At 42.5% G+C, this 126,857-nt stretch overlaps 2 protein-coding genes across 6 annotated transcripts in view; both read left to right on the top strand.

Annotated features, from left to right (window-relative positions):
• LOC308122240 (EEIG family member 2-like) overlaps window positions 1–9,440 on the top strand; it is a 13,294-nt gene extending 3,854 nt beyond the window's left edge. The window contains exons 2-12 of one of the 2 annotated variants that reach the window (XR_013936132.1): window positions 412–532; window positions 1,011–1,040; window positions 2,428–2,544; window positions 2,877–2,923; window positions 5,336–5,439; window positions 5,602–5,697; window positions 5,997–6,174; window positions 6,302–6,438; window positions 7,469–7,532; window positions 7,677–8,253; window positions 9,058–9,440. Coding sequence is in view for 1 of the 2 variants with exons in the window: in XM_080483953.1 (XP_080340079.1) it covers window positions 412–532; window positions 1,011–1,040; window positions 2,428–2,544; window positions 2,877–2,923; window positions 5,336–5,439; window positions 5,602–5,697; window positions 5,997–6,174; window positions 6,302–6,438; window positions 7,469–7,532; window positions 7,677–7,719 (937 nt within the window). In the remaining variant the exon portion in view is untranslated. Of the gene's footprint in view, window positions 1–411; window positions 533–1,010; window positions 1,041–2,427; window positions 2,545–2,876; window positions 2,924–5,335; window positions 5,440–5,601; window positions 5,698–5,996; window positions 6,175–6,301; window positions 6,439–7,468; window positions 7,533–7,676 lie in introns of both variants that reach the window. The other variant, XM_080483953.1, reaches the window with a different exon arrangement.
• A 41,044-nt stretch (window positions 9,441–50,484) lies between these two features.
• Window positions 50,485–124,609, top strand: LOC308122218 (pre-B-cell leukemia transcription factor 1). 4 transcript variants are annotated; one of them, XM_080483914.1, is made up of 10 exons: window positions 50,485–51,335; window positions 52,018–52,091; window positions 108,312–108,556; window positions 109,749–109,778; window positions 111,895–112,085; window positions 112,889–113,024; window positions 113,263–113,422; window positions 115,782–115,894; window positions 119,662–119,751; window positions 124,380–124,609. In XM_080483914.1, exons 1-10 carry the CDS (start codon window positions 51,151–51,153, stop codon window positions 124,470–124,472), a joined length of 1,317 nt encoding a protein of 438 aa, XP_080340040.1. In that variant the 5' UTR covers window positions 50,485–51,150; the 3' UTR covers window positions 124,473–124,609. The 4 variants fall into 4 exon arrangements, with proteins under 4 accessions (XP_080340040.1, XP_080340041.1, XP_080340042.1 ...); XM_080483915.1 differs by lacking the exon at window positions 109,749–109,778; XM_080483916.1 differs by lacking the exon at window positions 115,782–115,894.
• Window positions 124,610–126,857: the final 2,248 nt, after the last annotated feature.

The following is a 126,857-nucleotide window of genomic DNA, read 5'->3' as shown; positions in this document are numbered from 1 at the left end:
CATATTAAATTGTCGCTGAGGTCTCCAGAGTCCTGATTCACAGTAAAGACAAGATACCATGAGAGCAAATAACTATGTTAAAGTGGAGAAAATCAACCAGCAACTCATGTGACTGTACAAACTGTGAAGTTTCACATGGAAGCCTGAAACAGATAAACTAATAGAAGATGGATAAACAATGCGTACTATAGGTAATGATCCAATAAAACAATGCAAGTCAATGAAAGAGTGTATTTGTATTGGGTAAAACTGACTATTTGAAGTGTATATATCGATCCTCTCAGTGGTGCAGTGGTTTGCACTTTCAAATCCAAGCTAGATGGTCTCCGGTTTGAGTCTGTGTTGGGATTGGATAGATGATTGGCTGTGTGAGTGAATGAAGTAACATTTCTGAATGTATTTGTGTCACAGCGAGCCCGTCCAGGCCAACTGTGTGCGCTGGAAGAAGCGATTTTCCTTTGTGAGTAAGATGAGCGCCGGCGCCGGGACCGGTGTACTGGACCCCTGTGTGTGTCGGGTGTCTGTACGTAAGGTAAGGGACTTTTTTACATTTTCTATTTCTCTCTTCACACCGGTTCAGGATCCGTTGAGTTCCTTCTTATATACATGTGAAGTGTGTGAAGCAACAGTATTGCACATCATTCCTGCATTCATCAGAAACACTTCTGCTCACTTGCAACACTGCATTTATTCACTTTAACTGGGTTACTTAGCTGTGTTTGCTCTTTTATTATAGCTGGTCCTTTTAATGTCACACTTTATTTACCTTGATGTTTGAGAAATTATTTTGTTTACTTAAAAAATAATAATTTCTGTCTTAAAAATCTATTTTTTTTCTTGTGAGACATGAATGTTCTTTGATTCCTGTTAATGTGTAACATCAACATCCTAGTCAAGGCTTTCATGTGGACTTTAGCCCCGGTGTTATGATTGTTATAACAAGAATGCCCCATAAGACAGGAATGAAACGGTCCCATCTATTAACACTACTTTTCTTTTCATTCTTTCAGGAACTAAAGGGTGGAAAAAGTTTTGCAAAGGTAACCAACTTTGACTCTTAAAGGGGCTGTAGAATGGAGGCCATATTTCGGATGCACACTGGGTGGCAGTGTTGAGTCGCGCCTGTTCTTACTTTGCCTTTAGAGTTTTGACTCTTCTTGTTAGCCGAGACCTTCGGCCATCATGACATTACATGTTCCTCCTGCTGCTTCTTTCATTGGCTCAACACACCACCTTGTGGTGCCAAGTGGTACTGCAACCCACTGAGCAATAGTGGTCCAAATCATGTCTTTAACATGTCATTTCCATACCTCCAAAAGACATCAGCAGGGAAGCCCGCATAAAAAAAATAATTTTTTTCTAAGAAAAGTATTGTATGAATCGATGTTATCTAGGGCACACTGTTAGTAATACTTTTTTTAAAACTTGTCTTATATTAGTGACATGCTTTCAAAATTACTGTCAGGATTATTATGATCAGGAGTGTGTTGTTGGTCTAGTGGACAGGAGTCTTGCCGGTCATAAAAGAGGTTTGGTTTTAAGTCCAGGTGTGGTCACAGTCCAATTTCTTTTTTTTTTTCCATTGCGTTACGTCATCCAGAGGTCATCCATATGACGTCCAGACAGGACGTCCATGTAATGGGTGTAAAGATTTTGCAGTGGACATAGTTTCAGAAACGCGTCACAGCTTTGAGACATTTATTCACGTGGACTTCAGTTTGTGCTCACAGCAGTCCCTCCTGTTTCACGTGGTCCTTCTGGAAAATTAATCGACCTCCTCTGTGCTGGAGATTAGTGGAAACATGCGGCGTCCGTATGTCCTTCAAAGACCTCTTTAGCCACCGACAAGTTTTCACATTCTTTGTTTGTGGCTGCCGTTACTGATTGAAAAATGAGTGAAACATTGACTGTGCAGCGTTAACCAATAACTGTCACTGTGCGGCGATCTCAACTTCCTAGTTCACATACCTGCTCAGTTTCTTGTAAACTGAATTGAAATTCCACACGGGGATTTTTGCCTGAGAGCTCAGTTTTACTTAAGTTTCACAAAAGTGACAAATATATTTGAAAATACAGACAGACACCTATACACAAGATGTGTTTTTTTCTGTTTTCAGTCATTGGAAGTATCTTTCTTTTCCCAGCATGCTTTATTTTCTGTTGTTTTAGAAGAAAATGTACAAGAAACATGTCGTGTTTCTACAAAATCACACTTTTAGAACGTGATCTTATTGAAACACAAAGTAACTTTGAAGAACTGCCAGATATTAAAATTTGAAGTTACCCCTTCATTCCACTTATATTTGGTATTTCCACAGCCATGATATACAAAAGCTAATCCATGAATCCTACCAACAGGATTAAATCTGTATAAAGCAGCATCAGTGTGACCTGCTTGAACTGAATTTGGTTGGATGTGCTTTGCAGCTGGGCTTTGCCGACTTGAACCTGTCGGAGTTTGCCGGGTCCGGCAGCACCGTGCGACGGTGTCTCCTGGAGGGATACGACACCAAGAACACCAGACAGGACAACTCTATCCTGAAGGTGGGACAGTGAACGGCACGCAGATCTTCTCTCGGTGTTGTGTTGTAAAAAAAAAACCCAGAGGACCGTCTGACAACGTTGTTCTTGTGCGTACAACTTCACACAGCAATAAGAAAGAAAAAACATGATCCATTCTGCATCACGTCACCCGGTACCTGAGTCAGCAGGCTTCAGCTGGGGTGTCGGACATGTTTCTGCCTGAAATGTCTTACCTGCCTGAGCTATGGGAATGCTTTTGAAAATATGCATACTTTTCCCAAGGCAGCACTTCAACCAGTCATGAGGATCTACACATGAAACGACATGAAACTTTGCTTTTATGTCTTTTACAGGTTGTCATCAGCACACAGCTTATGTCTGGAGATCCCTGTTTTAAAACGTAAGCGCCCGTCTATTCAAGCCATGTTCTCACATGTTTTCATTTCTGTGTGGAAATTGCTTCTTCTCTCCCTTTGTGGTGCTCCAGTTTCCGCCCACAATCCACTGCTGAGCGCATTTAAGGTTAAATTACCCTGGGTGGCAGTAAACTTTTGTTGTTTTTGGGTTATGAGTTAACACCTTTGATTGCACTTGACTTTTCTAGTTACACTACAGGAGCAGGCTCATGGATGAGGGCGGGTTTCCTTGGAAACTTTCAGTTTAACAAAGAAGTATGAAGAAAGGCACGTCAACAAGTCTTTTACTAGAACTAAAAAAAACAACAACTAACATATAATCATTATTTTATTATGCAAATTTGATATATTCACCTACCAAAAACACTTTCAGTTGAACAATATCACTTCTTTTATCCAAAACTTAAATGTGATTCAAATGTGATGTTTTGATTACATAGCTCATATTTAATTATATTAGATTATTTTTAATCAGATCCTCCCACTTGTTTTGTCTTTTGTTCACACGTCCATGAAAAAGGCACTAATGAAAAAAGAAAAAAAGGAAACAAAACCCTGAGTAGGTCAACAATAACAGATGCTGAGTACTGTTTATGCATCTCATTGTAGAGTAGAAGCACGAGAGGAATTATTTGGGAGTAAAGAAAGGAAATAAACCACAATGAATCAGGTCTCTGTTCAGTCTAAAGCAGCTTTCTGAAGAAAGTGATCAACAGTGCTGGCTCCACATGATAACTGAAAGCTCCCATTCCACTTTTAGGAACCTCCCGTGCCAAATACCCTGCTGGGGTAAAAGGGCACTGACATCTTTTTAAGATATGATGGAGCCTCATTAATAAGATTTTTACAAGTCTGAACTCTCCGGCTACTTCCGGTCAGTACTTTGCCTGCAGCAGCTTTAATCAAGTAGGGACTTTTCAAAGAGTCATTGCAGCACCTTGCCAATAAGACTTTACAATTATTATGATGTATTATTACTTTATAACCGAGGTGGGTTCGTCTTATCTGCAGCCTCGCCCGGGTGTTAATCCGCCCGGCCTCAGAGGAGAACAGCAGCTGATGGTCTGTTCAGGAAAGTTGAGAGCCGTTTGTCACAGGGCTCGTGATGTAACATCACACTCCTGGAAAAGCCTTCCCCACGCGCATTCCCTGGTCCAGCGCCTGTGCACACTAACAATACGCCGCTGCCTTGGAGACGTCTGAGGCTTAGTCATTCGTCCCACACGTTGTTACTCACTGTGCGTGGGGAAATTACAAGCTGCACAGTGGAACGACGTGACTTCTGGTTTTATTTGCGTGTGTGTGGTTTGTTTCATTGTGCTTTGTTGTTCTTCCTTCCCTCCTCCTTTTGTCAAACCGTGGCAACGTTTGGTTTCCTCTGCCAGTCAGTGTTTCCATTTATATATATATCCATCTATCTATCTATCTATCTATCTATCTATCTATCTATCTATCTATATCTAGATAGATAGATAGATAGATAGATAGATCTATCTAGATAGATAGATAGATATAGATATGTATATATATATATATATATATATATATATATGGGAAGCGTCTATGTCGGTTGTCCCTGTTTACTCCCCTCACGTTCACATACGTATGTGTGCGTTTTGGTTTTTTTTTTTCACTTCGAACATCTTTTCTGTGAAGGTTTGCGTCGTGAACCCCCCCCCCCCCCACCCTACACCCCCCACCCGCCCCCACCACCCTCCACCCCCCACGTCCCCACCCCCCGTCTGTGATTTTAAACCAACGATGAGTTACTGTTTTAAAGGAACTATGTGTCTTTGTGTATACAAATACATTACTATTCATCCTAGGTCACTGAAATTTGACAAATAGTAAACTTATTATGATAAGGCGTCTCAATGGGATGAAACCAGCAGCCGCTGTCACGAACACGACCACACTAAAAACTGAAACAAACACAAGCAGACGGGTGCAACTTTAAAGAGAGAGAAAGCCGAGAGCAGCTGGTAGAGTGGATTGTTCTCACATCCAAGGGTTTGCAAGTTTGATTCCCACGTCCATGTGTCGCAGCGTCTTTGAAACCCAAGTTGCTCCCAGTGGAGATCAAAAACTTTTCAAGACACTACGTTACATTTTTGGGGCCAGAAAATGTCAAAAAAAAACAACAACCCCAAGCTGCATATAGAGGACATAGTTTTTGGTGTTATTACTGTCGTTTGCATTAGAAGGCATTGTGAAAAATATATATACATAATGCTGAAATTGCACAAATCCAGGTTTTGAAAAAAAGAAAAGAAATATAGTTGTACCTGTTTGCACCAAAAAAAGAGAACATTTGTAATTAGTTGCGTGTGTGAGTGTGTCGGGCAGTTCCTTCAGGTGCCAAACCGGTTCTGATGAACTCCTCTGGTCCTTTGCAGGCCTCCGTCAACGGCCATGACTCTGGGCGTCCCACAGCCTGAGGCACAGTGTCTCCTTCAAGACAGGAAAGGAGGAGACATCCACATGTCCCGCTCGCTCGCTGGTATGTAAACACACACGCTTAATCTGATCCCTCAGTCCAACATGAAAGACGTTTTGCTGTAGATGTACGTGCCATTTAGTAAATTCTCTTGAGATTAAATGTGTGATATGCAAAACTCCTCAACTCATGGTATTTTTTATTAATTAATTATTTTATTTTCAGAAACTCCAGGAAAGTCGGTGTCGGTTCCTGAAGAGCTCATAGCGTATGGACACTCCAGAACGCCCAGTTATGCAAGTCAGCAGTCCAAAATCTCAGGTGCACATCGAGTTTACCCAGCATGCTCTATTCTGGAATAGAACAGAAATGCTTCATTCATCCCAGGGGGAAATTCTTGAACCGATGAACGTGGTTGCCACATGTGAGGCGCTCAGTCCACCCGCTGGGAGCAGTTTGCCTTTTTCAGTGTTCTGCTCAAGGACACTTTGACATGTGGGCGGTGGAGATTGGGATTCAAACTATTCACTATGAGCGGGAGAGCAGAGAGGAAGGCTGTATGCAGTATCCATACCTTCATTACTGATTCTCATCTAGTGTTTCTCTCTGGTGTTGTGCAGGTTACAGCTCCAACCACTCCAGTTTAACAGATCTGTGCCACCGGCGCAGCGCGTCCGGAGGCTCCGCCTCCACGGGCATCGGCAGCATCCTGGAGCCCAGCGAGCAGCAGGGGGAGAGCAGGACCACTCCTCCAGTCTCCACGCCTGAAAACCCCTCCACGCCCACCAAATTCATCAGGTAGAGAGCGGCTACGGCGCAAATGTCTTCTGATCACCCTGCGTGAGATCTTAATATGTATACTGTATATATACAGTATATCTAAAAAACAGAAATGCTGGAATGGTTTCCTCTGGTTCCCCGTCAGACACCCTGTGAAGCAGAACTCGATGGAGAACCAGCTGAAGAGGGTCGACGCCACCCGGGTGGACGCTGACGACATAATCGAGAAAATCCTGCAGAGCCAGGACTTCAGCCACGGCTTCCTGGACTCCAGTGCAGAGGGTGTGTGTGTGTGTGTGTGGGTGTGGGTGTGGTGGTGGGGGGGGATCATATTACTTTGAGGTGTTGCAATGCAACATTTCACTGCTCGGTTTGAAATTCTCCTGAGTTTCTCATAGTAAGTTGTTTATTCAGTAAGATAATAGACACACTTTGGCCAATTTTCTAGATTCTTTTTTGTTTTTTGTTTGATAGGATTACATAACTTATTTAGTTAATCGGCTCTATGAATACTACAAGGACAGCTTCACCTCACTGCTACTCTTATTACAATGTCCTGTTCTTAACCAAGACTTAGTTTATATAGAGGACAGACACCTTTCACCCAATGATACAACTCATTCCCTCATCATTTGTGTTGAAGTAGATCTTCTCGTTTTGTAACTAGAAATGACCTCAATCCGTGTTTTTTTTTTTTCTCTGTTTTAATTTCACGTTTTCTCATTATTGTGTTTCACTGCTACAAATTCTCCTCATCGGTGTCAAACACACAAAGATATTGATGGGAACAAACACAAAACAGGGTCACATGCTGGAGCAACCCCAACATTTACTCCACCAGACTGACTGATACAACGAAATACTGTAAAGATGTGAGTGGAGACCTGAAATCACACATCTAATCTAATAATCCACAACAGTTTAAGTATCTACAGTAGAAACATTCAGGATGATAATTGAAACAAAGCAACAATAAAAATAAAGACAATTAAAACATCGACAACAATTACAGCGACATCACTGGACAATAAAAACTGAAAACAGAAAGAATAAAACAATACAACAACAACAACAATAGTAGATTTTCTTTTTCTTCCATATAGATCAACTCTCTGTGAGGCTGCTTGGCAGCTGTTCCTCCGCTCCACATTTATTTTTAGAAATCCTGCAAAGTGTCTGATTGGTACTCTGAAGTCCTGACTTATTTGTGTGTGTGTGTGTGTGTGTGTGTGTGTGTGTGTGTGTGTGTGTGTGTGTGTGTGTGTGTGTGTGTGTGTGTGTGTGTGTGTGTGTGTGTGTGTGTGTGTTGCAGAGGAGGGGCTCAGCCTGTTTGTGGGTCCTGGAGGGAGCACGGCTCTGGGGAGTCAGTACACAAGGTGAGGTTCAGTCACATAACAGCAGGACCTCATAACAAACGCAGGACCAAGTTTTGCCTGAGTGTAAATAAATGTGATTTAATTCTACAGCATGTAAACGCATTCTGTGAAAGCCTCCTGATTTCCGGTGGTCTCGTGTTTCAGGGTCACTGCTGGAGCCTTTGAGCAGGTGGTGATGAAGCGCTGAGGGGCTCCATCACCGAGTTCTGAGGGCCACCATCTTCATCCAGCAGTCTCCCTCCAGGAGAGCTCATTCTCTTACGCAATCTAATTGACCTTTAACCTACTGCACGAGTTAGCCTGGAGCGCTCCCTAGTGTTCAAGGAGTGGAGCTGCAAGACATGCTGGATTACCCCCCAATCATTGCTGGAGATCATATCGATACTGTAAGTTTTCTGATCGCTCTGATTGTTTTTTTTTGATTTTTTTAATTTTAAAATCAATTTATCTCTGAACTTGTTTGACTGTAGGTGACAAACAAAGAAGGTTTGTACTGTGAGGAGCTCACAAACCTGTGTTGCGATGATTGATTATAACTGACAATGGTTTAAAATGTCTTTAACGTGGAGACAAATACATAAACTGTAGAAGTAAGTGATTTTCCAGGAGGTGGGCTTCCCCCGGGGGATTTCAAAGAGCTTCAGGGGGGAAAAAACTGTTGACTCAGCAAGGGTTTTCTTTTTAGAAGAAATCACAAGGCAACGTTTTATTGTGTGAAAAGGTGGAAACATGGTTTAATGTGTAAGAAGAAAAATTCTATACACATATATTGATACACACACACATACATACATACATACATACATGTATATGTACACATACACCCACACAGATGAACTTAAGTGGAGGATTAACAATGACATGTTGTATTAATACACACATTTTCAGAGCGTTATGTTTCTTTTAATGCCAAAGTGGTGTGGTGGTGAGCACTCCTGGGTTTCTCCCTGTGCACGTGTGGGTTCTCTCCGGATACTCCCGACTTCCTCCCACCGTCCAAAAACATGCATTTGAGATCATTTGGGGACTCTAAATGTCCCACAGGCTTGAATGTGTGTGTTTGCTCTGTGATGGACGGATAGTTAAGATGTAAAATTGATATCTTTGCTGAAATTTGGTCAAAATGGCTCATCTGTGTTTTTAACTGTCAGGCCTGATTCTGTGTAGTAACAACATGCCACCATAGGGGGGCGCAACCTCAAACTCTATTATGAAGGAAAGAATCAATATGGTCACATGAGCATAGTGAGCTATGAGTGAGATGTTGCTTTAGAGATAGATCTCCGCCTGCTGTTTGTTCGATTGTTGTTTGTGTTTCTGTTACATTTTCTGAAAAAAAGAAAACAACAATAAAAAGTAAAAAAAAACAAAAAAAACACGCAGTGGAAAGCTTGGAGCGTGTGATGGAGCACTTTAATGAAGAGGCAGATTTACTCCTGAAGAAACACTTGAAGAAATAAAAAAAAACAAAAAAAAAACAACTAATTTTATCCACCATATATATGCTGCAGCTGCATCATCTCAGGGTTGTGGAGGGCCGAGTGTGTGTGAAGTACCTGGGATTCACCCACACATGCACAGGGAGAACATGCAGACGTGTGTGTGTGTGTGTGTGTGTGTGTCAATGATATAAAACTGACTGACTGTGTGTGTGTGTGTGTCTGTGTCTGGGTATTTGTATATCAATGATATAAAACTGACTGTGTGTTTGTGTGAGATGGTCAATGAAAGTATTTATACCACTGTTTTGTTTTGGTGCCAAAGCTGAATGTGTGACAGTAGTAAAGTGTATATTTGCTGCCACTTAAGAAGTTGTCTTTATAGTTTTTTGTATAAACTATATTTCCAGAAAAATGTTTATATTCATGGCCAAAGTTTGAAATAAACGTTGACTCTATATTTCTGCCACTTTTCGCTTTAATCTGTCTTCATTACCTGGATTATCAAGTGGGGAAACTGTTCAATGTTAGTAAAAACAATATCCCTGCAGTATTTTAAATATTTTTATTCCAAATACAACATAAAGAATTAACTTTTGTTTTTCTAATCAGTCATCATCACATTCAAAATCCTCCACATTGTAATATATAAGCTGTGGTTGATTCAAAGCCATCAGTCCTCATGGCTGAAGAACATGCAAACTCCACTCATGAGGCATGAATTAAGCACGTGTCCTCTCACTGCCCGTCACTGCTTGACCCACATACATTCAAAATGCACGTTGCAAACAGAAGCGGCTTTTCTCAGACTATAATTTCAGACATGTGTGAATGTTTTTGTTGCATAACAGCCACAAGATGTCGGTAGAGTTCCACTGACTGGTTTACAGGCTGCTACAGCGTCAGTGCACTGGCGACTACCTGTTAAATACACTGGATTAGAGCCCCGCCACCTCGGTGACGTATCAGCCCGACGTCACGTGAGCGCGTGCAGCTGAGCGACAGTCATCAACTAACAAGGAAACGGACAAGGTACGACACTTCCGAACTTTATTGTGAATGTGGTTAAACGGCGTTCATCAGGGCGGCGAGCAACGTCTCCTGTTACGAGCACAAGCACGAGACGCCAGAGGACGTCTGTCACCAGGTAACAGGGGAACCAGTTAATCCGAAACACCGGTCTGCAAAGAAATCGCTGTAATGATTGTGTCCTTATGTGTGTGAGGACACCGGAGTCCATTTGGTAAAAAAAAAAAAAAAGTATGTACAAAATAGAAAACGTAAATGAAAACAAGCATTGTAATGTAAACTGGAGAAGTACACATTTAAAAAAAAAAAATGTATTTGCCCTTTTTAACTCTTGACATATTTAATATAATTATTGTTAATTATATTTTCAAACACATTTTGATATAAACAGTCCATAAGTATAGTTATACACACACACACACACACACACACACACACACACACACACACACACACACACACACACACACATTTCCCTCTCAGATTATAGTCACTTCCTGTCTTCATCAACATTTCCTGTATAATTTGTGGTGACAGATTATTTCTGAAGCTTCTATTTAACCACATTCATAAATCTCAAGGTGTTTGACTGTAGAAACACTGTTGCTGTGGCTTATATTGTTAATCGACCTTATTTCTGCATATTTTGTGGTCGATAATCACTCCGACAAATGTGTTCTCTTCAACTATTTGCACATTTGATTGAGTATGATGTACATGTACATGAAAAATGTTTTCTGTCAAACAGTATTTCTAATTTGTTTATTTCTGTAGTGATCACATGCAACTTCCAAACGTTTACCCCATTTGACCACATCTCCTCCTGCCTGAATGACATGCTGAATAGGAACTAGAGTGAAACGCTTCTGAATCTGAACAGTAATCTCAGTATGAAGCCTCCTCTTTACTGTTCCTGGGGAGATTTTTTTAGCTCTTAAGCTCTCAGGATTGGGACTGATTTGGCCACTTTGAAGGTCTGTAGACATAGAGGATCCAACAGCAGCATTTACACAACGATCACTTAAAAAGCATTATTGCTCAGTGTTGAATGAAAGTGAGCAGAAACCCTGCTGCTGCAGTGTGCTCTGTCAGTATTAACCTCATCACATTATAGAGAGATTGTATTAAATAGCTGGATTTTCTGTAATGAAAGATTACAGATGACATTTATTTCAATGCGCTTGCTGCGCGATTGTCCAGCAGAGGGCAGCAGCAGCCAGGGGAGCGTCTCTGCCTCCTGCTTTGTTGAAGCAACGAGTTTAAAAAAAACCTATATTTTCACCTCTAATCTGGGGGTTTATTCCAGCCCGTTTCCCTGGAAATGATTATAACTCCAGGAAGTCATCCAAAACTCGTGTAGATTGAGCTTAAAAGCCGCATTCACATCCATGTTTGAGCTTTAAAAATGAAACTGGGCGATTCAATTTTTTTTATTTATTATATTCTGTAGTATAAATGTTTATCTCTGACTGGCTGCATCTCATAAATTATATATGTGACAAAAAAGGAGCAAATAGTTCTAAGTTGTTTTTTGTCAAATAAATAACTTTACTTATTAATGAATTATTTGAATGGGGCCCAGTTGATGTTCATGTCACTAACTGATTTATTGCTATATTGACAGTTTGGTTGCTTTCATGAAAACATTTTCACACTTAAAAGACTAATATTATAAATCGGTAGAATTTCTTGTTTCATTAATTATATTTATTCTATTTAATCTACGTTAAATCGCTACACTGACGGGTGATACTTTTTTTGTGATATTTGAGTTTTAAGTGAACAATAATGATTCTTTTTCCCTTCAAGCTGCACAAAATGTTCCTTGAGCAATATAAAGTCAGATCTTAAGATTAGAATTTGATGGGAATTATGCATGCAATGCTATTTATATACTCCTAATTTCCTGTTTTAACATTGTTTTAAAAACTACTCGTTCATTTCACATCACCAGACTCTCGCAGAAATTGCACATTCTTAAAAAAGGTAAATTCGCTTTATCTAAAAGAAAAAATACATTTAACAACTTAATGTTTTTTTATTTTGTTTGGTTTGGTAATATTTCAGCATGATTACGTGTTAGAACTGATATTTCGTTGCGTGAGTATCCTGGTTCCAATTACGAATGATTTATTTTTTAATTATTAGTGAGATGAGCAGTGACATTCTTGTTGATGCTTCGGTCTACAATATTGTAAAAAAATTATCTGCAGGACGCAGTAATAAACCCAATCAATCAAGCTTTATTTGTTCAGCACCTTTCAGGCAGTTAATTTAATTCAAAGTGCTTCACGGTAAAGTGACAAAGACACTGAGAGCAAAGCCAGTAAATGCAGACTTACACACACACACACACACACACACACACACACACACACACACACACACACACACACACACACACACACACGCGCTTACTGCTTATGTATATGTGTATGAGTTTGCACACAAACAGAAAAACTCAAGTCAGTAGGAGGTCAGTAAAGGACACAAGAGTTAAAAGACGATTCAAATTAAAGGAACTGAGGTCGCCTGTTCAACTCAGGACAAACACAGTAACACACACGCTCGCTGTAAAATAATTAAAATGCACAACCTTTGCTACACACCTACAAATCTGTGTTTCCATTTATGGAAATAAGCGTTTACAAATTCTGTTACAGACACTGAAACTTCAACACAAATATCACGACAGGCACACAAATCTTAGTACAAACCAATATCAATTAGAACACAAATATCTTTACGTACACACAAATCTCATGACAAGCACACAAATATTACACACACGGGATTACAGAGACAAACATGTTTTTACAAAATTTTAGACACAATAATATCACACACACATTATATATATATATATATATATATATATATATATATATATATATAGTTGCAGACACACAAGTGTCATTAGAAACACACAACTCTCACTACAGACACAAAATAACTTTTTACAGACACACAAACATCATCAGACACGTACAACTTAATTACTACCACACAAATCTTTGAGCACGCACACACACATCTTTACACACATTCCAATCTTGTGATCAGAATAGAGACACACACAAGTCGTTGTGTTGCTGTAGTGATCAACCGTCCTCTCGGTCCGTTATTAAACACTTGTGATCCCGTGACTTGTGAATTGATGTGGCTTCCAACTCTCCCCGGAGTGGTTTGAGTGAAGCTGGCGTTGGCCTTTTCTGAGCGGACCTTCTGCTTTGTGACGCCGTCACTCAGCACGGCGGCTGATGAATCACCCCCCCCGCACATCTTCCGCCTTCACCCCACTCAACCCTTTAACAATTAGAGGCCGACCCCTGCGCTCCCCGGCTCGTCGTACATCATCATGTCCTCTGCAAACCACAGGACAACACTCCACCTTAAAAATTAATAAGGCTGACAACGTCCTCGTGGCTATTTGGATGCCCGGCTTGTCCTCTGTGACTCATCAGTTCAGCTGTAAATCAGGCCGGAGGAGCCTCCGGGGGCCCGGTTCCTCTAAAGCTCCTTCAGAGCGCTTCAGACGGAGCATCAATAACCAAACACTTTGCAATAACACTTATTGGCACGGCGGTGTGAAAAGCTATCGATTGTTCTGGTGGAAATCGGCTCCGAGCCGCCGCCGCCGCCGCCACCGGCGTCGTGGCTTCGCCGGGCCTCCGTGGGCCGGCTCGGTCTCACTGGGAAGCATCGTGGCTCACATTTAATCCAGCCGGGCTGTTCTTTGGAATAATAACTTCTTTTTTTTTGCTCCATTCCTGGACTTGTCTGTCATCTTGACATGGCAATATCTCCCAACTCCACTGTTTCATAGTCAGTTTCATTTATTTCCAAATACCATTTCACACCCTGCTGGCTTTAACTAGGTCTTCTACAGCGAGAGAGGAGTGCGGCGCAGATTGAATCGTGACAGAGACAACAACGTTTGTGCTGGAAAAATAAGTGCCACACAATATAAAGTCATTCTTTATTTTGTTTTGGATCTATTTCCATGACATTTTGCCAACTTGGCCTCTCAGATTCATGTGACGCATCACAAAGCTTCATTTTGTTTCAGCTTTTATTAGAGTGTTATTGAAGGATTTATTTCTATTAGATTCAGTGCTCAGGATTTTGAAGTGATCTTTTACGAGAAACTGATGATTATTATTATTATTAAATGAGTAACTCAGCTTCCAGTTGTAAAGTTTTTGTACTTTAATTGTTTATAGAGCTGCTGTCTCTCTCTCTCGGTCGTCTCACTGTGCTGCCTGTTAGATTTACACAATGTTTGAAACCAGCAAACTTCCATCGTGTTTTAGTTTTCTATTTACACGACGCTGAAAATGCTCCTTTTTGAAAATGGATGGCAAGGTGGGATTGTTTTTTAAAACGCTTCGACTCGAGTAAAACCGCCTTCTTTACATGCGTGAGCAGATGGACAATAACAACAATGGTGGCCTCAGTCGTGACACTAGTATACTTGAATTAATGTTACCTCCTTTTTATAATACCCAAAGTTTGACTTCATATTGGTGGGAATAATAATAATAATCCCATTACCTTATGACCACCTCCTCTACGTGCAGCAGTAATGTGTAGTAACTGATTACTGTTATGAAACCTGTGACTGGGTTCCACTTACTGAAGTTTCAGTGAACTGGTCATTCACTGGTCTGGTCTGGACGGACCGATGGAAAAGCTCGTTGTTACTGGTGTGCTGTGGATTGAGTCATAACGAGACGTTGAATTGTGAAAAGTAAGTGAGGATAGTGAGCGAGACAGCAGCTCCGCAGCTCCTTTCACTACAATACGAGAGAATTCACAGAAAATAAGAACTACTCGTCTCTACCAAAAGTAGTGAGATTACAGTGATGTTGTATTTAGATAATTGTGGTAACAATTGCAAAATAAAATAAAAAATCATCAATCTAAATTCTGATACTGGTTGTAATTACTCTGTCCACTAGAGGGCGTATTTCGTATTTCGTTGTTTCAGTGAACTAGCAGCCTTTAAGCTTCAGTGTTGAACATATTTGTGGTGTGTAGAGACGTACAGTACTGCCTTTTTTTTTTTTTCTACAAGACTGGACTCACAGATGTTATTGCATAATTCACCTTCTGCACAGCAGTGAAATCAACAGACAGGAATGTGTTGTTGTCGTTTATTTATTCGTCTTTGGTAATCGCCCACAGGGGCCTCCATCTGGAGAGATCCCCCCCCCCCCCCCCCCCCCCCCCCACCCTCGTCCTCCTCCGCCCCCTCCGGATGTGTGCGCTGCGATGCCAGTAGGTGGTCCTGCCCGTGGCGTGGTGGGTGAGCGCGGTCCATAGTCCCCGCTGCCACCGCCGCTGACATATCAGAGCTGTTTATTAAGAGGATGACAACTCTATCAAGCCCCATAAGCGGGCCCTCGTGCACAGGAGTTCTTTTGTTACTTTCGGGGAGGGTGTCATCAATCTTGCTGCCATGCTACTCTCTTGAGCTGTTGATGGCAAACACGATTCCTCCCTTTCTGCCTGGCCTCTCCCGCCTCGCAGTCTGGATCCAGGCGTGGAGAGAGGGGGCGATGGTGGTGGGGGGGGTGTCGCTCCAGGAGATAGGGGGACTTTCCCCGAGAGTGCCTTTTCTTGACAGGCGACAGAGCGGACCCGTTTTGGACACCAGGGGTGGATATATGGGACTGTGTAATGAAAAGACGTTGACAGGACCTGCTTGCTGTGTAATGAAGGTCCTCTGGAGCTGTGAATGGATGCACACATCTTTCGCGCTTTTGTCTACCCGGGTCTTTTCCCACAGAATCCATCTCATCCATTTCAAGCAAAATAAAAAAAAAAGAGAGAAAGGAAGAGAAGAAGAAGAAGAAGGTGTAAGAGAAGCATCCCAGACAACAGCTCGCAGTGTTTAACATTTACATGCAAAGACGTGGTGTGAATTTTTAATGAAACAAGTTGATTTACACCCAGGATTTGAAGCCAGAGCCCTTCTGCATGACTCCATGAAGGTGCAGCTGAGTTTCCACTCTCTTCCCTCCTTCTGTCAGAGCCACTCAGGACTCCGTGCTACTCACAGAGATGGACTATGATGTATGTACTCCACTTTAGCATTGGCTGAGGTCACAGACTCCATAAATGTCTGAGACAAGTCTGATATTTTAATCTCTTTTTAGTGAGGGGATGTTGGGCCTTTTGCCCAATCAATACACAGGGCAGCAGCCTTGCCAAGATATCTCATGGTAACTTTTCATTGTTCTGTCTGGAAGCAGAAATGTCAGGCAGCAGAAACCGAGTCTGAAATACGTCTGTCTGTTAGTCAGAAACACCTTCATTTTTTTTCGTTGTTGTTTTTTTTTCTCTCTCAGCCGAATATCTTTAGACAATAACAAGCGTGGAAAAACAGCGAAGATGAAGGCAGACTGACACCTGAAATGTTCTTTTTTCAATCAAATCAACCAGTTTAATTCATCAGTCAACAATAGCCTGTGTGTGTGTGGGTGTGTGTGTGTGGGTGTGTGGGTGTGTGTGTGTGGGGGTGGGGGGGTGGGGGGGGGGGCTGTCTCTGATGCCTTTGTAAGCACACGCAGGCAAAAATATCAAGATGCACTCTCACATTAACATTGCTAATTTGTGTGCCGATGGTTTCCAAGGCGCTGAATAATTGGCTGTGAGATATTGTTTGTTCAGGTGATTCCACATAATTGAATCCGGTGTTGGAAATGTTGGAGGAATACTGAAAGGAATCATGTACTTTGTGATTCTCAGATTAATTCTCGAGTGGCGGGCGGTGATGGTCGCAGACCGTTAATTATCAGGCTGATGTGAGAGCGCGTACATGCTTCGCTCTTTAGAAAGCTTTTGAAAACCAGAACCTGGTTTCATTTTTAAGACCCGAGTCTGTCAATACTTCTGAAAACCATCATTTATGGACACTCTGCAAAACCAGTGTCTGATATCAAGGCTTGTCAAGGCCATTGTCTGCGGTCACTTCGAAAAACCATTACCTGAGAACACTAATGAAACCATTTTGTGGGCTCACTTTTGAAAACCATTGTTTGTGAACACTTCTGGAAATTATAGTCTATGAATACGACTGAACACCATTGTCTGTAATCATGTGAATAGCTTTGTAAACCATTGTCAGTGAACACTACAAATAACCATTAGTACATTTCCAAGCCGTCAGTTAAAAGCATTGTAAAGCCATCCATGAACAAATCTGAAAACCATTGTCTGTGGAAGCTGTTAAAAACTATCGTTTGAAATCATTAAAAACATCATATGTAGACACAGGATAATGACACTTAGCATCTGTAAACATGTAGGAAAACCACTGTCTGAAATCACTTCTGAAAATCATTGTCTGTGTGTACTACTAGAATCGTATGCAACCCCTTCAGGAAACCATTGCCTGGGGACACTTTCAGAAACTAGTGTCTGTATTAACCTCTGTCTATGGATATTGATGATTGAAAAATATCACTTAAGATTACTTAAAAAAACACATTGCATGGGAACACAGGATAATGAAAACCATTATCTGTAATCACAGAGGAAAACCACTGTCTGCAATCACTTTTGAAAATCATCTGTAAATATTGCACTACTGAAAATCATCAAATGAGATAACTTCTAAAAACCATTACCTGAGAACACTTCTGACAATCATTGTCTGTCAAAACATCTTCAATTGTGGAACCCACCATCTGAGCTCAGATCTGAAAACCATTGCATAAGATAACTTCTGAAAACTGTTGTCGGAGAGCAGTTCTGAGAACCATTGTCTGTGTGCACATCTGAGAACTATCATCTGTGGACACTCCTTATTTCCACTGAATGTGAATACTTGTAAAAAACAAATTAAAATTCTTGAGAACACTAATAAAAAAAAACAAAAAAACACATCTTCGATAAACATTTGGTAAACCACTGTCTGCAATCACTTCTGAAAAATCATTGTCTGTGAATACTACTAATACTATTGTATGAAATGCCTTCTGAAGACCATTGACTGTGTATACCATCAGCTATGGACAGTTCTGTAAATCATCTACTAAGATCACTTTTTTAAAAAAAAAACATTGTTTGTGGGCACTTCTGAAGACCAGTGTCTGAGACAACTTATCAAATGCCATCATCTGTGGAAACTTGGAAAAAAAACCACCATCTGACATCACTTCTGACCATTCTTATCTATCGACACTCCTGAAAACCATTCTCTGAAATAATTTCTGAGAACCATTGTCTGTGGACGCAGCCAAAAATATCAAGACGCGCTCTCACATTAACGTCGCTAATTTGTTTGCCGATGTTTCCATGAATAATTGGCCGTGGGATCGTTTCTTCAGGTGTAATTGAATCCCGCGTTGGAGATGTTGGAGGAATACTGAAAGGAGTCGTGGACTTTGTCTGAAACGTAGATTCATTCTCATCCCAGTAGCGAGCGGTGATGATTGCTGCACGTTAATTATCCAGCTAATGTGTATATAGATATATATATAAATATAAAAAAAAAAACGTGCACACGTTTTGCATTTGGAAACAAACGGGTGTTCAGCTGGTTTCAATTACGGCGCCATTGTCGGGGCTCTTTTTGCGGAGCCTTTTCAGAGACGATGTGGTTTCCCTTTGCACATGATGACCTTTTGAAACTCGCAGATTGATTTCATGCATCCATTATTCCACCAAAACGCCGCTTTTGTCAGCGCTGTGCTGCGAGCCGTGCGCTGATAAGCCCGTTAATGTGCACATGTGGAAGTGATACGGCGTCCGGCTGGACGCGCGTGCTGACAGAGGCGGCTGATGGATTTGATGGCCGTTAGTGGTGAGGTTTGATTCAGCTGCCCGCCGCTGACCTAACGCCTTGACTCAATCACTCACCTTGTCCTCCCCTTGACTCCGCGCCCCCTGATCCTACTTCCCCACCCCAGAGGACCCAAGAAAAACAACCCCAGTGCCGAAGACCTCCCCTTGACTTAAACCCCCCGTCTGGGCAGAAATAAATTAGACCTGAAATCAATGCTGGGTTTTGTTTTCATACACACTTCAACCGCAACTTTCAAACCATGAGGCCGTGAATCATTTTGAAATGATGCTCTTATTGAAAGCAGGAGTGAGTAAGCAGCGCGGTTCATGAGGGAAATCAACTCTAAATCTCCTTTAGTACACAAAATTAAATTCAACCGAAGTCCAATGGAATAATTATTCTACTCTTTTGAAGTTATCACCGACACATCGGCGGATATCAGTTTTCAATTTAAAGTTTTAGTAATCCAAACGTCAAAAGTTTTCCTGAACGCGCCAGACGGCAGGATTTACAGAGGGGTTCTAGTTGCAATCATGGCGTATGATAAACATCATCATGTTCTCATTAGTATATAAACACTTGAAACTAAAGATCATTGTTTTGTTTTCGCCCTTCATATACACACGGAGCTGAGGGAGGTACGCCCTGTCCAGAATACTCTGTATGCTTGGGTGGAGGAAAAATGACTGCAATGATGAGTGAACCATATAATAATAATTATTATTATATAACAGATGGCACAAGTGTCAACATTCATTGTGTTTAAAAATATCAAAATTTTATTGTCACAGAAATATGTAATTGACGTTTTAACCCGGTCATCAAAAATCTTTAAAGTTGTGTTTTGCTGGGGGGGAAAATAAACAGCTAGAGAGGTCAAAGGTCAACAGGTCAGTGAGATGACTGGGTACAAAACAAAACATCCCAAAGAGACGTGACGACCAAGATGGATTCACTGCGCTGGGAAAGACTGCAGAGGTAAAAAGTTCAACAATTTTACAAGAATGTTTCTCCACTTTTCTTTTTTTTTTTATATATTAAAGTTAAAGACTTGACAGTCGGTGGGTTAAAGACATCTCAGTGAAAGACTGAGAGATTTCAGATCCTGGACAGAGTGAAGATCTCAGATGCCACTGCATTATAAACAGACAGGATTCGGTGGAGGAAACCACCGCAGGGACTCGGCAACACTGAACAGTACTGAATACCATCGTCTGTGAGGAATACTGAAACCAGTGTCAAGAACACTCCTCAAAACAATCTTTTCTGAATGGTAGTGAAAACCATTGTCTGTGAACCCTTAAAAAAACAAAAAACAAAGTCCATGAACACGTCTGAAAACGATCATTTTAATGTGTTTCTGAAAACCATTGGCTGCGAACACTTTGGAAAACCATCACCTCTGATAACTTTTACACCGGACAATTTATTTCTGGTAAAACGTTTCATGAAAGTAACATTTATGAAAAAATAAATGAACTAAATTCTGTGGTGTACAGAGAAAATATCTTTCAATGTTGAATCATAAAGCACAGAAACAATAACAATTATCTCATTTAAAAGTTTATATAAGCTCAGCTAACTTTCTAGTGATTTTAGTGTGTGTGTGTGTGTGTGTGTGTGTGTGTGTCTCCGGTCTGATAATCAGTGACAGAGATGTTCCAGAAGTGTGACAGAGCTCTATTTGCCATAACTGACGTCTTCATCACGTCTCTCTCCTCGTTTGTTTTTGTTTTTTTTGTTTTGTTGTTTTTTTTATTTGTAACTTGCCGAGCGTCGGCATCTGCGGCGTTTCCAGGCGGCTTCACGGCGGCGCGCTGGGAATTCTCAGGATCCAGGCGAGGCCGCAGCGGCTCGGGCAGCGTGGAGAGGAGAAGAGAGAGAGAAAATGAGTTTGTTTCTGCGAGTCTGGTCCCGGCAGCGTTTAGCAGACGTGCTGTCAGGTCTGGAGGTTAGAGGGGATGATTGTATCGACAGGTTTCGCTCGCCGCTCGTAAGTGAGAAAGGGTCAGAAAGCATGCGAGCAGCCAAAGCTTGTGATGCAGAAACGCGCCATAAATCACCGCGTGCACTTTTCTATACCGGATGGAAACTGAAAGCTAGAAGCAGTCTTTTTTTTTTTTTCTTCTTTCCCCCCAGTACGCTCTATCAATCCAAGCAGATTTGCTTCCTCAGCTGAAACGTCTGGGTTAATTTGATTCACGCAGTTTGAAATTAAATTCATATTTGGAGTCGTCATCTAAAGGCAGAAACCTCCACTCTTGTCATTTGTAAATACTTTGATTGTGATTTATGGACTGTGTAATTGGCATTTTCACACTGAAGTACAGAGCATTTGACTATAATAAGTTGTAAAAATTAACAAGCCGGTGCCACTCACTATAGTTTGTAAAATATAGATTTTTTTGGGGTTTTCAATGAAACTAGATCTTTAGAAAACTATCATGCAGACTTAAAGGTGCACTGTATGATATTTTCAGTCAAGAACAACCTAAAAATGATCATAAGAAATTGACTCGCGCAGGCTAATTGTTCTTGTAATGCCACTTAGTACCACAAGATGGTGCAGTGAGTCTTTTCATGTCTCACTTAAAACCAACCTTTAATCTTAAGTACTGTCCCTTTAAATATAAACATTAACTCTCGATGCGCTTACTTACTACAATAAAAATGGATTTAAGAAATGGTGGAGGTTCTACAGATTTTAAATCCACTCTTGTTGCTAATTCTATAAGGAAACTCATTTCCATATAAAATAGAAAAAGTCTAACGATATAAATTTTATCTAAATTTGAATTACATAATTTTGACAAAGTAAATAAATATCTAAAAATCCCCATTAATTTGCAGTCCCATGTGCACCACAGCCGCCGAGTAGATGGACAATAACAATAACCTCCAGACTGTCGTGACTCCCAGTCCATATTCTCCTGGGACTTGGTAGTTTTATCGTTGACAGTCACCCGGAATATCAATCCCACTTTGTCATCTGTTCATACGAATGTCTGTGTACTCGCATGCATGTGTGCGTTTACACCTGCTGCTTATTCTTTCACTGCTACTTCTACTCATCACCAGTGTTGCTACTTCTGCTATAACTACAATTACTAGTGCAAAGACTACATTTTCACCCACTTTAATTATTACTAATGCTACGACTGTTAGCTCTACGACTGCTTCTCAGGTACTATGTAATGAGTACTTCTTCTCTCATGGTGAAACATTCCTGCACACTCGTCCCTGCTTGGCGACGGTGGCCGTGCAGCTGAATTGTGGGTAACGTTGTCCCTCGTGTTGCCCTTGAATGGAGGCTTTAAGTACAGCGAGTGTGACACCGAGTGAAAGGGGCTGTGTTTCTCCGAGGGCATTTGGCAGAGAAGCTTTTCACTCGGCGCTGACCCCTCCCTCTCTTTGTCGCTGTACTCTGTTTTCTGCCGTCTCCGTGGCAACCAGCGCCGCACGCCATTGTGTTGATGTTTGTCCACAGCGAAAGGTGTCGCCTGTGTGTTTAATGGACCTCCCTGTCCGCTTCAAAATCCCACCACAACACCATCACTCTGCCACCTACACCTACCTCCTCAACAGCAGAGAGCGAGCACTGGGCACCTCCACCTCTATCTCCACCTCCACCGTCACTGCCACTGCCGGGTGTCAGCCGTTGGAGGCAGGCTGGGATGAGATGGAGCTGATAGTGGCTTGGCTTTGTTTGTTTTTTTTGTTTTTTTAGCCCATCGTGTCGAAGCCTTGCTCCTGTGGACCGAGCGACGCCTGGTTAAACAGAACCTCACAAAGCCTCACAGTCTCCACCTTCTGCAAGCCACCCTGAATTACTGCCCTCACAACCTTTCACACATATAAAAGCACTCTTTCACCCAGTGGGGACTCTGACTTTTGCTTTTTGTTGTCTACAAAGGATTTTCTTTAATAGGAAGGGGTTCTTTTTAGTGTTGTTTTTTTTAGATGATTACTTCAGAAGTTTCTACATTACTTCAGCTGTTCAAACTTTTTATTCATGTTTGACCATTTTTTAAGTTTAATGCAATTGAGAGAGAAAACATGATTTTATCATATATACACCTTGAATGAATACAACTTCGCTTAGCGAGGTGTTGCTAAGATTTGTTTGATTTTTAGCTTTGCTCATTGACATACTCAATTTGCATGTACACATTTTTACAGTTATTCTCTTGCTCATTGTTTTGTCTTGTTTCTTTATTTTGCTCAGTTTGGCTGTTCTTATATTTTCTTCACCTTAGCTTAGCCTAGCAGAGCTTAGCTTGTGTTATCCACTGTGTTTGCTTATGTTTACTTAACTTGGCTTGTCTTAGCTGTCTATTTTTAAGCTTAGTGTTTTTCTTAGCTTGGCATTCTGTCTTAGCTCAGCATTACTGCGTTAATGAAATTTCATTTTCTTGGCTGTGTTTAGTTGTATTTAGCTTTACATTACTTTGCTTAGCATTGCATAGCATTTTTGCTCGTAATACCACCAAGATATTTAAAATCCTCTTTTATTTCCCATTTCTGACCGTATGAAATAGCTAAAACTTAACTAAATTGGCACTGATATTAATGTTGAATGTTAATGAAGCAGGCTTGGCAGTACTACGCTATATACTCTTGAAGCTAAGACTGCTACAATTTGCTTAGCGTTATATTGTAATCCTCAACCTTGCCATGCTTGTCTTAATATAAATTAATGTAGATTAGTTTTGCTGGTCATTGGTTTTTATAACTTTGCTTCACTGGAATTTCTAGCTTTTCACTTTTTCTTAGTTTAGCTAATCAGAGGATAACTTAGTTTTGTGTTGCTTAACTTTCCTTAACTTTGTGAACAATTCTTGGCATTACGTTCTTAATTTCAACCTGTACTGATTAAATTCCAAGTTACGGCAGCATGACTTAAAAGCTAAAAGCACTAAGATTCATTGATATTTAGGTTGTATGGAAATGAAAATAAAAGCTAACGAAAGCCTCTTGTTGAATCAGTTTTTTCCACAAAGGCCGTGTGTCCGCGGGCCGCTCTCCACAGTCTGCCAACGTACACCACCTTCTGCTGGCCATCCTGAATTACTGCCCTCACAACCTTTCACACATATAAAAGCACTCTTTCACCCAGTGGGGACGCTGACATTTGCCTTTTGTTGGCGACAAAGGATTTTTTTAATAGTGAGGTTTTTTTTCCAGCGATTACTCAGAGGTCACATGCACCATTTAAACCAGTATGGGCTCCTTTTTATTTATCTATTTTTTCGGATGAGCTTTCAATTTATTCACTTGTAAAAGCCACAGAGGCGTTACTCGATTCAGTCGAGCTTAAGTCAAGATCACTGCTTTTTCTCTGCAGCTTTTGATGTGTAAGTGGTGAGTTTTTTGGGGGGTTTTTTGCTTTTAGGATATCATTTTCATTAGATTGATTGACAAAAGCGGGTCCCAACGCCTCGCTCTGAGGGGAAATCGCTCTCTGTTATTGCACCTTTAACATTTACAGAGCGGGAACACGGCCGCTCAGAGAATACTCCGGCTTTGTAGTTCTGGCGATATGATGGAGAATTTAACACTCAATAATGCTGTAAACCTTTGCAATGCCAAGAAATAATCTCCAGAGCAAATGCGCCGCGTCTCCTCGTCCACCGGCTGGTGTTTTAACCTCTTTAGCGCGGCCCCTCGGGGAAACGAGGGATATGATTAGGAATTCGTTAGAAGGCTTCTATTTTTATGCTGATGACACACTTTTCTACTCCCGGGCTCCCGAATGTTGCTGGCTCTTGACTTTCTCACTGTCTTTTCTAAACTAGATCAGCTGTTTACCACCGCGTAGGAACGTGACATGAAGTTCGCCAACTGAAGTAGCAACCCCCCCCCCCCCCCCCCCCCCAAAAAAAAACCCCCATCTCCACCACTCTGTCTTCTGACATCCTGTCACACATCCCAACCCATGTCTCTTTTCAACAAAATAAAAGCACCCCGCTGTTAAAAAAAAGTGATTATCTCATTATCTCAACCCTTTAACAGCAAGTGACCATAATTGGTAATTTGTGCACCTGCTTTCTGGTCCCTCATCTGACCTTGCACTTGGTCACATTTTGTTTAGTTTTTTTCTCTTTTGTTTTTATTTCAGGTCTTCTGCCAGCGATAGACCACACAGGCCCTCAAACTTGCATCTTGGACACATAAAATGCACCCACATCTTCATGCACAAAGCCACACTATCATATGCACCCAAAACTCCACGGGGACGGAGGGGCTGGGGCTGTGGAGAGGGGTCCTTCTAGTACCCTCCCACTAAGGTCTCGCCTCGACTGGGATGAAGGCAGGTGGTGGCACCGCTGGGGAGATTTGTGCAGGATACCTCCTCCTATACGTGGTTGGATTGGTGGAGGTTGCAACCTCCCAGTGGTTTGGTGGGTACCCTGCAGATTCTGTGGGTACCTCTGGGATGCAACCTGGGCGTTCCAGGTGCACACTGGGATCAATTCCTTCTCCCACTCCCCTTGGAGTGGCTCCCAGGTGTGTGGTGGCCTTCCCTTCCAGGTCTGGGTGAGATCCTGGCCTGTGCGCCCCGGGGACTCTGGGTCCCGCCATCTCCTGGCTTGATGGCTTCTGTTGGGGTTTATGGGCTCTGCTCCTTCTCCTGCAGGCTCCTCCTGGCTTGGGGTGGTCTTCTCTACGTTCTTCCTCTGGTGCCTCCTGGGCTGGGGTTTTGTCTGGGCTGATGGAACAGGTGCGCCCTCGGGTCTGGTGGGTGGCTGGGTGCATTGATTCTTGCCCTATATGCTGGGGGTGTCACTATGAAACTTTAAATCGTAGCCAGTGGACACACACACACACACACACACACACACACACACACACACACACACACACACACACACACACACAGTATCTTCGAATTCCATTGCGAGCAATTCCATGTCAGCCGTCACCCTTTTGAATGCAGGTGAATGGATAAATGTTACTGATTATGTATTTTGAGACTATTGTAGTGTGAAAATGTGTCGTATAAGTGACGTCCCTTCAAGAGCAATCAGCTGGAAAAGGCATTGTTGTTTTTTCTGAAAAGTTTCACATTCAGCATTTTGAAATGCTTCGTCTTTTATTCAGACCGTTATGATAAATATACACTGTGTTGGAGAAGAGCTGTTCAGAGGTTATTGTTGTTGATCTCCTTGTACATATGCAGTTCCACGTGTTTCAGAAAAGTTCCCTTTTAACTATTTACAAAATGCAAAGAAAAAGGTTGTCATTTCCAAAATGTTGATGTGTTAACAAGGCCATAAGGCCTGAACCTTTTACTAGAGACCATATTTTGGTAACTTCCTCATTTTTTACACACTATCCCAAATGAGTTGAAGATGATCACAGAAGACATCGGAAATAACTTAAGAAATCACTTATTTTTTTTTTTAAATACATGCAATATAATTGTCTTATTAGTTTCCTTTACGAGTTTAAAATAATTAAAAATTTTGAGATTTGAAATACCCTTCCAAAAGTGTTTTATTGAGTGCCTTTAAAGAATTAAAGGTGCCCCGTACAGACATAAGGTGGACACCCGTTAGTATCAGCTGTGACTTTGCATGTTGGCACGAGGATAAAAACCACTCCACGTTTTAAATGGCGGCTTGGTCCTGGTCCTGCGCTGAAGCCAAACACCTCAACCATTGACTGCGAGACACAAAGAGGATGCACAAACCCAGCGGAGGATGCCACGCCGTTCTGTTGAATCGCGGCAGGGTTTTTTTTGTTGGTCCCGTCATGTTTGGAGCAGATTACAGTGTGTCCACACATCCCCGCTCCCCGGGGGGCCTTCTCCTCTGCTTCAGGTATTGTGGCCAGGCAGGCGGGCTGGTGGCCCCGGGCCCTGGGCGCCTTTGCAGAAGAGCGGACAGTGGCTGCATTTGTTTCCCATTGAAAAGGATTACAGGTCCTGACGGGCGTGATTAATCACCCAGAGGCAGACATCTGAATGCGGCCGGGGAAAGGTTCAACTTTTTAATTCATCCCACACACAATCTATTCAAACCAGCTGTTGGCGCTGCTTTCCCTCATCTCCCTGCTCTTTCTTCTCGGTGACCATTGCCTTCCACTGTCTTTCTCTCCCCATTTGTGGCTCACATAATTATCTGGGGACGCAGTTGTTGTAATTGTATGTGTGGGGGGCGCTTGGACAAGCCTCCACGCTCTATTTTTACTGGAGATGGGTTTCTTTTCTTCTTTGTGGGAGAATAGTTAATTGACTTTGTTAATGCATTTGGGGATCAGTGATTTCTCAACAACAAATGACCTTTATGGAGCTCAGCGTCACATATTGTTTATTGTGTGTGTGTGTGTGTGTGTGTGTGTGTGTGTGTGTGCGTGTTGCTCCGCTGTGACCTTTTCCAGCGTCAGGTGTGTTTGTTTGTGCAGAGGCAGACATATATATTCCCTTCAAAGCAGCTTTTTCCCTCCAAAACACTTCAGATTCATAAACAGACAGACAGCTGAAATCCTGCGTTTTGAATAAATTTCACATCTCGCCATGTTCATATCCCCTCACATGAGCAGGCCTTCTCATTAAGACTCAGCAGGTTATATGATGGTATTGCTGGAATCCCTGGAGCAAAATGAACAGGGACAGCTACACTGCTTAATGCAAGGTAGCCTAGCAACAGATAGTGGGATGGTGGTGGAAACATACCCTCATATTTATGTTTACATGAGAGAATGATTTGTCTGTCAGGCTGATGGATCCTAATGTTCTCCTCTCCCCGGGGCTTTTTCTTGTGCCGCACGCAGGCCTGACACTTACCCTGAAGGACAGGCACCACCTTCCCCAACACGCATGAATACTTAATACTGTTAGACTGCATTTATGCAAAGAATGGAAATGGCAGCAGACGAGAGGAGGAGGGTGGGGGTTTAAATGCATCAAAACATGACACAGAAGGCATCGCCAACATTGAGGAGGAGGAGGAGATGGGGGGGGGGGGGGGGGGGTTAGAGAATGACGGCGGACATGAGGAAAGACAGAAGGTGTTTCTCAATCACGACGATGCAGGAGGATCACTGCAGCCTTTCCTTGGGATTTTAATCATCTCAAACCAGCAGCAGCAAAAGTGACAAAGATTTCATGCACATTTCATGCACACTGACAACTCAACACTTTTACGATTAGTTTATCTTTTAAAAGAATGAATAAATATCACAGATGCGGTAATGTTGCCCTGAAGATATTCAGAACAAAAACACAACATCAAGTGTGTTACTGCTGTTTTACAAACAGCTTCACAAACATTTATTGTTTGACTGTGATGACCTTAGTTGTGTTCCTGTGTTTCTTTCTTTGATACCATGGCTGAAGTCCTGCCGCGAAACCACAGCCTCATCGTTGCTCAAGAGTTTGAACTCGCATCCTATATCTCACGTGTTGATTTTTCTACAGATGGATGTGCTAACATTAGCACTGGCTATAGCATGACACTAACAACAGAAGGTTTTAGCGCGATGCTAACCAGCAATAATAGACCGTTCATGTAATAAATAATGTCGCGTTTGATGGAAATCTACTGTGAAATCTGATGTGATGTCTGTCATCTCTTGTCCAATCGCAGCTCAGATAATGTTTCTCATCCAATCCAGTCATAGAATGTCTCCTCTAATCTTGAATCATGGACTGTCTCAAGTCCTATAGGCAGTCATGGAATGCTTATTGTCCAATCAACAGTCACGGAATGTCTCCTCCAATCAGCACTTGTGGGATTTCTCAGATTAGCACTCGTGAAATGACTAATCTGATCTTGACTCAAGGAATGTCCGTCTTCCAAGCAACATTCATGACACATTTCTTGTCCACTCATGAAATGTTTCATCGAATCTGAACGAAAGGGACATATCCCGTCCAATCAGCAGATATCAAGTGTTTCTTTCACATTCAACAGTATTTTTTCCAATCACAGCTCATGAAATCTCTCTCATCCAATCCAAACATAGAATGTCTCCTCCAATCAGCACTCAGTAGATTTCTCTTGTCTAATTAGAACTCAGGGAATCTCTGTCTTCCAATCAACACTCATGAAACATCTCTAGTCCACTCAATGAAATGTCTCATCTCATCTGAAATAATTTGATCTCTCTCGTCCAATCACAGCTCATGCAATGTCTGTCTAACATCTGTCTAATCTAATCTGAACCATGGGTTATCTCTTGTCCAATCAAGTCATACAATGTCTCCTCCAATCAGCACTCATTTGATTTCTCTCATCCAATTACCACTCAGGGAATGTCTCTCGTCCAATCAACACTCTCGAAATGTCTCTTGTCCTCTCAATGAAATGTCTCATCTCATTTGACATCAAGAGATGTCTTTTGTCTGATCAGCAGACATTGAGTGTTTCTTCCCAAATTGCCACTCATTGAATTCTATTGTCCAATCGCAGCTCATGAAATGTCTCTCATCTACTCCAAAATGATGGATTGTCTAATCTGGTCTGAAATTATGGAATATCTATTTTCCAACTTGTAGTTGTGAAGTGTGTAGTTTAATCTGGGATTGTGGAATGTGTCTTGTTTCATTGGTACATGTCGCGGCTCTCGTCAAATATTTTGGTCATGGAATGTCCAATGTTCAATTAGCACTCAAGTCTCTTGTCCTGCCACAAAAAACCATCAGTAATTCCATAATATCCTCCTAACAGACATTATTTCAGGCTTGTATTGGTGTTTACAATGTTTGAGAGAATTTTGTAGCTGTTGTAACATGAAGGTCCTTAACCAGGAAGTGGGACTTCCTCTCTGGGAAGGTCTAAAATTCATTATTTTCTTTATCTAACTGCAGTTCACTGCTGAGTTGAGAAACAGGCAGAGCAGCACACTGGGTGATTCCATGTCTTTTCCTTTCCCTCCCGAGAGCAGCATGCTCATAATGAGCCTTCACTTCACTCAGAACCTGTAGCTTTCATACGCGTGGAGGCACGTTGACAACTTTGATAATATGAACCCAAGTCACTTCCAGTAAGTACAGTACAGCAGCTATAAGGCCTGATAGAGTCTGTCTTTACTGTATGTCCAGCTCCCTCCAGGGACAGACTACATCAACTCAATTAGCCTGGCACAGCCGGAGTATCAGCACCATAGATTAGATTTCACTCTGCCTTGTTTACCAGAGAGCGGCCCGCAGAATAATATCTATACAATTTGTGCTTTCAGAAAAATGATGATTGTATCATAGTGGGAAGCAGCAGATATAAACCTCTCCCCTGTTATGGTATGGGCGAGCTGGTCGGCAGAGATATAAAACAAGCCTTTTGTCAGTAGATAGGCATATCCCTGTTCGTCCTGGAAACTCGTTTCCATAGTTACAGCAATGTTGTTGAAGTGAGAAGATCAGGTATTCCAGTGAGTGATCTTTTACATGAGCTTTGCTCCTTTCTTATTGATTTTCATCCCACGTTGGGGAGAAAAAAAAACAAAAAAAACCTGACAACAACCGAATGCACTCCCTCCCGGAGATATTGTGGAAGTAATGAAAGGGCGAAATGTGTCGGAAATGTAGTGGACAAGAAAAGAGAGGAAAATGAAAGCCTCTCCAAACGCATCAGGAGATTTGGAGATGTCGTGCGCGGCGCCTCTGTGTGTTTGTCAGGTGATGCTGTCAGGATTTTAAAAAAAGAAAGGAAAAAAAAATAAATAAAAAAGCAAGACTGAGGTAGAGACGAATAACGAATCGGTGCCTGTGACAGCCGATGATGGCCGCGTTGTTAGCCACATGCCTGCGTCTTCATGTGAAATCTCCTCGCTGCAACGCTAATGGCTCTGAAACGAGAGTTAATCACTGCTGCGCGGTTAGCCACATGCTCGCCTCTCGCAGCGTGGCTGGTGTGTTCCAGGGGTTAGCAAAACACTGGCGTAACACATGATCGCTCTTTATGAGGCTGGGGCCTGCAAGAGAGAGAGGGGGCCCACAGACGATGCTAAAAAGACGGTAATGACAGCCATTCACCGCAATCCAATTATGCAAAAGGGAGTCTAAACAATTCCATCATCCCCTAAATTAGATTGTCCTAACGAGATAAAGGCACCAATTAATCCTGAATTAATTTCTACAGCTCATTTTCCCCAGAAAACACTCTAATATGCAAATGCCAGGGAGAGACAGAGAGGCATCCTTCTGCGGGGCTCCTCACCTCCTCTGCCTGCTCTCCTCTACCCGCTGAACTTATGAACCTGGACACATATCGAGAGGGTGAAATGAAGGAACATAACACACGTCACGGCTCAGGAGTGCCACCGGAGGGAAGCTGTTTAAGGGGAGAGGCAGATTTCTGTGGATTTCAAGTTCAATGAGCGGCATTGTTTTATCGACACGATGCAGTGGCGGTTCGATAAACTCCTCACAGTGCTTCTGCCGCTGTAATGGAAAGCAAACTGAAGCCCAACAAATCAATAGATTTAAACTGACAGTGAGGGTGAGTTGATTAAATGCAAGCCGAGGGTCACTACTGCAAATAAAAAGTAATAGATTACACGTTAACTATTGCCAGTTTTGTGAAAACTATGTTATGTTATTGCCACTACTTTACAGTGATGATGAATTCTGTTGTTTAGTAAAGTTTGTGAGTTTGTTACCTGTTACTTCTGTTTTAATGAAAAAGAGCTGCAGAGCTGCTGTCGCTCTCTCCACTCTACACAGCGTCTACATTAGCATTAGCAACAACAGTTATAATAGTTGCTATTTTACTAAACGCTGTTAGTAGTTAGTTGGACTGTAGAGCATCTTCCTCCTCTAACATCCAGATTATAGAGCATCTCCCTCCTCTAACATCAAGATTATAGAGCGTCTTCCTCCTCTAACATCCACATTGTAGAGCATCTTCCTCCTCTAACATCCACATTGTAGAGCACCTTCCTCTTCTAACATCCAGATTATAGAGCATCTTCCTCCTCTAACATCCACATTGTACAGCATCTTCCTCCTCTAACACCCACATTGTAGAGCATCTTCCTCCTCTAACATCACATTGTAGAGCACCTCCCTCTTCTAACATCCAGATTGTAGAGCACCTTCCTCTTCTAACATCCAGATTATAGAGCATCTTCCTCCTCTAACATCCACATTGTACAGCATCTTCCTCCTCTAACACCCACATTGTAGAGCATCTTCCCCCTCTAACATCACACTGTAGAGCACCTCCCTCTTCTAACATCCAGATTATAGAGCATCTTCCACATCTATCATCCAGATTATAGAGCATCTCCCTCCTCTAACATCCAGATTGTAGAGCACCTTCCTCTTCTAACATCCAGATTATAGAGCATCTTCCCCCTCTAACACCCACATTGTAGAGCATCTTCCACCTCTAACATCACACTGTAGAGCACCTCCCTCTTCTAACATCCAGATTATAGAGCATCTCCCACATATATCATCCAGATTATAGAGCATCTCCCTCCTCTAACATCCAGACTATAGAGCATCTTCCTCATCTACCATCCAGATTATAGAGCATTTTCCTCCTCTAACATCCAGATTATAGGGCATCTTCCTCCTCTAGCATCCAGATTGTAGAGCATCTTCCTCCACTAACATCCAGTTTATAGAACATCTTCCTCCACTAACATCCAGATTATAGAACGTCTTCCTCTAACATCCAGATTGTAGAGCACCTTCCTCCTCTAACATCCAGATTATAGAGCATCTTCCTCCTCTAACATCCAGATTGTAGAGCATCTTCCTCCTCTAACATCCAGATTGTAGAGCATCTTCCTCCACTAACATCCAGTTTATAGAACATCTTCCTCCACTAACATCCAGATTATAGAACGTTTTCCTCGAACATCCAGATTGTAGAGCACTTTCCTCCTCTAACATCCAGATTATAGAGCATCTTCCTCCTCTAACATCCACATTGTACAGCATCTTCCTCCTCTAACATCCACATTGTACAGCATCTTCCTCCTCTAACATCCAGATTGTAGAGGATTATCCTCCTCTAACATCCAGATTGTAGAGGATATTCCTCCTTTAACTTCCAGATTATAGAGCATCTTCCTCATCTAACATCCAGATTATAGAGCATCTTTCCCCACTAACATCCAGATTACAGAGCATCTTCCTCCTACTATCTGATGTCACTTGTACTAGTGTTGTAGCCTTTGTGCACATTATGATTTTTTTAGTGAGTTTTATTTCTGGCTTTTGTATTTGTGCTGTTATCTCTTGACTTTATGTATTAGCTCCTTCTGCTGACCGCCACTGTACTCTCCTAATCTGGAGGACAGATGTGAGATCACATGATTTTATCAGTGGGAACATTTCCTCCATTTCAGCCATGTGCTAATGGACTTAGCCAGGAAAACTCCCCTCTGTTTTAAGCAGTGAATTCTTTGTGATACAATGATCACGAAACACCATTGTAACTTCAGCGTGAAAAAGAGAAATGTTTCCTTACGAGGCTCAGCAGCTTCAGCATGATGTTTTTGTCCTTCTTTGAGCGAAGTCTCAGTAATATCCAGATCTTTGCCCTAAGCACTTCTCTGATCTCTGTTCTTTCTCCCACATGAAATACTGCCACACTCAGGCCAATTGTGCAGATAAGGCAAACATACACACAGAAGACAAGACACACTACTTTCTAATGCCTCACACTCCACACTGTCAGATTATAATATAGATTATTTCAATATTTAAGATCTGACTGAACAGTTTATGTGAAGGATAACGAAAACATGTATTTTTTGGGGGCGCATTTCTGATTTCTTTACAGTTCGGTTTCACAGTATGTGCAGATTGTGCATGAATAATGAGACAATGAGCCCCTGGGCGCAAACACATAAAAGACCCGCTGTCCCTCCTACATACAGGCACAGACTGAACAAGACACAAAACACGCGCGCATCATTTGCAGTTGTTGTGGCGTTTTTTTTTTCATCTCTTCTCGGTAGTTTTGTCTTTCTGAGTGGGTGTTCTGTGTCTTTAATGGTTGTTTTTACAATTTTGGAAGCTTTGTCATGTGTTGTGTGTCTTTGTGGTGCATGCACAGTGGGCCTGACTCATAATCCTGCCACATTAAAGGGTTTTTTTTTTTGTTGTTTTTATTTTATCCAGTGAATTTCGGAAAGTTAAGAAGTAGGAACATTTTTTCAGCACATACATAAAATTAAAGAAATGTTAGCAGTGACAGCAGCAGTGTTCTAATCTTTATGAAGGTCTCTTTAGGTGATAAAGGGTAGTTTTGTCAATGCTGGAAGCCATATTTAGGAGGTATAAACTGCCTGCTGCACACTGAAGCCTGTAAATATCTGCCATCTTTGAAAACACAGCAATTAAAACATTTCTTCATCATAATCATCATTATCATTTTCTCTCTCTTAATTGTCCCGCTGCCAGCTGTCTCGAGCTGTTTTAATTGAGTGATCTGACACATTTTCTCAATAGAGCCTGAGATGCAGAAATACGTTGACGGAAATGTTTATTTAAAGTGTTTTTGAGCCCACAACTTTCATTTTTATTTTTTTATGATTCATAATTGAATGACTTGGATGGATGTTTTTGTGAAAGTGAATGCCAAAACTGCATTCTGAATAAACACGAGTCACTTAAACATTTACGCAGTCAATATGTTGTTCTTCACAGGTCAATATTGACTAAAAATGTTCCATATTTAGATCACAGTAACTGCAGCGGTTTCCTAAGGAGCCACCTCTACATTGCAAGGGCTTTTAAAGGACTCTGCGCAAATTAAAACAAAGACAACATTTAAAGCTGAAGTTTTCCAAAAGACTTAATTTATCACTTTCCGTCAATAATTAGCCTGTTGGTAAAATGGAAACACAAAGAGTTTCATCTGCATGGGAAGTGAAATTCATAATCTCTCATGAGGTATATCAATAAGTCAAATTGAACTATAAATTCCGTACGCCATTTTAGTAGCCTCAAAGTGAGACAGTGTTCTCCAAAAGTCATTGTTTATTACAATCAATACCAAAAACAACAGTTTAATCAGAAAACAGCACACAAAACAACACAACTTCGGAAAAATATATGGCACTACAGTATTACTAGACAGTCCTCCAATACAAACAATTTGAAATAGCACATATTGCATACGTTTCTACATCCAATAGCTGATCCTTATAAGAGATGTCACAATAGCAGCTTAACGTGAAACGTCTGAATTCAGCGTACATTGTAATAATGTTCTCCGTAAACTATTGTTCATTGAATAATTCACAAACTAGATTCTAAGCTTAAAATCAACCAAATCATTTTTTTAAAGGTTTACAAAAATCAAGCCACAACAAAAAAAAAGGAAGAAAGAAAGGAAGAAAAATATCTGGTGGTGTCCCATAATGTGAATTATTTCAATGAGCACTTAAATATATAAGTGCACATAATTATTAAACCAATATGTGCGTTGAAGCTGAGGTTTTTCAGGATAGTTAGACAGACCTTAGAATGGAGAAAAACAAATTTTGGAGTTCCTCAGGGATTCATTCTGGGTATTCTTTATTTTATTTGTTACTGTTTCTTTAAACAAATTAACCTCTTTGATGAACAGGGTCAGTTGACACAACTGAAGCATAGATCAGCGTCTCAATTGCATAGAAACTAAAATGGGTTTTACTCATTACTAATGCACCAACTCAGGCTCACATGTCACTTCCACAAGTCACTGTTGTTATGAAGCACCATGCTGGATCAAAGAAAAGCAATTGCAATGTATTTCAATGAAAACATTAGTGTGGTCCCCAAAAAATTTGATGCAACAGTTTCTTTTGTCGACAATTCCATTTCAAAACATTAAAGTGTTGTTGCATTTGTGTGCATATTCAACCCAATTTTCAGTTTTCCAGTAGTTTGTTGAATTTTCAATTTAGAAACAGGATTTGGAGTTCCACAAGGTTTGATTCGGAGTCATCTCTACTTTTCACCTTTGCCAACAAATGATGGGCGAAGGTTATGTTTTTGTCTGCGTGTATTTATTTATTTATTGGTCTGTATGTATGTATTTTACCAACTTTTTGCAAAAACTATTAACCCAAATTGCATGAAATCATTAAGGATGATTTGTCATAATCCAAGGACCAGTCAGTTTGATGATGGGATGTTAACCATTTCCGTATGAATCCCAAAAAACTGCGAAGAAATATCCCCTACAGAGCGGATGGGAGAGGCACCTCATGGAGGGGATCAAAAGAGATCATCATCTGTTGCCATGGAGACGCTCCCTGCTCAGTGTTTCAAATAGTGATGTTGCTACCTGACAGGCTAGTTAGCATCGATATGAGCTAACGGCTAACATGCTACTGATGCTAACTCGGTTCCACAAACAGATGTGACGTTAGTGAAGGGTTGCGTTCTACCGAGTGTAGATCTAGTTAAGTGATGTTAGGATTCCCATCACACCATGACTTCTTTTTGAAGTCTCATCTGCATATAATCTGATATTGACCCGACAATACTGAAGTGAGGATCATGGCCATCGTCCACTTTGACGTTATTGAAGTTTGATGGTGTTCTCCACAAGTCTGCATTTATTCAACACAAGAAAAATAAAAAGAGAAAGAAAATCGGTGTGTCAGCTGGGATGGGCTTCAGCCCCTCACCCCACTAAAGTTGGTTGAAGCAGCATTGAATAGATGTTTCATATTGTGTGTTTAAACAGCCTGCAGCCTCAATCTGATACAAACATCTCGAAAGAAACAGACCCGGTGAAGGAACTGTGATTGTTTCATATCAAAAAGAAAATTCAGGGATGCCTCTTAACTTCGTATTTCATCACAGTAGATGTCTTTATGAACCTGCTTTGGGCCTTGAAGCCTGGCGTGTTATCGATCTGTACTGAGCTCCCACCACCTGTGCAGCCCCCCCCCCGCCTCCTCCAGTGATGACAGAAACAAGCAGGCTGTCAGTTGCCAGGCAATATTCACGACCACTGGCCCACATCAGCTAATTACCAGCAGAAATCACGTATTGACAGATGGGCCTATGCATATTGATCGTCCAGCGCTGCCACGTTCTAAATCACCAAACGCTAATGAATCATTTCCCGTTTGGGAGAGGGAAGGGGGAGAAAAAAACATTTGTCTTGTGCCTGCCGTCATACCTGTGCTGCCTGTGTAGCCCATAACGTGAGCGCCCACATATCACTGTGAACTCGCCCAGGACTCGGCGGCACCGAGCTCCCCCACCTGTCTCATCTCCCGCCGCTGCGGCCATCCTTCTCTCTGTGCAGTTATTTTTCATAGCGCCGAGCTGGTGCAGGCAGTAAATACCCCTCTCCTCAGACTGCGGACCCACGGTGACCCTGCAACCTCTGTGTCTCTGATGCCTCTCCCAAGTTCTCTCATTCCAAGGTCCCTGTGATGCAGCGCTCCGGTTGCAGCGCAGACCCTGTAATTCACCAGCCTGCTAGATCGCCTGCCAGGAGCTATTGATTTTTGTTTCCCCAATCTCCAGGAGAGAGGGGAAGAAAAGATTAAAAACACTTTGTCAGTTTGGTAGGGAATAAGAATTCTGCGCAGAGGGATACCTAGGAGGGCACGGGGTCAGGGCTGAGGTACTGTACGTCTTTATGGCTTTAACTATTTCCACACCGCGGACATCTCTGTCTTTCTGAGAAGAGTCGAAGGGTTTGGAGAGAAGCAGAGATGCTGCAGGTGTTGTTACTCAGAGATGACCTGTCCTGATCCTCTTGGTATGCTGTGCACACTATGAAAGGAGGATCTGTGACTGTATTTTAAGGCATAAACATAAAACACTGTGACGGCAGGACACTGAGTCCTGCAGCAACAAGTCATCAACAAATCAGACATACTGTAAGTTTTGGAGATGTCCTGAACTTGAAGTCGTGTTACGTTAACTAAAGCAAACATGCTAAATCTACGGTTTTAACAACCGCCGTCCAATTAACAAGATCTGCTTCCTGTATTTCTGATTCATTTGAAGATGGTTGAAGGTTTGGCGTTGGTTTGAAGCTGATTTATTGGACCGATTTAAACACATTTTCATTTATTCGATTGTTTTCAAGTTGAGTTTGGGGCTGAGATTTAGACATTTAGATGACATTGAAGCTGGTTTAGGGGGATTTTTATAGTTTGAAGCAGTTTCATTGTTTTTAACTGATCTGAAGATGATTTTTGGGCAAATTTATGAATCGCTCTGTTTCACCTAGTATTTAGATTGGCGTGAGGCAGGTTTTTTTTTTGAATATTTAATAATAGCAACCATCATATGTATACCTGTAACGTAGACGGAGTGACAAAGTTTTTTATTGTAACAAGTCAGAGCTTTGATTGCTTTGATCAGGATGATAAAATAAAACTACAGTTCATTGATTTGTGGTTTTGAAAACAGTCACTGTTCATGAAAGGAATCTGCAGCACCATTATTACAAACTAAACATACAGGAGTTTGCAACAGGCCAACAATGTTGGGCATGAGTAAGCTTCTTTAAGGAAATGATAAAAGGTTTCGAGATGGGATTTAGAAATAGTCCATGGATTGAAGCTTATGCAGAGTTGTGTTGGCAGGCCGTGGAGTTTTAGGTGTTATATGAAGGATGGACGACATGTCGGACTTTACTTTTCACATTTACTGGTTAAAAGCATGTGTCGTCTAAATATACCCACTTCTTGTAAGTTGGACCTTTTTATTATTATTATTTTTTTTCAACATTCCTGACTTTTGCTCCTTTTCACCAAATGAGTGTGATGATGAATTGAAACCCCCCGCGCTCTGCGTTCCCTTTTCTCAGTTTAGTCATTTGGGAAAACAGAGACACACACACACACACACACACACACACACACACACACACACACACACACACACACACACACACACACACACACCGTGCAGTCAAACACAGCCACACTAATGTGATGCCAATGCATTACCCCATCAGATTGTGTTATGCATGGACGGCTCTTATCATTTCACCCTAACTTTCAGCTAAATGTGGAGAATGTTTTTCCCCTGACATTAGGGTTTGGTAATGGTGCCTTTCAGGGCCACTCTATTTTCTGAAAATGAAATATTCATTCATTGGCGAGGACAGTCTTAGAGGAAGTCTGTCTGAAATGTGAATTCATGGTTCCAGCAGACATTTCTTCAATATTTGATGGGTCATCAGAGCTCTGTGTCTAATACTGCGCACTTCTTCCAAATATTCACTCTCTCACTCTCTCCCTCTCTGTTTTTTAGCTTCTCTGTCAGCCTTTGGTTAAATCCACTCACAGCTAAACGAATCAGGCGTAGAAAATATGAGCGAAACCACCTTCCAGGATCATTTTTGTACATGTTTTGGTGGGATTTTACGCACCCGTTTTTTTTTGTTTTTTTTTGGTGACAGTATTTTTCTTCTTCTTTCTCAACAGGTTATCGTCTTCTAAGTCCAATCTGTTGTGTGAAACCATCAGCAAGTGCACACTAAATCAGCTTGATTGGATGCCAGCAAGAAGATAAAAGGCTCGGAGGTGGGTACAGTAATCCAGGGAGAGCGGGTGGTCTGCTTCGAGGCATATCGTTTTATTCTCTCATGCATATTCACTTCTAAGCCTCAGAGTATGCAGATTAGTCTTGTCTGAACAGTGGACTCTCCAATCACATCCTACTTCTGCTTTTTTCTTTTCTCTCTGAGCGCACACCCTGCTGTGAACAAGTGCTGGCACAATGAATGTAATGTGCATGCAGAGATATGTATGTATGCATATATGCATGTATGTGTGTGTAAAAAGGATTTTTTTTCTTCTTCCTTTTTTTTTTTTTTTGCTTGTTTGCAAGTTTGGGGGCAGGCAGGTTTGAGTGTGCATGCATGAATGCGTGTGTGTGTGTGTGTGGGTGCGTGTTTGCCAGACACATGGCTTTGTCTTGTCCTGGCACTGTGCTCAGCTCACCAGATGTTCTCCTTTTTTATCATCTATCCTCCACTTGCACTGTTTTATTTGAGGTTTAAGGAATCCGCTCGCACTCACCTTGTTCTTTTGATTTGTGAAAAAAAAAACACACACACACACACACACACACACAACTTCTTGGAAGGGTTTCTGTTTATTTATTTTTTACATAAATATCAGTAAAATGTATGTAGGAGCCTCTCGTCCTCTAAATTATTTCTAAACAAGATCACATGCTATCTAATTAAAGGTTTGAGCACTTTCACTGGTTTGAATCATAAATCGGTTTTTGCTTCTTTGGATGGACACTTTGTAAATTACATTTATGCTGCAAATTGTATGTTAGTAACACGAGTCTCCACATCACAAATGCACCAAATTAACATAAAACATTTTACAAAATGCAGCTCGAGTAAAGTAAATTATGTTTGGATTGTCCATTAGTGTCAATCACGTTACTGCGTTTCTTATATTATCTTCTATATAATTGGCAAAAAGGCCAGTAGCATGATTAAGATGTAGAAAGAGCACTTTGTGAAAGAATGCACCGGACAATGGTGCAACAGGAATGTTCCTCAACATGGAATTACAAAGAGCTTGAGGATTTCATTATCTACAGTCAAAGATTCTGAGAACCTGGATTGGACGAGATTGATTACTGGTGGTGATTTAGCATAAAAAAACAAACAGGACTAAGTTGTGGAATCCACTGCATCGACTCAGGGACACATTTGAAAAGATTGCGTGTGAACAGGAAACCACTGAAAACCACTGTTTGTGAACACATTGTCCATGAACACTTGAAAAGACCGCAAAAACCATCATCTGTGAGCAATTCTGAGAAGCCATTATCTACAAACACCTCTTAAAACCACTGTCTGGGAACAGTATTGATCCCCTCCATCTGTGAATACATTTGCTTACTGCCTGTGAACACAGTTCATGCTTGTTACTCTTGAGCTCAGCGATGGACAGAGGTGAAGTAGAAAAGTCTCATGGATGCTGGTTCCTTGCTGAAGACGAGACCATGCAGCTCGTTCTCAGTGTGCAGCGACAGTGTGGTTGTGCAGTGGGGGTACATTGAATTTGTACAAGCCTCAGTAATTCTGATCTGTGTTTTGTAAACACCACAGTCTGCCATTTACTGTCCAGAGGCCTGCACTACGACGCAGGATGTTTTCTTATCGAGATAACTTCAAGGATTAACCCTGGGTTTTCCGTAATACGACGCTCGCTCACTTCTCACCAAGATAAACCTGCTCCCGAGCGGGTTATGATCTTGATAAGCGGTCAGAGCTCCGCCTCCTGACCAATCAGATCACTTGGAAAATGAACCCGCCCGTTCTTAGATGATGGTGATTGGTGCGCAGGTTCAGCGCTGAGCTGCAGCTGAGGAAGAAATGAATTTAGAGCAATCTTTTTTGTCAAAATAAAATAAATCCTCGTCACTGAGGCGCTGAAGGATGTTTTTGTTGTTGTTGATAACCTGCTTCGTAGTAACGGTTATCAGGATCAGTCAACCCAGGAAACAGAGAGCGATCCTGGATATGTTGATCATATGTTCGTAGTACAGGCCTCTGGTGTACCATAGGTACGTCCGAATTGTCCCTCCTAACTCCTTAACTATCGACTCTTCCTGAACCCCGGAAGTGTTTTGTCTGGCGGCCATGATAAGGATGTCTGAATTCTCAATAAGCGAAGGAAAAGAGGCTCGTTGCTTCCTTTAGAGCCTCCTTTAGCTTAGGAACCACTGATGCTTCCTTTATCAAAGGAGGCGAGCTCATGCTGCCCCACAATTCCTTGCGGCGACAACATTTAAAGGGACCCGCTCATCCGAGCGTTCAGGGAATCTCATGATGTCGGAAAAAGGGAGCAGATCATGTAAGTTACCAAAGCAATAATCTGCCTTGAAAAACTTAAATCATATAAAACCCAAATGCATTTTTTGTAGTCCATTTTTGGAAACTTGTAGTTCTTTCCCCAACATGGCGGACGTCACTAACCTGCGCCGCCGTCGCATTATGACGTCACTAAGTGAAAGTGCAGTCCGACTGCCACACTAATGTGATCGCCTTTCACTAACTCCTTTAGGAAGCTCTCTAACTCCTTTCCTTAACCCCGTGACATCATCCACGGGGTTAAGGTAAAGTCGATAGTTAAGGAGTTAGGAGGGACACTTCGGATGTACCCCATGTCTTCACCTGTCTGGGTGTACCGCGCCCTCCTTCAGCTGGCTGGTATCGGCTGCAGCATGCAGCAATCCTGGATGGATACTGACATTCAGACGTTGTCTTTTTTAGAGAAGGCCTCACTTCTTATAGTCTGACGAAACCAAACCAGTGTGTGTGTGTGTGTGTGTGTGTGTGTGACTCTCCCACTGAAAACATTGGGTCTGGAGATGCTCTGTTCCGGGTCTGGACTCGCTCTCGGGCTGGGTGGTCTTGATTGCAGCACTAGAGACAGGAGAAGTCCTGAACCAATCAAGTATGACAAACACTTCACTTCCAGACTCCAACAGCTGATCTGATGTCTTCACCCAGACAATGTAACCCAGCGGGTGAAGGCGGGAGAGATGGAAACATGCTGGTGTCCTGACTTTTTCAGGACCCGATGCTAATATCATATGAGCAATAAAAATGCTACTTGAAAGAAGATTTGAATGATGTTCACATTATTAGAGCAGCGGCCAGCCAATTTCCACGGTCCGGATGGTTCCTCTTTGCACGACCCTGATCTTGGGTGCTCCAGAGAGGGGAAAGGCGGTGATGACTCCAGGAAACCGCAGCTGGAAATACACAAAAAGGCCCACAGGGATTCATTTATTAAAGGAGAAGAGAGGAGGCCCAGAGTTCCTCGAGACCCAACAAGAGGTCAGAGTGCAGAGCTGCATACAGAACAGGCCCCCTGACGGCGGGAGGATGCAGTGTTGTGCTGAAGGGAGGGGGCGGAGGGGTGGGGTGGGGTGTAGGGGGCTTTAATTGCATGTTTACATTCACCTGCTGTTCCAGGTGTGCACTGATTAAAACGCTGCAAGGGGAGGAATTGAAAAGCCCAGCACAGCACACTGCGGTCACGCCCACGTCGAATTAAATCAAGCTGTCACCTGGTCAGCACCGCCACCCACCAAACATCCACAGACACGCTCCCATCAGCCGACACAGAGAGCTGTCAAATAAAGCAACACTTGTAATTATGGGAGGGGGCGAAATTCAGATTTATTTATTCCAAAATGAAGCCTGCCGATCGACGGAGGGACAGCTCTCCTCCATCTGTCATCGTTGAAGCCGCACGCGTTTGACACGGGGATTCATTCGTCTTGTCGTCTTTGACAGTCGGATTTTCCCGGCGCACTCCCACCAAGAGTCGCGCGGGATTTTCGGGAGGCAGTCTCAAAAAAGAAAACACTCCGTGACAAGGAGTAGGCTCTTTATGAATGCAAATGAGTCTGGGAAAATTCACAGAGCAGCTAGCGGGGCTCCGAGGCTCCGGCATCCGTCACATCTTCCCCCCACCAGGCAACAGCCCACGCTTTGCCGAGAGGTCTGAGGGCTTCCAGGGGCCCTGCAGCAAGAACACACACACTCATGCAAAAACAAAAACTAGGCATGGAAATCCTGTGGCTGACACACACACACACACACACACACACACACACACACACACACACACACACACACACACACACACACACACACACACACAGCAAATGGCTATTATTTTCATGAAAATGATAAGCTTACTGTTTTTCTGGGTTTATTTATTTATTTTTTTTAAGATGCCATCCACAGAATGGATAGTGGATTCTTTGAGGGTTTTAATATAAACCATTCATCTCTCTCTTTCTGTGTTGGAGGATGCGTCACTTGTATCACTTGACATTTGGCTTCCCTTTTATCCCGTTCCAAGGATAGTAAGTCAAATGCTGTGTGACAGGTCAGCCCCTTCATATCAGTCATCCTTCACCCCGACCCGGCCTCGGCTGCTCCCAGACACAGCCGCTTCCTCTGCACTCAAAATCATCATTAACTAGAAGATCCAGGACCAAGAACCAGGAGGAGATGCTGCAGATATCTATCAGGTTTTCATTTCATCCTGAGCATGATGGCAGCATCAGGTTTAGAGTGTGTGTGTGTGTGTGTGTGTGTGTGTGTGTGTGTGTGTGTGTGTGTGTGTGTGTGTGTGTGTGTGTGTGTGTGTGTGTGTGTGTGTGTGTGTGTGTGTGTGTGTGTGTGTGTGTGTGTGTGTGTGTGTGTGTGTGTGTGTGTGTGTGTGTGTGAGAATAATCCCATAAGCATCAAACAAACAGCCTCCATCTATTAGTCTTTATCTGATAGAGTTGCAGGATGATCCCAACTATTTATGGTGAACAATTTACAAGTTGTTTTTATTATTGAGCTTGTGTCTAATAAAATCATAAATAATACCTCCTGTAGGGATTTTCTTTTCAAATCATTAAACCTCATTTTATTACTCTTTTAAAAAATATTACTTTTAAAAGCACATACTCCTGCAGACATTCAACTCATTTATACTGATGCCACACTGCAGCCTATTTTTTTATTTTTTTTTTATAGCCATTTAAAAATACTATAATGGACTATTATTGTTCTATGTAATTATAGGTGGCGCCAGAGGGTCTTGGGGTGCTGTAGCTACTCCTGGGTTAGCCATAGCACCTCCAAGAAATGTAGTTAATTTAGATTTTTATTTTTTTTTAACAAATTAATATTAGAATTTGTTGTCTGGTTAATTCCTAAATAAAAACATGCATTTTCTTTACCATCACTAAAAACCAGCACGGTCTGATTCAGCCAATAGGTGCAGTGCACGCATTAATCTTTGACCTCACCACTTCCTGTTAACGAGGGCGCTTTCCCCCCCCCCCCTTCTTTTTTTTTCGGTAACTGCGCAACTTCGTGTGAACAGTAAAACATGGAGAGCTTTTTGTGTGTTAGAAACGGGAGTGAATGGGACGGCGACATAGTGACTGGTTTTGTGCCTCCCTGTCAGTGATGTAGTTGTGTTGAAGTTTACATTCAGTGGTGTGTTGAAGTGGCAGGCTTGTAAACCTTTCATCTCCATCACTTCGGCTGAATATCTTGCGAAGCATAGTAACGTCTTATATCGTTGAGCTTTTGGTGTATGTGCACGGTGCGGGGCGCATAGCTGAGTGTCTGTGTTGCCGTAGAAAAATAAACTACAGTTCCCTAAATTCACGAGCACCGTCACTGGAAAGTGGAGCTACCAAAAAAACTCTGCCACTGCATGTGGTGCTCAGGCTTTTCTAAATGCTGATGATCTGTCTCTCTTGACTTCTCGGATGGGGGTTTGTTTTGATGGATTAAATTTCTTAATCTGAGGTGTTAAAGAAAGTGTTTTGTGCAGCCGGAGTTCAGAGGAGGATGGTCGACCAAACGCAGAGCGAGGGCTCGGAAAAGCTGACTCCGCTCCTGTCGCTTAATCTATTTGAGGCCTGATTAAAGTTTAATTCGTACCCATCTCCTAATGCTAGTTGCATGTGTGTGTGTGGGTGTGCGTGCGTGCGTGTGTGTATGTGTGTGTGTTCATCAGCGGTGTGTCGGTGAGTAGTTTCGAGCTGAGCCCAGGTCTTTTCTCTCTGTCTGGGCCTCACTTTATTCATGCCTGAGGGACGCCAGGAGCTGCAAACAACTGAATTTTTCATCAAGGTTACTTCCTGGAGAGATGTGCCATGCAGTTGCTGCTTTCTCCCTCGGTGTGTTCTTAGCTCATACATAACTTACCCTGCTCCGACCTGCAGCTCTCCCTGGGAGGAGCTGTTTGACCCTGGTCCACATAGGAGAGAGAGTGCGCTGTGGAGTCAGCACCAGTTTGTTATCAGGCTGGAGATATCTGCTTTACTCGCCGCTCGCTGCTGCACCCATTCACTCAACAATCCATTATTCAACCTTCATCGGCTCTCGGTAATGTTGTTTTTTTTTGTTTTGGTTGTTGTTTGTTTTTTTAAAGCAACAGATTACTATCGTGGATTAAATAATGCAATCACAGCTGGTGGAGTTTCACCGAGCTGCTGTCTCCTCCACCTGCTCCACAGGCCAACCGTAAGCTTTCGTCCTCACGGTGACTATTATTCTAAACTCCTGTTAAATAACTTGCTATTAGGACATTAGTACTGCAAATACAATAGCTGGTATTTGGGCATGTCGTTGCTTGTTTGGGTTGTACATAGCATTAACATGTTGCATTTACCAAGGCGGTTGTATTGGCTGTTACTATTTCACTAAACTCTTGTTTTCCGGCGCAGGAGCGCTTTAATAACCTAGAAGTCGCACCATCCTCCTGAAGGTGTCTGGACGTAGCTGTCATTAACTTTAGCCTGCACTCATTGCAGCCGCGATTAGCATTAGCGTGTCTAGAGAGCATCTTCCTCCCGCTAACAGATGAAATTTCAGATTACATCCAGATTGTAGAGCATCTTCCTCCCACTCACTGACCTTCACAATTTCATGAGTCAGTCATTAGACTCAGCTAATGTGTCACATCAATACTGTTGATAAGAGGAACAAAAGCTACTTTAAAGGAGACATATCATGCTTTTAAATCCTTCCTTTTTACATATAAATCATACAGCTGTGGTCTATATAAAGCGGAACTGCAATGCTTGGGTCTGAATTCCTCATTATTAGAGCTCCACAGGCCCCTTTATTACCCCTTTTCTGATGTGCTTCTGAGAGCAACTCGTTTTGGGGCGGTCTCTTCAAATGCAAATGAGACACTTCATACCCCGCCTCCTCTCCAGGTTGCAGAGGTGACACTCGGTTCAACTCCACCCTGTTCGGCCATCTTTGTAGTTTGATAGAACAGATACAATTATCTAGCGGCGCAGAAACTTTATATTCACACATTATTTACAAAATGTCAACAACGGAAGATTTGTCCATCCAGCCATACATGTTGGAGCCAGAGTCGGACCCGGCGGAGCGAGATGAAAATGACGATGATGCATCTGCAGAACAACGTCTTCATATGGATGTAACGCAATGGTGTGTTACTATATTTACACTAACTTCTCCATCCATGCCCACTACTACAATACTGCCTGTATTACAACGACTATTTAACACAGAAGTTACATTATAATCTAAAACGAGCACACAGCGCTAACATATGAAGACGGTGCAACTGATAATGCTAACAAAACAATGACAGGGACGTCTTATCATCACACTTTTTAGCGTTATATACAGCTTACCGAAGTGCTCTGTTCGTCGTCTCCATAGATAGAAGGAACTGACCGCTCAATCAGACCAAGTCTTTCGGCAAATCCTTCTTTATACTGGCGGAGGTTGCTGAAGCAGTCGTCCTTAAAGTGCTTAGCGCACACAAAAATGACCTTACCCACAGATGTGGGTACATTTCTGTGAAAAATAAAACTCAACCAGGCACTTCAAAAAGGTTCTGATGCTGGGAGACGGTGTAACGAAGCTTGTGGGTTACTACATCCAACAACCGAACATTTCGACTTATCCTCTCGTAACTTCGGCACCCTTAGGTTGGACTCCAAAATCGCAGCGAGAAACCAAAATGGCGGATTGCTCGAAGTGTCGATGTCCTAATTTGGCAGTTCCGCCGGGAATACTGTGACGTAATAGTTCAAAAAACGTAATAGAGAATAGAAAAATCGAAACGGATCGCAAAATATGACCAAAACAGAATATAAAGATATCAACGGAGCACCTGAAGAGACTACTTTGAACTTTTCTGTACTTCTAAACACTCTAAATATACAACAAAATGCATTTAAGGGCTAAAAAAGTGGATTTAGCATGATATGTCCCCTTTAAAGTAACTATGATCAAGTATTCATTTTCAGTAACTTGCACAACGCCGGTGTAAAACACAATCAACCTGATCTTCCTCCAGATGGAAGAATGATCATACAACTTAATTTCACGTGTGCGTGCAGCTCATAAATGCTCCATTCATCTTCCTTGTGACTTTGGTTATATTGTGGTTTCCAGTCACAGATGCATTAAATGATCTCCGGTACATTCTGTCTCTCTCTATATTCATCAGAGCCGCCTCGCGGGACGATGGGAAACGCAACACAAGTCAACAAATCCAACTAGTTCACATTTCTGCTGGGAATAGCCTCATGCTTAGCATTAACATTTCCAGTCCCTGCAAAAACAAGTTCTGCAGAAAAACATCCACTATTTATAAGAATATTTTTGCATCAAAATTCATTTGCAATTATAATCACATCCCACTTTTTTTTTTTTTTTTTTTTTTACGAGAATATTAATGCTGCAACAACACATTTGGTTTTAATGGAGGGAAAATATGTAATGTCAGATTTTTTATTTTTTATTTTTTACTCTCTTTCATTAAGGCTCCAAATGGTGCTTTATCTGAAATACAGCGATCAGAGCCATAAACAAGATCTTATTTATTCCTTTCAGCGTTTACTTTCCCAACAGCTTCCCGAGCAATAAGGTCATTTCTGTGTATTGGCTCGCAGCGGAATAAATTTGAATTTAGAGCGAAAAGAATGAGCTCTTTAGATCATATTTCACACTAATCAATGCTGCCTTGATTTGTAAATCAGAGCTGAGAAGACCGATGCGCTGGAGGTTTACAAAGATCTGGATCTAAAAAAGCAAAGAGACACAAGGTCGGGATTTTACAGCGCAATAATTGCCTCAAAAAAAAAAAAAAAAAAAATGTAAAAACGCAAGCGTGACACTCATGCTGTTTTTTTTTCTGCGCGATTACGACGGAAGCGCCGTCTCCTGCAAGACAAATACGAGCCTGTCCCCTCTTCAGATTATGAGCCTGTTAAATAGGGAATAAAATGAGGCAGAATGGCTGTTCAGACCACAGACTTCCATTTCGGGGCTGAGCTGTGCAGTCTTGCAGCTCCTGAGTGTCAGACATTATCACCACCACTACCCTCAACCTCACCCTGCCCCTCGTGACAATTACTACCCACCTCCCTATTCAGCACGTAATGAGAAAACTGGCTGATCGATTTCCGTCCGGCCAGTAAAAGAAGGCCCGGATCAGACTGTGAGGCGGGGAACGCTGCAGCATGTCCACACCGTCACCTGGAGGACCTTTCAACCGCTAACGACAGAGAGGATTGACTCATTGTTTCATTTAATGCTTGACAGATCAACCTACACATCTTTTTCGCTGATGAATCAAATAAAACAATCAAGTTATACCAAACCTGATAAAAAAAAATAAAAAATCACTTTTATTGAATTAAAATGACTCCATTGCAGTGGTTCTCCCCTCTAACTACATTTTCCCAGCTACTGCTAATCATGTCCTTTCTGCTCAGAAATTCTACTTATAAAAATATATGACATCACAATGTAGTTTAGGCTGGGGGTGGGGTGGGGGGCATCGTCACACAGCCTGAGAACCCCGGAGACCGTTTACACAACAATGATTTTCAAGTGAAAACGGAAAACTTTTGTTGCATTTTGGGCGTCCGTTTACACGTCAACGGCTCTCAAAGCCAAAAAGGCATCCCAAGGTGGACCTCTCTGAAAAAGCGTCAACTCTGTCTCCTTGGAAACGGCGGAAAACCGTTCTCCTGCACGCCCTCCTGGGACTTGGTAGTTTTATGGTTGAGTCACCTGGAATAGCAAATCAACTCGGTCGTCCGTCCACGTGGATGTCCGCGTTTTCGCCATGGTTGATGTTTATAGCGTGTTGTTTTCTGTGTGCATGTGTGTGCGGTTTCATTATGACAACAAACAACAGCACCCACTTGTGGCCCAACATAAGAGCTCCATTGTTTTCAGCGTTTCTTACTGTGTAAACACAAAAGTCTTCTGAAACCAAAATGCAAAAATAAAGCATTGGCGTCACTGATTAAGCTGCTGGAGTACGTGGAGAGAAACCCACCACACACAGGGAGAACATGCAAACGCCACACAGAAAGCCCTATTCAGCCTGGAAAGGTCGACCTTTTGACCATGAAGCAGGAGCGCCAGCCACTACACCAGAGAGATCAAATCCTCTGAGCTTCAGAGAGGTGAGCTCAGTCTTCTCGGATAATGACATGAATCCCGAATATACATAGTTTTAATGTCAAATTGTTAGAGTTAGTGCCTTGCTCGGAGAGCGGGTGGGACGAGGGACGGCGCTCAGGGGCCCACAGTATTGACCACCAGCTGTGGGAATCGAACCCAGGGTCTGCTTCTCTAACCTCTGCTCACTATGAGGTGACTAACCACCACACCACTGTGCCAACAATAATGAAATGGTAAATGAAATCTACCAGAGTTGTGTTAATGAGTAAACCCAGTGAACGTGCACATCACTGAGTTCCTCTCTGGACGAACACTTTCAGATGTAAACTGACTGATTGATGGACGGGTCTTTTATTTTCTCAGTCAAGCAGCTTCACGCTGCGTTTTTATAAAAAATAAAGAAATAAAGAAATAAAAAAAACCCTGCTGCTCGTCCTAATAAATTCCTCTTGATTTATCCCCCCTCGGACCTGATTACGTGGATGTAAATATCCAGTGAAATATACGGTGCGTCTCCTCCCGGAGCAGCGGCGGGCTCGTCCTGGTGGGTCAGAGCTTCACTGCCACTCACAATTATTTATTAGCCCACATATTGACTCTCTATCCATCACGGCGTCGCCACCCGGTCCGGTCACATCTCTTTATGTTTATTACGGTGTCCCACCTTCCCGGAGGATGATTGACGTGCTCGCAGAGGACCGAGGTGGGACTTGCGCGCTTCCTTCCTCTCCAATCGCGGCTCGATGGGCGGAGGCTTCTCCCATCCACACTCTGATTATGAGTCAGTTTGCAGACACGAGCGGAACAATAACAGTTGCGTTTACTTTGTGTCCGAGAGCTCCCGCGGACAAGTTTCTGCCTCGTGCATGCGGGGCGCGTTTTTGGCGCATCCAGCTTTGCGCATATCGGAGGTTGTTATTTTTTTTTTTTTTTTAAATCTAGGAGGAGCCTGGCGCGCGCTCCACTTTTAATCACATTAGGAGCCTTTTAATGTTCAATCCTGTGTTTTTTCCTCCGTTACAGTAGCTGTGCAGGAGTGGCCAAAGCCAAAAGCAGCGATTCAGATCAGATTTCACCTAAACCAGCCTGGAGAGAGAGAGAGAGAGAGGGGGAGAGAGAGAGAGAGAGGGGGAGAGAGAGAGAGGGAGAGAGATAGAGGGAGGGAGGGAGAGAGAGAGAGGGAGGGAGGGAGGGAGGGAGGGAGAGAGAGCCAAAGAGAGAGAGGGAGCGCAAGAGAGGAGAGAGAGCGAGAGGGTTTGTCAGTCTCCCTCCTCCCAAATCCAGAAAAGCTTACCAAGGAAAAAAGGAGGAGTGTCGGAGCAGAGAGAGAGAGAGAGAGAGAGAGACGCCGAGGAATCCAGAGGAATTTCCGAGGATATTTTTTTTTTCTTCTTTCCGCTTCTTGCTATTTTCCAATCCAAAAGTTGGAGGGGAGGCAGCGGGGACCGTGGTCAGGGATGGACGAGCAGCCGCGGTTGATGCACTCCCACGGGGTAGGCATGGCCGGACACCCCGGCCTGGCGCAGCATATGCAGGATGGCACGGCGGGGACGGACGGAGAGGGAAGGAAGCAGGACATCGGAGACATATTACAGCAAATAATGACCATCACAGACCAAAGCTTGGACGAGGCACAGGCGAGGTGAGGCCACGCACGCGCGCGCACGCAAGCACGACAAGCCGCACACACACTTGCGCGCCTGTTCCTCACATATCGGGGATGCGGTGGGAGATAATAAACATTGTGGGGTTTTCCTAGTCTAAATGAAAGAAATTTACGCCCACTGAAGTGCGGAGACTGCGAGGGGAAAACAGCTTCAAACTTATCACGGATCACGATTAATTATTGAAAAAGAACTTTTAGGTTTTTGGGTTTTTTTTTTCCCATCAGAAGTATTAATTATTGCGGGGTTGTTGCAGATTAGGATGAGAGGGGTTCGGGATGGAGCTCCGCTGAGACTCTGCGCCTTCTTACAAAGGAGCTTACATTGTAATCCTGAGCAATAATAACATGACACAGAGCCTCTGTATGCACTATTGGTGATATTTACAAACACACTGCTTTTTCATTGGCTGTAATTTTGTTGCATTTCATGATCTAAATAAGAATAATCTGTTTAAAGTTGCGAATTCCAATAATAAATACAATTCAAGCCAAACTTATTGATTGGAATAAAGATTATTGAATATATCTGATCAAGCTATTGCTGCTTGGTGCTTTATAAATAAGCATGCCTCATGTTTCCCTCCTCTGGTGTAGCTTTTCTTTGTTACCACTTGTTTGAATATTGATTTGAAAAGTGGTGTCCCTGTCCTCTTTTTAGGAAACATGCACTCAACTGCCACAGAATGAAACCTGCTCTCTTCAACGTCTTGTGTGAAATAAAGGAGAAAACAGGTGAGCGCCCACACGGATGCGAGCGCGGGTTTAATGGCGTTTCCGTGGCTCAGCATCACTTGTTTTTGTTTTGTTTTGTTTTTTTCTTCTTTTTCTTTTTGTGTTTCTTTAAAGATGAGCAGAAAATGTGGATTTAATTGCACGGGGCAGAGGTCAGGCTTGTGAAGGCATTCCTCTCTGAAGCCAGGGTGCATTTATGTGGTATAAAACGTGTAGTTTGTGTGATTTACAGCATGTTTTCCACCAGATCTGTCACACATCACATTTGTGAGTGGCTGTCATTGGAGGGGAGTGTTTCCCAGCTGAGGTTCAGGCCTTTGTGGGGGCCGCTAACACCCCCCCCCCCCCTTGTCTGTTCTCCCTGGGTTGAGTTTGCTAAGTGAGCTGTTTTACATGCAGAGGCAGGTCAGGAGGATTCTCTGTTTATGTTGGCGACGAGGGTCAAAGTCATGAAAAGGAATGTGTGAATTATTACTCACTTAACAGCAGATTAAAAGCAGAGCGGCTCGCCTGATGAAAGCCTGTGAACATCCTCCAAGGGAGGCGGCGGAGCGCCGGCCCTTTCAAGGGAGGAAATAAAACAAAATATCCAATATAACCTTATCTCCGAACACAACTTTTGAAGCTGACTGAGATTATCGAGAGGGCCTCGTCACTTTGTCTGCTGAAGACAAACAGCTTTGCGCCGTACGGAGGAGAAACCATTTTCATTAATTCAACATGAGGTGTTATTCGCTGACATTTCACTCCTGTGACTCACAGTTTGGCTCAGGTATTTCTTCTTGTTGTTAAAAAAAAAAAGAAGGGCAGGAACGTGCGGACACTTGAGATTTTCATCAGATTTGCAAAGGTTAAAGAGTGCAGCCCGTGCAGGAGGAAGCTGGAGTAGGACGGGGGCCCTCTTTCTAAATTGCAAGGCTTGGAAAAGTGAGAGAGTAATGCCTGGCTCTTTGTAAACTGTCTGGCGTCTCCTCGGGTTCAACCAGAGTTCGTTTCCAAAAAGAAGAACAAAGTGACTTGGACCTTTTCCTGGCTTTTCCTCCCCTGCCTCTCCTCTCTTCCCACCGTTCTTGGCTCCCCTCGGATCCTCGTCCTCTCTGCTCAGCACCAAGTTTGGAAGTGAGCAGGTTACATTTTCTCATTGAAGTTCACTTTGCTCAAAGTGTGGCTGGATGACACAGTGAAGCCTTTTAATATCAGCCCTCATTAAGCCCCCAACACTGATCTAATCTGGGAAAACAAGACTGCTCTGTCCCTTTTACCTCAACCTTTTGTGCCAACACATTTAAAGCCACTCAACTGAAGTTAAAATCCTCCAGTAAAGACACATTTTAAGCCGCATTGTTGGAAAAAGTCAAGTTAATTGTCTGTTATCCAAACATTATCCTTTTCAACGTCTCCTGTATTTCTGAAGCAATCAAATCATCGACATTTTCAAATCTGGATAAAATTCTCATTCAACAAGCTGCTAAGATATTTAAAACGCTTTCACTTGGTTGTCTAAAGCGAACCTAAAGTATTTTTTCCTAAAACAGTAATTAAACTCTGCCTTAGTGAGCAGCATCCACAGACCCCTGACACAGGTTCATGTCACATTCAAATGACTTCTGGGTTGAAAAAAAAAAAAAAAAAAGACGTTTTAAAAGTGTTGCGGCGTGTGACAACATGTTTCAGACATGCAAATCTAACTGTGACTCATTACTAAAAAGCTATTTTAAGCCTTGAGGAAGCGGTGTGAATGGAAATGATATTACACCCGATGAGCCCGGGTGTAACTTGAGAAAGAAAAGATGTTTAAGACATTTTCTGACTAACATCTGGATCTATGAAACAAACTAAAATCTTTTATTTATTAATAATATTCAGTTTTGAGCCCTGTGTTTTGAAGAATATACGCGTTTGAAACAGGTTGATTTTACATCCAAGGAGCCACTTTGAGTTGGAATAATATGTATTAAAAACATCGATTCTGGTTTCGGGTTAAAAGATGCTGAATTTAAATTTAAAGTACATTCCGCCACACTTCTGTATTGGATCTATGTGGAGCTTGATGTCACTCAGAAACCGATGAATTCTGAAAGTGACCTTAAAGTTGTTTTCTTTTATTTTGGCGCCCTCACAGCTCTGAATAATGTTTCTAATAGTTGTCGGCTTGACTGTCGAGGATAAAATATGTTCAAAACAACATGGTACTGTCGGATACCTGTATCAAGACATAATAGAAACACTCTGGCTGTGACGTTCTCTGGGTGTTTTGTTGGAGTTTAACAACTTTTTGCTGAAGGAGAAGTCAACATAAACATTATTCCATCATGATATATGAGGCTACACTCACATTTGAAAGGGTTTGTTTTGACAAATCCAGTCCAACGTTACTTTAAACTTCTGGATCTACATGACTCAACGTTTACCTAAAGAGTGACCCGGCTGTGTTTATGAGCACCGGCGGCTTTTATTAGACAAAAGTCTGATTTCAAAACTTTGTTGGTCTTTGTGCCGTCCCAGCTGAGTTTTCATGGTATTATGGCCCAATAAAATGTACATCAGTAACAGGTAATATCTCAAATCCAAATGATTAAAACATGCTTAAAAGACATTCAGTGAGCTTGACTTACATGCATTTCTATTCCTCGAATAGTGAAACATTTATTGTATAGGAATATGATTCCAGGGTTACCGTTGAAATCTTTTTACAAATATAGTCCATTTAATGAAGCCAGAAAAGTGACCTAATTGTAGTTTTACGTGATTTAAATATTCTTCTCATTTGGCAGCTATAAATAAAGTTTGTACAACTTGACTTTTCTTCCTGCCGCATCTAAAAATATATTAGTTGGACACAGCTTGATATCACGAACTGAATACCAGAATTAAAGGAGAAACTTTCTTAACTCTCGCAGGTCTGACGGCGACCGTTTCCTCTGATTGAGACAATATTTCCCTCACTTTAGTCAAGTGTACGCAACTTAAATAGAAAAACTACAAACTTGAAATTTTATGTTGGATCTACATGCAGATTTATGTTACCCAGATACTGGAATAACATTATTTATTTTGTGGAAAAGCTGTCTGCCTTTAAAGTGTCAAGCTTCTTTAATGTATAACTTCAAATATCCGCGATGTGTTGCTCTTTCTCATCAAGTGAAGTTTGTGCCTCTTGTATGAAATAAAGGCTTCAAACTTTGGATCTTTACGGACCGTGGATTTAACAAGCTTCAGTTTAAGATATTTCTCTGAATATATTCACTTCAAATCTCAGAAAAACAAAGTTTTATACAGTTTGAGGAGCTTGACTTTTCACACAGGTCTCGCTGAGAGAAACATTAACATTGTGACAACATGAGAAAACACATAAAAACATTAGATTTGTCAATCCAACCACTTTTTTTGTGACTGTGAAGTCAAACAAGGCTTCACGTTGTTTACTTGAATTGTTAAAGTATTTTTAATTCCACTTCAATTTGCGTTGATCTGATTTGCCGACTTGATTTGATAAGTCATGTGATAACATTGAAACAATTCATTAAAGTTTTGTCCTTTTTTAATTTGTCTTAATTAAAATGTTTCTCTTAAATCATTAATTAATACATTTAATTTCATGTCTTCAAACGGCCGTATCCTTATGACAACTGAAATGAAGGCGGAAAAATTAATTCACCAAAATCAAAATGTGACGTTGGAGTCACATGCGGCTTCATGTAACTTAAATGCTCTAAAAACGTGTTTTTTTTAACTGAACAATTAACCCCGATATCATGAAGAATTGCACACTGAGTCGGGCATTAGAGTTGTAAGTTCATGGTGTGATGTATGATAACAGCACAAGATGTTTTTCAACAAGTTATTTTTTGAGGGGGGGGGGGGGGGGGGTACAGATTGTCTGTCTGTGATTCAAACTAAATATTGGTTGTGTAAATAATGTGAGTTTTACTCTCTGTGCGCAATAGGCGATAGTTGCTGTACTTGAATTTAGAATTACATTGATTTAAGTATTAATTCTGTATTCCAGAGTGCTTTTAAAGAGGTGCTGGACATTGAGATAGGTATAGTTTGTGCAGGAATTCTGTAATAAGTCAAAATAATAAAAACACTTTCTCAATGGGTGGGATACTGTATGTACACCAAGGTGGGGGTGTAATAACTCCTCCCCATTCTCCCCCAGTAAACCGCACCGTGAAAAACCACAATAACACATATTAACTGATAATTAGACACTATATAAAGTTAATTTCTCCCCCGAAAAGGCTTCAGCTTGGCACAGAAAAATGCCATTTCTAAACGTTGAAGCGGTGTGTTGCGCCCGTCTGCTGCGAAAGGTTTTATTTTTAAGAGCTTTGAAATGTTGAGTGTGAGAATGGAGAGCGAGCGTTTGAAGAGCTGAGCCGGGCTCATCTTCGCCCGTCGCCGGTTTGTGCCGACCAAACTGAAAATCCTTTCACTGCAGTGACAGAGAAAATGACTCAAACCTTCAGCATGGCATTTACAGCCAAATGTGCTGAGTGCAGAGTATGCGAGCGCAGTACAGCCTGTAATTTGTCAGGCCTTTTTTATATTCTTTAGAAAGAGTCAGCTCCTCTACGTCGATGCAGTCAGAGTGTCTCAGAGAAGAAGAAGAAGAAGAAGAAGAAGAAGGCAGAGGAGGGGGAGGAGGAAGACGATGAGTGCGGCGGCTCCGATTTGAAGCTCTCGCCTCGAGACCTTTTTTATACCGGGGAGAGGAAACGTTTCTCCTCCGCAGGCGACATTTGCTGCACGTATTTGCGCGCACATGTGCTGCGTGCGTCATTTTGATCGTGGCGCATTAGTAACAAAACACAATCCTCCTCATGGAGTTTATTTCATTAATTGTCTGATTGGCTGTTTGGTTTCTAACGTGTCAGAAAACGGTGAGAAAACTTCAGTGAAATGTTGAGTTTAGTCTGGAAAATGAGCCCATCATCACAGGGGATTAAAGAAACCAAGAATATTCACATTTAACAGGCTGGCATTTAACAGTTTTAGCATTTTGATTGTCAGAAATCTGGTGAATGTCGCTCATTTTCCTGTGATTTGGTTTGTTGGTTCATAATTACATTCTGTGAAAACATTGTAAAATATCTTGTTTTGCCGAATCAAACCAGCTAAATATTAATTAAGGAGACTATCGCTGATAGTTTTACCCTCCTTATTGGATTTATTTCTCAGTAAAATAATATTTTGGTCAGAAAATAATGAAAACGTTTCAGCAGTGTTTGCGTCAAGGCTGAAATAATCCTCAAATGTGGAGTTCAGTCTTAAAATTTCTCCATTCATTCACTTTATTGTCGTATTTATCCAAATATCTTCTTTTTTTTTGTCCAAAATAAAAAATTGTAACCCCTCTCAGATGCTAAATAAATGTATTTCTATGTGAAATATCACAGTGGGAAGGCTGTGTGTTCCATCCCTGCCTGCCTCTCACAGGAGTTTGCATGTTCTCCCTCTGATTGTGGAGGATTTTTCCTCGCGCGGTCCAGAAAACAAGCATGCGACCCTTCACTCCACAGCCAACATATAGTCTCTTTATGATCATAGAGGACCAACAACACGGAAATATTCCCTTTCATGAGGCTTCTTAAAGAAAAAGACTAATTAATGAAAACATATGGAATAGAAATTCATCTTTGAAAGCCGGTGATTAGAATTATTTCAGGTGGATTGTTGGACAGATTACTTGTCATTGTGATATTTGACAGAAAACCATTTGAAGGAAGTAAAGGTCCAGATCAGTTGAAAAGTTGTGAAAACCCAGGGACAGTGTCGATGTCAATCATCCTGAATCGTCTCATTTTATTCAGTCTAAAGCAGCTTGGATTAACTTTATTATGCTGCAGGACTGACCTCACGTTTCTGAAGCCGACATTAGAGAATTTGATCTTTCTGCTGGTTAGAGATCTGAGGAAGATTTGAGTCCGGTTCGGTTCCTGTGTGTGGTGAGTTTTTCCTCCACGAGCTTAATTAGTGACGCTTACGGCCTTTTTACACAACGATGTTTGTAGTGAACATTTCAGGAAAACTCCGGGCTTACACGGCGACGTCCGTTTACACAGAATTTGCAGAAACGCTGAAAACAGTGCAGTTACATGAAGTTACATTCAGTGGTTCCAGACACCGTTGTCGTGTAAACGGTCGCCCAAAAAAGCACTTAGAATGTATTTCTATTCAAGAGTGACTCTGGCTGTATCTCGCAGTGTGACAGCAGGAAGTAACGATCAGATCCAAATAAAGAAAAAGTGAACAAATGTAAGACATATGTGTTGTCCATTCCCAGATGTGTGTGTTGATAATCCTGGTTCAGCAGCTTTTGTTCCAGAACCTTCTGTCTATTTGATCCTCAGCTTTGTTTTCTTCATCACGGTAACAAGTTTTTCTGCTTTATTTTATAAAATTTTTTACTTTCTTACCCTCTGAATTCTTTCTGCTGCTCTCTTAGTGTCATTTGTCTTGCTCTGTCAGTCAAATACAAGAGTAATCAAGGTTTTTCTGTGTTACTGTCGCAGCTTTCTGTGGTCATACAGAGACATCTAGTGGTCACAGATGGTATATACCATATATTTTCATATATATATCACTTCTTGATGTAAATTGCATGTCCGCCAAACAACAACAAATGAGTGACTTATAGTTAAAAAAAATTGTGTTTTTGAAATTTTAAAATCTTCAGGAAGTTAATAGATTTCATACACAGTATCAGGATGCTAAATGCTCAATTCTAACCGTCTGGAGTCCGGCATTGAGCAGCAGTAAAATTCAGTATGGTTGTTAACTGGTTCTCAATACACAAAATTAAATATTTTTCTCTGTTTTTTGATTTCTCGCCGGCTGCGGTGGCGTCCGTCCAGGATGTGGAGGATCGTCTTCATCAGACATCAGAATTATTGTTGCAGATGAATATAAGAAGTGCACCAGGCTGCAGGAGCTTTAAGTTGCATTAAGAAGAGACATGTGAAACCAGTCACAGGTGCATTGTGGGACGGCGGTCTGTTGTGACAGCAGCAGCGTTAATGTGTCCGTCGGCGAGCGTGTCTTTAACTGTTGACCCCCCCGCGGCTATCTGCGGCGGGGTCGCCTCTGTGTCATGGCATTGGGAGTATTTAGCCAGCTTAAACAAGCTGCCGTTCACACGCCGGTTAACAGAGAACTTGTGCCCCCCCCCCCCCCCCCACACACACACACACACACACACTTCCCAACCGACAGGGTTATATTTCACACAAAATGTTTACCCCCCCCCCCCCTTCCTTCTGGCCCCTCTCCATGTTCCTTTCTTTTAAACATGATCATTGTTTCTCCGGTTCCTGAGAGCACTCAGTTTGTTTTCCTCAGCCGGCTTCACATCCTGTGAGAGGTGTGTGTGTGTGTGTGTGTGTGTGTGTGTGTGTGTGTGTGTGTGTGTGTGTGTGTGTGTGTGTGTGTGTGTGTGTGTGTGTGTGTGTGTGTGTGTGTGTGTGTGTGTGGAACCATTGCTGCTCAGGAAGCTGGCACGTACCGGTCGGCCCGGTAAGAGAAGCCAGACACCCGGGCTGTTTGTGGGTGTCACATTTCAGGCCAAACTCTTCCTCCCTCTCCCTCTATTCTTTTTTTATCCTCTCCCTCGCTCTCTTTATTCCTGTATCTCTCCCTCCTTTTTCTCTCTCTTACTCTCCCCTTGACTTCTCTCTCCCCCATTCACTCTCTCTCTCTCTCTCTCCCTTCTTTCTCTCTCTCTCGCTGTCATTCCTCTTCTCTTCTTTTTCATTACATTTCTTTCTTTCTTTCTCTCTCTCTCTCTCTCTCTCTCTCTCTCTCTCTCTCTCTCTCTCTCTGTCATTCCTCTTCTCTTCCTTTACATTACATTTCTTTCTCTCTCCTCCCTGCTCTGTGCCAGCAGCCTCATGTTACCCCCGTGTTACCCCCATTCAGCCTCTCGGGTCAGATTGAGAGCTCCTGCATGACTAATGTGATCAGACGGATAATGCATTACACCGCTTGAACTTATCAGACCTGCTGAATCAGTCCATCGCGCTAACTGCCCCCCCCCCCCCAGTGCCCCACACCGGTGTAATAAATTGACAAACAAAAAACAGACAGGAGGAAAAAAATTGGCTTCAAGTCACTTTTCTAATATACTATATACTTCTCTTTTTGTAAAACTGCTATATTGTTTTAGAACACGTTTGAATAAATGAAGCAAAAAGATTTAATCACGTTCTGTTTTATTTATTTTAATATTACGTCGATTACAAAATGTCCAAAAACTTAAGTAAAATACTTTTCCTCCATCCATCTGTCTCCTGCACCGCTTAATCCTGTTCAGGGTCACGGGGCGCTGAAACCAATCCCAGTTAACTATGTGACACCCTGGACAGGTCGCCCGTCCATCACAACCACACATCTATCTATCTATCTATCTATCTATCTATCTATCTATCTATCTATCTATCTATCTATCTATCTATCTATCTATCTATCTATCTATCTATCTATCTATCTATCTATCTATCTATCTATCTATCTATCTATCTATCTATCTATCTATCTATCTATCTATCTATCTATCTATCTATCTATCTATCTATCTATCTATCTATCTATCGTACATTTAGGATTTATTTACTGACTCAGATTCTTGTGTGCAACTTCTAATAGTTTTCAATTACTATTATTATTTTTGTCTTTCATTTGTTCATTTTGTCTGTGAGTGTTTGTAAATACTGTATTTGCAATTTTAGAAACAAATAACAAACAAATGTTAGATTTTTTTTTTTGGGGGGGGGGGGGGGGTTATGACATGGAGCGATTACTGATCTCATCACCTTCTGTGTGGATGGAAGCTGATGATGACTCCTGCTGGTCTTCGCCGGACTATCAGCATTAAAGACTGATAGTGCGGCTCCTGTGCAGCAGTGGATGGTGCTGGTCAGAATGCCTCCCGCTGCTGCTGTTTTTCAGTATTTAATTGACACGGCCGTCCATGATGAGTTCAGGGGTTAGTGTTGCCTCTCTTTGTTACTCTCCTCTCATCTCCGGTGACAGATGGAGGCATTAGTCTCCAATGTGGCGCTGTCCTGAAACTAATGGCTATGTCCTTGGTTTTCCCGGCTCGGGCTCCGAGACTGTATATCTGTCCCCGGCGTGGAAGTGCCGAAGCAGCAGTTTATCCCCCTTCTCCTCCTCCTCCTCCTCCCCCCCCACGCTCCTCTTCCTCCTCCACTGCCCCTCCATGTTTTAGTTTCCCCTGAAATAAGGCCGAACAGGAATCTGTCTGCTCGCTCATAAATAACTTCAAATAAATAACTTCAAACAGCGGAGTGAAGTTTTTCCCGGGAAAATGTGGCTTTGATTTGCGAGTTTACAGGAAACTCTTCCTGCAGAAATGTTAAGTGAATAATAATAAACAGGTAATATATTTTTGTGGGCGCTGGGAAATGTGCTGATTGCGGGCTGCTTTTATAAAGTCAGAGACAGAAATAGACTGGATTTCCTTTTCTCCGCTGACATTTACATCAGCTGCATTATCGCTGCACTTCAGAGGCGGCAGGCAGTGTTTTTGCTGTTCCCTGTCCTCCGAAATAAACTCACTCGCAATTAGGACAGCTAATATATTATGCAAATGTTGACTGGCTTAATTGAGACATGTTAATCATGTTTTAAGAGGCTAATTACAGCGCTGTATATCTGAGGTGGGAGCAGTAATTAGCCATGATAACCGATCTGGCTGTAGACTGGTCATATTCTGTGTGTGTGTGTGTGTGTGTGTGTGTGTGTGTGTGTGTGTGTGTGTGTGTGTGTGTGTGTGTGTGTGTGTGTGTGTGTGTGTGTGTGTGTGTGTGTGTGTGTGTGTGTGTGTGTGTGTGTGTGTGTGTGTGTGTGTGTGTGTGTGTGTGTGTGTGTGTGTGTGTGTGTGTGTGTGTGTCTAGTGTTTATTTTTGCTTTCTCATGTTTCCCTTTTCTCAGTTTTCAACACAAAACTGTAAAAAGAGATTTTTTTTTGCATTTTGTTTGTTTAATCACTTTGACGGCACTAAATGTGTGAGTGTGTGTGTGTGTGTGTGTGTGTGTGTGCGTGTGTGTGTGTGTTTATCGCTTAGGATCTAAACTTGCTTGTACAATACCCCACTGGAGCCTAACGGAGATAATCTGGAACAAACGTGGTTCTAGGTGAGAAGCGGGTTTATTTCCAGGCTAAAGTTTGGGTTTGCATCTGATTTATACCAAATGAACAGAAGTCAGTGTTGCGTGTGTGTTATTGTGTCTTATGCCTGTTTTTGAAAGCCGTAGCAGCTTATCTTTCCTTTCTAATCCACTGGAGGAAAAAAGCCGCGTCCACTAGTGAAACCGTGTTGCTGGTAGAGCGGCACAATTTTATCAACTTGTGCAAGAAAACTGAAGACCGAATGGCAATAAATAGCGTTTCAATGCATTTTGCATTCAGACTCTGCACATTCCAAAGATTTAAAAGATGGAAGAAATGTAATAATTCATATACTTACTCTTACTTGTTATATTCAGTGTGTCCCATGTTGGTAGCTGTATTACTGTCGTGTGATGGTGCGGTGTAGTGCTGTAGTTATCAGATCATGTCAGCTCAGTCTGCTCGTGGTCCGTTTTCCTTTTGTGTCGTCGATGACCGAACTGGAGACATTCTGCAGCTTTCCTCTGCAGAGCTCTGTAGATGTTGAGGACAGCCTGAATGTCTTTAACCACCTGGTTAAACCAGGTTCTGATCACCTGGAACCTTTTTAGATTGATCCAACATCAATTAGAACTATCAGCTTTCTGCACCGTCAGAAATGTTCCCTTAATGCAACGTAAAACGATGGGATTTGTTTTGTTTGCGTGGCTGTGAAGTTCTCCCGAAATGTGCACCTGTTTAACATGAGCTCTGATTCTCCTGCTTTCTGCGACATTTAACTTTTTCTAAGACATGATAAACAGTCGAGGAGTTGTAATTAAATCCTGCCAGCAGCGACAAAATAAGAGTAAAAGGGTTAATAGAGACTAAGAATCACATTTAGTGGCTTGAACACTCACTTTTTACACTAACCGTGTCTTTATGAGCAGGCAGGAAAATGCCTGAGCCACAAGGACCCGGCACATTTAAAAGACTTCAAGGTATAATTTAGAGGTAGGAGTGCACAGTTGGAGCCCCATGAACATATCAATAATAAGATCTGCAGGTGTTTCAGCTCCAACAATATCAGGATATACGCGCTTACCAGTCGCCCTGCGTGAAGCAATTCCAGCAGACTGTGTGAAATCCAATCAAATCCAAACGGCACCAATAAGAAAAAACAATGGCCCAGGCAATTGCAACTGCAATAATGTCACCGGGGCTGTTTTGTAGACACTAAAAGCTGCTCCAGAGACAAACATCAGATAAAAAAGAAACTCCACTCCGCCATCGAGCAAATTTCCTCTCTAAAGCAATTTTATATTCGATAAGTGGGAAGGCATTCTTAGTGTAATGGATCTGAATATGATCTCTGTCAGAAAACTAAGAACACAGGCTGGGAGAGAAAGATTCATCAGATAACCAGGAACCACACACACACACACACACACACACACACACACACACACACACACACACACACACACACACACTAGCATTAGCATTATCCTGCGTCCACCAACTGATGTAATTTCAGCGATCAACCAGATTATAGAGCATCTTCCTCCCACTAACTGATGTAACTTAACTAATGTAAATTAAGTCAGCATCTCTAATGCGACTGCTCTCGATATTTTGCATCCATACAAATGTGAAACGCTTACAGCTTTGTGCACATTATTCAGACAGGACACGCTGAGTGAAGCTATTAGAAGAAATGCAGCAGTAACTATCTTTTTTTAAAGAATAACCTGTTTCATTTTCAGCTGCTTCAATGAGAGTGTTGTCACAGTTTAACGTATCAGCGCTCAGAAGGGTCCGACACAGATTTGTCCCAGAGAAAGGATTGTTTATCTGCTCGCGGTGTCCGTTTGAACGTCCAGAGATGTAAAAATGAGGGTAAAAAGCAAATTTGTGGAGGAGCGGCTGACTGCGTGTCCTTTCCTCACAGCAGAAATATAACCGGTGTGTTCACTTCACATCTCCTCGGGCACTTTGATGAAGGTGGCTTTCTCTGGCACCCTGCCACTAAGATGTAAGTGGCGTGTTGGCAGCATGCTGGGGTTGTATAAAAGACCCCGGCCCGCCCCCGCCGCCACTGCCGCCCTCCGACTTCGATGAACAGTCAGACATAAAATGGCAAGCGCTCTTCCCTGGCTGACTTAGTAAAAATGACACAAATTAATACATGCTGCTTAAACAGGACCAAGATTAATGGTTGCCTTTCGCAGCGGCTTAGATCCACTGTCAGTCGCCGCTCGCTGCCCAGATGGAATCAACACCAATCAATGAGGCCGCCGTCTCGCTCGCTGCAGACCTGCTTAGGACGTCGAGCGCTACACACATCGACGTGCACACACGTCAGGATTTTATTTATTTATTTTTTTTAAATCTAAATTTAAATGCAAATACCTGAAAGAAGTTCAAAAAAATTGAGTCGCAAAACAAGTCAAATGGAATGTAAAGCGATGAGAGAGGGATCTATAAAGACCAAAACCTGCTGTAAAAGGCCCCGAGTTACCGAGCGACTGGATATATAGATCACTGTTTGCTTACATGACACTGGTAGTCAATGAATTTCTCACAAACAGAAACATTTCAATGGGGTTTTTGATTGGCTGCCTTTTCCCAGCTTGAATATTTATAACAGTGTTAACAATATGAATGACAAAGTTTTACTAAAGCCGCTCTTTCAATCAAATCGACTCAATATAAAGCCGTAATAACCTTTAACATGAAGATTTATATAGTCTACATACAAGTACTTTAGTTTAGGTTGTGTTCATTAAGTTTTATTACATTTTTAGCTGTTTTTGTAACTATTAATAAGCTGTTTTGACTTTTTTGCACGCTAAGCATTTTTGCTTAACGTGACAAATTGAGCAATGCATTCTGGGTAGTAAACAAACAAAGCTAATCAAGCGAATCAGAAGAAGCAGACGCAGAAAGAAAAAGTTGGAAAATATCTTGTGGCCAGACGTGGAGTGGTGAGGAAAAGAAAAGGGCGCTCATTGATGTCTGGTCTGAAGAATATATATCGTGGATGTTTATGGCTTCTCATTAGCCACGAGCTAACTAGCCTAGCCACCACGGGCTAAAGCGGCGGGACTTTTGGTTTCGGTCCGGACCAATCAATGAGCCGTGTTTCTTCTTTACTTCCTCTCTGTTCAGTGTTTGTTTCAGGTGACAGCGCCCCCAAACCAGCAGCTGTTGTAATTGCGTGACATTTTCCAGGTGGTTTGGTCCGCTCTTTAAAGTGAATGTGAACGCCACCTGAACCAAATGAAGGGGGGAAAATTCTCGGTGAAGTGAACCGAGTCCCGGACTGTCTCAACCTGAAAGGTCCCTGAGATTCACATTTGCACACTGTTGACCCACAAACGTTTTGTGCAGCGAAATTCTTACCTACATTTTGAAAGTGCATCTCAATAGAGGTTGATTTTATTTCATATTTGTGCATGAAGTTTTAGTTTTAATCCAAATGCAGCTAACTGATCGTAAAAGGAAATATTTTCCAGTCTAACGTTCACACTTGTTAGTCATTTTGGTATTTATTGTGTCAGTAAACTAGTTTTGTGTGTGTTGGAATACTGTAACATACAATTAGGCTGTCTCATATCATTATAGGAACTCAATGAATTTTATGTTTTTTCTTAATGTGAGTGGTGACTGGACCAGCTGTTTTTAAGTTTTACCCCGTTTCCTCTCAAAAGACGCTTTAGCCACAACCTTCTTCAGTATTTCCTTGATTCTGAACTCGGTGTAAACAGCCACATCAAACCACATGGCTCAACTGGTGAGGCTCTGTGGGAGTTAACGGCGTATTCATGAGACACGCTGACATCTGTGCGGCATTTTTCACCGTTCCTCTGCATAAACTGGACGGCACGTCCCGTATTACTTCCACATACAGTGAGGATGTTCAATCAGGTGCCTCCGAGTCAGATGGGGAAGAGCAGCGAGGCTGATGGCTCAGTCGTGATTGGATGTTTCAATTACTGGTAGTAATGCCATGGTGTAGTGAGTCATGCAGTGCAGATAGCACCATTTATTTTAATCAGGACTGGGGAGAGATGGGTGTGGATGTGTCTCCCTCATTTCAGAGTAGTTTCACATTTAGATGCAGAGGAGTGTGCTTTCTCTCTCGCTCTTTATTACACACACACACACACACACACACACACACACACACACACACACACACACACACACACACACACACACACACACACACATACGCTCAGGTGGATTGAGAGCGGAGGAGAGGTTGCTGTGGGTAACGCATAGCGACAAGGTACTCTCTCTGTGAGCTATTCTAATTTATGTTAATAAACCTGTGAGAGACAAAGAGGCCACAGATGAGCCTCGGTAACCTCCACACCTTCACTGGAAGGAGGAAGGAAAAAAAAAAAAAAGAGGCGCAGACAAAGAACAATGCAGACAGAGAAAAACCGAGAGGAGATATTGAACTGTAGAGACACACACACACGGCGGCGGAGGAGCGATGATAAATTTAGCCACACAAAGAGTTGTTTTTGTGGCTGCAGAATCAAACAGCCTCACGCTGGCAGTGTGCGGTTTCTACTCTTTTCTGTGTCAGCGTGTGTTGTCGGAGGGGCAGAAGCAAGGCGAGCGGAGGCGTCTCAGTGGGGTGGGGTGGGTGGGTGGGGGGGATTGTGGCTGCTAATTCCACCGGGGCCTGCACAGGCAGTGGGGTAACTGTGCTCTGGATGGATTCCCGGGGCAGATGTGGCACCACAGGTAGCGTTTAGCACAGTGGGGCGAGAGCATGAACGTTAGCAGAGGTCAGGACTCCACACTCTCTCAGAGCCAAGTACACTCTAAAAAAATCTCTTTATTACTCGTTATTTGGACCCATACATAGATTTATTTTTTTTCTACATTTATTTTCTTATCATGTTGAATTTTTTTCACAATCTTTGGCCATTTCTTTATTTTTAACTGTAATTTGAAAATGTATTGTTAGAGATAGTCTTTTAAAAAGTTGCTGAGTTCCCCTTTCATTGTTTCACTGAAATGTTTTAACATTCTTTCATGTAATTCCTCCATTTTTAAAATACCCGCTTTATGTCAGGCAGGTGGTTTTCATTTCTATAATTTGATACGACGATCCCTTTAAATGTGCAATGCGCTCAGTTTTTTCACCACATTCCTTTAAAACATGCAGGTTTTTGTATTTATTTTAGCCAAATAGTGAAATTGCACAAAGAGAATACATGTTCAAGATCCACGCTCACCAAAACCATTTCAAAACTTCATGAAATTGAGCCAAATTATCTTTTCATATAGAAATATAACATTTCAACAAGACTCCGGATTTCACCATGTTTCTTTATAGTATGCATTTTTTTGTGTGAAATTGCACTAAAACCAGTGAAATTAACTGGAATCCACACCAACTGTCTTCTATATCTAAATTCTTGTAGGTTTGACGTCTGTTTTATTTAAGATTAATATACTTTCCTGTAACGCTTTTCAGTTTTTTTCCCCGAATGAAAACTGCAGAAAAGTTGTGATTCCGATATGAGTGAAGGTTAAAGCTCTGGAGTTAAACAGCGGTGAGGATTGATGTTGCCACGATGCGTCTGTACTGTAGAAATGTGCACGGCGGCCCACCCGGTGAAAGCTGTGGGTTTCCTCTGCGCCGTCTGTCTGCCAGCTTGCCTTTGGCGGTGTTAGTTCTGGACAGTTAACTCCTACTGAAATTATGTTAATTGCTGTCATTTTCTTTTTTCTACTTGAGCATAATCAGCAAATTATATACTTCTGTTCATTTATTACCGGGCCACTCCTAACGGAGTTTTTACCCTTCAAAGATCAAAAGTTAGGTGGTAGTTTAAGTCTGCGCGCGCACGTTTACATGTCGTCATGTCTGATGGATTGTGTCGTAAAGTGTCAGAAATGGCCGGCGTGAGGCTCCATATTGTGATTTCGAACAGCCGATGTTGTGTAAGACATGAACGCTGAAGTTCAGAGCGTGGAGACGCGCTTCTTCGCGTTTTTCTTTTTTCACACTGAGCTGCTCGACACCAAGCGGTGACGGTGGGTGACGGTGTAAAGTGGGACTCCGCGGGATCGTGGCGGCTTCGCCGTGGAAGTTTCAGGTGTTAATGAACAGACGGAAACATCTTTTTTCGAAGCTGAAACCACCTTCAGGACTCTAACCCATTCACGCCTGCATTTTCAGTAAGTAAAAGGCACAAAGGTGGAAGACGTCGCACTAAAATTGTTTACGATATTTATGACAGTGTCCTGAAATTCTTTGATATACTTTATCAAATAGAATAGTTGTCCCATCATGAACAGTGTAACACTGTGCAGCCTTATCTTATTTTTACAAAGTTCATAGATATCATGACATCTTGAACTTCGATGTTGGGGACCCCGGTTCGAATCCCGAGTTGCAAAATCTTCTGTATCCATGACACAGTGTGTAATTTGCAGGTATTTAGTAAAAAATACTTAATTTTGAAGAGTTTTGAGAGATTTTTATTATGAAATAATGGCTTTTTTTTTTAGGTTGTGTTGGTGTTACGTGATATTACATGAAGGACTGAAACTAGGAAGAACCAATGAAAAAGGTCCCAACAGCATGTACTTGTTGTGTGTGTGTGTGTGTGTGTGTGTGTGTGTGTGTATGTGTATGTGTATGTGTATGTGTATGTGTGTGTGTGTGTGTGTGTGTGTGTGTGTGTGTGTGTGTGTGTGTGTGTGTGTGTGTGTGTGTGTGTGTGTGTGTGTGTGTGTGTGTGCAATTAGATAACAATCACAATAAACATTGACAAACATAATTTCTCTAGAATTGTGCATCCTGTTTGACAAAATGTGCAGATTATTGTGGTTTGACGCTGTCTACACACAGCTGTGTGCAGAAATTGAAGCTTTGTGCTCAATTTTGTAAATAAACCTGAACTCAACTTTAAATATACTTATAGAAAAGTATAAATATGTTTTTGTATTAAAAAATTGTGTCATATTACACACCTTCAAGCTTTAAAAGTGAATATATAGTCAATGAATCCAATAAAAGTCAAAAATGCAAATGCTTCTGTTGTGGTGACATCAGTTAACCCCCGTCATCCCACCCACCCACAACACCCCACCCCACACCACCACCACCATGTTTTGCGTCTCTTTGGCCCTCCGTCATGTGTAGGAATGAAAATCAAGTCTCCTTGAATCTTTTCTTCTTCCCTTGCTTTTTATTTGGCGGTGATATCAGCAGTTTTTATTGGACGTGTCCTTCTGCGGCGTGTTTTGCGGTGTCCTGCCCCTAAACACATAAACTCCCTTTATGTTCCTATTACTGGAGTTTATGAAGATCCCCCCCCCCCCCCGATAAGATCATATTGATAGATTGATATTGGGAGAGCTGCAGTGTGATAAAGGCGCGGGGGTTAAGAGCTTCTTGGATAGTTTAACCTTGATAAAACAGTTGTTTCAGTGAGGCTGATTTGGCTCCATCCGTCTTCATCCGTCAGGGCCCCGCTGAAGTATGCAAATGAGGGTGGCGGAGGGAAGCGCCGTGTGCGGTTAAATGGGGCGTTGCGAATGTGCGGTGTACCGCGCCGTCGGGGTGATACTACTTACTGTCCAAATTTAGTGTGTCTCTTCTGAAACACCGCCTCCCCTCACCGCTGCACCCCTCTGCCTTTTTTTTATTTTTTTTTTTATTTTGTCTGCATTTCTACATTTTATATAGATATTTAAACACAGTTTATGCTGGTACATGTATTCTCACACTCTTTAATGCTCTGGAGCTGGAATTTAGTGACTGCACAACCGTGTGTCCCCCCCCCCCCCGCGTCTACATTTCCGTGTCGCGGTGAGAGTTTTTATTGCACGCCCCGGCCATACATTTTAAAGTATGGCTGTTTATCGCGCTAATTAGCCAGTCTGGAGGTGTAAGGGTAATAATCTTTGTGATAATAACTGTTTATGCCTTAACACCGCTCTCAGTAGTTCACCGTTTATGTTGCTCAGGCAGCTTCATTTGCCTGATTAGTTTTGTACCTACTCAGCAGCATTAGAGATGTTTTTGTGTGTGTGATTCTCTCATTTATCTGGTGTGTCGGCTTATTGATTGATTCCCCCGCTCGCTCATTATTTTGTTCTGTTCTTCACAACTCATTTTCAGGAGGAAAAAAAAAGAGAGCCAGAGAGAGAGAGAGAGAGAGAGAGAGAGAGGAGGCCAGAAACAGATAGCGAGTCTCCTCTCGGCTGTCTGAGTCGCCGCCACACACATAAAGCTGTCAATCAGCGAGCTTTCCTGCCTGCCCTTTGTTATGGGACGCCAGCGCTGTGGGTGGGTCCTGTGGGTGATCGATGGCTCGGGGAGCCTATCGGACTGCGAGGAGCATCCATCTCTGTCTAGTGCCTGTTAAACAAGCTCGGGAAAGCAGCCATGTAGTCCTAACCACCACTGGCCTCCACTAAAAAACCCCATTAACATTAATGAAGGATAGCTTTAAAAGTTCTTCAGTAATAGGCTTGAATTGGATTTATGAGTCGGATAGTTTGCCAGAGAGTACGTCATGAAAAATGTCACCGGTAGATAAATGGAAATGAGCGTTTGAAAGGTCTCGGGACACTGTCGCGGCGAGGATTTCTGAAACGTTTCTTCTTCTTTTTTTATTTCTTGCCTCTCAATCATTTTCCCTCCAGCTCTTTAAAAAAAAAAAAAAGCGGCCAAGAAGCGTCTGCGAGGGAAAACGAGATGTTTGAAGTCTGCACACGATAAAGCTGGCCAACACACACACACACACACACACACACACACACACACACACACACACACACACACACACACAGAAGAAATAACTTCTGGATACTTTTTTTCCAAATGCCTTTTATGGCAGGTGGCAGCGGCCATGTCACCGTGTTGTAGCCGCCACTTTACCTGTCTGAGCGGTCCTGGCAGAGCACTTTGAGAGCTGCCGTGAAGGAAATGACGCAGGAGTTACTCGCTCACAGGGAGTAAGAAGTGATTTTCAAAGGAAAAGTTCACGTGAATGTGAAACTATGTGAACATTTTGAAGCAGAAGTGTCTTTATTTACCTTAATTCTGTGAGTCTGACTTCAGTTTTAGAGCGGAAGAAACAGGAAGAAACTATTATTATGTGCACGGTGAAAGGTTCAGATCCGCAATAAGTTCACACCCCCCAAGTTTTCAGGTGAAAAGTTTTGCTCGTTTGGAGTCACTGAAAATGGCACAAGAGTGTCTTCCAGAGTGCAACGCTTTGGAAACACAAATATGCACAAGGAAAACCTGCCTTCTCTGAGACTGGGCAGTAAATCCACATCGTTTCACTGCAGATCGGCACAAGTACCGATGGCATAACTCAGAGTGTTTGTACTTCCTGTTTAGAATTTACCAGTTCTTCTCCAACAAAGTGAATATTTCCTACCATTTTCTACACCGTCGTCTGCATACATGGAGACACATTTCTGACACAGCAGACAGTGAGTGGGTCTATACAACAAAACAATCAGTCAGTATAAAGGAGCTTGAATGTTTCCATGGTACTGTCCTCCCCGTGCCTGTGTGGGTGGTTGTATGACAAATAACATGGGCCAGGGAAGATGTGGGCTGACGACATGAGACGCTGAGCTCTTTCAAATCGATCCACTCTGGGAGCAGTTTTGAAAAAGAACCGGCGTCTTGCGGACAGAACCTGCCGACCTGACAGTTTGTGAGCCGTCCGGAATTTCAGCGCTAAAAGTCACAAACGGAGGCGGTGGAAGACGAGAGAGGAAATCTTGTACGATTTTCTCACCGATCGGCTTCATTATGACGGTTACCGAGCTGTATTCTCTACATCCCCACGGTTCCCCCGCAACCTTCAAATGTAGTCATGAGAACTGAGCAGGTTTCATGGTTTCAGGTTTCCTGGCACGCCAATCCGTTCTCAGCGCCACAGATAACTCCCTCCACTCTGGAAAGGCCTCCGGATCAAAAAAAATATATATATAAAAAAAAAAATCCAGCAGGAGCTTCAGCATCTGTGAGGGAAAAGTGAGGTGTTAGATGCTTTAAATCTCTGCCTGAGATAAAGCTGCTCGTCTTACTCACGGTGCTGCAGCTTCCAGACAAAAAAAAAAAAAGAAAAAAGTTCTTAATACTTTTTTTTAAAGGCCTTTCATCCCAGGTGGCACTGGCCATTTCAATATCTTGAAACTACCACTTTACCTGTCTGCAAGGTCCCTATAGATGCCTGATGTGAAACTGCCATTAGCCAGCCAATTCCTCTGCCACAGATTACTGTGCCACTACGTGGTAATCACAATGTTGAAAAGGTCTGATTGCGCTCCATCCAACCTACAAAGTGTGGCATAAATGGGTTTTTCGAAGGTCTGCAGTCGCCTGTTGGTGTGTCATCATAGTGCATTAGGACTGTCAGAGGCAAAATAGCAGTTTTTGAGACCTCTTTTCATTTCATGTGAATGTTAAAAGGATGTAGAAATACACTCAGAACAAACCAGGCAAACAAGGCGCTGGTGAGCCGGCACACTCCGAGGCTGAACCGTGAAACTCCTCTCTCTCTCTCTCTATCTCTCTCTCTCTCTCTCTCTCTCTCTCCGTCTCTTGGTTTCTCCCCTCGTCTTTTCTTCCTCCTCCCGTCGTTCGCCCTGCTCTCCTCACCTCTGATGTCATTAGCATTGGAGGGAGGTTGAGGGGAGACAGAGGGGGGTTTGCTATTCTTAATGAATTCCACTGTGTCTTTGCTCTCCCCCATCTAGTTAACCCTGCCCCCCCCCCACCCCCACCTCACCCCCCCACCCCCCCAGTGCTCAAGGTGTCAAATTAGAGCAGCTGGAAACGGGGCGAACAAGGAGATGAGCCAGGTACACCTCAGCCCCGCTCCTTCCCTCAGTCTCCTTCAGATCACCTCCTACCACACCACATTCACATACATGGAGGATCCATGTCGCCGCTACGCAAGAAAAATGGTCGGATGCACTTCACATGTTCACTTTAATGACTAACAATCTGCCGCTGTAGTTAATAACATGTTACTCACGCACCACTGTGCACAACTGTGCCTTGAAAGTATAGAAGAATTCACCATTCATGGTGATGGAAGGATTCAGACATGAACAAATAAACCATCCAATAACATTTCACATTAAAGTCACGAGCGTATGACGGTAAAGCTCAACAACTGTTGACTGAACGACTCCAGTATATGCTAACTTCCTCTTTCCTGCAAAGGTATTGATATTTCTCCTCCTCGGTGGAAATAATGAGCAGATTGGGAAAAGAGGAGAGGGGGGGGGGTCAAACAGCGACCTCCGATTTTTGAGGACGTCTGTGTGATGATGTGAGAGCCTTCATCTGAGGACACATCCGAACACTGCTGCTGCTGCGATGTGAAGTCTGCTCTGCAGCAACCTGCAAGAAAGAAATAGTCAGCCAGATCCAAAACAATTCACTGCTGCCTCACTGCATAATTACTCACGTTGTTAAATTATTCATGATATAACAAGATTTACCATGTATGTTGAACTGAAATCTACTTATTTCTGGATTTTATTTCTGGCTGGATTTTGGCTTGTTTTAAATGTAGTTTCATCTCATTTCTGAACAGTTTTGGATTTGATTGTAAAGTCATTTCATATAGACTGAATTTTGAAGTAATTTTGTTGAGCTTTAATGATTCACTGAGGTAAAGTTTTGCTGCTTTTAGACATTTGTAATGCTTGATTCAGACAGACTTTTAAACATTTTATAAACTTAATTTTAGCCATATATCTGAAGGGGTTTGAGCTCATTTAAGAACCATTTTTGCAGATTCTGGACCTTATTTTAGGGAGCACTGCGCCAAATTCTGGCTTGGCTGTGAGGTGTTGACGGGCAAGAGGCATATCTGTGGAAAACGATGATGTCATCGCCCTCCTCTCCTCCCCGCCGCGGTCCGCGGTGTCACCTATTGACCACCACAATCGCAGACTACCTGCTCCTGGTGGAGCTGCAGAAGCCACTGATACACGCAGGTTTAAAAATGCATTTTTGGTGTATTTGGTGAGTCACAGCGCCCCTAAAGGCCTGGTATATGTACTACATGCCCTTTGACGTCATGTTGAGCCGAGTTCATAGTGACATAGTGATAAAAGATCATTTTGGCCCGTGTGGACAGGGCCTTAGTCTGCTTGGTACTTAATTTATAGCGTCCAAATCTCTTAAGACTTCATTTTAGAGTTGATTCAAGTGTTGCATTGGCACAGGTGACAGATCATTGCAAAGCAGTTATTTTTAGCGGCATATCTTCCATATTTTTGATGTGTGTCAGTGTTTCCCCACCTGCCCTTGCCTAGTATTAAACTGCAATTCTCATCACAGCAGATCAGAGCAGGTTTGGATGGTTCAGCTCATTTGGCACATCGGAAGCTGACTTTTCCTTAAATTCGAGAGAAATCCAGGGGATAATTTTTGTAGCTCCTCTAAAGGATGATGGATTTGTGATACTGAATCTTCAAGGATGCAAAAGTTCTGAACCCTCCGTTCTTGGAGAGGTCACAGAGTCCGTTAATGTCCGCTCTCTTTGCCAGAACGTAAAAATGAGCTCCTGCGCTCTGTGACGATATCTCCAGTTCTCCCCGCCGGCGTTACGAGGACATTAAGCGCGGCAGCTTTTAATGATGTCAAAGTGTTTCGGCGTGGATTTTTCCTGGGAGCCTGGCAGAGTTGTTGTTGACGGCTTCACCCCGGCGCGAACAGTTGATAGTCCTGACTCAACAGAGAGTCGTCCTTCTTCCCCCCCGGTGGCTGTGCTTACTCACTCCTGAGCCTGGCGTTTAGTTTTCCTTGGCAGACCCAGGCCACAGCTCATTAGACTAAGAGAATGTGCTTGCCTTAATTAATGATATGTAAATATCCTTGAATTGGCCACATTTGCATATTAAGAGAGATTTGTGGAATCTGTGGAGTAATATATTTTAATTAGGGATTAATTAAAAATAATGGGAATTTCATTTTGCCTGGCAGGTTGTGTTTGGTGTAAAGCGTGCGTCGGGGCCCAGTCTTTGAGCGAGCAACATGTGAGGGAAGCTCTGCTCTTTCACCCGCTGCCTGTGCTGCATACAAACACTAACGCACACACACACACACACACACACACACACACACACACACACACACACACACACACACACACACACACACACACACACACACACACACACAGAGGCACAGGCATCACATTCCTTGAGATGCCAGAGTCTTCCCAGGGGGTCTCCACAAAGCACTGCAGCTTTGAAAAGCGGGTAAAGACGAGGAAGAGGAAGAGGAGGAGGGAATACAGCTCCAACACCCACAATATGTTTTTCTGGGGATGGTCCCAGTTTGGCTGAATTTCATCTCCTCTCATCCTCTCATCTTTCAGGTTTTTTTTTTTTTTTTTTTTTTAGTCTGTTGTTGGGGAACGGCTCTCAGACACGGAACACCAGTTATGTTGGCAATTATGTTAATGGAGTGCCATTAGGCCATGATTGTGTATGAGCAAGCGGGGAGAGAGGGCACGTTTCCGAGACCCGAGTCGATGTCTGCTTTGATCCACTTCTGAGAGACTCTTTGCCAAAAACGCTTTCGAACATAATCTGCATTTTGCAAATCGCACACTGTACCAGCAGCGTGCGCTGATTGGGTTAAAGTGTGGCGGCAGGGAACGCCATCAAAAGCAACATCTGTGGCACGTGAACAATACCCGGATGTTTCACGTCGAAGCTCCTGTTTTTGAATGTATTGGTGCAGTGGTGGCACCAGTTGGTGCAATGTGTGGCCTCCAAAACTGAGGAACACAAATCCTGGTAAATGTTGTTCCTGGAGACCATCATTGGTAAATGTTAATCTTTAGGAACGTTTAAAAATCCAACCTTTCTATTATGTGATGATTATCCGTGCTATAGTTTACTTCTGCTTTCCAAAACAGGACACGGTGCCTGACGTAGCCAATAAACCAAGTAGGCAGGCGTACGATTCAGGAGCACAGTGCTATCATTGCTAATCCCCTTTGGCTTTGTGCCCACATAACGTCGAGTGATAGACCAAGTACTGCATGAGCAGCAGTTTTCTTCTTCAGTCATTAGGCCAGGTGCTCAGTTACAGTTGAGTGGTCCCAGCACCATTCAGTGTTATCAAATATCCTGAATATTCAAAGTAGTGCTATACTTACTATTCCTACTGTCTTCGATTCAAACTCCTCTCATACAGTAAAAGAAGAAACATTCAACAACATTTGCTAATCTCCTAATTCTTGTTTTTTGTTTTTTTTACCTGCTCAGTGATGTCCAGTGATTAGAACTGCAGTTTCCTTAAAGTGTTTGTTAACTACGTACTCGGTTATGGCTGAGTGAGCCAAACCTGATGCAGAATAATATCACATCACAAATATTTTAAGAAGTATCACCTTCAAATAGAAGCTACCAGAATCTTTTGACCCACTATCAATGTAATATATTACAACATGGAGGCTTAGACTTGAATTGTGGACTTCTCCCACATCAAAAGTAGAAATGTTGCTTGCCTGACCACCACGTCAGCATTTTACAGAGAGCTGGACTTGTATTTGAAAAATAGATCCTATCTGTTGTGGGGCCAACACAGAGTAGAAATAACAGCAGAATTTTGGAAGTCATGCATTGAACTCTTAACTATTCAAGTTGTTGTTATCACAAGTTGTAAGGGCCATATGTTGCCACCGTGTTCTTCTTGTTCTGTCGTACGTCTATTTAGCCAACAATCTGTCATCGGACGACAGCTGTCGCTAAAGTGGGCAGCACAAATAGTCCTTTGACATCTACACTGGCATGTGATGTCGGTATGCTATGCTAGCATGGCAGGCTACGCAGTGTGCTATGCTGTTACACTACACCAGTGTCCTACGTTAGGACATAATACAGTTATATTACGTTGGTACACTATGCGGGTGTGCTACACTGGCTCGCTATGCTACAGAATGAAGCTCATGCTGTTATGGTGAATGGATAGTTGCAGATTATTGTTATTAATGTAGGATTCTGTGAGGAACAGTGCAAATAGACTATCTGTAAAATCACACAGGAAGTGCATCAATGGCGTCATTGATTCATAGCAAGAGATTTTGGAAAAATCATTACAACCTTCTTGTTTTCAAGTGGAAACAGCAAAGTTTCATTGCATTTTGGGTGTCAGTTTACACAACAAAGGTGCTCGGAGCCACTGAAAATGCAATTTTTTGTAAAAAGAAATACTCAAGTTTCCAGCTGTCTCCATGTAAACAGGAAAGATGCAACTTTTTCTGCACTACCTAATGCGTCACAGTAAATAAATAGTTCTGGCCACCCTCATGAAGAATATATTGATTACAATGACTGTGGTTTGTGCTGTACACTCCTGAATTTAACAGCGCATCTCCAATAAAGTGTACATTAACTACACCGTCATCTAGATCACATGTGGAGACACATTTTATTCCTGAGTGCAACAAAACACTGAAGATAGACCTTTTAAAGGTGCTTCAATGTTTACAGAGAACTGCTTTTTGCACGCTACATAGGTGGTTTTATTCCATAAAAACAGCACCCACTTGTGGTGCAATGTGTTAACTACATCGTTTTCAACATTTGTATCTTGTTTTCCTACAAACGGACACTGTTTTCAAAACGTTGTTGTCAAAACTTTAAATTCTTCTCAAAGCATATTCATTCAAAATGTTGTCATGTAAATAAAGCCCAAATTATCTGTATGTTTAATGGAAGTCATTTCCCCTCATTGTGTTGTTCTTTAGCCTTTCACTCAACGTTAGCTGGGATAGGCTCTATGTCGTGCTACTATAGCTTGAATAAAGCAGATAAAGACTATATAGCGATTTAAAAATGCACAACAGGAATGTACCATGTCTGTAAATACTACAACAAAAAAAACAACTCTACTCAACCCTCTCATGACATTCAGGTGAAGATCTGGCCAGTTATGTGTCTGACTGCTCGGTCCCATCTGAAAGACAATTACCCAGACAGGCCATCCTGTGCACTACATTAGTTGGTAGGTAGTTGGTGGTTTCTGCAATTTTTCACTGGCAGCACTTCCGTACAGTTTGGCCGTCGTGTCAGGGGTTGTTTCATTACAGGCCATTTGTTGGAGGTAATGATGTACTCGGTGTTTTTTCCTGTGACAGCAGCGAAAATAAATCTGAATGGAGACAAAGAGACCATCTGTCATCAGCATCACTAATGGCACTGATAGCACGGCCACTATCACCACATCTCCAAGGTGGAAATCATCCCCATTACCAAGCAGCAAGGCAGCTTCCTGCTTCCTGACAAACACCCTTCTCTTCGCCGGTTCGGGTTTAAACGACGGCCATGTTTGGGTTGGCGTTGGGTGGTTTGTTGCAGCGTGGGAACGTCTGTTTTTCTTCAGGCTCTGCGCAAAGCCCGAGAGCTCCTTTGGCATTTGTGATGTGTCGTCACCGCGCTGATGTTATTGATCCAGGACCTTCCGAATTCATTAGAAGAACCAGCCCAACTGTGCCGCATCTTTATTTATGTCGCTGCCTCTCCTCCTCCCCTGCCCTTCCTCCTCCTCCTCCTCATTCTCCCCTGGTCTGCCTATCCCTCTCTCTCTCCCTCTTTCCCTGTCTGCCTCCCTCTTTCATCCTCCATGCATTATTCTTTTATTATTCTTTTACAGCTGCCTTATCGCCCGCATTTTGGTGAGGATAAGACCTGTCATCTTTGGGTCTTGTCTGGGGAGATGATGGGAGGCTTCAAGGCGGGAGGAGGGGGAGGACGAAGGAGGAGGGTGGGAGTAGAGAAAGCCTGCTGTCCCCCCGTTTTCTTTTTTTTTTCATCATCTGAAATGGACCTTTTTCTCTCTCGCTCTCTCTCGTTCTCTTTTTTTCTCCCCTCCTCCTCCTCCTCTTCCTCCTCCTCCTCTACCTCTTTCACTCTCGCTTTCCGCTGTCTCTCTTTGTAATGAGAATCTGCCTCTAATTGAGGGAGCTGCAGCGAGCCTGGCCGAGGGCGGCGGGGTTAGATTGTGATACCGGGCTACGTGACCGTTATGCTGATAGAGGTGGCAGATCAATAATTTAGGCCCTGACCTTAATGGTGGTGTTAAAACGCTCATTCCTCCGGAGTCTGGAGGCCTTAAAGGTGCAGGAGTTGGATAAAGAAAAAGGAGCTGAGGATGTGGTGGTGGGGGGGGTGGGGGATGGTGGGAGAGTCGAGATAAGAGGTGGAGAAAGACAGAGAGGGAGAGTGTATTTGCAGTCAGCCCCTCGGTCCGTGAAAGGAGGGATCATGAGTGATGTTTTTCCTGCCTCGCACATTCACACTCTCACATTGTCACCAACATTCATCCTCTTAGTATCCATGTGAATTCCTTTTCTTTCTTTCTTTTTAACCCTTATTCTTCCCGCCTGTATTTGGTTGTAATCCGTTTTCGTAAGAAATCCTCCAGCCCATCCTCAGCTGATGCTCTGGATGTATCACCAGACACCACAAGTGAACAAAGACGGCGCTAACGAGTGGGTTTAATCTGGTTCTGGGCTTGTCTTGTGCTTCCTAGCTCTAGGCCATGCTCATTGAGGATTCGGACAGCCATCGATTTGATTCTGAGGGACATTAACGTCACAGCCTCATGTCTCTCCCTCCCTCCCTCCCTCTCCCTCTCTCTCTCTCTCTCTCTCTCTCTCTCTCGCTCTCTCTCTCTCTCTCTCTCTTCGAATCTCCAACATTCATTCCCTGCTGGCAGGATGCGACCATCCCCAGCTCCTCCAGCTCCCTCCACCTCCTCCTCACCCACCCCAACCACCCTTAGGGGATGATATATTAGATATAACCAATTCAATTTTATGCAGCCAGGACAGACGCCCTGGGGACATAAACACACACATTTTTAATACACTCCTCACCAGGAAGCCCGATGCGCCAGAGCCTGCGGCTGCCCCGGGTCTCCTCTCACACTCAATTATTAATGTAACGGCCGTAGTGGCTTAATTAAATAATAAAGACAAGCTCAGTGCAAAGGAATGGGCCAAGGACGAGTCAGGAGAAGAGGTGCATTCTGTGAAATGTGTCAGTTTGTGTGAACGAATCATTGTAAAAACCCAACGATGCAATAATGCTTAAGAGCAGAAACTTGTATTTAACATCAGATATATTGGTTTACATACTTTGGAGCTGAGATTTGATGTGTCGCCATTTTAATGCAGCTTACACTCAAACAAAAGAAGACACGTTTTTGTGGTTTTAAACCACAAAAGATTGTTTCGGACAACAGCTCGTTCCAGGTTCGCAAACAGAAAGTGTGTTGAGCCAATCTTGCCCCATTTTGTGTCTGTTTACGTCTATGATGTTAACACAGGTAGAAATCAATGCTTTGGTGCATTTTCTGCCTGTGGATCAGTGGAAGTGCGTCAGAGTGGAGGACACTAATCTCCAGTAACTCACTTTGTAAAGCAAAAACATATTTTTTTCAAAATTTTCTAACAATCAAAGCAGAACATGAAAGCATAAAAAAACAATTCCTCTTTTTTTAATGTTTTGAACAATGTTGTTTTAATTGTTGACCTAATAAACATACAAACAAATTTTCTCAATTTGAGCTTAGTAAACATGGTAAAATGCTTCAGCAGCACCCTCTCAGGTGTTCATGAATGATGACATACTGGCATGAATAGTCACGTAATCTGTTATTTCTCATATATTTGAATGAACTGACTGTCTGGTGCAAACAGAAAGTACACTGAGCAGATCTTGACAACCTTTTGAGCGGATGAATATATAACATTTCTACAGAACCAAATCCATGGTTTGGACCATCTCTTTGCGTTTGGATCAGTGGAAGTGTGAGTGGAGATAACTTGTTCTCAGTATGTCGCAAAGTGTTTAATACTTTAATTCCCTTAGAATAAAACCCAAAATACCTCAAACCAGACTGCATCTTCACTGCAGTGACCACAAGGGGATTTACACTTTTCATTTTGTTCTTGTACCAAAATGCCTTATATTTTGCACATAATAAGGGTGATATAATAAAACATTACGATACATTGATTTATGATTTAAACAAAAACTACATGCAGAAAACAGCTCAAAAAATGTTTTCACCGAATTTAGAAGGCGACAATGGATTAATGTAATCCTGCCTGGTAAATAATTTTGGGGGATTTTTCGTACCCATGGATCAGTGGATACCGATGGTCAGAGTGGAAGTGGCTCATCTTGTTTCCTCCTACTTTTCTAAAGCATCAAACCCATGGATGGCTAAAACCAAACTGTATTTCTACTGCTGTTACCTTATTTCCACAGCTTTTTTTTTTTTTTATGTCAAGACGACAACAGTAATATCTCCAGAAATTGTGCTATAACTTCCCAAACTGTATTTAGTTCCACGGAGATTTTTGTTCGACTGCAAGTTAATGGCTTGCTTTGATAGATTTGGATAAATAGGCGCTTCCCAGCAAACTAGAGAGAATGGTTCGTGTTCATGATAAAATGGAAATTCTTTTCTTCAACACTGACCCTTTTTATTTCCATGTAAAAGTTTTAAGTTTTTGCCATGAAGCCAAGGAAGTCTTCTACAAACCCTCTAACAGCTGTGACTGGTGGGATTAAAACCCAAAACAAGTTGGAGTGAATTCACCAAGCCACAAGGTGATGGTGGGTCAGTGTAATCCCGAAACATAAATCGCTCCATAACGGCTCCTCGTCTCCTGAAAATTTCTGCAGAAAAGCTTTTTTTTTCCTTCTTTTTTTTTCTTTCTCCAAAATAAATCATTGGAGGGAGAGGTGCAGACTTTTTGGCTGGAGTCTGGGATCTGCTCATAAATCAATTGTCTTGAGCGTCGGGTCAAACAGGGGCTCGCGATACCTCAACTACATAAAAAGACTGATTTCCTCAGATTATGGATTTCTGCCACCTCAAGGGCACGCCAGAGGAAGCACTCTGTCTGCAATGTGATGAAATGTGGCGTTATCTTTTACTTTGTTTCATTAGATTCACTGGAGATTACACACTCCATCCTCAAATGCTGGATTCCCCCCCACCATCACCACTCCCCCCCCCCCCCCCCCACCCACCCTTCTTAGATGAGACACCTCCTGGCCTCGGGGTGAAAACATATATTTCCACCCTCCCTCCTCCACCCCGCCCCCGCCGTTTCCAAGGGTTCATGTCTGTTTTTATCTCGCAATTAATTATTCACATTCATTTTGAAATGCAGGGTTACATTTTGAGTGGCTCGTTCACAGGCAAAAAGCTGGTTTTCCCCCCCCATCTGCACTAATGGCGAGTAAAGCTCTGCCATTAGATTGAAAAATAGGCCCATTGTGCGTGTTGACTTGGTGGCGTACTGCGATGAAGGATTGCGACAAACTGGAGTGTTTAAATCGGCGAATTGAAATTAATGCCCTCTCAAAGCCGGGCTTGCTGACGATACATTAAAGCTAATACTCCAGCGAGGTCGAGCAAATGTTTGTTTATATACATGAAATACGCTCGCGGAGGATGAAATGATTGGATTTCGCCCAAGTAAACACTTATATTAAAGAGAAAGACAAAGGAAACAAATTGTAATGCAATGAGCTGTGGGTGCTTTTCTGTGTTTATTGTTTCTTCTGTGTTTCTGAGGCGACTAATCTCTCCTGACACGTTTCATTTACGTATTTTTCCTTTTTTTTTTTTCTTTTTTTTTCACCCCCACTTCTCCAACTACACTCCTCATATTTTCATTTTAGGCGCTTTCAAAGGTCACGCCTGGAGTCTGTCTTGTCGCATCACTTATTCAGGGCCGGCTTTTATTTATTCATGCCACTTTTTGATTTTAATAATTTAATGCAGTGAAAATGTTTCTTTCATACTGGCAATAAAGTGCTCGCCAGGACTGTTGGCGTCCTGGAGAAATATGGTTATAGGGGCCTCTTTATGCGGCGATCTCCCTTGTAAAGTCGATTGTAATTATCCCTCGATTCCACCGCGGCCGGACGACCTCTGAAGAGGCCACGAGTATTAAGAAGCTCCTTCTTTTTTTTTTTTCTTTTTTTTTTTGTACTTTTCCTTTTCCTTTAGAATTTACTGCCAGCGGCTGAGAGTGGTATTTATTTTCCTCAGACTGTGCTCTGCTATCCTGGAGCTGGCAGAGTGATTTTGTAGAATAGAAACATTATAGACTGTTAGTGTCAAAGTGTTAAATGTGATGTATAGAGCTGGGGGTTTCAGAGGGAGGGAGGGGCTGAGGAGGAGGCGGTAAGGAGGTGAGCACCGCCAGCCATGACTGGGAGCAAGGTGCTCATGGGAGAGAGGGAGCCATCCACCATGTGAGGGATGGCAGGGTAATGTGGCGGGAGGTAATGGCTTTTCTCAGTCCGCTGAAACAGAGGGGAGATCATTAGGGGGCCGCTGTGCCACACGGCGCAGTCCGTTTACCCCGACTCTGCCGGCGCCTCCTGTCAGAGCGCCACCGTGGAGATACTCATTGTATTTGTCTGTCTGTTTTTCCGCCGCTGCTCCCAAAGAGGCTCCAGTGTTTGATTATTATTTCGGGCCTTTCGTGGCAGGATGGATCGACGCTGACACTTCGGCTTACAGCTGCACTCCGATATGTTCTTAGCAAACGCTTCTCCGGCTGTGAAATCAAATCAGGGCGGCAGACCTGATGACTAAAACAAAACTCCTTGACTTTTTACTTTGCTTAATCCGTTTTGACTCTTTTTTTTTTTTTTTTTCTTTCCCAGTCATATATTACTCTTAAGTCCAGTGCAGCCAGACAAGCGAGGTGTTCGAATGGAGCTGCTGTCGTCTGATTCGTCCCCCTAACAATATCAGACCTTAGAAATGTCCCCATGGGTGAATATTAGATTGAGAAAGAGACTCCCCAATCAGCCAATCACCTGCTGAGAGCGGCTGCCTGGATGATTCCTGTCCCTGAAGAGCAGAATCCAGGAGACAGCTTCAGACTAAGAAAAGAGGCCTCAGAATTCTGTGGTGATTAAAAAGAAAATATAAGTCCTGCGAAAGACAAAAACTGGTGTATGAGGCCCTGATGTCATTCAGTGATTCTCCGGCTATTTATGTCGGACAGGAGAAAGACGCCCTTCATTTCTCCGACTCAGCCAAAAGTTCAGCTCTTCATATGGAGGGGAGTCAGTTTTCACTCAGAAGTCTGAGTTGTGGACAAAAATGAGTTTTGTGCCAGTTGTAGACAAACATGCACCGTCACAAAATGTGCAGTTTGCTTGCACTCCTGTTTACAAGACGTTTTAGTGAAAACGGATCGGTTTTGCATTTTTTTGTTCCTGTCAAGTTTTGCGTTTACATAGCAACGTTTTGAAAACCATGTCTGTTTGCACGAAAACGGCAGAACCGCTAAAAGCGATGGAGTTAGCATGTGGGGCCAAGCGTTGGCGCTGTCGGTTACGCGTGTGCACTATGGTCGTGGTGCGCATGCTAGTTTTATAGCACGGCTATTTATGGACTTCACATGTCCAGAATTGTTCATTTGTTATAAGATAAATGAAAATGTACCATAGTGCTGTGTGCATTTTTCTAAGAATGATCATTGTTGGTCTTCAAGCTACATGCTAATGCTAACTGTGTAAATCAACCGTAAAAGAAATCTAGAGGAAATACATGTGACAACAAACTTGCACTTGTCCAGAGTCATGACAAAATGTGCAATTTGCATAAATCTATAAGAAAACCCAGATTGCTTTTAAAAGATTTGGGAAGGTATTGTTTTTAATGAATAAAACTTTCTTTGAGAAAATGAGGAAAAACTCTTGATGCAGCTTTAGCTCCAATAAATAACATTTGTTTTAGAGATTAAAAAAAACCCCTCTGAGATCACATGCTAATTGGAAGTGATTACCTCTTTGTTCATCAAGGTGACGCACGCCTTTGATTCATTAAAAACATCACAAGTTCAAGTCATTGATTTTATGTGTCAAGAGCCAGCGCACGATGCACATCTTTATAGCGGAGACGCGGAGTCCTCGTCAAACGAGAGCGAGTGACTTCAGAAGGGACAGTTTAGAAAAGCACATCCACTTCAGAACAAAAAGACCTTCAGATGTGAGAATGATGTCAAAATAGAGACATCCTCTTTTATTTTCTCTGTGCTTATTGCTGTCTTTGGTCTATTATACTTTTTTTTTTTTTTTTTTTTTTTTTACATTTCTCACCTCATGTGGTTAAACACATCATGACTGCCAGGTTTTCAGAGGGAAGGAAGCTCTAGATCTGACCTGAACAATGCTCGGCCAAACAAATATCCCAATAAAAGATCAATAAGAGAAAATGTTGGAAAGTGGAATTCAACATTTTCCATTTTTTGTACCAGACTTGGTCATTGTGAGGCTAATTTAAGTCTTTTAAATTTATATATATATAAAGAGAAGTCATAAGCAGTTTCATCACACATTGAACAATGACCATATAAAGTGTGTGATTCTGATTGTATATGTATATATTCTCCTGGGACTTGGTAGTTTTATAGCCACCCGGAAAAGCGACCCAGCTTGGTCATCTGTCCACACGAATATCTGTGTACTTTTCATTGTTAATGTTTATAGCGTAAGGGGTTTCACACAAACCTGCCTAAGATGACTAATCATATTGTAAAATGGAATTTCAGGTCTAGACATTCAATTTGATGGAAAATAAATTACATCAGTGTCATCAGGTGTCTGGTTTATTCCTGATTTGTGCCATATGTTTGTCAAAACTTTTTTCTTTCCTATTTATAAAACTGTGCCAGATGTTTGATGACCCATCAATGCACCTGAGGCCGTTTCTTAATTCTGCCAGCAATTGGAATGATTGGTGGAATTTGTAAGCCCCGCCCACACCATGGGGGGGGGGGGGGGGGGGGGGGGGGGTAAGAATGTCTGTTCGAAATGGCAATGAAGCTCACAATAGATCTCGTTCAAGTGTTTTTACTGGAAATACATACACATTAAACACTGGTATCAATTTATCTTGTTTTTTCAGGGTGGATTATAGAAATCTGACCGATAAAACATCCTTTTGAGGTAGTTTTTTTTATTCTGTTAAGGCGTACAATATTACAGTATTGAAAACCTTTTAGTGTCCAGGCTTTGCTCTTGCAACAGGAGGAGACTTACATTGGTTTTCTGATCAGCATAAACGCTGTTTGTGTGGTTGTCTTTAAGACCCTTCCATTGGCTCATTCATACAGTTCTGCTGGAGTGTTGCTGGTGCGCAGCTCCGCTGTGTTTGTGGTTGAGGAAAATGGCAGAAAGTGTTAACATGCTGTTTCCATATTGCCTTTGGACTTGTCGTAACAACTGGAACACGAAACTAAAACCATTCTGAACTTGGAATTGTGAGCATCAGGGTGAAATAAATGCACCATCAGATCCAGCGTATTATCTGGAAAAGGCTGGTTTTTCAGGCTGTTTGCTGCAGGAATGTCTAAACTTTAATTGTGGGGAAAGAAGAGCGGCGGCGTGTTTTTTCTTTTCATTTTCTTGTGCGACCTGTGTTTGAGATGAAGGTGTGCTTTTTGTGCATCAGAGAGGAGTTCTCCTAACCGGTTAACAGCACTTTGAGCTGTCGGTCGATTTTTGCCCCGGTGAGCCTCCAGCCCGGCGTGACAGAGAAGATTGGACGTCATTAAGGTGTACACTCGCCCCGCTGTCTGGGGGGTGTGAAATGGCCTCTGCTGCTGCCGCCAAAGCTCGCTCTGTTATTGTGCATGTCCGTCGTCCACAGAAGGAAGCTCGCAGCGTCCACATCCACAGCTGCATATTCATCTTGTGGTGTCATTTTACCTGCCCCGCGTCGGCTTCCCAGCTGGGTTTTTTTTTTTTTTTACGCCCTTGTGTGTTAGCTGAAGGTTGGTGGCGAAGTCACATCCCTAACAAGAAGCAGCTCTTTGTGTCGCTGTCAGGACTCGTTCGCGCTGTATGAAAAGCTTTTCGGAGAAATATGATCACTCCTGTAAAACGGACCAATTACTCCCCATTGACAAGCTTCAAAGCTCGCTTTTATTGGCCGATTCAGCCAAATAAAACTTTATTGCACAAGCGAAAAGGAACGCCCTCATTTTTGCATAGCTTTTCCAAGCCCAGCGTTTATGTGATCCCGGGTTATTACACCTCTGTGACATTTAAACTTTATTGAACAAGACTTTAAAATCTGTAGGCAGTATATAAAAGATGGAGGAATTTATTTCTTTCAGATGTGGTGAAAGTCCTGGGAGCAGGCTGGAACAAATTAGCGTGGTTTTGCTGGGTGTTTTAGTAGATTTTTAGTTTCCTGCAGATTTATTTTTCTAACTTAAACCTGATGACTTTCTTGGCTGTGAGTTAAAGTAACTATATTTGTGCTTTTTAGCATGAGAAATCTAGTAATCCATGATACAAACAGAATATCCAATAAGATAACAAAAGCGTCTTTCCAGCCTCCAAAGTTAACGAGCTCACTGCAGACTGTCGTGTGTTGTGATACCACTTTGAACCACAAGGTGGTGTAATGGGAAGAGGAACAGATGGAGCATTCATAAAGACTGAAGTCTTTAGAAATACTCACGAGGGTTGACATTATAGAGACTCATTACCTCCACCCAGTCTATAAAAGTGGCGTTACTGGAATCCTGCGTACTGTGCCTTTAATGTGTTAAATATTTAAATTGATATTGACATTTAGATATTGAAAAATAGTCAAAAATACAACTTGTGTTGCTGTCTTGCAGAATGACATATATTTTAAATTCTGGAGAATGATCATTGTTTCCTTTAAGTTTTAATTAACTTTGAAGATTACAACTGAAACGTGTTTCTGGTTTTACTAAATTTACAAATCTTGGACAAAACAAAAGTACAAATTATTTTTTCAAATTATTTTTTTAAGGCCACTTATCAGAATCTATATGGAATGTTGGCGGAAAAACAAACACTATTTGATTTAATTATGCTTCTTTGTCTTGAGATTGAGTGTGTTTGTTTTCACTTTGCACTTTGAGGGGGCAAACAAAAAGTTGTAAAACACAGCACTCGTCAAAAGGAGGTATACTGTAAGTTCAATTGTTTGTCCTTTAATAAAGATGAGCCTCTGTAGTATGTGCATCAAGCAACCCTCATCCTCAACTCTGCTGCACATCCCACAAATGCATGTTCCTTATACATGCTGCACTATTGTTTCATTAGATCGCCAAAGGAAAATTCTGCCAAACATATACAGTATGTTGTTCGATTTTGTGCTCGAGTTTGTGCTTTCGTACAAAATCATATTGAATTAAAAGTACTAATTACTATTTCCACTCGATACAGTGGCCTTATGGGAACGGTATCGATGTGTGCAGAGGCCATCCTGTGTTGGTGAGAGTGGGCATGTCCACCAGCTTCATTCTAATCTTTTGGAAATCAGATATCACGGAGGGCGCCCGCGGCCTTTCTTCGAGGCGATTCGAGGGGCTTTCTAGAGGGAAAGGAAGGTTCAGCACGACAGGTTGGAACCGTTTTTGGAGCTATAATGTCAAATGTGTGTAACGCTCAGGTTGCTGGGGTTGATCTCTGAGCTTCATCTGTGTGAGCTCACATGTTGGGATCAATGAGAGAGACCCAGACAGAGGGAGGGGGGTAAGAGAGAGAGCGAAGCTGGGAGATGTTGGGGAGAGGTCCTGCCCCCCCTCCTCGGTGTAATTAAAAGGGGGTGTCTGTCAGTGGCTGCTGCTGCTTTGTGTGGCCCCATATGTTTGGGCGCTGATACAGGGAGGATTATTCTGTTTGGAAGCCTGATAACAGCCTGTTTATAACCTTGGCGCAGGCTGGAGTCTAATCTGGCAGCAGCACATCTCTCCCCACCTCCTCCCTCCTCCTCCTCCTCCCCCTAAATTTTCACAGGGAAAAAAAAAAAAAAAGAGAGAGCATATCGGCTATTTTTTCCCCTCCTCCGGCGGGGGGAAACAGTCGTGACCCAAAAAGACTCACCTGCATCTCTCATTTTCACTCACTAGATGTTTGACCACCTCCGACGCGGCGAGCACAATGAGCCCGGCTTGTTTTCTTTTTGTTTTTTTTTCCTCATTTCATCTGTTCGTCTTTCTCCTTGCGCCCAACACGCGGCATAAATGATGTTTCCTCTCCTGAATGTGTCCTTTTGTTCCTCCTCTTTCAAGGTTTGATTCCAGCCAGCTGTACAGAATCACTTGGAACACTCACCTTTTCTTTCCTCTCCCAGACGTCAGAGCTCCTTTTGTTGAAAACTTTCTTCTTTTTTTTTTTTAATCTGCGGGCTGATTAGTTGACTCTTTTGTTCTGCCTCTACATTGGCTTCTTTCACACCACTGATTTTAATTCTGCTCCTGAAAACTGCTTTGTGACTTTAAGTCCTTTGTGCGTCTCCAGTTACAGCGTTGAATTGTTTCTTTTGGATGCCTGGCGTGCTTTTTCCTCGCTAATTGCTACATGATTGACTTTATGAAATTAATTGAACACCACTGCGGTGGCTCAGTGTGGAGGCTGCATTCTTCTGGTGGTCTCCAGAAATTCCCGCTGCCATATTCTTTAATCATGTAATTATGCTAATAAGAGCCGGGTTCGCTTTCCTTTCAGCCGCGAGATGACCAGCGGAGGAAAGTGAAGCTGGTTTTATAATGCTTTGTACTCGCGTGGCACGTGTCAGAAGTTATTCTTTCGGATTACGATTTCATGAGGGGAGTTTATGAAATGAGATGCGTTTCCAAGAATTAAAGATTTAAGCTTATTTTATGTGCTAATGGAGTAGCTCTCAGGCTCTCAGGCCGCCCCCCCCCCAATCGTTTATAACCTCTGAGATATTTTTCCAGCCAAACACCCGACGGCAAACAAGCAAACATTTTAGTCGATGTGTTTAACAGTTTCCATAAGTAGCACAATAGATTGTTGTGTCACAGGCAGTTCCATTCTGAGAATGCAGATCTTAGATCTCTGGTTTCCTCAGCTTTACAGACAAGCCCGCGCTCATGAAGATAGAATTCAGAATTTTTGATTTTTTTTTCGCCTCCAGCTGACCATTCACGGAAATTAACTTTTATCAATAGTTAAACATTATGAAGCCCGAAAGTGGGAACTTTGCAGCATCAAAATGTAAATTAAAAAGCAGCTTTACAAGAGCTAAACTACAAATGATAAGCACATTTGACAGTTTGAACAAACATTTAATCGTGTAGAAAATAGAAATATGAATAATTGTGTTTCAGAAACACAATTTGTAGTAATAATTACACATGAAACACTACAAATGCCAGTCAATGTTTTCTTTAAGATTTCCAAAATATTTTTGAGATTTGTCTTTTTGATATGTTTTACGGACTGTTTCTGGTTTGGTTTGTTGAGATTCTCTAAAGTTTTATTTCAGTTAGTATTGAATACAAAATGTTTATCCAATAGATTTGAATTAGTGTTATAGGCTTTTTTTCCCCTCAAGTCCTACGTATCCATCTGTAGTACTTCAAAGTACCTGTAGGGGTTTGTCCACATCTTCATTTAGGCTCTTCTAGAGTTTAGTCTTCATTTAAGACCTCTGATTTAAGGAACTATACTCATGGTGTTCAGTGCTCAGCAGCTGGTTTCCAGATGTTAAATTATAGCAGAAGGAACGTTGTTCCGGAATGATCGGCCATTGGTCGGAATGGCTGTTACAAAAACATTTGACAAAATGCAAAATTACCTGTTTAAAATAATAAAATCACCTTTAAATATCAATCATTCCTCATGAAACAAGGCACAAGAGAAATGGTTTGCTAATGTAGGATAAAGAATAAAGTGAACTACAGGATTTCCATATATGGTATTATGGTAAAGGGCATGTTGTTCTGGGATGCCAGGCTATTGGTCGGAATGCTGTGATGTCACTCGTCACAAAAAACCCAAACAACAAACCTGGAACAAATTGCAGAGCCACATTTTTAGAGTATTAAAATCTCCGTTAAATATACAAGCAAGCCTCGTGAAACAAGAACGAACACAAGTTTGCATCGCTTTCAAAATAAAACTACACCCGCGTCTTTTTGTAGGACTGTACTTGTAATGGAATGTTTTCACATTATTAGTAATTTAACTGGCATTAGCAGTTGAAGCGAGTGTTGTGAATATCGCTTCCACCACAGGAGATGCATATGTGCTTTTTAATCGCCGCTCCCGTCTCACCTTAAACGTTCCCGTTAATAAAGCGGGTTCCAGCCCAGCTGATGAGCTTCCGTGGTGCCGAGAAGCAGCCACTCTCGGTAATGCACTGTTCTCCAGCGAGGGACCCTTAACCAGCACACTGCAGGGAGAGGCAGTGCTCAGAGTGGCAGGCAAAGAGAACTGTCAACCTGTCACATTTCTCCCTCCTCTTCCCCCTGATAAATTAAAGTTACACAGTGTGCGTGTTGTAGCAGCGGAAGGCTGTGCAGAAAGCCTGGCTCCTCAGGTCTCAGGAGATAGCTGGCAACTAGGTCAGACTGATAATGTAATCCGCTGACTGGATCCTCAGCCCACTACATCCAGGGTAGAAAAGCATGACAGGAAAAAAAAAAAAAAATGTAGGAGGAAAATAGCAACTTTTATGTGTTGTTGCGCATTACCTCGCTGGCTGGATCCGGTTAATCAAGTTTATAAAGGAGTAATGACCGCGCCGGCTATCGGGAGGAAATGTACTGATAACATACCCCCAGCCGGTGTGTGTGTGTGTGTGTGTGTGTGTGTGTGTGTGTGTGTGTGTGTGTGTGTGTGTGTGTGTGTGTGTGTGTGTGTGTGTGTGTGTGTGTGTGTGTGTGTGTGTGTGTGTGTGTGTGTGTGTGTGTGTGTGTGTGTGTGTGTGGCTGCACCTGATTATTCCGAAAAAGTGTAATCCACCTGAATATACCTCACAGGGGGGGAGAATCGTATTTACACGGATTTCTTTTTTTCCCGCGTTATCTTTGCACCACATACCACAACGTGCACCAGCGACAAAATAGCAGCGCGCAGGTCTGCAGGGAGAGAGTGACAAGAATAAGTTCCTGCATCAGCAAGGTGCATTTTCATTCCTGTGCAGTACTCCAGAGAGGCTCGGTGGGCCCACTGTGACAACTGTGCCTCCCTGCAGGTGTGGAAATGAAACAGGACCTATAAATAGCCCAGGCAGCTGGGAGTAGAGCCCTGTGGAGGGAGGGAGGGAGGAAGGGAGGGGCGAAGGAGGGAGAGAGGGAGGGAGGGAAAGGGGGAGTAGTTCAGTGGTCCAGCTGGGGATGCAGGTGTGCAGAGGCTGACCGACAGAATACAGTGTTGTCCCACCCAGGGGGCCGAGTGAGGAGGAAGAGGAGGAGGAGGAGGGGGGGGGGGTTCGAGGAAGCTGCACGATCCAGTTTGAGAAGTAGAAAACTTTAGCTTATTAACATGAAATGTAATCGTATTGAAACAGCACTGCAAGAACAAGTTGGCAGCGCCGTCGCACTTCTTATTCCCTCGTCTTTGTACTGATGGTCCTTTCTTCACAGCACAATAAGAAATTAGCACCAGAAATACTTTACTGCTGTTGATGAAACGTCACAAAAAAGAGGAAAGACTCCAGAGACCGTCAAGAACAGCCGACGTGTCCATTGCCGCTGGGGGCTGGTTGCAGTATAAGCCCCGCCCCCTTTCGTTTGTCACGCTCTGTCAAATTGTTTCTGACTGGTTCAAAAGTTGAAATTTAAATACTAGAAAATACTCCACTGCTAGTATATAAAGCTGCCTCTCATAAGTTGCTTACAATAAGAACACTTTTATTAATTAGGTTGTAAATTTTACAATTCTTTGTCCCCCTGGTGGCTGTTTGCGGTATTGGTGATAAGCTTTAATTTTTCACGCTAACAAATGAACCTTTATAAAATCTTAAATATTACATTTGTTGAGGTAAAGGTTGAGTTTGAGTGTCGGGGACTTGGGTTCCAATCACAGCGGGAAGGGTATGTGATATAAAAACTGTCTATCCTGAGAGAATCTGGCAGCTGAATAGACACTTTTCATTATTAGATGTGGCTCCTTTACTCACACACTGTTAACCGATTGCAAATATGCTGAATGTTTGAATGTGTGTCTGGTTTTAACGTCTGAATTTAGATCTGTGTTTAATAAAAAAAACATTTCTTAAATCTACAAATACACCTGTAAAATCCCCTTTGGTATATTGCGATACAGAGTACTCTGGCATTATTGTAATACATTATTAATATTATTTAAAAGGTTCAGACAGAAACTGTCAATAGCATTCCTTTGAAATGTGAAGTGATGGAATAATAAATATTTCACACGAATTTAAAAGAGAGGCCGTTAAGGATCAGCTGGATCTCTGTAAACCCCGTAAGCATGTTTGACACTGTTACCATGGTTACGGCAGACGGACTGTTGTTCAGCTGTAGCTGAGCTCCTTGTTCTTCTTCCTGCGCGGTATCTCAGCGCCATCTGCACAGGTTCAACCCCTGAAGGAAAAACAAGACGAGGAATTTCAGCTCGCTGAAGAACTGAAGTGAAAACACTCAAAGTGTGCAGTTACACGCAAAATGTGGGTCACTGGATCAACAAGCAAGGCAGCGGCATGGATTCAGTCACGATGGGATGATTTCAGTGGGAGAATCATTTTTTGAGCTATTTCTGTATAGATTAAAAATCTATGAATAGAATATATTATCATTATTAGAATAAAGATGAAAATCTAACTAACGGACAAAATTCTGAAAAACGGAAAAGCATCTATGAGATGAACAGCAGATGAATTCCAATTGTTGGATGGACGCATGGATGGATGGATGGACGGATGGACGGATGGACGGATGGATGGACGGATGGATGGACGGATGGATGGATGGATGGATGGTCCATACAGTTGACTCTAAAAGTTTCTTCCTTTTGCAGATGACACTCCCCTTAACGCCTTTCAAACGAGGCCATGTGACACAGGCTCCTCCCACTCTGGGTTTCTCTCCGAGGCTCTTCTGATGAGTTGAAATCCAAGTGTTTGCAGACAGTGATGACTCCGGATTAACCTGTGACAGCAGCATGACAAAACTGGGTCAAACCCTGGCTCACCATGCGTTTGGTCGTCCCTCGTCGCACTCGTGCGTCTCCTCTCTGAGTGGGGTATCGGTGTTTGTGGCGTGCGCTCATGCTGCCACGGGGCCTGTGTGCATAGTATATTGGTTTGCTCCTTTTAAACATGAGCGGAGTTGTCGTTATTTTTTAGAATCAAGCTGCTGCTTTTAGGGCAGAAATTGCTGTTTTCATTCCCAACGGATGACTTGATATGCTTTTCATGTAAATGACGTCTCGCGCTTGCACACTGGTGTTTGCATTAATGCATTAATTCCTCAGCGCTATATGCTTTTTGTAGCTGCAGGCAAAATGACACATTCCCATCAAAAACACATTCCCCCCCGCTTTACAATCCCGCTCCGCTCAGGCTCATGCACACATTTTAGTGCTGATTGACAGCAGGAGCTCCCTCTGACCTACTATTCTGCTACAGTGGGACGATCCCACAGGCCTGTGATTAATGACTAGGCTTTATCCGCGAGTGGTGTGGTAGGCCTGCCAGCCAGGCCACTTAGACTGCCCGGACCACTACCTCTGCTGTAAACACCCCCCCCCCCCCCCCCCCCCCCCCTTCTTTTTGCCTACAGGCATTGCATTGTCATATTCATTGTTGCAGCGCTAAACCGTTGTCCCAAGTTGCCCCCTTCTCCAACATCACCGCCAACTGAAATCCTTTGCTCGGTCCCTTTGTGAAAACACTGCAGCTTTTCAAAGCAAACAATCCCATATTATTTGCATTATTTCTGCATTAGGACACCTCTGCTTGCATCGCGCGAGGTGTTCATTTGTCTTTTAAGTGCCTTGCTTTGTTTACGCGAAAACTCCAGCTCTAATTTTGCAAATGATCGCCCGTCTGGCGGAGTGGGAACCGACGTGAGACAAACATTTCAGGCCAAGAATAACAAATAAAGAGCTTGAAACATCTCTTTATTAATAGACGGCGATGCTGTGAGTGGTTTTTCTCTCTCCACACAGTGAGAGGCAGACCGAAGCTTCGCTAAGTCTTATTTGAGCACCAGAAAACCTCACAGGGATTTCTGCAGTTGTGACAGCAGCTAAAGAAACTGCACACATGGCACAACAAAGCCAGTTTGACTCATTTTGCTGTGATGGGAGAGAAGCTCCGATAGCGCAAAGCTCCCAAGTGTCACAATATTAATGACGCTTTCTGACCCATTTACATTTCAGCGTCGAATCTTATGAGACCTGTGTAATAGTAATGTGTTTTTTTTTTTAACCCTTGTACAAGGGCTATAATGGGAACACGAGCACAGTTCAATCCTGGAGTGTGGTAGAAGGGTATTTCAAGCCATTAAAAATATACAAAATTGAGTTTGTCGGTGTAAAATTCCGAGCATTCGGTGCCTTTCTTACAGAATTTCCAGATCGGATCCTGGCAGATTAGGGTGGAGGTTTTTTTTTTGTTTTTCTTTAATTCATCAGCTCAACCGACGGTTGCCATTCAGGGTCATTACTACGATGAAATACTACTGTCTTACTATAGAAGTATTAGGGTGTATGTTTGGACATGGATCCGTTTTACCCTCTACTGTTATTCTAAACGCACCAATCAAGTGCCTGATACTTATTCTCAGCTTCAGTTATTCTGCGAGACCTCGCCATACAGCCGGGGTCCTGATTATTTTTAGCGTAGCCACAGTTTGTCACGGGGCAACAAAAGTTTTCTTTGTGGCGTCGTTGGGGGTGTGATCTGAGTGTGTAGGAGGCCTCCTCGCTTCTGCTGCAGGACAGAAATAAGGGAGGCTCAAGAGGCCGCCGGTGATTCAACACAGTGGTACAGGCGTGGCGGGTTTATCAGATCGGTTTGTCTAAAAACGACGAGACAACAAGAAGGGGAACCTATTAGGACTGTGGAGAAGGTCCACATTTTTTTGTGTCACCTTGGGCGTAAATTGGTCCAATTTCACAGCACGGAAAGTTTCAAAGTAATTAAATAACAAAGATATAAGGCACAATGATGCGTGGAAGGAAAAAAAAAATCAATGCACGTCAACGTGCCAGGAGCAGAAGGACATTTTCCAGTATTGTGAGGATGACTTCGGTTCAGCAGGACCGCGGGTAAAGGAACTGGGAGGAATCAGATGTTTCAACAGAAAGGATGCGTTGGCAGGAGGCTGCAGCCACGTCGGGCTCAGGGCAGTTGGGGTCATTGTTAAAGGAAAGTTTGCTATCCATGCACAGCCTTTTTTTTCCTTTTTTAATTAACGAACCAAACAACAATTCCAGCAAAACTAATGTTTTTGTATGTTATTTTTAGGTTGATAAACTCATAATTGAAGAATTACAGCAAAACTGTGAACAAAACAAGAAACCTCAGGGATAACTCTATATTCTAGTTTAACTCATAGAGTCTTTAATTCAGTTTCCCAAAAGGATGAAGTACAAATCTTTCCTCGTCTTTTTTTTAATAATAAAAGCTTTGAAAGTATTTAATGTTATTTCATATCATATTTACATCACATATGACTATCTATAGCTATATATTTTACACCGTAGACCACATGTTATACACTTTACACACATTTAGCACATCTTACTTTAGCAATTATGAAATTGATCTTGATTATAAAAGCCTGAGTGTCTGATCTTGGTTATGCCATCACTATCAACAAATGCTGTTTATCTGTTGATAATGACGTCTTTCTATTTTGGAAATTCCAAATTCCCCCAAAATTCCAGACTTTCTGCGTGATGAACTGTGAGTCTTGAGTTTGACTCTCAGTAAGTGATGACTCACTTTGATTCCAAAAGAATACTTTTGTCTGGTCTGCTGGCAGTGGAGTTTTAATCCTTATCTCAAGGGGAATTAATCCCCCCATTGCCTCAGCTAGTGTATATTCTGCCACATAACTTCTACACCTGCGCAGCATCTTGGGCTGAATGCGTCATGATGCGCGGTGGAATATTGTGGAGGGAATTGGACCAGAAACCACTTCCACCATGTAGAATTATGTTGCCACCATCGCAGGTATTCCTCCATTGTGAAACTTTTTTATTTGCTATTTCGCTTTTCCCAAATACACATAAGCTTTGTCTGAGCAGTTGGGTTCTTTTCAGCAGCAGCAGTTTGTTGACTTTGTTGTTTTGGGTCATTTTAGAGCTTCTGACTTAATATTTCAATACCTGTGATTAAAATCACAGTTAATGTTGTACTTTTGAATTTGGAACACATGCCTGCTCGGTACACAAAAAGATCCTTTGTAGTTTTTTGCGATATGTTTCATCGTGAAGTATCATCAGTCCCGGTGAGAACCAGCACACCTGCGGGACACGAACACGACAGTCCCTCCCGACACGCCGAACACTCCTCCACAGTCCCAGATGATCTTTTGTCCTGCGTCTGTCCATCTGTTGGTGTCAATCATTCGGTCCCTCATTGATTTACTCTTCGAAATAAGCAAGACGAAACCCGATGCCGACGTTATCAGCGAACTCGTGTCGTTCGTCTGACTCCTCCGGCGCGTATTTAGCCCCCGACGTAACGCTTCCTCGATGCACAGATAATGCATATACGCAGGCGCTCCGTTCGGATTTTATCTATATATAGAGAACACAATAGGATCATGCCTATTTACAGAAGGCATATGGCTAACATCATTACCATGCCATTCAAAGCTCTCAGTGACCACTTGTGCTTTATGGAGAGGAGCATTGTCATCATGGAAGATATTGTTCCCAGTGGAGATGAGATGTAGTCCGAGATAATCTAAGTAACCACTCAGAATCTTTTTTATTAGAAGAGGATAGTGCAGACTGAAGCATGTGACTCTCCGTGGACTGTGTGCAATTATTGGTCAAAGCAGGTATAAAAAAGTAGGAATGAAAATCTAAAAAGCCATTCCTCTTAGATAACAAAACTAAAAAAAAAACAACGGCTCATTCTTATTAATGAAATCCTTATCTATCTATCTATCTATCTATCTATCTATCTATCTATCTATCTATCTATCTATCTATCTATCTATCTATCTATCTATCTATCTATCTATCTATCTATCTATCTATCTATCTATCTATCTATCTATCTATCTATCTATCTATCTATCTATCTATCTATCTATCTATCTATCTATCTATCTATCTACCTAAACTGTTTCTGCTAAACTTAAACTAATGAAAATCACCATTAGAGACATTGGATGAATATTTATTATTAATTCTATTAATAAATCTTTATTAATAATAGTCGTAGTAGCAGTATTATCCACATCAGCTCCATCTCAGTGGGTTCCTTTTTTGTTAAGAATATTATCGTCAGCATCATCAGAGGTAACTTTAAAATTGTATTTACACCAACATGACTATTATTATTTACAACAGTGTGCATTATTGTGCTTAACGTTGATAATAAAACGCTGTAGCTCTACCAGCCGAGTTTGCTTTCTGCTGGCACCTTGTGTAAAAAAGCGTGTTCACATGTTGTCGAGTGAAGCCGAGCACAGTGAAGCAGAACAACGAGCCCTCCTCTCCACGAGTCGCCATATGGCGGGTGTCCTTGCATGGTAGCTTAAGGGAGCCTTTCTCCCTGAGACGGAGCAATTTCCCTCCTCTCCCCGCCTCCCGTGTTCATCGGACCCCCGCCCCAGCGCCCACCTCCTCCCGCATAACACGCCTGCAGCGGGGACAACAAGCCCAGATGCCCCCAGGTAGACCTGAACCTGACTCCGCCTCCCCGCCTGCCCGGGAGCCCGCCCCTGCTCGGCTCGCCCTGCTCCGCGCCTCCAGATGTGGCTTAATTTACTGCGACTCTGCTAATTGCTGTAATTAAGGATTAATTACTGTTAATTACCTTCGCATAAACTCATCACCAGTCAAAGAGCGGGGCCTTATGAAATGTGCCATGCACAGGAACACACGCCGCGGGGACGCCAGGAGGATTGTTTTACCGGACCTCTTGTTTCCTGCCTTGTCCTGCGGTGTCGGGACCACTTGTCGGGGGCAACAGTGAAGAGGGCAACACGCTAACTATCACGGATGATCTCCTCCTGGCTCCCAGCGCGTCACACTTCAACTCCTCGCCAACTGCTGTCCAGAGCAGCGCCGTCACGCTGGCCCGTCATTTGATTAGAGGCTGCCATTTATCTGCTGGAAAGTGTATGAGACATCTGAGCATTATTGTTAATGCTAAGCTCACAGGATTTTGGCAGTGAGCAGATGTTTCAGATCAAGGGGACACTTCAGAAATGAGCCGTTCCGTCCGTCCATCCATCTTGACTGCTGCTTTATCCAACTAAAGGTTTTTCCCACGGGGCCGGAGCTGATCCCAGCTGACTGCAGGCGAAGGCAGGGTAGTCCAGGTCAGGTCTGACACAGAGAGATGGTCCTTAGCGTACATTTTAACTCACCAGTTTACCTCGAACACACGTTTTTTGGGATTGTGGGAGGAAATCGGAGCACCTGGAGAAAAACTCTTGCATAGGGGGAAACATACAAACTCCACTCATAAAGGTCGGACTCCATCTTATGGGGCAGATGAGTTTCCTGTCTTTTACTAGAAGCTTGATATTCAGATAATGACTTGATTCTTTTTGGCCGAGCATGAACATTTTTCCTTTGTCAATTATTTTTGAAATACGTTTTGACTACTCAGAACTGGAATCAGGTTTGATACAGTAGACTTTGACGATGCAGATAAGCAGAAGTGGATCTGATGAAAGGGGAATGGAGTCCACCTGAACAGTGCATTCTCACCCCTTAATCTAGAAGTGTCCAAACTCCCTGGACCAATGGCCGCACGCCGAGAAGCATACGATCGGCAGGGCTACTCAAGGCGAGGCAAATCTTTGGGATTTTTCTCAATTCACTTGTGAGCCTGCATTGGTTTGGTTCTGCCTCTCCGAGCCGTGAGGATATCTTTTGCGTTTACAAGTCAGAACATAATCTAAATATCTTTGGTTGAGTACCGTATTTCCTGGACAATAGCTTTCGCGCTTGAGTATAATGTCAAAATAGGTGTCACGAAAAGGAGGAGAGAAATAAGAATCAGGCTGCCATTTGCTTGCTGTCCATTGTTTGGACACCTTTTGCTTTACTCTATTTGTCACATCCATCGGTCCATGCTGTGCAACATGCTCAGCCCCCTTGGAGCACTCTGGGCTTCAGGTCTTGCAAACCGGTTCTTTGCCCAAGGACACCCATATGTTGATGTGAGACTGTGGATCAGACCTATAAGGCGTCCCAGTTTATCAGGAGCGCTCCAGCCTCTTTAATCAGTCGCTATATAAGTAGTTCTCACCTCCCCTCTTGATGTATAGGGTATGAATGTGAGGCCGCTGAGATGATTGAATCTATGCTTGTTTTGCTCTTTCTTCTTCCTCCTCCTATCTAATCTTCAATGTGTGTCAGTATCAAGGTGCGAACAGTCGTTTTGTAAGCTCCCTTCCTCCTCCTGTGCGTTGTCGTCCTCCTCGTTCAACAGAGGCGTCTTTGTGGGCGAGTTCACTCCTCGAGCTTGTGACTTTTCCCCTTCCCTGCTTGAGCAGCGCCGCCCAGAGCTGCTCCACGAGTTCGATCCAATCAGGAAGATATATATTTTAAGACACCTCAAGAAAGACTGACAGCCAGGGGCTAAAGCATCGCCTATTTTGAATAATGAATTATTTTAATGAAGGCTTTTTAAATGGGAGTGCTTGGCGTTGGTGGCGGGGCGGTGCTCGGAATGGTCTTCTCCTCTGGCGCTGGCTTCCTCATTATCAGGCCGGCCCCTCAGGCCCCAAACTGGCCTGCTTAAGCCTCAGATGATGACGATAATTACCGTTATTAGGAGTAGCTGCAGGGGGAACTTGTTCTGAAAAACACCAAGCTGAGTTCTTCCTCCTCCCGCCTCATGAGAAACTACCGATGGCCACTGGAGGAAGCCGGTGAAGGAGAGGAGGAGGAGGATGATGGAGGAGGGGGGGGGGGGGGGGGGCGGCCACCAAATCCGCCTAATGTGACGCCTGTCAGCTCGTCTCCCACCAGCTGTCACCTCCCCAATGCACTGGGGTTCATTTTTTTAATTGACACCTCGCTTTCCTATTCCATTTCTATTTTTCGCCTTTCATTCTCCCTCCATCACTCTCTCCCCTCCTCGCCTGCACCGGCCACATCTCCTCATCTCTGCCCGTCCCTCCAGTATTTCTTTGGTGTTTTCTCCTCGTCCTTGGCCCCCCCCCCCCCCCCACACACACACACACACACACACGCACGCACGCACGTACGCACGTACACACTGGGTTACATACAACACTTTATCCCCCCCCCACCCCTCCCACCCCCCACCCCCATCGTGCACATGATCCTGGAGATGGCTGATAAAACATAAAGCTGTTTTAGAGCTGCTTTATGACTGCGCCCTTGTGTACTGAGGCTGTACACATTCCCATTATCTGGTGATGGAGCGAACATTTTGGGCCTGAGAAAGTTTCCCCGGAGTACGCGGAGAGTCACAAATCTGAGCTTCGAGCTGAGAGTGGAGAACGTTTAAAAATTAGAGGCAAACTAAAGTTTTCATGGCCTCAATTTGGTCCTTTTTTTTTTTTATTGTTCAAGGTACAATACCTGTGCTCGTGGTGGATTAGAGGTTAGGTAAGCAAGCTTGTAACTACAAGTTTGTTAGTTGGAATCCCACTGCTGTGGGTCACATGATTACTGTCAATTTACTAACAAAAACCCTGGCGAGTTTTTAGCTGCAGTATCTTGTAGCAATGGTCTGGTTTTAATTCTGGATCTGCGTTGTCTCTGCTGCAGCAGTTACTGTTTTACTTTTATAAAATGAGTATATTTGCTCTTTGATGTTTTTAGTGTTCAAAGTCCTCTTGCGAGCCTGATTAGACCAGATTCAGCCACATGTTTCACACCTTTGGTTGAGCTCAGCATTTCTGCTGTTTTGGTTTGGGCTCAGACGAGATCGACTCACGACACCATCATGTGGCAGAACATGGTGCTACAAGTGCTGAATTGAAAGTCATTTATAATGCTCTAAATGCTCTATAATCTAGATGTTCATAGGAGGAAGATGGTCTGTAATGTAGATATATCTATCAATAACATTTATATGTGTTATTCTAAAAGATTTTTAAAGATTATAAAAAGTCTCGGATGCAATGTTTGTTGATACACTGAGCAGATAGCTTTCAAATCTCTACTCGGTGCCATCTGAAGGGTTAACCGTGACAAGTTCATTCAAAATCTTTTCTCTGTTTAAGCCCAGATCCAATTAGTAGAAATAGCTGCAGTAAATTGTATGAGATGTAACGTAATATTGATCTGGTAATGATGATAGCGTTGTTTGGAGCTGTGGGTCAGCATCAGACTGCAGCTTGTGAAGGCTTCGTTACTGCGCTTGGCTCAAATGCAGATGAGGGCGGGATGCTGAACTCCTGGAAGGAGCAGGGCGGGAGGCGGTGGCGTGGGGAGGGGGAGGAGGGAGGAGGGAGGGTTTGTATTAGTGATACTTGTCATGTCTGCTGTAAATCACGCTGCTTTTTTCAGGTTCCTGGGTTGTTGTTGTTTTGTCTCAGAATGCCGCGTGGCAGGGATGAATGGTGGTGATGTTACATTATCATGTGGCTGTCGCTTTCACTCCTGCTGACTGGTCTGTGACAGGCCCACACACACACACACACACACACACACACACACACACACACACACACACACACACACACACACACACACACACACACACACACACACACACACACAGTATCAGAAGCAGGCCTGATTTATTAACTGCTGAAACCCTAGATGACGTGTACCCACACAATCAATAGCGAGAGCAGCCACTGCCTGCTCCTCTTTAGGGTCATGTGATATGGACTCCAAATGCACACACACATTCACACACACACACACACACACACACACACACACACACACACACACACACACACACACACACACACCACAGGGCTGCAGTGTATTGCATTACTGTATTGATGGGAAATGGATCCAGTCCAGCGTTGGCTGCTCTCTGCCAGTCAGCGGGCTAAACTTTCATCACGGCTGTCAGGAACATCGCTGCAGCCTCGTTTGACTGTAAATCTTCCAAATTGTGACAGAATACTTCAACATCATTAATTAAACATGTTTTCATTTAAAGGCGCTCCAGTATCCTGCAGATGTGTGTGCGTGTGTGTGCGTGTGTGTGCGTGTGTGTGCGTGTGTGTGTGTGTGTGGGAGGTCGCAGTAGGTGCGTTTCCTCCTATAAATGTTTGCAGACAGTATTTCTACGTATTGATTTCTATTTATAGAATCTGAGGATAAATTCATGTTTCACATTCTCACGTGTGAGGAAATGTGGACGTTAAAGGTGTAGGTTAGAATGTCGGGATCAAAACTGAAAAAGATTTCAAGAAATGAAGCAAAGGTGCTGAACGTAAGAAAAAGATTTGTGGAAAACATCGATATGGATCAGAGTTTAAAAGATATATGTTTGTTTTGAAGATTGTCAGAATCAAGTCTTACATTCCGAGATAGACGTCCCGCAGTGGCTCATTGCACGGATTCCGTGGAGAGTTTGCATGTTCTTCCTGTTCATGGCTTTTCTGCGTGTACTCCGCCCTTCTCTCTGTGAGTTCAGATAAAGAGGTGTACAGCAAATTACATCTGAATACTGAAGTCTGAAAGGTGTTCAGTTATAGATCAAAGTTTAACTTTAAACTTTATAAGTTTAAATTCCAACAATAAACTAACAATGAACAAAGGAACTCATTGGAGTTTAAATATTAAAAAAAGGTTTTGTTTTCTAAACAAAATGAACATAAACGAAGTGAGAATGCTGAGAGCAAAGTCAAAACTGTGCAAATTAAGTCTCAAGGTTTCAAAATGCCTCTCAAATTTGTGTTTTACTGTTTCTTTGTCATCTTAACATTTTCATTCTTCTTCGCTTGACCAAATATTTTCCCAAAATATGTGTCCTTCCTGTATGTTTTGCTCTTAAACGTGTGTGATGCGTGTGTTTTGTGTGTCTGTGGCTGGCTGCGAGCTGCCAGTCAGCGGCTGTCAGGAACCTCGCCGCTGCCTGCTTTCATTATAAAATATTATAAATCTTCCTAATCGTGACAGAATACCTGCACGTCCTTAATTAAACATGTTTTCATTTAAAGGCGCTCGCAGGGCGCCGGGCTGCTGCTCGGGGTATCCTGCCAACGTGTGTGTGTGTGTGTGTGTGTGTGTGTGTGTGTGTGTGTGTGTGTGTGTGTGTGTGTGTGTGTGTGTGTGTGTGTGTGTGTGTGTGTGTGTGTGTGTGTGTGTGTGTGTGTGTGTGTGTGTGTGTGTGTGTGTGTGTGTGTGTGTGTGTGTGTGTGTGTGTGTGTGTGTGTGTGTGTGTGTGTGTGTGTGTGTGTGGGTGGCTTAATCGTCATGTTTATCTCCCCTCCTGTCGTCTGAGCTCCAGCCGGCTCTTCAGGAAGTCGAACAACACAAATTCATTTCATCAAAACAAAAAAGGCCCAGTAGATTTTTTTAAAACTCTTTATTCAGTTTAACCACTGAGTTTATAATTATGTTTCACTATGTGTTTTCTCTGAAAATGTCCACCACAACATCAAACATGTAAGTGTTAATAAAATGTTATCCCTGAAGGTAAATGAGATGTGAAGAAATATGCTCGATAAATTACAGCATCCAGCAAAACTTATTTTTTTTTTAATTTTTTAAGAATGTCCAGAATATAATTATAGAAAACGAAGCCAAAAATGCTAAATTTCTCAAATATCATTGAAATATCAAGAATACAACTGGTAGCTGGGAAAATAACAATTACATATTTTTCAAATCATAGAAAAGAACATTTTTGTCATGAAATGAAATATAAATTTCAGGCAAACATGAAAAAAAAAAAATCTAATTTTGAGAATAGAAATTTCAACAAATATTGAGAAAAGGAAAAAAAAAAGTCTGAACATTTTAACTTTCAAGGTTAATTTGTTTTTAATGTGTTTTGTGTTAAAATTACAAAAATACTCAGAAATAAACCTAATTAAACATAAAAATCTATCCATTTTGATGATAAAATATTCAGTAAAACAATTAGAAAAAAAAGGACATGACATTTTACAAATAATAATAAAATTTCTAAATACACCAAGTCAAATCAAAATTACATTTCAAGAAAAAAAATTCATTTTAAATAAAATAAAAATTTGGAATAATGTCAACGTGATGGATATAGATATGTTCATTTTAATGTTAAATTAAGATAAATTATACATTAAAATAAAGTGAAATGTCAAGGAAAAAGCTGCAATGTTCAAAGTAAAAATCAGAAAAATCTATCAAATTAAGAACAAAGTCAAAATAAATGTTTCAATTGACGCTCCGAACTCAAAGTGATATTTTTAAAAAGTTAATCTGTATTTTCATTTAAATCTTATTTTGAAGTGTTGTCCTCATTCTTATTTATAGTTTCATAATGCAAAGGTTTTTGGTTATTTTCAAAGAAAAGAGAAAAAGCTTGTTTCTGAAGTTGCGCAGTAGGAAAATGTCAGAGCAGAAGCTCAGAGGGAGGAAGCGGCAGTCCTCTCATTGTTCAATTAAGTCTGTCGGTAATGATCAAGATGAGCTGATGGCCATCTTCCTTTTATAGATGCTCATCTGTGACTGGGGAGGAAGCAGAGAACAGCCGAGCGTCACAAAGTGTCTTCAAAAGGCTTCTTTTTTTTTTTCTGTGTGTGTGTGTGTGCGTGTGTGTGTGTGTGTTGTGACTGTGTGATTAATTACAACAGTCAGGTGATCCCGTTAATGTACGGCTGCACCATCGAGCTCCAATCGATTTCATTGCTATTACTGAGCAGAAATAAATAAGGCTGAAGGCTGTGGTTAGGGTAATTACGCCACAGCACAGTGAATTGTTTGATTTTCCTTATTAATTGTATTTATTTAATCCATTTCATGCTTTTAGTTGTGCACTCGGGGACTCGCAGCGAATGAATAAATCACTCTCGGGCTCATTAGATTCCCCCCTCCGGTCGAGATGTGCCACGATTTTGTCTGGATCAAATTGGAGAGTGTGATAATTTCCCGCTGGTGTGATTCACATGAAAAATATCCACATATCTGTCCACCAGCAACACACACACACACACACACACACACACACACACACACACACACACACACACACACACACACACACACACACACAGGTCCTGCCATAAAAACACATGTACAAGCACACACTTTCACATCCACATGTACAGAAATACACACATCTCAGCATACGCACGTATACACAGGCACACAACACACCCTCGGAAGCACATGCACACATACGTACAAACAAACACACATTGAGGATGGCCTGCAGACACGCTGAGGTTTAGATTCATACACACGCAAACACACACACACACACACACACATACATCCAAAAGCACATAGATGTGCATGAATACGCACATGCAGAAATGCACCCACACACGCACACACACGTAGAAACACACTGAGGTGGAAACACACACACACACACACACACACACACACACACACACACACACACATGCGCGCTCCCCATGTGAACTCCTGACCTTTTCCAGCCGTCTGATAGCCATTGACATTTGCCTCTCGAGCTGAGCTTGCTCACGTGTTGGAGCTGATGGGAATGGATGATGTTGTAGCTGGAGGAGGGAAAAAAGGAGGGGAGGATGGAGAGAAGACGATAGACGAGGGGAGACGAGCTCTCCTGGAAATCCATCTCAACCCCCCCCCCCCACACACACACACACACACACACACACACATACACACACTCTCTCTCCCCTTCGCTGGGTGGAAAAGGTCACGGGGCGACTGGAGCTTACATCCTCGTTACAGGAGAAGCCGCGGCGCGATTCAGCCGTCGCTGGGAGAGTGTTTAGTGGAACATCACAAACGGACACTGAGATTTAAAACGTCTTTCGCCGAACGCGGCCGCGCTGCAAGCGTTTGTCTTTGTCCTTGAAGAAACCGAATGTGAGGAACGGCCTGCACCTGGCCGGCTGATTTCAGCACCTCTGAGGGAAAACAGGACGCCCGGCCGGCTCCTTTACCGAGGGAGCCTTCTGGTGGCAGGAAGAGGCAGGGCAGCAGGACTCATCCTCACATCGTTGGAACCAGAAAGAAAGGAAACAACACCAGACTGCAACAGATGTCATTCACATGGGGTTTTCCTAAGGTTTTCTTGTGATTTCAAGACTTTGTTTATTAGGGAAAGGAACAAAATAGCAACGGTCTACCATGCAGAGAAACTAAAGTATACTTATGATAAATAACACTGGATATCAACCATCTATGCCGTAAACACACGCATCTGTCCCTGAAGTGGGTGCTGCTGACTGTTAGCACCGTGATCATTCATTAAAATGGAATTGCTGAATGAAACTACTTAACTACTGAAACAGTCGCAAAGCTCAAAAAACTTGAAGGAGCCACAAAGATCAACACAAAGAAGCACCAAGTAGTATCTCAAACTAACATGAAGGCCTTAAGATACCACTACACTAGTATCATCTTGATTATACTACAGTAGACCAGCAGAACTCTGACCCAGAAGTAGTCCATCATCGGACCCTGGGTCAGATCCACAGTAGACCTAGGAAACTGTGGATGAATTGCATTTTGAAGACCCCTGCGCTTGTACATTGATGAGAGGGTGGTCCGCAGCTTTTCTCTAAAGCACTTGGTGGGGCTTCAGATTAAAAAAAAAAAAGAAAAGGGTTGGGAACCGCAGATGAAATGAGCCAGGTATTCACACACTGCTGTGTCTGCCTGCAGGTATGAGCTTGTGTCTCTGTTTCCAGAGGATCCGGCAGGATAATAAAGCCATGACAGAACAACTGAATGTAGTCGGAGCAGTGAAAGATGAACTGTGGCTGGGTTGTTTTTTTTACATGAAATGATAGTCAGAATCAATGAAATGATGGTTTAACGGTCTTCCTGAGCTGCCAGACTCCGTCATGTGCATGTTTTTATGGCGCAGACTTAAACTATCATAACGACAGCCATATTTCAGGGCGTTTGCTCGGCAGGCTGCAGCAGGAAGAAGAGTCTGTTAAACCGGGCGCTGTGTCCTCTGCTGTCCTCCACAGTGCTCAGTATCCGAGGGGCCCAGGAGGAGGAGCCTCCGGACCCCCAGCTGATGCGGCTGGACAACATGCTGCTGGCGGAGGGCGTGGCCGGGCCGGAGAAAGGCGGCGGGTCTGCCGCCGCCGCCGCCGCTGCGGCGGCCACCGGGGGCATCGGCGCCGACAACTCAGCGGAGCACTCGGACTACCGGGCCAAGCTGTCACAGATCCGGCAGATTTACCACACGGAGCTGGAGAAGTACGAACAGGTGGGTGAGGAGGAGGAGGAGGAGGAAGAGGAGGAGGCCCGCGGTGCGTTCACGTGCTGATCACAGGAAGCAGGACATACAGCAGGGTGCACTCATCACATCTAGGGAGGACCGAAGGCCTCTGCTCACAAACATCACCAGGGTGCGATTTGTGGCTGAGGCAGAGGGGGAAGTATCCAGACAGCCGCGCTGAGCAGGATCTAGTTCTTCAGATTCATCCTATTCAAACACATATAAAACTGGGTGTAATAGAAATGCAATGAATAGAAACTCAAATTCTCAAATTTACCGTTATGGAGATATCAACGTGCGTCTTATACAAATTACAAAAAAAAAAAAAAAACTGATCAAACTGTGATTGAATTTTGTTTCTTGTGCATTGGTGATGTGCAAGTTCAAAATGACATTTTTAGATATGAAGAAAATGTTGGATTAACAAAAACAGCACTTTACAAATTAAAAAACTTGAGTGGATTGACAGAGCTGACGAGATCTAACTTGGTGACCACGGGGAAGACGTCCGAGGCTCAGAAATCAAGTCGGAATGACCAAAAGCAACAAAGTCAGTGACGCCGCAGGCGGAACGCAACCAATAATGGAATAATGACCATAACTTTAGCCGTTTTAAAATACATTAGATTAACAACCTACCAATTCTGTAATATAATATTCAAGCAGATATAAACATTTTGCCAATAATTGAACAAGTTATTAAATTATCAATGTAGCATTAATCAAATAATGTAATAACTGTAGTCAATAATGTAATAATACATCAATAGACATTCTTTTCTTTCAAACAACTTTTGTTGCAGGTTTTGTACAGTTTGCTTTATAAAAACAAAATAGGTGTTGTAGATCATATTCATTTAGTGAGGATACAGACTCTCCCATTTGTACTGTTTTTTAAAATGTTGGTAATATTACTAGTCACATTAAGATAAAGATCCCTGAATAAAAATCCTTAGGCACAAAGACATGAACATCATCTGCACAAGTCTTTGTATTTATCACAAATCCTTATCACTACGACCTTGTTGCATGTTTACTTCACACTACGTCATGCTTTTGCCCCCCTCAGATAGTAACCGCAAAACTCTTTCACTGTGAAATTCATTTACTATTAATAATGAGTTGCTATTACATTAAGATTGAAACCCATTTTTTCTTGTATTTTATGTTCCCTGTACAGTTCACATGCAGTGGAAACCTCTGTCCACAGGTGCAAGTAACAATTACTTTCTCTATTGATTATTTTCTGGATGAATGGATCAGTTGTTTGGGTTCTAAAATGTCACATCAAACGCACATTTTATTGCTTTCTGTGCTGTTTCTTTCATATATATATATATATATATATATACGCATCAGAATGAAGAAATCTGACAAAATGTGACAAAATCGATACATTCAGAAGGATGTGCGTCACGTAAACCCTCCTCATATACACACAGGTGCATCTCAAGAAATGAGAATATGATGGAAAAGTTCCTTTTTCTGTCACAATACATAAAAGCCACACAGCATCTCCGAGCTCAGATTCTCCCGGTCCAGCCCGTGTCTGTGTTTGGAGAGAATTCAGACGCAGGTCAGTGGTCACATGTTGACGGCCTTGGATTTAAGCCCCGCAGCTTCTCCACGGCTTGAACAAAGATCCGACTGTGATCCCACGAGAGAGCCCACACGTGTCCCTTGAAATCGCTCCGGTCAATCAGCCTCTTGTCAAAGCGCGTGGGCAAACTATTTTTCTGTTTCACCAAAGCATTTATTTTGAAATAAAACAGGTTGCACAACAAATGAAAGCAATGAAACATGTGGCGAGGTCGGTTTGGAGAGCTCGCATGTGACACGTTTACAGTATTGTCAGCGTTAGATTTTATCTCAATATTCTTACAAGAAGTAAAAATCAATCATTTCTTCAGTACCACTGTTTTGACCAGTTTCTTGGGTACTTTAGATATAAAAGGTTACAGATCGTTTTCAGCTTTATATACTGTCTCTTACTTCATTCTAACAATCAAATACCTGATGAGGTCAGTTTGGACCCGGCGCACATTCACAATATTTTCAGTCTTCAGACAGAATCTGAGCTTTCACATTTTTCTTTTAACCCTTTGTGGTGAGTTTTTATGCTTCATCTTGATATCCTTTCTATCGGCGTTCTCACGCTCAAACGTCAAGTCGGTTTAATTTGGAGAAGTTCAGTTTAACTCTTTTCCACTGATTGCACTTTATGTAAAGTATTCCAGGCCTTTTATAAGTCCTAAAATTAACAACTTCCAACTTTTCTGCTTGTATGTTGTCAGCATAGACCTGTCTGACAAAACTTTTCAATGGTGTTCTAAGTTTCTGAGATGCATCTGCATATGGGAAAGTATGGACATGTCGTCCAATGCATGATTGGAAAAAGCTCCGTCCTGCGAGCTGAGACGGGATTAAGCTCCTCTGAGGGACGGATGATATATTCCCCCCCCCCCCCAGAATCTTTAATGAATCCTCTCAGAATAACAGTACGACGCTCTCGAACGGAGCGCTCGCAGGACAACCCGTGACAAGCCGAGCTTTCAGTGCCGCCGCTATCTGGAGCCGTTCTATCAGTCACACACCAGCTCTCTTCCCAAACACCGTAACTTCCTGTCATTCCCCGGGAAGTCAAAGCGCTCCGGGTTTGTCATCTTCTCCCGAGGAAGGCTAGTCATCGCTAACTGTCACAGTCAATATACACCTGAGCATTTTAGTGTCAGCGCGCTATGTACACCTGGCGCGGCGTTATGAGTGAGTAGTGTCTGGAGCAGAACGGCTGCTCGCTGCATCACTTTGACTGACGTAACCTCGGTGTTGACAAGCAGCAGACACCTTGACTCTGAACGCCGTCGCATCCGCTGACTGATTCAGACGGGGAGACGGAGTGAGAAGAGAGAGGGAGGCAGTTTAAACCTCTTGAACGTGAACGGGACTGAAAGCTTGCTGTCATTTTAGATTTCTCTTCACTTGTCACATTTTCTTCTTCCGTTGGAAGAGAAGTCTTTTTAATATTCAGAGCACCGCGAGTCTCGCTGCCTCCACTGTTCGACTCCGCTGCCACATTTGTTTGGCTGGAAACATCACACTGTGTCTGCTGCTGTAATTCAGCCCATTCTTATTACCTCCAACCTTACTGCTGTTACTCTGTTAGCAGTGAAGCTGCAGCCTCTCCACAAGCCAATTTCCTCCTTTTATTTTTGTTCTGTCTGAAGCTGTCCAGCCGCTCTGATAGCTTTTTTTTTTCTTTTTCTTTCTTTTCTTTCTTTCTTTTTTTTTTTTTTTTTTTTATGAATCCCGTCTGTGTGTGCATCCAGGCGTGCAATGAGTTCACCACCCATGTGATGAACCTGCTGAGGGAGCAGTCTCGAACACGACCCATCTCGCCCAAAGAGATTGAGCGCATGGTCAGCATCATCCACCGCAAGTTCAGCTCCATCCAGATGCAGCTGAAACAGAGCACCTGCGAGGCCGTGATGATCCTGCGCTCACGCTTCCTGGACGCCAGGTCTGTGTGTGTGTGTGTGTGTGTGTGTGTGTGTGTGTGTGTGTGTGTGTGTGTGTGTGTGTGTGTGTGTGTGTGTGTGTGTGTGTGGGTGTGGGTGTGGGTGTGGGTGTGGGTGTGGGTGTGGGTGTGGGTGTGGGTGTGGGTGTGGGTGTGGGTGTGTGTGTGTCCAAACAAGAAGAAACCCGCTCAAAAACTCAAAATTCAACACAGCTAACAATCACTTGCTCACATGTTTATTGTACGTATGTTGTGTCCTTTAGCCATCTTAAAGTTTTATTTATTTATGTGGGTTTTATTTCTTAGTAGATTTCACATTTACTGTGTTTGATGCAGTTTAATTTCTTGTGCGGCGAATACAGAATCAGCCAGTCTGCGTAGCATTAAATCATGAATAGGAGAAGAATGCGGTGACGTGAAAATTGCCTGAATTATGCATTTTAAGGAAGGAAATACAAAGACAACATATTCATGGTTGACTGAAAATTTTCACCGGTCAAATTGTGACAGTTCGCAATGGGTTTTTTTTCCATTGGGTATGATTCTTTTGTTTTGTTTTATTATTAATGTTCATTGGAGGGATTTTATGAAGTGTTCTTACCACTTTTCGTACGATGGTTTCCCAGCCAGGTCAGAGAGAACAGTGATGTTGGCATCAGTCTGAAAGAGCTTTAATATTTCTATCTTAGTTCATGTTTCACAGATATCTTCTCATCGCTCATTTATGTTTCAGCAATGTGTTGACAAATGTGTATTTTCTTGACTGATGTTCTCATGGACTTTTCCTTTCTGTTGCTTGTGTGCAGACGAAAGAGGAGGAACTTCAACAAACAGGCGACAGAGATCCTAAACGAGTACTTCTACTCCCACCTCAGCAACCCGTATCCCAGCGAGGAGGCCAAAGAAGAGCTGGCCAAGAAATGTGGCATCACAGTGTCACAGGTAGCATTAAATAAAGAAAATCCATTGTGGAAGAACTAATACACACACTACAATCCACACATCTTGGGGGGAAAAAAAAGATTTAAATATGAGATCTGTTACTGTTTGGCCTCACTCAGTGGTGTGTGGCGGAGTGGAGCTCACAGTTATGTCATAGCAGCTGCTGCCAAAAGGTGCTGTGCTAACCGGTGCAGGAAGCATCGTCCAGGCCTCATTAGGCTCGCCGCTGTCTCCACAGGTATCAAACTGGTTCGGGAACAAGAGAATCCGGTACAAGAAAAACATCGGCAAGTTCCAAGAAGAGGCCAACATGTACGCGGCGAGGACCGCGGTCAGCGCCACCAACGTGTCGGCTCACGGCAGCCAGGCCAACTCCCCGTCCACCCCCAACTCGGCAGGTGAGCTTTCCCATTGTCTCCAAAGCTCACTCACAGCAGCAATCACATCTCAATCTGGAGTTTTAGTTCATTTTAAATTGATCTTCAAGAAACGCTTGAAGCATGCTGGGTAAGAATAGAATTCACTCACGCTTTTCATGCTGGAGGTCTGGAGGTGCAGAAAACCAAGCAGAGATCAGATTCACTGCTCTGTCCAGTTAATCTTCAGCAAACACAGTTTTTCTTTTCTGCACATAGATATAGAATAAAAAACAGTGGGGGATTCCTGAATTTTTGTGTTACTCACTTTTTTTTAACTGTAGTATATTTACCACACCATCATCTGCCTACGTGGAGAAACATTTGTTACATACGGATACTGAGTGGGCCTATACCATGAGGAAGGACCGTTTGAAAGAGCTCAAATGTTTACATCGTACTGTGTGTGTGTGTGTGTGTGTGTGTGTGTGTGTGTGTGTGTGTGTGTGTGTGTGTGTGTGTGTGTGTGTGTGTGTGTGTGTGTGTGTGTGTGAGTGAGTGAGTGAGTGAGTGAGTGAGTGAGTGAGTGAGTGAGTGAGTGAGTGAGTGAGTGAGTGAGTGAGTGAGTGAGTGAGTGAGTGAGTGAGTGAGTGAGTGAGTGAGTGAGTGAGTGAGTGAGTGAGTGAGTGAGTGAGTGTGTGTGTGTGTGTGTGTGTGTGTGTGTGTGTGTGTGTGTGTGTGTGAGCATGTGTGTGGTTGTATTACAAAGAAGAACAGCACCAACTAGTGTTTTAACATGCAAACATCATCATTTCTTGCATTTCAGTGTCAACAGTGATCGTTTTCAAACAGTCGCCAACACAAAAACTTAAAAAATTATGCTTTTTCCAGAAGATGGTTGTCGTGAAAAAAGAGGCTTACTGAAGAATAAAAACACCCAAATCCTAAAGCCAGACTCCAGGTTTGGCTTCTGGAATCCTAGTGTAGGTCGCATTAAGAGTTTGAAGTCTGGTTTTAAGATTCAAAGTGTTATTTAAAGAGTCTGTCTGGTTTTAAAGAGACAGTGTATGATTTAAAATCTAGTTTAGAGGCTTTGGGTCTTTAAAAAAAATCTAAATTAAGGAGTAAATAGTCCAGGTATGGTTTAATAAGTCTGGTGTATAGGGAGTCCAATTCATCTTAAAAGGCTTGATTTAAGTCTGATCTGCTTTGGAGAGTCGAGGTGTTGTTCAAAGAATCTGTGTGTGTTTAATAAAACTTCATTTATTGAGTCCAGGTCTAATATTCTCTGTTTAATTACTTTCGGTCTCAAGTCTACTTCTGATTTGTTTTGTTCAAATATTCTTGAAGGTCAACGTCTTTCTTAGAGAGTCTGGATTTAAGATACCAGGTGTCATTTAAAGAGTTTGGGTTTGGTGGTTTCTAACTTCTGCAAAGACTTTTTTTTTTTTTTTTTGAATTACAAAAATTGCTAAAAAAATAAATAAAAAAAATCGATATTTGTCCATTGGAGGTGCAGAATATCCACACTATGCATGAAGATAAAGATGTTTATACGGTGGTCTTTAATGGGTTAAAAGAAGCTCCAAAGATGGAAACCCTGAGAAAATACTCTATGTTGTCTTGTTTGTGAACGGGAGCAGACAGACGCACCAGATGAAGCTGGTAGTTTCGCTCTCGCACCTGAACCCCGACTCAAGAACCGAGTCTCTGCTGCTGTTTGGTTCCCGCTAAACACAAAGCTCTTCTTCTCTAACCCGCGCTCACGCTCTCTTTCTCTCTCTCTCTCTCTCTCTGTCTCTCTCTCTCTCTTCTTCCTCCATGTTTTCTCTCTCTCTCTCTTTGTTATTGACCTCTTGGTCTTGTGGACGTTAATTTTTCCTGCCTCTTGTCCGGTTGACCTCGTGGATGCCATTAAGCTGCTCGGAGGGCAAGCGCAGTCCTTTGTCATATAGAGACTTTGCCACAGTATTGGATTAGGACCGGGTGTTGAAATCAAGTTACGCCGTTGGTCCCTTTACATCTGGGGAGCTGGGGTCCATTAAAGGACGAAGACTATTCTTTGGGTCTTCCTGCGGATCAATTATTACTTCCTTAATGAAACACTAGCAGCACGGACATTTAACAGTAATACGATCCATTAGGACTCGCTTTAACTGGAACTAAAGCAGTTTTACGATGAGAGTCTGTCCGATCGTTCTCGTTGGCTGATTTTTCCTTTTGAGTTATACTTCAGTGATGTTTTATTGTCCACCTCCGGCATCTCCTGTTGAAGGAGCCTGAAAGCGCTCAGACTAACCCACCTAATGCACTTTTGCTTACGCATGGTCATTTAACTCCTTTTTCTGTCCGTCTGCTGACCTTTGTCCTGCTCTCTCTCCTTCTTCTCTGTTCTTCTCAGGTTCTGCTGGCTCTTTTAACATGTCAAACTCCGGAGACTTGTTCATGAGTGTGCAGTCCCTCAATGGGGACTCGTACCAAGGGGGGCAGGTTGGGGCCAACATACAATCCCAGGTAGGCGCCTTTCCAAGCCCAGTGTCCTTACCTGACCCCGAGAAAGCTGACGGCTTCTGCTGATTCGTGGTGTTCTGGGAGCTCAGACTCACTGTTGCCCATACGAATGTGTGACGATGCAAAGCTCGGAAACATGGACTATATGTCTTTATCTGATCACAGTCTACATGTGTGGGGAAAATGTTATGAGGATAAAAACATCTGATCGTCTCAAACCATCCTCGGAAGCTTTCAAACCTCCAACGAGAACAATTCAGTTTGTTTCCGTCATCCTCACACCTAACAGCAACAGCATACACACTTTTACACACAATGGACAACGTCCTTATTTCTAAATCCTTTTATTGAGCTTTTGAACATATTCAGATACTCAAGCTTATAAAGTTACAAAATACACCAACACAGGATTAAAAAAAGAAAAAGAAAAGAAAATAGATATAGAATATTGTGATATGTAAATATAATATATACTGTATATATATATCTATATATAGATATATATAGATATATATAGATATATATTATACAGTGTATTAAAATTTGTATTTAATTTATCAAAGAACTTACAAAATACATGAACACAGAGAAATAATAATAAAATATAAATATAATATATTACTTAATAGTTAATGTTAAAACTGTCCAATAGGGGAATGGCTTCCAGACTTTAATAAAATATCTGTACAGACATTTTTCAAGCTTTGCCTGTCATAACACTTTGCAGCCATTTACAGTGGAAAATGTTTTTTTTTTCATACATCGTGTGGGTAAAGACAGAAACCCTGTGCAGACACTGTAGAAATCACTCAGAATAATGCAATCCTGTATCTGACTGTATTTTCTGGACTACAAATAGTCGAGACTGTTTCACATATTGTACATTCAGAACAAAACAAATGGTACAGAGTGGCTTCATCCGAGGTGAGTTTCATCCTACATTGGGAACAGCTTCAGCTTTGCTGCACTTCCTCAAACTGTAATAACTGATATATATATATATTTTGTTTTATCACAAAGAAATAGGTTTTATTAGCACTACACAATAGGTTGCAAATTCTCAAAAAGGATGTTGCAAATAAGTAATTGAACAAAGAAATGATGTTTCCATGCACTGTAAATTACCACATTTTAATTATGAAGGAAATTACTTCAGAAATCGAGCAGTTCTTTGTACAGAACAAAGGTCAAGAGTATGAAAATCAAGGAAAAACTACAGTTATTTGTAAGAACAAACTTCAAAGCACAAAATCTTAACATCCTCCACTGAAGTGATGATCTCTGCAGCCCTAAACGTTGATGAAAACAAGGTTCTTTAATCTGCTGCTTGTCGCCGTTTTCTCTCCAACTGAAGGTGTGCTACTTCCTGTGAGTCATGTGACCTCAGGGTGTGTCAGAGGGGGAGGGGCTCATTGCCACAATCTGTGCTTTAGCGTCTCAGTAACAACAAGAGACATTGATTAGGACACATGAGTCTTATTCCTTGTTAAGACGTAATTTGATCACGTGGAGACACGGCAGTGATTCGGTTCGATCGTGTGTTCCAGATGAATTCATCTTGTGTATGTAAGTTTACTACATGAGATGAGGTCAAACTTAAGTACCGTATTCCACATCATGACCTCAAAGTGCAGGAAAGCGGTCAGCAGGGGAAAAGAAAAAAGAAAAAATCTCTTGAACTCTGGTGATGTGAGCTGCGGTGACCACGCAGTCACTTGACCTCCACACTGAGGAGGAGGTCGCACTCTGCCCGAAGCTCTCCCACTAATGTGGAAACCATTGTCAGAGACGTGGCTGAGCAGACGACTGCGGACAGTTTTGGAAACGGTGCAACACTCGTCAGCGCTCCTGACAAGAGTTCACACAGCCGCCGGTGCACTGCGGCTCGCTGACCTTGCCTCAGTGGACAGTCGTGACCAGCGCAGTGCTCCGGCTCGCACCGGAGATGAAGGAATCGCCACCGCCGGTGGTTTCTCCCCTGTGCTTTTCGCTGCTTTTGGCATCATTTCTTCATCCGTCCGTGTCTCCTTTTCCATTCAGATCAGCTCTGCGCACGCTTTAGGTGCTTCATGAATATGTAGAAGCTAAAAAGAGGTAAAGAGGTCTTCGGGGTTTGTCCTTAATTAATGAAACCCGTCGTACTTTAAATGGGTAATTTCCTCCGATCACGTCAGAACGGCTCTAACAGCAGATTCAGACGTGGAGAAAAAAACAAAACAAAGGAAAGTTCAACTTTGCCAGAATGAGCACCAAAGGCTTGAAATAATAAGTCTGATCCTCCATAATCTCCATTGGTCAACAAATATGTTTGCAGAAAACTTGTTCTTGGATGGAAAAACAAGGGATTCGATTAGATTATGTGTTCTAGATGCATTCATCTGGTCTATTTATGGTTGTGTTTGAAGGTAGAGGGGAGTTTAGAGGGCAGTCGATTGTGCTTTTAAAATGTAAAAGAACTGTATTCATTGGGCCCTTGCATCTCCTGGAGGTCACATTTATTCTTTCACACTCATTTCCAGATCCAAATTTACTGAATTCCTTATGAACTCAATTCAGATCTTTTCAAATCTTTTAACTCCACACTGACAGACATGCAGCTGTTCTCTACTGAAGCTCTTTCACTTCACATTCATGCCATTGTTTTTAGGAGCTGGAGCATCTTTATGGAGACTCCTTTGACATTAAATACAATTCTCAGAGGCCACTTTTGAGAGGAGCCACAAAAAAAAAGGTCTTTGGTCTTCAGCAGCTTGAAGCTGCTTGACTTCAATAATAATCCATCCATTCCATTTGTAATCCAGCAACCAGGTGACATCCTGAACAGGTTGTCTGTCGGGCAGTCGCATCAAATGCTTGTTTTTGGACTGTGGGGGGAAGCGGACACAGGGAGAACATGTAAACTGCACAACCTGGACTCAAATTGTGAATATGTTGCTGTGAGTGCTAACCACTACACAACCCTGTGACCCACAGTTAGATGAAGTTGATTTAAAAGTTTCATGTTCAACTATGTGATTATGTCAGCAATTACCGTATATTAAAGACCGTAAGGTGCCGCTTTTTTTTTTTGTTATTTAGTTGCTCATTAGACTTATTTATCAGAATATACATGCATGTCATCTATGGCCACTAGAGGTCACTATATGACCACAGAAAGCTGCTACAGTAACACAGAACAACCACCATTACTACTATATTTGACAAAAAAAGAAAAGAAATATGTTCACAGCAGCATTTAAAGCAAAACTGGAAAAACAGAAAGAGAGCCGTAGAAAGAGTTCAGCTGAGGAACAAATTCACAAACGCTTCTGGAACAGCGGACCACAATTATCAATAAATGCGTCTTCTATTTGTTATTTTCTTTGTGATAACACATTTTTTGACAGACGTGACTTACAGTCCAGAACATGTGGTATTTCCTTGTTTTCACATCCCTCTGATTACATTTACTGTCCGTTTTTGAGGCGTCATTACCAGCAAACACAGAAACATTCATAAATATTCATTTGTGTAATTTTGTGTGTTTTTGTCCTTTTGTTATCGAGCGCGGATTAGCAGCCAAATCAATGTGATGCTCTGTTTATAACCTTTTCCTGTGTATTGTAGCCTTTTACTATCTGACTGACCTTTGCTGCTGTATTGCTGTCTTTGTTATCCGGAGCTTTTGTCTGACCGGGTCCTTTTGTGTGTGCGTGTGTGTGCGTGTGTGTGTGTGTGTGCGTGTGTGTGTGTGCGTGTGTGTGTGTGTGTGTGTGTCCCTGCTGTTCCAGGTGGATACCCTTCGCCATGTTATCAGCCAGACCGGCGGATACAGTGACAGCCTCGCAGCCAGCCAGATGTACAGTCCACAGGGCATCAACGTAAGACCTGTAAACACCCTCCTTCTGTCCTTCCTCGAACGCTTATGATTTCTGCAGGATGTGTGTGTGTGTGTGTGTGTGTGTGTGTGTGTGTGTGTGTGTGTGTGTGTGTGTGTGTGTGTGTGTGTGTGTGTGTGTGTGTGTGTGTGTGTGTGTGTGTGTGTGTGTGTGTGTGCTATTGTTGCATATCTGCTGGTCCTGCCACTTAGCGGAGTCTTTTGGACCGGGGCCGGGCTGTTGTCCAGCACAGTTGCCCCCTCTGCTCCAGCCGTGCCCCGGGTGGCAGGCAGTGAGGCAGCTACCGGGGCGGAGTGGCTGGACATCCTCCCAGCCTGTCGCATGGCATTAGCGTTAGCAGGGCACCTGCAGTCGACATAAACAAGGACACAGGTGTCCTCCTCCATCGCGCTCTCTCATTTGGCACCGCGGGAGGAGTCAGACTCACCACCTCCTGCACAAAAAGAAAAACAAGAAGAGTTCCCAGTTGTTAATGCTTAAAATAACTCTTTGAGGAGGCTGTCAGAGGCCGGGCCAGGCGGCCGGGTCTCTCCTTGCTGTGCAGGGCGGGCGACACTGGAGGCAGTGCGCGTTAGCATGTAGATCCACAGCGACAGGCTGCGCGGGGCTGAGCAGAATCAATACGACAGTCACAGCGACAGAAAGAGCGAGGCTCTGGGCTAACAGTCCAAGCACATTGGTCCGATCATTCATCCACAGGAACAGCGGCAATGACAGCCGAGCCTGCAACACCCCTCGTGCTAAAATAAGACCGCGGACGGCGTGCTGCGAGCGGCGTGCCGTGAGCAGTGAGCAACAGGCTCAGCTGGAAGGAGTATCTCCAATACGCCGTGCTGTGATTCACGCTCTACAGAAAGATCTTTTTATAGGAAAAGTGTAAAATTAACCTGCAAAACTGAGTAAAGTCTTTCAGTTGCCGATCTCATTGTCCAGTTCAACACAAGTTTCATGCATAACATGGTCGCTCGAGCTCTTTCACAGATGACTAACGATGATGAACAAGGTGTTAAACTGATTAATAAGCTCATTCAATGTGACTAAAACACAGGAGTGGGAACTACTTCAGAAATTATACCGAAAGAAAAAGACAAAGCAGAGAAAAGTAATGACACGTGAAGTTTCCACATCGAGGAAAAAGGCTCAAACAGAAGCCGAACAAGAAGTGAAAAAGGGGGAAATTCTACAATTGATTAAATGATGGATAAGTTATGAAATCATAAAAGATCAATGACATGAAAACATGTAGTTACAATATAAAGATGCAGATTTTATTGAAGGCAGAAAAGATAAGTGATCCAGAAATCTGAATTTTGCATAGATTACCATTAAATATTAATTTTGAAGAAATGCTGAGAGAGAGAGAGAGAGAGAGAGAAAGAGAGAGAGAGAGAGAGAGAGAGAGAGAGAGAGATGGGAAGAATGAATGGACGCTTGTAATACAAGAGAGAAAGTGAAGTTTTGAATTCAAATAAAAAGATTAGAATTGGAGTAAAAAAGGAAAAATTATAATTAACTAACAAACTAACTTAGAAAAGTTATTTTCTAACAAGCTTATCAGCTCTTTTCTTCACTAGCTTGTTAACTAATATAACCAATAAACTTAATTACTGACTAACCTTTGAAGTTAGAAACTAAATGAATGAATGGGAAATGCAGTAACTTTCTCCAGTACATTTCCACAAACTAAATAACTTACTGACTAACTAACTTAGTAACAGATGAGCTTAGGAATTGACCAATTAAATAACTTACTTGCTAACTTGCTAACTAAAAAACTTATTAGCTAACTGATTTATATGGTTTTTAAGCTATTAAATATAGTTAGTTAGTTAGTTAGTTAAGGCCCTATTTACACAACGTTTTCAAGTGAAGATGGAACGAGGCTAAAAGCAACACTGCTGCTGCAGCCAAAGTCAGAACATTCCTGACTTGTTAATGCTGACCTGGTGAGATTATATCATATTAATTCATCAGAGAATATGAACTGACAGCACTGTGATCACTCAACTTCACATTATTACAGCAGAAACGTGGCAGGCAAAACGTCCTCGCTGCTCTTCTTCTTTTAGTTTAGATTTTCCTTCAAGTTGTTGTGAGGCCAAGTTTCCCCTGTAGTGTGTTTTGTGTAGGAATATTAATTCATCACCGCGGCGGCATGAGTAGTTCAGCATCCTTCAAAGCCTCCGTGACCAGGATTTAGTTTATCATGTCAAAAGATCGCTCCAAATTACTTTCTCATCTCATCTCCGCTGCCCTCAGCGCTGAACCTGTGTAGTATTTGATGTATTGATAAAGTTGAATTGAATTGAAACAGTGCACCAATCATTATCATTTAAGAATGGACAGGCCGTTTTCCACGAGATCTGATTGGTCAGGAGGCGGAGCTTTAGACTCACTGTGATCTTATCCATAACGTAACCAGCAGGTCAGACGTTCAGAGTCAGTTGCCGTGGTGACTTATCCCGGTGAGAAGTGAACGAGCGTCGTAGCACAGGCCTCGGAGTGACTCCCGATACGCCAATCATTTCTGAAAAGAAAACTTGATAACGTTCCGCTTTCACTTGAAACGTTGTCGTATAAACGGGGCCTAAATGACTTGTCAGGTCCGCTAAAAACAAACGATCCTTATGTCTTTTTTGTGTTTCAACATTGTTGTTGTTGTTTTTATCTTTGGTATTTTCTATGTTTTCATTTGAATAGAAGGAACTTTTAAAGCTCATTGAGAAATTGCAAGATGAGCTTGAACCACTTTCGGTTTTTAATACAGGCGAGATGTAAATATGCATCGTTTCAGTAAATGTTCAAACAAACTGTCACATTCAGACTACGCCTTCGCAAATAACACCATTAGTTTAAACGCTTCGATTTCTTTCCGTCAGGATTTGCTCTCAAAAGTGAAAGTGTAAAAAGCGTGCTAGGAAAAGGCATCCCCCTGAACCCCGGGCTATTTCCTGGGGCTGCAGAAGGCTCTCCAGCGCCCCCAAGAGGACGAGCCTCCACACTTTGAAGACTACTTCTGAAAAAGACCAAAGAAAAAACTGAATTATTACTTCAAAGGTCATCGCGCCGCAGTTTAGACAAAAAGAACGCACTTTTACTCCAGGTTGAAGGTGAGAGTTTCTCTGCAGCTCTTTAACAACAAAAACACAAATTACAGCGACGCTTGTGAATGAAGTGGCTTGTATATTTAGCCCAGCACACTTTTTTTTTCTTTTTTTTCCCTCCTCCAAGATTTACTGACTGAACTCTCGCGGTTCACCTCTCCGTCTTTATCCTCCAACAGCAATTACTCCCCTCAAATTGCTGGTGGGTGTCGCCTCGCTCAGACTGAAAATGTTTTTCTCTCCCCCTTTTTTTTTCATCCTCCTCTCGCCTCTGAATAAGATGACAGACGGTCTTTACGCAAAATAACAGGGTTTGGAAATAAGAGGCTGCCACAGCACACTCCCAGCTCTCACTAATAGCGTGGAAATTGCAATTAATGTCCTTTAATGGTCTTTAGTCGACCTTTTATTACCATTTGAGAAAGCTCCCATTTTAAAGAGCTATTTTTTTTTTTTTTTTTATTGTGATAATTTATTCTTTTATCTGGGTGTATTGTGAGATATATGAAGGCTCAGTGTGTTTTATGTCTCCTCGCTGATGTTTATCTCACATGGTGTAGTGGGGAGAATATTTTTTCTAATGAACCGCCTGTAGAAAGACGGCGTTTGACAGTTTTTAATGTCTCCACTGACAGTTATTGTTGGACGAATGTCACTGTGGTGGTAGATGACTTTGACATCTCAGTTTTAAGGTGATATTGAGTTTTTCTTACTTTTTCACCCTTATTCTTCAGAAATTACCCTTCCTTTTTTTTTTTTTTTTTACAGTACTATTGTTTTTTATATGATGTACTTTAATCTTTTTTTTTAACTCATAATCATTGAAAGATATGGCTGGTAAATTTATGTTTTATATTCCTTTACTTGGAGTGAAAACACACTAAAATTTTGATTAAACTTTCTTTCTTCCTGTATCAAAATGCAAGCAAAAGTCAAACAATTATGAAAAGCACGTGGAGAAAATGCATGTGCACACAAATACTTATACACAGGAAACACACAGAAGTATACTTATGTACATACACAGACACACATACAAGCACAGGGAGACTCACACACCTGAATATGTCTGTATATATATATAAAGTATATAATGTGACACATTCATGAGGCTGGATTGTATAAAGTGAACTAAATGAAAGATAAGATAAATATGTTCAGGTGTTAAAGAGGGAGGAAATCTAAAGCAGGCCGTGTGAGAAATATTGGGTGTGGTAATACTTGAACAAAGGTACAAATGTATTTGGGATCCAGACTACCTGTCCACTCCATAAGATCTGCCCCTGAATACACAAGGCCCATTTTTGTTACCCAAAACTGTGGAAATTTAGCAGATCATAGAGATACAAGTGTTTGAGCTGCGTGAACTCTGGTAGCTTCATGATATGGCGATGATGTTTGCTATGAGGATTGAAATGTGGCGTTTGGAAGAAAAATACAAAGAAATATCAGTTTTTGCCGACTGTTGCCCTCTAAACCAACCACTTCCCTCTGGTTCCTCCGCAGACGAACGGCGGCTGGCAGGATGCTCCGACTCCTTCGTCAGTGACATCGCCCACAGAAGGACCCGGGAGCGTCCATTCAGACACTTCCAACTGAATATATCCATCTCCACACCTCGTCCTCACTGAAAAACAAAAACAAGAAGACAAAAAAACAACAAAAGAGAAAAAAAAAAAAAATCCAAAAACATGGACTGCCGTTGCTATTCACAGTATTAAAACAGAAGGAGTCCAGTGCCCAACAGTTTGTAGCGGCGCTGCCAGAAGCCTGACAGATTATTTCCTCGGCTTAATATCGTTGGACTTTTGGGATACCAACAAAAAGTTTCACAGTAAAACTCAAAAACAATCATGGGAGACATTTGTACAGATTTCACATTGTAATCAGAGGGCTGGGGGTTACTTATTCACTCGTAATGTTTCCACTCATTAAGTGATAAAGTAATAAATTCATCGGTTTTACCTGAAAAATGCTTCATTCTACCTCTCAGCCACTAAAAAAACAGTAGAGAAAATGTCAGTGACCATTATTTGTTTTGTAAAAATGAAACTTTTTGTCTTTGCGAGCAGGAGGCACATCTTCTTACTTACATTTTGTTGTCTCTCACCTATTCTATGGTACGCCATTTAGACTTAAATATTGCTCAGTTGTTTACAAATGTGTGCTTGATAAAAGTATGTTCATCTTCTTCTCCCCTCCTCCTCCTCCTCCCTCTCTGTCTCCGACGAGTCGAAACCGAGCTCTGAGTGGAGATTTTTACCTCTGAGGTAACCCTGTTAAGTATGTTATCTGTAAAACAATAAAGAAATACTTGTCATCAAAGCACAGAAGCTTCACCTCTTTCATTAAATTATGTTTTATATATATATATATATATATATATATATATATATATGTATGTATATTTACTCTCTCAGATGTGTTCAGCTTTTATAAATAGTCATGGTCAATAATATTTACCTTCTTATTGAGAAAATTTACCCCAAATAACTCTCACCTGTCAAACGAATTACAGATTTTTCTGCAAAGTGGTGGTTCGGTTCTAAATGTAGAATGAGAAAATACATTATTGCATAATAATTCACTCACTTTAAAAAGCTTGAACGTCAATCAACCAACGTCAAGCCAACTGGGAAAACGTGAGATCCTTGATGGTGTCAGTGGGGGCCGAAAACCCAGAGGTCCTCCAAAAATCCAGAGGGGCTCCAAGAAACCAGAAGACCTCTAAAATCTCAAGACCTCCAAAGATCCAGAGGACCTCAGATGATCCAGAGGACCTCAGAAGATCCAGAGGACCTCCAATAATCCACCAGCTAATCTACAGTGAGAAAACCGCTCATTTGAGTCCAGGGTTTGGAGCCCTGGAATAGTTTGCATGTTTTCCCAGTGTGGGTTCTCGATAGCTGATCCAGTTTGAGGTCGGTCAGTGGCTGGACAAGTTCTGTGTGAGATTGTAGTGGACTGCTGACCTGTCCAGCTGGTTCACCCATGTTAGATAGAGGAGTGAATCAACTGTATTACAATGATCATTAATGAACCAGAGCAGCCTGTAGCGGCTGCAGACGAGAGGAGACCAGAGGAGCTGTGCATAGATCAAAATCAGCTCTTCAGCAGCGTTCTCAGATCAGACGTCGTGGAAGTTGATAAACAGCAACTTAATGGGACGTAGAAAGACGTAGACGGAAAAACTATTTTCTGTGCATTTTATTAAAAAAGAGAAATATGTAGATTTATATAATAGCATGTTAGTCTACTTCATTTCTGATTATATTTTTCACTTTTGGAAGTTTAACTCCTCTGCAAGATGGAAAAAATTGGAGATCTTTGTGACGGCACACAGGAATGATCTGTGTATTTAGGTCATTTTACACTCTCCTTTTGCTTGGTGTCAACTTAAATCCTAAAAGCTGATAAGAACGGTGGGATTCAAACATTTCCAAACAGCCGTGCTGACATTATGTGGCCGGACAGTCGTGTGTCTGACAGGATTACTCTCACACTGACTGAATATTCATAATTGGCCAAACAACAGGGGCCGGGGTCTGAGGGACGGTCACAGCCGCTGACTGCTGAGCGAGTGTGAAATGCCAAAGCCAGACTGCTGCCTGAAGCCCCGGGGGGCATCTGAGGAGCCGGTCCGGCACCCCCAACAGGGGGCCCATCAAAACCAATGTGACAGGGCTTCATCTGCAAACATCTCCTGGCCGGAGCGTTTTTTATTCCAGCCCGCAGCTTTATCATCCCGAACAAAAGCTCGCAGACAAATAGCCGGTGTCATCTCCAGTTTGGAGGGTTTGTCTTCCAGCAGCTCCTCCGGTGTGGAGACACGGTGCCCACTGACTGAAACCTCATGTTGCTGAAGACATCTGCCTCTCCAGCTCTTTAAATGACAGCTGATGGAGGGCGGCTGGGTGACAACCCCCCACCACCACCACCACCACCACCGGCTGCACCAAATAGTGGTGCCGTCTGATGCTGTCC

This window comes from Lipophrys pholis (assembly GCF_963383615.2).
Source record: "Lipophrys pholis genome assembly, chromosome: 1".
NCBI lineage: Eukaryota > Metazoa > Chordata > Actinopteri > Blenniiformes > Blenniidae > Lipophrys > Lipophrys pholis.
This window is presented reverse-complemented; position numbering and strand designations above follow the sequence as displayed.

Bases quoted from the DNA above. Each gene is read 5' to 3' on its own strand.
- LOC308122218 (XM_080483914.1), top strand. From the start codon at position 51,151: ATGGACGAGCAGCCGCGGTTGATGCACTCCCACGGGGTAGGCATGGCC. The intron at 52,092-108,311 runs GTGAGCGCCCAC...TGTCCTCCACAG, and splicing joins TGAAATAAAGGAGAAAACAG to TGCTCAGTATCCGAGGGGCC. The intron at 109,779-111,894 runs GTGCAAGTAACA...GTGTGCATCCAG, and splicing joins GTGGAAACCTCTGTCCACAG to GCGTGCAATGAGTTCACCAC.